Source organism: Phyllobates terribilis, unplaced genomic scaffold (assembly GCF_046119375.1).
Source record: "Phyllobates terribilis strain yellow unplaced genomic scaffold, ASM4611937v1 Scaffold_13__5_contigs__length_258822181, whole genome shotgun sequence".
NCBI lineage: Eukaryota > Metazoa > Chordata > Amphibia > Anura > Dendrobatidae > Phyllobates > Phyllobates terribilis.
The window spans coordinates 251,340,173-251,484,351 of NW_027362773.1; the positions used below are offsets into that span (position 1 = coordinate 251,340,173).

At 42.9% G+C, this 144,179-nt stretch overlaps 1 protein-coding gene and 1 long non-coding RNA gene across 2 annotated transcripts; one reads left to right on the plus strand and one right to left on the minus strand.

Annotated features, from left to right (window-relative positions):
- Positions 1–994: 994 nt before the first annotated feature.
- On the minus strand, positions 995–36,823 carry LOC141174458 (uncharacterized). The gene is made up of 3 exons (XR_012252885.1): positions 36,573–36,823; positions 36,315–36,410; positions 995–2,155 (listed from the first exon to the last, which is right to left on the minus strand). It is a non-coding gene; the product is annotated as an uncharacterized lncRNA (long non-coding RNA).
- Positions 36,824–37,008: 185 nt separating this feature from the next.
- On the plus strand, positions 37,009–40,571 carry IRX5 (iroquois homeobox 5). Its single transcript, XM_073659387.1, is given in 5 exon segments — positions 37,009–37,454; positions 38,819–39,221; positions 39,395–40,192; positions 40,273–40,302; positions 40,305–40,571. Coding segments are annotated over 5 exon segments (1,509 nt in total). The 5' UTR covers positions 37,009–37,205; the 3' UTR covers positions 40,334–40,571.
- Positions 40,572–144,179: the final 103,608 nt, after the last annotated feature.

Below are 144,179 nucleotides of genomic sequence, written 5' to 3' on the forward strand. Positions count from 1 at the left end.
ATCAAGCGCTACAAAGAAACTGGCTCACATGAGGACCGCCCCAGGAAAGGAAGACCAAGAGTCACCTCTGCTTCTGAGGATAAGTTTATCCGAGTCATCAGCCTCAGAAATCACAGGTTAACAGCAGCTCAGATTAGAGACCAGGTCAATGCACCACAGAGTTCTAGCAGCAGACACATCTCTTCAAAAACTGTTAAGAGGAGACTTTGTGCAGCAGGCCTTCAAGGAAAATAGCTGCTAGGAAACCACTGCTAAGGACAGGCAACAAGCAGAAGAGACTTGTTTGGGCTAAAGAACACAAGGAATGGACATTAGACCAGTGGAAATCTGTGCTTTGGTCTGATGAGTCCAAATTTGAGATCTTTGGTTCCAACCACCGTGTCTTTGTGCAATGCAGAAAAGGTGAACGGATGGACTCTACATGCCTTGTTCCCACCGTGAAGCATGGAGGAGGAGGTGTGATGGTGTGGGGGTGCTTTGCTGGTGACACTGTTGGGGATTTATTCTAAATTGAAGGCATACTAAACCAGCATGGCTACCACAGCATCTTCAGCTGCATGCTATTCCATCCGGTTTGCATTTAGTTGGACCATCATTTATTTTTCAACAGGACAATGACCTGGCCTCCACAGTCACCATACCTGAACCCAATCGAGAGGGTTTGGGGTGAGCTGGACCGCAGAGTGAAGGCAAAAGTGCCAACAAGTGCTGAGCATCTCTGGGAACACCTTCAAGATTGTTGGAAGACCATTTCTGGTGACTACCTCTTGAAGCTCATCAAGAGAATGCCAAGAGTGTGTAAAGCAGTCATCAAAGCAAAAGGTGGCTACTTTGAAGAACCTAGAATATAAGACATATTTTCAGTTGTTTCACACTTTTTTGTTAAGTATATAATTCCACATGTGTTAATTCATAGTTTTGATGCCTTCAGTGTGAATGTACAATTTTCATAGTCATGAAAATACAGAAAAAAATTTAAATGAGAAGGTGTGTCCAAACTTTTGGTCTGTACTGAAGGTAATGGAGTGACGCAGAGCAAAACGGAAAAAAAGCGTCTGAATTAGGGGAGATCAGGGATTTTTACAAGATATTTTACTAACATAGTTTGAACAAATGTTCTTAAAGGAGACCAGCTAAATATGGAGTCTTATTGGCAAAGCTCTATAGGAAAATAGAATGCAAATTGGTTCTCTTGCAGAATGAAGGAAAACTCAGGGATAACCCTGCTCATGTTTTAAGGCTCATTGTAGGGTCATACATTGAATTAAAGGGTAGCAACCTCTTCTAGGTGACAAAATCATTTGCATGCAAAATATGTTGTTGATATATAAGGAATGGCAAAAGAATATACTGAATGTAGCAAACTCATAATCCAACAGTTATTAATTTTGGGGTCCCTTTTCCTCTAAAAAAGTATGTAATCTGCTCTGAGAGTCCATGTCAGTTTGTAAAACTGGGGTAAAAAGTGGATGTGCCTACGATTTTGACACATTTACAAAATATAACTTTTAAAAAAGTTTCAAAAATCAGGTAAGATAAGTCACAAAAATGTAAAATCGGGAAAAATAAGTCATATCTCCCTGGAAAAAGTGGTGTTTTATTTTGTCAGTGTGAAATTTAATGGCATTGATATAGGTTGTGACAGATTTATCAAAGATGGGAACTTTCAGTAATAAATGTGCAGCAATAGACATCAATATAGTAGTCTAGCTTTAATGTACAAATTAACTGAAATATGCCACTTTTGATAAATGTGGGTCTGTATGATGCAATTCAATCATTTCAACTTTGTTTCTACCAATATATACAAAGTGGTTGAAATAGATTTCAAAATTACAATATGTTATATGTGAGCCCTTTGTAAACTATTACTATTTGTCTTGTTCGTATCACATTTGACAATGGGAAAGCATTCCGAGAGGAATGTCATATGGTGCAGAAAATAAAGATTTCCCAAAACATGTTCGAAACCTGATGCAAAACTACAATGACAAGCACAGTGACGGAACCACAGGCCTTGTCACTCAGGTGAAAATCATTTTCTCCAATGATAAATTAATCTATGCAATCTCTATGCTGTAATCCACGAATATAACTGCAGGGGGTAAATTGTTCTAGATTTGTTACAATCACATGTGAGAGCTTCACACTGGTCCTAAAAAAAAGAGAAAAAAGAAAATTAAATTTAAGGATACAGTATGATAACTCATTGATAATTTTAAAGCAGTGACAGGAGCAGACAAGCATTACATGAATGGGGCAAGTGCAGTAAATGTATGGCTAGAATGATAACTGGTACTATTACAATCCACAAAAGAGTTTCTCTCCTGGCTTCTTACAGGTTGTGAACCTCTGCAGGTGACATTAATTATTCCTATAGAATGACAGTATATATTTTTTTCCTTTAATGAAGAATTCCCTTCAAAACTTTTTTCCTCTTAGTGCTATATACTATGATGACTGCAATATATTATGTACTTACAATTGCTCATTTGGTCTTTCTACCCAGTTAATTGTTCCCTTTTCCATTGGGTCTATGACATCACATGATTAATAACTGACTAGCTGAATCCTTCTAAGCTCTACACTGTGTGCAGAATTATTAGGCAAGTTGTATTTTAGAGGATTATTTTTATTATTGATCAACAACTATGTTCTCAATCAACCCAAAAGACTCATAAATATCCAAGCTTAATATTTTTGGACGTTGGAGTGGGTTTTTTTAGATTTGGCTATCTTAGGAGGATATCTGTTTGTGCAGGTAACTATTACTGTGCAGAATTATTAGGCAACTTAATAAAAAACAAATATAATCCCATCTCACTTGTTTATTTTCCCCAGGTAAACCAATATCAGTGCACAAAATTTAGAAATAAACATTTCTGACATGCAAAAACAAAAAAAATTAGTGATCAATATAGCCACCTTTCTTTATGATGACACTCAACAGCCTTCCATCCATAGATTCTGTCAGTTGCTTGATCTGTTTTCGATCAACATTGCATGCAGCAGCCACCACAGCCTCCCAGACACTGTTCCGAGAGGTGTACTGTTTTCCCTCCCTGTAGATCTCACATTTTATGATGGACCACAGGTTCTCTATGGGGTTCAGATCAGGTGAACAAGGGGGCCCTGTCATTATTTTTTCTTCTTTTAAACCTTTACTGGCCAGCCACGCTGTGGAGTAGTTGGATGCATGTGATGGAGCATTGTACTGCATGAAAAGCATGTTTTTCTTGAACGATACCGACTTCTTCCTGTAGCACTGCTTGAAGAAGTTGTCTTCCAGAAACTAGCAGTAGGTCTGGGAGTTGAGCTTCACTCCATCCTCAACCCGGAATGGTCCCACAAGTTCATCTTTGATGATACCAGCCCATACCAGTACCTCACCTCCACCTTGCTGGCGTCTGAGTCGGAGTGGAGCTCTCTGCCCTTTACTGATCCAGCCTCTGGCCCATCAAGAGTCACTCTTATTTCATCAGTTCATAAAACTTTTGAAAAATCAGTCTTAAGATATTTCTTGGCCCATTCTTGATGTTTTATCTTAATGTTTCTTGTTCAAAGGTGGTCGTTTTTCAGCCTTCCTTACCTTGGCCATGTCCCTGAGTATCGCACACCTTGTGCTTTTTGATACTCCAGTAACGTTGCAGCTCTGAAATATGGCAAAACTGGTGGCGAATGGCATCTTGGCAGCTTCACGCTTGATTTTCCTCAATTCATGGGCAGTTATTTTGCGCCTTTTTTGGCCAACACGCTTCTTGCGACCCTGTTGTCTATTTGCCATGAAACGCTTGATTGTTCGGTGATCACGCTTCAAAAGTTTGGAAATTTCAAGACTGCTGCATCCCTCTGCAAGACATCTCACAATTTTGGACTTTTCAGAGTCCGTCAAATCTCTCTTCTGACCCATTTTGCCAAAGGAAAGGAAGTTGCCCAATAATTAAGCACACCTAATATAGGGTGTTGATGTCATTAGTCAACACCACTCCTCATTACAGGGATGCACATCACCAGATTTACTTAATTGGTAGTTGGCTCTCAAGCCTATGCAGCTTGGAGTAGGACATGTATAAAAAGTATCATGTGATCAAAATACTCATTTGCCTAATAATTCTGCACACATTGTATGTAGAAAACGGGAAGTCTATTTTCCCTGCATGAGTCATAAGTTACTGCAAAAGTTCCTGGTAGGGGGGAGGGAGGGAGCAGCTGGGTCTGGAGTTAAAGATGGGGTGGAGCAGGGCTGCTTGCAGGGATTTAGAATTGTAGTTCTAATGATGACTCATGCAGGGACAAGAGACTTTCTGTTTCTACTTAGAGCTTAGAAGGAGTCAGCTAGTCTGTTTTCAATCACATGATGTCATAGACCTAATGGAAAAGAGAAGAATTAACTGGGTAGAAAGACCAAATGAGCAATTGTAAGTACATAGTGCTATATGATATGATGACTGCAATATATTAAGAGGATAAAAACTTTGATGGGCGGAGGAGGAGTGCTTCTTTAATTACTAAAGTTTTGTTATTTATAATATGTAATACTACATCCAGATGTGCTTTTATCGCCTCAGTAAATTCCACTGTATGAAACATTCCCAATAAGTAACACTATCACTCTTCCTATATGGATTGTAATCAAATGAACAGTCAAATTTTGCCATTTTTATAATTTATAAGCATTGACAACAAAAAAAAAAATCAGAAATATTCCAAAATTAGAGAGCTTTGTTTCCATGGTAATAGACTACAAAAACTCTCTGTAGTCTAATATTGCAGTCAAACTCCCTTACTTCTTACTTATAAACATCTAAGGGGTAGAAAAAATTAATTATAATATGAATATAGGGTCAGATTATGTATTTGTATTATATTACAACTACAACATAGAGAATTGCATGGGAGCTGTAGATGCAAAGCAGTAGAATCACCACTCCTAAGCAGTCTACATGGGCATGCAGGTCATAGGACGTTGATTAAAATGATACCTTGATATCTGTGATCCGATGTTTTATTCCAGAAAAAGCCATATGTTTCTTACTATGTAAATGAGCTGTTAAGATCTATGGGCCAGACATAGATCTCCCTGAGAATCTCCCACCAGAGCTTATTGTAAATGAAAGGACGTATTCTCAGTGTGATACTTGTAATGACTGACAGTCTGCTCTCCTGATCTACATGTCTCACACTGGTAACTCCCCATTTCATTTACAATAGGCTCCAGAGGCAGATTCTCCAGGAGATCTATGTCTGACCCATAGATCTTAACAGCTCATTTACATATTAAAGATATTAAAGCACCACTGCAGCATTTTTTTTAATTTCCCCGCTGGAGGGGTGTTGAAAATCCAAGTCCCCTGCCACCTGTCAGAAACTTCTGATGTATTCATCTGTTTGTGCTGTCACTCCGGTCCATCTCCTTCAGTTTGTGACCTGCCAGCTGTTCCAGTGTTTCAAGGAGGGAGCCGGAGGTCACTAATCAATGTAAGTCTATGAGAGCCTCGTTCTGGCTCTCAGACTTGTATTGAGAGCTTGTGACATAGCTTCTGACTTCAACACAGTCACAAGCTGCCCTCACAAGATGGTGCCGCAGAACTGGAGCGGCGCCGAAAAATGGCGAAGACACCGGAGGGTGAGTATATGACCGGGGGCAGAATACTTACGTTTAAAGCACCACTCCAGTGGTGAAATAAGACAAAACGCTGGAGTGGTGCTTTAAGAAAAATGTGGATTTCTCTGAAATAATGATTTCAGAATAATGATTTTATTCAACATTCTATGACCTGCATCCCCGTTTAGATGGCTTAGGAAGGTTGATACTACTGACAGATGCTCTTTAACCCCTTTAGGACATAGCCTATTTTGGGCCTAAATTCTATGTCACCACTGAGTTTTTTTAAGTGGATCCTCTCCAAAATCGTCCTTAAAAACCACTTCAAAAATGCTTCCTTATTTATTTGTTGAGCAAATCCCGTTTGCTGTTTGTCGTAGGGGAAAAATTGTAAAATCCATGAAAGACATCTTCGGAGAGGGGACATATCACCCTCTCATTGAACATATGGAATTAATTATAACTGGTGAAGTGGTAAAGAGCTGACACTTCAACCTCCATTGAAGTAGGACCTCCAGCAATGGACAGGTAATTACAACAGGAGATCTGTTGATAACCAGCCACAAAGTGTAAGATTCATATGCTCAGAGGCAGAGAAGAGCACGTTCTTCCTCTGTTTAAAAGGAATTAACTCAGACACTCTGGAGCCAGTGGTCAGTTATGAATATTGGGGTTTGCATTGATCAGATATTTATGGGAGATATCTTTTTGGCGTCGTGAAGGGACAAACATAATGCATTCATTCACATCACTGTAACTGAACACCGACAAATTAATATCGGTCAGAGGGATAATGCTATCCATACAATGTTTCAACTCTGTAGAAAGTTAAAATCGTGATAAGAAACATGACAACAATATCTCCCGTCTCGGACCTCCAGGTGCAAAGATAGCATGAAAGTTGTGGATTTCATAATTTTCTAAAGACCTAGTTCATCTCACGACCAGCCCCCCATATGAGCTCACCAAGAGGAGGCATGGGGGCATAACATTCATCTAATAAAAATCAGAGTTTGAGTTTTTGTCATTTGTAAGTTCTGAAAGATACAGTACTCTGTGGTTCTGTTCGTTGCTCTACAGAGCAGTTCTAAGCAGTGCTTTCCTCCACTAAACTGAGCCATTTCTGTAACACAGGTTTAGTACTTTTCTTTTGTTATCCCTTTTATCGTATGTGATTGTATATAGCGAATTGTTTTGTTCCCATTTCGTAACATCTTTGTATTTTATATATATATATATATATATATATATATATATATATATATATATATATTTTTTTTTTTTTTTTTTATGAACCCTGCCTACTTTTCCAGATTACATATATAAAGTTGAATAGCTCCGTTCCTCGTGCTCTATAGACAGCAGCCTTGAAGCCCTACAATACCTGTAAGTAACAGGTGTCTAGTTGGCCTGTATAAACGATTGGTGGTGGCCGCCATTACCTTTTGTTATTGTGAAATTGTCAGTGACCGTACCAGAGTATATATAATATATACCATGCATTGGAATCAGATGTATATAGCATACGCTCACTGTGAGCTCCCCAATAACTGGCCTAGTAGTGGAAACAGCCATGGCCTCGTCCATCACTTGTCAGTCAACGGCGTAATTGTCCTAATGATTAGAGGCAGCGGAGTTGCACCCCCCCTGACACTGTTCATTTGTGGAGTTTTCTTTAGGGTTTTTCTGATTTTTTTTTATAAAGAGGTTTTCAAAAACCCCTAGTGGATAAAAGAAAGCGCATGTCACTTCTTTGAAGCGGATCCTGAAGTAAATCTCTCTATGCTAGGCACTTTAAAATAAAAAAGGCTACAAAAAAAATGGCAAGAGATAAAAAAGAAGTCATTTTAAAACTGCAAAACTGATTCAGGAACCATTTCAGAAAAAGAAAAATCCCCAAAAAAGAAGAGTCTCCTAAAGCCAATACGAATTAATTTTTTGGACAAGGAATGGGGGAAAAAAAAGCAAACAAGGGACACTTTTAAAAGGTTTTAGACTAACTTCATTGGGCTTTTATAATTATGATAATATGAAATGTATATTTTTTAGGTTTTACTATTTTTGAAAAAAAAAATTATATAAATATATATTTTTTTTATATAACACATTTATATATTCATAAACCCATGGATATATTGTATATAAGGGATAAACTATACAATAATTTTAAACTGTGTGTCTCTATGATACCAATTATTTACTATAATTCCTAATAATTCATATCTTTATTTTTTTTGCAAGTCAGCATTTTATGCAGAAAATGTTTAAGAATTTTTCTGGTGACAGATTCCCTCTAAGCCCCTGACTGTCCTGGAAATATATTGACTCCATGCAATCACATTGCAGGGGTGCCGAAGATATGACAGAAAGAGTCCCCTTTCTCTGTCTATCCACTTAGATTCCACAGTGACAATTGGAGTCAACTATAGGCCATGTTCACAGGTTTAGTATTTGGTCAGTATTTTACATCAGTATTTGTAAGCTAAAACCAGGAGTAGAACAATCAGAGGAAAAGTATAATAGAAACACGTCACCACTTCAGTAATTATAAGCCAAAACCAGTAGGGTCTGAAAAATACAGAAGTAAAATGCTGACCAAATACTGAATGTGTGAACGTGGCCTTAATCGTGGCAATTGTAGTAGTGTATTCACAACTTATTATTTTTCCTTTACACCAAACACATCTATTGCTTGTTAAAACGAATAATAATCAGTTGCCTCCCCTGGATATGCTTTTTAACAAGCAATAGATGTGTTTGGTCTAAAGGAAAAATACTAAGTTGTGGTCTGCGGGCACACTGTATAAAGTGATACTAGCCTAGTAATCTCTACTATCCAAGATAGAGAAAATAGCCAGTGGAGATAGTGAGTTCCTATAAGCTGGGGCTGAATTATATGTGAATGATCGGACATATATGATTATTATACCACTAGATGGTGGCCCGAGCGGTGTTTAAATTAGGCACCAAAATTGCTGATTGGTCGCGTCCGGCGGCCTTTTAGGCTCGTGGAGACTGAAGCTGTCCGCAACCTGATGGCGGCGGCCGTCCCTCGGTACTTAGTCCCCAGCCGCCATTATTTCTCCCGGGGTGTCGTCCCCGCATTACACGAGCACGTGTCCCACAACATTAGATGTGCCCTCAACAATGCAGTTACTAGGAAAGTCCACCTAATCATGGACACGTGGACAAGTGCTTGTGGGCAGGAACGGTACATCTCACTGACGGCACACTGGGTTAATATAATGGAAGCCGGGACCCAGTCGGACCTTGAGACGGAACACATTCTCCCAATGCCGAAGATTGCGGGGCCCTGGGTCAGTCAGGGTTGCCCCCACATTCTACAGTTCCTGCACCTTCTCCTCCTCTTCAGCCTCCATCTCCGAAATGACCATATCAGTCGCAAGCTGGAAGCACTGCAGCAATGCCTCGGCCAAGCGGCCACAGGCTGTGCTGAAACTATTATGCTTAGGTGACAGACCGCACAGCGCTGAAGAGTTGTGGACAGCTCTGAAAGTGCAGGAAGATCTGTGGCTCACACCGCTGAACCTACAGCCAGGCATGGTTGTGTGTGACAATGGCCAAAACCTGGCGGCGGCTCTGAGGCGAGGCGAGCTCACTCACGTCCCATGGCTGACCCATGTGCTTAACCTCGTGGTTCAGCGGTTTCTCAAAACCTACCCGAATCTGTCAGATCTGCTTGTCAAATTACGCCGCCTGTGTGCCCATTTTAGAAAGTCAGCTACAGCTTCCGCCGCCCTTGCCATTCTTCAGCAGCATTTGCAGCTTCCAGCTCACTGACTGATCTGCGATGTCTCCATGCATTGGAACTCTACATTGTAGATGTTGGGAAGGATTTGTGAGCAGAAGAGGGCAGCTGTTGACTACCAGCATCAACAAGGCTGTCGGTATTCAGGTATCCACACATAAGACCTCAGGAGTGGACATGGATGTCAGACATATGTACCAATCTCCAAAACTTTGAGGACTCCACTAAGAAGGTGAGCGGCGATGACGCCATAATTAGCGTCACCATCCCACTTCTCTGTCTTCTGAAACACTCTCTGCTCACAATCAAAAGGAACAATACAGGGTGATTCCACACAGCCCAGCCTCATCTCATCCCAACGTGGATTGGGTGACAATGAGGAAGAGGAGGAGGATGAAGAACAGGAGCTAGTTTCCTGTGCTATAGACGGTACTACCTGCACAACTGTCATACCATCTGTTCAGCGTGGATGGCCTGAGGACAGGGAGGAGGAGGAGGATGAGGAGGAGAGCATGGTCAGTCGTCCTCTTGGTGAGGACATGGAAGTCTTGCCTCTTTGCAGTCTGGCACACATGGCAGAGTTTATATTACACTGCCTTTCCCGGGACCTTTGCGTTGTCCAATTTTGGGTGACAGTCGTTATTCGCTGGTGACACTTCTAGACCCATGCTACAAGGAGAACTTTCTGTCTCTTATTCCCACACAGGACAGGTCTAATAAAATGGTGCAGTACAAGAAGGCCCTTGTTGCGGAATTATTTAAAAAGTTCCCATCTGAAAATGCTGGAGGCAGAGGTCACAGTTCGTTGGACAAATAAGGAGTACAAGCGAGAGAGACACAAATGCAATCGAGCAGAGGCAAAGGAACACTGTCAAAGTTCTTGGACAGTTTTCTCAGACTCTCCCATCGCACACGCCCTGATGCGCGGGGTACTCTCTCAAGGAATGAAAAGTTTCTGAAGATGGTGAGGGAGTACCTTGCCGACCGTACCAACGTCCTCCCTGATTCCTCTGTGCCTTATAATTATTGGGTATGCAAGCTGCACACGTGGCATGAACTGGCTCTCTATGCCTTACAGGTCCTGGCCTGCCCTGCCGCTAGCGTTTTGTCAGAGCGGGTTTTTCGTGCCGCCGATGGAATTATAACTGATAAGCGCATCCACCTGTCAACTGAAAATGCTGACAGGCTGACTCTCATAAAAATGAACAAGGGCTGGATTGGGCCAGACTTCTCAACACCATCAAATGATAGCAGCGTAACATAAACTCAAATACAGTGTCTTTTTTTTGGGAGGTCTCTTTTCCCATGCACCTCTGTCTTCACACCCAGACATGGGTATATGTTTCCTGATTTTGTCTAATTGCTCTTGTCCTCCTCCTTCTCTGCATCCTCATCCTCTACCACCATATGTACAATATCAACATATTTGTCTCTTGCAAGGGAAATTGGAGTTCCTCCAAATTTTTGGCAGCTATTGCAGTCACTGCATACGCAATAACAGTATAGGAGACCCACTCGTTAATAATGGGAACAACAAAGCATAGCGGATGCTGGCCCTATAAAAATAATCTTTTTGACTTTCAGAGTCCTTCCATCATAAATGAAACAGGATGTGTCTGATGATGTCTCACACACCACATGGCCAGATAAGGTAGTAAAATGTTAAACTTACATTTCCCAGTGAATGCATTTGTCTTGGTTGAAAGCAATGCAAAAATGCATAAAAAACGCTATGTGTGAACATAGCCCAAGGTGTGGAGGAGCATTTTTGTTTTTGGTTATTTATTTTGCCTTATATACAAGTCATTACCCTGGAAAGGACGTTCCTTAACATATTTCCCAGGAAAATACATTTTGGTTTAGTTTTTAAATGTTTTATTGTGAGTCCGTAAAAGTGGCGTAATACTCTGCAGTGACCTGGGTGTCAGAAATGCTTCCAGGGGTCTTCCCCATGCTGTCCCCATGTCATTTGATCACTGTTCCCATCGATTTGGGCAATTTTTAGTCTATCTGCAGACCACCAGGGGGAACCGCCTGAAAAATGCTTGAGTTTCCCATTACTCGGTCCGAGCACTCGAGCATTACAATTTGCTCGACTCGAACAACGAGTATCCGAGCATTTTAGTGCTTTCTCATCACTAATTTCTATGTATCTCTTGGCGTCATATCTAAGATCAGAGCTGAGAAGTATGTGTATGTAAGATTATACACACACACACACACATACAGTATGCATATTACTGTTATTAAATAATTGATCATATGATTATATATATATATATATATATATATATATATATATATATATATATATATATATATATATATATATATATTTTACAGGGCACTATGATATCTAACTCAACTTAATTAATAATCTACACCAGAAATACCGAAACTAATATACCCGCAACAGGATATCTTAGCAATTCTCAACCCAACATTAGTGTTGAGCCACACCCGTAGTGTTCGGGTTCGGTTCGGTTCGTCGAACACCGGGATGTTCGAGGAACTGTTCGTCGAACTGTTCGTCGAACACCTTAGAACACCGTCGAACACCGTTAAAACCAATGGCAGGCAAACAAAAACACATAGAAACACATAGAAAACACCTGCAAAGGTGTCCAAAAGCTGACAAACTGCTCAGAAGACACTCTCTTTAAAAAAGCCGGCCGGCAAATTCAGCAGCGGCATACACCGGTACCCGACAATTTAGACAAGAAGGAATAGAGCATCACACATAGATTAGATAGATAGAAACATGTCAGTCACACATATAAGAAGCACAGTGACAGTGTTGGTTACTGCACTTGTCATTTAGTGTAAAGGATTTATTAAAAAAAATATTAGTGTTTTCATGCACCGTCTCTTTAAAAAAGCCAGCCGGCAATTCAGCATCTGTACCCGACAATTTAGAACAGAAAGAATAGAGCTTCACACATAGATTAGATAGATAGAAACATGTCATGTCATATATAATAAGTACAGTGATAGTGTTGCTTACTGTACTTGTCATTTAGTGTAAAGGATTTATTTAAAAAAATAATAGTGTTTTCATGCACTGTCTCTTTAAAAAAGCCGGCCGGCAATTCAGCAGCGGTACCCGACAATTTATAACAGAAAGATAGAGCATCACACATAGATTAGATAGATAGAAACATGTCAGTCACATATATATGAAGTACAGTGATAGTGTTGGTTACTGTACTTGTCATTTAGTATTAAAATAAAGGATTTATTATTAAAAAAATTGGCGTGGGGTTCCCCTTAATTTTAGGCTCTAGCGGAGGTTAAGCAGACGGCTGGGGCAGATGTTTGAAGCCTGGGAAGGGGGTAATACCCACGGAGCTTCCCAGGCTACTAATATCAGCCCCCAGCTGAATACATAGCCTTTACTAGCTATTAAAATGGGGGACCCCCCCAAAAAAATGACGTGGGGTCCCCCCTAATTTAATAGCTAGCAAAGGCTAGGCAGACAGCTGGGGGCTGATATTAATAGCCCAGGAAGGGAGCCATGAATATTGGCCCCCTCCCAGGCTAGAAACACCAGCCGTCAGCCGCCCCAGAAATGGCGCATTCATAGGATGCGCCAATTCTGGCACTTAGCCTCGCTCTTCCACGCTGCCCTGGTGCGGTGGCAGGGGGTAATAGGGTTGGGGTTGATGTCAGCTTATAATGCCAGCTGACATCAAGCCCAGGTTAGTAATGGAGAGGCGTCTATAAGACACCCCCATTACTAACCCCATAGTCAAAGTTAAAAAAAACACAAACACCCAGAATAAAGTCCTTTAATTGAAATAAAGACACAATCCTTTATTGTTCCAAATTAAACCATACTTACCATCACGCCCATTCCAGCTGAAGCCAACGATCTCCTGCAATAAAAGAAAAATAATAAAGCAACCTCATCCTTACCTTTCCATGGTTCCCACGACAGCTTCAGCTCTGCTACATCGAGATGACAGGCTGGACTGCAGCAGAACGCTGCCATCCAGCCTGTCATCCCGCAGACACTGAGAAGCGCAGGCTTGCTTGCGCTGCTCAGCGTCTCTCTGTGACGACATCCAGATGAGCCGAGTTCATGTCCAATGAACTCGGCTCACCTCATGCACGTCACTGACAGCGTGGGAAAATTCTCACGCTGAAGCGCTGATTGCAGGAGAATTTTCCCACGCTGTCAGTGACGTGCAGGAGGTGAGCTGAGTTCATTGGACATGAGCTCACCTCATGCACATCACTGACAGCGTGGGAGAATTCTCCTGCACTCAGCACTTCAGCGTGAGAATTTTCCCACGCTGTCAGTGACGTGCATGAGGTGAGCCGAGTTCATTGGACATGACCTCGGCTCATCTGGATGCCGTCACAGCGAGACAGTGAGGAGCGCAAGCATGCCTGCGCTTCTCAGTGTCTGCGGGATGACAGACTGGATGGCAGCGTTCTGCTGCGGTCCAGCCAGTCATCTCGATGTAGCAGAGCTGAAGCTGTCGTGGGAACCATGGAAAGGTAAGGATGAGGTTGGTTTATTATTTTTCTTTTATTGCAGGAGATCATTGGCTTCAGCTGGAATGGTTGTGATGGTAAGTATGGTTTAATTTAGAACAATAAAGAATTGTGTCTTTATTTCAATTAAAGGACTTTATTCTGGGTGTTGTGTTTTTTTTAAATACTTTACTAGAAATTCATGGCGGTCATGTCTAATACTGGCGTGACCCCATGAATTTTGGGCTTGGGGCCAGCTGATAATACCAAGCTGGCCCTAACCCCTTTATTACCCAGTGAGCCACCGCACCAGGGCCCTGGATGAGTTGGGTACAGCGCCAGAAGATGGCGCTTCTATGAACGCGCCATTTTCCGGGGTGGCTGCGGACTGCAATTTGTAGCGGGGGGGGCCCAGAAAGCTTGGGCCTCCCCGCGCTACAGATTCCAGCCCCCAGCTGCCTAGTTGTACCTGGCTGGACACAAAAATAGGGCGAAGCCCCACGTACTTTTTTTTAAATTATTTCATGAAATTCATGAAATAATTAAGAAAAAAAGGCCTTCCCTATATTGTTGTGTCCGGCCAGGTACAAATAGGCAGCTGGTGGTTGGGGGCAGCCCGTTCCTGCCTGCTGTACCTGGCTGGACACAAATATAGTGCGAAGCCCCACTTCAATTTTTTTTAATTATTTCATGAAATTCATGAAATAATTAAGAAAAAAAGGGCTTCCCTATATTGTTGTGTCCGGCCAGGTACAAATAGGCAGCTGGTGGATGGGGGCAGCCCGTTCCTGCCTGCTGTACCTGGCTGGACACAAATATAGTGCGAAGCCCCACTTCAATTTTTTTAAATTATTTCAGGAAATTCATGAAATAATTTAAAAAAAATTGACGTGGGGCTTCGCACTATATTTGTGTCCAGCCAGGTACAGCAGGCAGGAACGGGCTGCCCCCAACCACCAGCTGCCTATTTGTACCTGGCCGGACACAACAATATAGGGAAGCCCTTTTTTTCTTAATTATTTCATGAAATAATTTAAAGAAAATTGACGTGGGGCTTCGCCCTGTTTTTGTGTCCAGCCAGGTACAACTAGGCAGCTGGGGGCTGGAATCCGCAGCGCAGGGAGGCCCAAGCTTTCTGGGCCACCCCCGCTGTAAATTGCAGTCCGCAGCCACCCCGGAAAATGGCGCGTTCATAGAAGCGCCATCTTCTGGCGCTGTACCCAACTCATCCAGGGCCCTGATGCGGTGGCTCACTGGGTAATAAAGGGGTTAGGGCCAGCTTGGCATTATCAGCTGGCCCTAAGCCCGAAATTCATGGGGTCACGCCAATATTAGACATGACCACCATGAATTTCTAGTAAAGTATTTAAAAAAAACACAACACCCAGAAAAAAGTCCTTTAATTGAAATAAACACACAATTCTTTATTGTTCTAAATTAAACCATACTTACCATCACGCGCATTCCAGCTGAAGCCAACGATCTCCTGAAATAAAAGAAAAATAATAAAGCAACATCATCCTTACCTTTCCATGGTTCCCATGACAGCTTCAGCTCTGCTACATCGAGATGACAGGCTGGACCGCAGCAGAACGCTGCCATCCAGCCTGTCATCCCGCAGACACTGAGAAGCGCAGGCTTGCTTGCGCTCCACAGTGTCTCTCTGTGAGGGCATCCAGATGAGCCGAGTTAATGTCCAATGAACTCGGCTCACCTCATGCACGTCACTGACAGCGTGGGAAAATTCTCCTGCACTCAGCGCTTCAGCGTGGGAGAATTCTCACACTGAAGCGCTGAGTGCAGGAGAATTCTCCCACGCTGTCAGTGACGTGCAGGAGGTGAGCTGAGTTCATTGGACATGAGCTCACCTTATGCACGTCACTGACAGCGTGGGAAAATTCTCCTGCACTCAGCGCTTCAGCGTGGGAGAATTCTCACGCTGAAGCGCTGAGTGCAGGAGAATTCTCCCACGCTGTCAGTGACGTGCAGGAGGTGAGCTGAGTTCATTGGACATGAGCTCACCTTATGCACGTCACTGACAGCGTGGGAGAATTCTCCTGCACTCACCGCTTCAGCGTGAGAATTTTCCCACGCTGTCAGTGACGTGCATGAGGTGAGCCGAGTTCATTGGACATGAACTCGGCTCATCTGGATGTCGTCACAGAGAGACGCTGAGCAGCGCAAGCAAGCCTGCGCTTCTCAGTGTCTGCGGGATGAGAGGCTGGATGGCAGCGTTCTGCTGCGGTCCAGCCTGTCATCTCGATGTAGCAGAGCTGAAGCTGTCGTGGGAACCATGGAAAGGTAAGGATGAGGTTGCTTTATTATTTTTCTTTTATTGCAGGAGATCGTTGGCTTCAGCTGGAATGGGCGTGACGGTAAGTATGGTTTAATTTAGAACAATAAAGGATTGTGTCTTTATTTCAATTAAAGGACTTTATTCTGGGTGTTTGCGTTTTTTTTAACTTTGACTATGGGGTTAGTAATGGGGGTGTCTTATAGACGCCTCTCCATTACTAACCTGGGCTTGATGTCAGCTGGCATTATAAGCTGACATCAACCCCAACCCTATTACCCCCTGCCACCGCACCAGGGCAGCGTGGAAGAGCGAGGCTAAGTGCCAGAATTGGCGCATCCTATGAATGCGCCATTTCTGGGGCGGCTGACGGCTGGTGTTTCTAGCCTGGGAGGGGGCCAATATTCATGGCTCCCTTCCTGGGCTATTAATATCAGCCCCCAGCTGTCTGCCTAGCCTTTGCTAGCTATTAAATTAGGGGGGACCCCACGTCATTTTTTTGGGGGGGTCCCCCATTTTAATAGCTAGTAAAAGCTATGTATTCAGCTGGGGGCTGATATTAGTAGCCTGGGAAGCTCCGTGGGTATTACCCCCTTCCCAGGCTTCAAACATCTGCCCCAGCCGTCTGCTTAACCTCCGCTAGAGCTTAAAATTAAGGGGAACCCCACGCCAATTTTTTTAATAATAAATCCTTTATTTTAATACTAAATGACAAGTACAGTAACCAACACTATCACTGTACTTCATATATATGTGACTGACATGTTTCTATCTATCTAATCTATGTGTGAAGCTCTATTCTGTCTGTTATAAATTGTCGGGTACCGCTGCTGAATTGCCGGCCGGCTTTTTTAAAGAGACGGTGCATGAAAACACTATTATTTTTTTTGATAAATCCTTTACGCTAAATGACAAGTACAGTAAGCAACACTGTCACTGTACTTCGTATATATGTGGCTGACATGTTTCTATCTATCTAATCTATGTGTGAAGCTCTATTCTGTCTGTTATAAATTGTCGGGTACCGCTGCTGAATTGCCGGCCGGCTTTTTTAAAGAGACGGTGCATGAAAACACTATTATTTTTTTTGATAAATCCTTTACGCTAAATGACAAGTACAGTAAGCAACACTGTCACTGTACTTCATATATATGTGACTGACATGTTTCTATCTATCTAATCTATGTGTGAAGCTCTATTCTTTCTGTTCTAAATTGTCGGGTACAGATGCTGAATTGCCGGCTGGCTTTTTTAAAGAGACAGTGCATGAAAACACTATTATTTTTTTTGATAAATCCTTTACGCTAAATGACAAGTACAGTAAGCAGCACTTTCACTGTACTTCGTATATATGTGGCTGACATGTTTATATCTATCTAATCTATGTGTGAAGCTCTATTCTTTCTGTTATAAATTGTCGGGTACCGGTGTATGCCGCTGCTGAATTGCCGGCTTTTCATGTTTCACTGTTGGCACTGTTCCCATCGATTTGGGCAATCACTGTAATGCCACAACCACCATGGCTGTGGCATTACAGTGAGTGGCAGACAATCCCTGCATGATTGGTGCTCTAAATAGCGCCAGACATGCAGAACACGCTTTTGGTGCACGAACAGTTATCGAACATAACCTCGAACAGCCGAATTTTTTGCAAATCGTTCGGGTTCGTCGAACAACTCGAACACCGCCCAAAACAGCTCGAATTTGAGATTGGCGAACAGTTCTAGTCGAACACCGCTCATCTCTACCCAACATACCAGTTGTGCATTGTTGGCAAAAAGTCAAAAGTGGATTGCATAGAAACCAGAACTTCTCATGTCGTTTCTTATGTCTTATGAATGTATCCATCTACCACAAAAGACGAGAAGTGCCTCTACCTACTTACAGGGTTTTTCCCACGAACAAAGTTCATTTTAATCAATAGATCTTGGAATAATAATAATTTCCACAATTGGATGTGTTTAAATAAAATGTTCCTGCGCTGAGATAATCTTATAAATGTTCCCCTGCTGTGTACTGTGTAATGGTCGTGTCTGACCGTACAGGAACATGGTCTGATCATACCACAGCTCCTGGGCAGGGGAGGATGCAAAAGAGTATACAGATATTATAATGGATCGTACCAGATATTTTTTGTGAGGTAAAACATTTCCCTGCCTGTTTTTAAGCAATGGTTTATCTCATAGGAAGAATCAGCTGTGATCCCCTGCTGTAATGTCTGTATACTCTTTTGCTTTCCCCCCTGCCCAGTAGATGTGGTATGATCAGACCAAGTTCCAAACACATCCAATTGTGGAACATATTATTATTCCAAGATCTATTGATTAAAATGAACTTTGTGGGAAAAGCACCTTTAAATAACATTATCAAATCAATTATACTAGCGGTGCTGAATACATATACCCTAGGACAAAATACTGTAGTGCTAAAATTATTAGTCTCAACAGGACAAACCCCTTCTATGTCATATTAACGCACATGGACTTGTATGTAGACTGTATGTCCATTGAAGCAGCTAATGCCGGAAAATATGCATGAGTAGTTGCAACTTCACTCAACGCCAATCGCTACATCTGGAAACTACAGAATTAGAATAGCTACATTTTTATTACATCATAATTATGTTTTTCACACACGGAGGGGTTTATCTTATGTTCTTACACTTCTGTCAGCTGACATATGTGCAACACTGCCGGTAGCTGGTTTTTCAGTCCAGGTAAAAACCATACAGGACAATGGCATCTAACAGAAAACTGCACACAATTTTTGCTGGACAAAACAAGACGAGGCACCCTTGACCAAGTTCACATGTTCAGTATTTTACATCAAAACCAGTTCTCTCCTGGTTCTCCTCCTAGGTCTCTGACCGCTCCTTCACTGTATATTTTTCTGGCTCCTCTTCCCCTTACTGCCAGGGTTCCTCAAGGATCAATCCTAGGCCCCCTCCTCTTCTCCTTATACACTGCCCCTATTGGACAAACCATCAGTAGATTCGGCTTTCAGTACCCTCTCTATGCTGATGACACCCAATTATACACAGTCTCCTGACTTCACCCCTGCATTACTACAAACACCAGAGATCGTCTGTCCACTGTCTCTAACATCATGTCCTCCCTCTATCTAAAACAGAATCTGTCAACAAACTGAACTCCTTGTGTTTCCTCCCTCTACTAACCTATCTGCGCCCGATATTGCCATTTCCGTGTGTGGTTCTACCATTAATCCCCTGCAGCATGCTCTGTGTCTTGGTGTCATATTTGACTCAGATCTTTCATTCGCTCATGTCACTTGTACCTCAAAAACATCTCTAGAATCAGACCTTTTCTTACTCTTGACTCTGCAAAAACTGTTACTGTAGCTCTTATTTAATCTCATCTGGATTACTGCAGCTCTACTAATCGGTCTCCCTCTTACTAAACTCTTCCCCTCTCCAATCTGTCCTGAATGCAGCAGCCAGGATCATATTCCTTTCCAACAGCTACACTGATGCCTCCACCCTGTGCCAGTCATTGCACTGGTTACCCATCCGACACAGAGTTCAATATAAACTTATCACTCTCATCCTCAAAGCTCTCCACAGTTCAGCACCGCTCTACATCTCCTCCCTCGTTTCAGCCTGCCACCCTTCCCGTGCCCTCCATTCTGCTAATTACCTAAGACTAACATCCTTAATAATCCGGACCTCCCACTCCCGTCTCCAAGATTTCTCGCATGTTACGCCATTTCTTTGGAATGCACTACCCAGGACAATTCGATGAATTCTTAATACCCACAGTTTTAAGCGTAGCCTAAAAACTCATTTCTTTAGACTAGCCTATTGCCCCACCTCATTTATCTAATTCTGCCTGTTTTACCCATACAAAATTTTCTTCAAAACCATGACCCTCGTAGCATCTGTTTACACACCCTATATGCACTTAATAGCCCTTTGTGTCTGTACTGTACACATGCTGGGTGGTGACCGGTTCATGCAGTATTACGTGAATACCCTTTTAGTATATTATGGCTGTATTGTACAATGTAAGCACATTTTATCATTTATCTTTCGTATCTCCCCTACTTCCCCATAGATTGTAGCTTGCGAGCAGCAGGGCCCTCACTCCTTATGGTATCTGAGTTATGTTTATTCTATTGTCCTTATTGTAAAGTGCTGCAGAATATGTTGGCACTATAGAAATAAAAATTATTATCATAGAATCATAGAATCATAGAATGGTTGAGTTGGAAGGGACCTCCTGGGTCATCTGGTCCAACCCCCTGCTCAAAGCAGGATTCACTAGATCATCTCAGACAGATGTCTGTCCAGCCTCTGTTTGAAGACGTCCATTGAAGGGGAACTCACCACCTCTCGTGGCAGCCTGTTCCACTCATTAATCACCCTAACTGTCAAAAAGTTTTTTCTAATATCTAATCTGTGTCTCCTCCCATTTAGTTTCATCCCATTGCTTCTAGTCTTTCCTTGTGCAAATGAGAATAAAGATGATCCTTCTACAATGTGACAGCCCTTGACATATTTGTAGACAGCTATTAAGTCTCCTCTCAGTCTTCTTTTTTGCAAGCTAAACATTCCCAAATCCTGCAACCGTTCCTCATAGGACATGGTTTGCAGACCAGTCACCATTCTGGTCGCTCTTCTCTGAACTTGCTCCAGTTTGTCTATGTCTTTTTTAAAATGTGGTGCCCAAAACTGTACACAGTATTCCAGATGAGGTCTGACCAAAGAGGAGTAAAGACCGATAATGACTTCACGTGATCTAGACTGTATGCTTCTGTTAATACATCCCAGAATTGTATTTGCCTTTTTTGCTGCTGCATCACACTGTTGACTCATGTTTAGTCTATGATCTCTTAGTATACCTAAGTCTTTTTCACATGTACTGTTGCTTAGCTCTATTCCTCCCATTCTGTATATGCTTTTTTCATTTCTATTGCCCAGATGTAGTACTTTGCATTTTTCCCTGTCAAAAACCATTCTGTTGGTTGCTGCCCACTGCTCCAGTTTATTTAGGTCTTTTTGAATCCTCTCTCTCTCTTCTCTAGTATTAGCTATCCCTCCTAGCTTTGTGTCATCAGCAAATTTAATCAGTTTACCCTCAATTCCTTCATATAAATCATTGATAAAGATGTTGAACAATACAGGTCCCAGGACGGAGCCCTGTGGTACCCCACTTGAGACATTCATCCAGCTGGATGTGAAGCCATTTACAACCACCCTTTGAGTCCGATCACTAAGCCAGTTATGAATCCACCTAACAGTTGCCTGGTCCATTGCATACTTGGTAATTTTTTCAATAAGGATGGTGTGAGATACTTTGTCAAATGCTTTGCTGAAGTCAAGATATTAGTATTTGTAAGCCAAATCCAGGAGTGCGTGATAAATACAGAAGTGGTGACGTGTTTCTATTATACTTTTCCTCAGATTGTTCAACTCCTGATTTTGGCTTCCAAATTCTGATGTAAATACTGACCAAATACAGAACGTGTGCACGTTGCCTTAGGCTACGTTCCTACAATGAGTTTTTGGTGAGTGTTTTTATGTATTTTCGAAAACAAGTAAGTCGTTTAAGAGCTTGTTCACACGCTGCCTTTTTGCCATGAGAAACCGCAGCGTATTACAGTACCAGCAAAGTGAATGACATGTCTGAAATCTCAGCACACGCTGCTAATTATTTCCTTGCAGATTTGAACCATCAAAGTTGGCAAAGCGAAATACCAGGAAGTATCAAAAACCAAGTAGCTTAATTTAAAACATGACATGCCAAAAAGAGACAAAAACATAATAAAAACAGCAAAAGTAATAATAATAAGTGCAGAAAATCTGCAACATCAAAAATTTTGCAAATACTCAACGCGTGAACACGGCCTTAGGCTATGTTCCCACAGTGAGCTTTTTTGATGTTGCAGGCTTTCTGCACCTATTAAGAAAATCAGGTTACTTACATTTTTCAAAAATATGTAGCATAAAAAAACCTTACCCATCTTGAGAACATAGCCTTAGGGGCACAACACGCATAAAATTTGCAGTTAGAGAAGGGTTAGGCTACGTTCCCACGATGAGTTTTTGGTGCTGAAAAATTAATGAAAATGTTGCAAAATTTCTGCACCTATTTAAATTAGTTTACTTGAATTTTTTGGAACGTACGCAACGTAAAAAAAAAACTCATCGGGGAACGTAGCTTTTGGTGCATTTTTGATGTTGCAAAATTTCTGCATCATTTTTGCCCCCATTATTTAAATTAAGTTACTTGTGTTTTTATCACATTTTTGACGCTGAGGCTTTTGTCTCTTTTTGGTGTGTCATGCTTTAAATAAAGCGGCTTTGTTTTCAATTTGGACATTGCTCTAATCTTTAATTTACCTGCAAAATATGTCAAATTCTTTTGAACTTTATATGAAAAATGTATTAATTCATTGTGATGCTTCTAATAAAGACACGATAAGGCCATCGTATTTTTTGGCTAATGATATGTTGTATTATCTTTGTAGAATCTATTTTCTATATGACTATTATAACTATATAAACTTCCTATAAAAATCAGAAAAAAATAGTATTATTTGTCAGGCAATTCACAATAAACAAACCCTTATAGCACTAACCTATACCGCTACACTGTGCACAGTCACATTGGTTTCTGCTACCAAAGGGGTCTCCCAATCGATTTTTCCAATTCTAGTCATACACACAAACTAGAGCCAGCTTTAGTTAGCCCTTTTATTTAAAGACACCATCAGAACCGGTCAAACCTGAGGAAGTTTAAGGCCTATATATATTTACCCTTTACACTTCCTCAGTATATATAAGATTAGGTGGTTAAACCCTGATTTTCCCCATAACCCCCCTATACCTAGAGCCAGCCCTTCTTAAAAGACCATCTCAGACAATTATGACATATTTTCAGGATAAGCCATAAATGTCTGATAAATGGGGGTCGCTCCTTTGCAGATAGAAGGCAGGAAAACATGCAGCAAAAACTATGGAAAAGTCTATAAAAACATTATTTATTAGCAACTATTAAACTAATTAGGAACTATTGAAATAGCAAAAGGGAAAAAATAAAAATACACCCTACACCTACGCATTTCGAGCACTAAGGCACTTAATCTAAGCTATGATTAAGAGTCTTAGTGCTCGAAACGCAGAGGTCTAGTGTGTTTGACTTTATTTTTCCCCCTTCTGATATTTTAATAGTTATTAATAAATATTTAGAGAGCGAAACGCTTAGGCATAGTGTGTTTATTTATTCTTTTGTTTTCCTTTTGATATTTTAATGGCCCTTTCCATTGCGGCTGCTGGATTTCTTCCTGATCATTCTTACCCAGTAGCCGGCCCGTGATCTGTTCGTGCACTGCACCCTTATTACATTGATACCTGGAGAGGGTAAGTTGATGTGCGAGCTGGAAAGGAGAGAAAAACATCACATTTTTCAAGAATAGGGCACTGTCTCGTGCTAATATGAATGGAGATGTGGTGTTTCTCTCCATCCACTTCTAAAAATATCCAAAAATGTTTTCTAAGCTATAATTGAAACGGTCATAGAATTTAATGGAGATTGCCACCATGCACCACTACCTTTCCATTTACAGAAGTGCAAAATGAAGCCCTAAATTGATAATTATTTTCCAAGATGGGAATATCCTTTCAACCTAGTATATTTAGGGCATAATAAAAGTATAGTGTGTGATGGCAAAAAAACAGTAAAATACAACTTAAAGAGGTTGTCTATAGGATCAGTAATAACTGATTGGTGGTGGTCCAACTGATTAGCAAAATCGGGAACTTTTGTGCCTTTGGAAGGGAACAGTAGTGTGTATGCTTGACCTCTGCACCATACATTCTCTATGGGGCTGACAAGCACTGCACTCTTTTTTTCTGGCAGCCACATAGAGAATGAATGGAGCGACGGTCGAGCATGCGCGCTGCTGTTAGATGCTATTGGAGATAATAGTGCCATGCTCTGCTAATTGGTGGGGGTGTGGTCACAGGGGCCGCACCAATTAGTAAGTTATTACCAATGAGCAGAATGGGGCACTTTTAGGTGAGTCATAATGGAGCAGGAGTGCATATGCCCAACTTCCCCTCAATTCACTTCCTATGGGGCTGCCAAGCGCTGCACTCATTTTTTACTGGCAGCTACAGAGAATGAATGGAGCGACGGTCGAGTATGTGTGCTGCTGTTAGATTCTATATGGGATAAAAGTGCTCTGCTGATCGGTGCGTGTCCCAGTGACTGGACTCCAACCATTCAGTGAGTTATTTCTGATCAGCAGAATGGGGCACTTTTATGTGAGTCATAATGGAGCAGGAGTACATATGCCCAACCTTCGAACCATTCATTCCTTATGGGGCTGCCAAGCGCTGCACTCATTTTTTCTGGCAGTCAAATAGAGAATGAATGGAGCTATGGTTGAGCATGAACGCTGCTGCTCCATTCTGAGGAGGATAAAAGTGCCCTGCTCTGTCGATCGGTGTGTCCCAGTGACCGGATCATGACCAGTCAGTAAGTTGTCACCAATCTTGTGTATGTAGGTGATAAAAGGTTTGTCCAGGGAAAACAAGCTAAGTAGCAAATTAACATTAGAAAAGTTCAAAAAATGCATTTGGCTAGAAGTAGAATCTTAACATGATGGTACTGTACCCCAAAGTAAATCCTATAACAGGGCCCCTTCCTCCACCAGGTAACATTTCTAGTACTGGCATATTTTTATGGGTCAAAGAGACCTTAGGAGCCCCTTTAGCCTCTAGGGTACAGATTTGACTACAGTCACTTCATAATGTCATTATGAAGGAGAAAAGCAAAACTACAGAATGAAAGGGAAATGTCCCATTAATTGTGGCTTTCAGTAGAATATGGCGCATCAATAGAAAATGTAATTTGTAACAAAACCACGCAATTTTTTTATGCTTGAACTAGAGAATAACAAAAAAAAGAAAAAGTATACTAATAGACGAGTTGGCAGTCTATGGAACATATTTGCCTACTCTTCAAAGAATTGTCTATTTCTGCTCCACATTAAAGACCAAATATAGTTTGTGCAAGGCATCGTGCCCACTAATGCATTACAGCTCCATGAAACCTTCCAGAGCCATAATACAGAACTCATCAAGTGTATTCAGCACATTTACAAAGCAGTGTAAAAAAGCCCAAAAATTGGTTGGAGTTGGCAATAAAGACAGTTATGATAAATGAAGCCCACCGTGACGATAGCACCATAGTATAGAGACACGAACACCAATAGGTTCTTCTGGTCGGAACTGCATATAGCTATAGAATGATCCCCTCTAAAGGTTTAATTTATTCTTTTTTTAATACTCTATGAGCCCGATTCGTCATTTGTGCATTTTTTTGAAGTTCCTTTTTTTTTGGCTAGTGGTATTTGCTGACATTTTTGCGCAGAAAATTTTTCAATTTTTCATGTGGTTCATGAATTTTGCACAAGATCAAAACAGCTCTTTGGTTTTTAAATTGACCAGTTTTGCAACTTTTTAGTCACACGTTTGGCGAAATGGATGCAAAATTTCCACCTAAATAACAAAGTGTACATAAAAATCATTCTAAGAGGGGACCAAAGTATATTTGCGCGAAATTTTGCGATTTTTCTTAAAAAGTTGCAATCGATGAATCAGCTTAAAATATCTGGAAATCAAAACCCTGTGTACAATGGTGGATATAAAAAAAAGCAAACATAAAATAGCCTTTAAAAAGATAAAAAAATCAAAAGAAGAATAAATGAAAAAAAAAGGCTAAAAACATCAAAAAGAAGAGAAAATTCAATAATGAATCGGGCCCAAAGTTTATTATACTCTGCGGTCTGGAGTATAAGGCACGTTTGATTAGTATTGAATAAATTTGATGAGAATTGAAAGTCTCTGTCTAATTTTAGGGAATCCGACAAATCCAAAATTTTTCAGATTTGCACATTTTTACTAAAAATCCTGTTTCCGTTTAATAAAGCCTAAAATAATTTTAGATCATATTTTTATACAGCACTATGCATGTCCCCACTGAAATACAGCAGCACATTATTTAGGATCTGTTTCATACAGATGCCAAACACCGTCGTCTTAACCAGGCCTGACCCTGTATAAGTAAATACTCCCTCTGCTGGTAATTTCTTCCTCGCTCCTGCCTAAATCATGACAATATTTCCTGTGCTTTTGAAAACCAAGGCCGTAGAGTCACAGATTTTTTTTTTCTTATACAGGAAAAGTAGTTTTGTTTAATTTCCTACTACTGAGTCCTATGCAAATTTTTACAAATGGCTGCAGAATGTGATATCCTTCCCTCCTGCCGCTATAACTTTGCATAGGCTTTTTGTCTTGTCGATAGTAATAACATCATGCTTTGAAAAATGTATGTGAAAAAAAAAAAAAACACTGCAACACAACATCCAGACTTTTTCCAACCTCTTGAGGTTTTCTTCAAGGTGCAATTTTTGAGAAACTTTTGGAGACTGAAACACTTGTACAGTTGAGCACAAACTAACTTTCGCTGCCATTTTTGACCTGAGACTGACTAAGAATAATTAAATAAGATTTGGTTTATAGACACATGAATAGGAAAATGTCTCTCATCTACAGGGTTTTATTTTTGGAGAGACTGGAGATTGCGTAAGGAGACTTATAGGCCATGCAATGCTCCCCTGGGAATTTAGATAGGCAAATAATTCCTCTTACTCTATGGAAAGGCTAATTGCAAATTCCTCAACTATAAGTCACATGTCAAATCTTGTTACTAAACAATCCCTCCAAAATATTAAAAGGAGAAAATAGAAGTTTGAGGGCAAATGATTCTCCTTACTTTTGAGAGGCTATTTGCATATTTCTCATCGATAACCTGTGACTTATATATCAAATCTGGTTACTAAACAATACAAAAAAACGATTAATATAAAAAAAAAAGAGTTTTGAGGTTAAGGCCAGTTTTAGGGTTTTGTGACCTGTGGTATCATGTAGGGAGAGCACAGAGTTTGTGTAGGGAGACTTATAGGCCATGCAAAGCTCCCCTGTGGATTTAGATAGGCAAATAATTCCCCTTATTTTGGAGAGGCTATTTGCATATGTCTCATCTATAAGTCAAATCTTGTTATTAAACAATCCCCCCAAAAAATAAGAATTATGGGTTTGAGGTAAAGGCTGGTTTTAGGGTTTCATGACCAGTAGTGACATATAGTGAGAGCACAAAGTGTGCGTAGGGAGACTTATAGGCCATGCAAAGCTCCCCTAGGAATTTAGACAGGCATTTAACTCCTCTTACACTCTGTAGAGACTATTTGAATATTTCTCATCTATAAGTCACATGGTAAATATTAAATCTTGGTTTTAAACAATCCAAAAAAATTAATATAAATAAAGATTTGAGGTCAAGGCTGGTTTTAGGGTTTTGTGACTAGTAGTATCTTATAGGGTGACTTACAACACTACGGATCTGATGTACATAGAAGTTTGCAACGGGGCACAGATTTCAGGACTGCAGAGGTAACAGTGGCCCTGGTGCCTAAAGGAACTAATGGACCCTCGGAGTCACAAGAACACCCATATGTTATAAATGACGCAAGTGGTAGAATTGGAAGAGTAACTTGTGTACGCTAGGACATGGAATTAATCTACAATATAAAGATGGATATTTATGTGCCATTGGTCTACTATCTACTATGAAAATGGTGCAAACATTTTAAAGGGGCAAAAAAAATAGGGGATAAGAGACTTGATGGATTTTTTTTCCCAAGTGTAAGCAAACCACTTAGAAGTATGGAGTGTGAGCTTGGAGATTTCCCTGATGAATTGGCATAGTCATTGCAAGACAAGTCACGTATGCTTCTGTGACCCTGAAAAAGGTGAACCTATAATGGAAAATTGTAAAAGTGCAACTTCCGGTTCCGACATCATTTCATACTGAATGGGCTTCTTAAAGCACACTGGTGAGTTATTCTATGCTACCTATCCAAGAGAGACTTGGGGATATATAGCTTTTTATGATCTGATTAAAGGGGTTGTCCGACACTGAAATATTTTTTTTTTTAAATAATAAAGAAAGGCATAATCACCTTCCAGTGCCCCCGTGGATCCAGCACAGGCCTTAACAGAACAGACAAATCCAATGACGCGCTCTTCTTTTATAGTCCTGTGACATCCGAATGGAAGAGCCATCACTTCCGGAGCCCCAAATTGGCCTATTTCCATTTCGGACAACCCCTATTTTATTTTAACAAGAAACTTAAATACAGTCAGTATTCACCAATTACTGTGTGTGGGTGAAAGGAAGCAGGACTCCTAAATTTTCTCTAAGAGTCCTGGAAGCAGTTAAGCTTCTTTTTAAAGGTAAATACTGAATGAAAGCATAAAATATATATATAACCCTGAGCACAACGTCTACCCCTATGTTATATTCTGACCTTTCTGCCTTAGGATCCAATATTTGTTATAAATAAAACATTTGCTGCAAAGCCCCTTTTGTGTTAATCTATATTTTCATAGATAATTCAATATTTTGTCTTTGAAAACTATGGGTGTTTAGTAGATAACAAAAGAGTAAAAAGTAATTAGGATGCATATTTTTTCAATATATTGTATTTTTGTGTCTTACTTTTCTAAGAGGATGGATAAAATAATTTTCGAATGTGCTGAATACATTTCCAGCATTGGAATTTATTCACATTTTCAAAAGTCTCAATGCAAAACTTTGTCTCAGAAATACCAAGTTTTGTACATAATTTCTTCTATGATTCGCTGTTTGCTGGCAGAAATATTGAATAAACGACATTTTCCTGTATTCTATAGTGAGTATCTACCCCTCTAGTGGATACGAGGGGCTCACATAACTTTCTATTATTCACTTTTCTCGGTCCGCTTAATATCTTCGCCATTCTTGACACCCTTTGAAATTTTCTTCTCCTCATCCAATGACTTGAAAGAGTTTGTCTATATGCATTAAATTTATATGGAATTTCTTTTCCTTCAATATATATTTATATTACATTATTATTTACCATTACAGTCACTTCTATAGATTGGAAAATAATCTAAAATAGTGCGAAAGGGTCCTTATTTTTAGTTCTATTGAGGTTACTGATCCATTAAAAATATCTCAATGCTGCTATCTAGATCTTTATTTAAAAAAAAAAAATTCTGGGAGACATTTCAGCACAAAACTATTCCCATGTCAAAAAGTTTTGTTAGAGGTGATAACTTTTGACCCTAATTTAGCATTACTTGACACCGCCACTGGTGAGAAAGTGGTACTGCATGTGATAAAATATTCCTAACCTTCCCATTTTTAGGGATAAAAAAAAAAATCTTAAAGGGATGTAGTTTAACAACTAATGATTTTAGCTGAAAAAATAAAATAAATAATTATTTATATATATATATATATATATATATATATATATATATATATGTGTGAGAGAAAATTAGAAAAAACAGGCAGCACTCCAAAAATTAAAGTGAAAAAATAATAATAATATATATATATATATATATATATATATATATAGTACCCAATCAAGAATTCTACTGTTATACGTAGAAAGTGAAAAAAAAAGTGATGTCTGTTAATCTATTCATTAATCGCCGAATTACTTTCTTAAGGAAAATTATTAAATGCCACATTACCTGTTTTGCTCCCAGCAGATGTTGTGCTGGCTAGAGCATAAATTACCACGCGCGTGACAATTTATGCAGTAAATAAATAAAATGCAAATGAAGGAAGCCGGGGAAAGGTCTCTGTGGAACAATAATTTCATTGCTATCCCTGGGTGCCTTTACTTTAGAAAACTACTTCAAAGTATCTCTGACATGTGCCAGGGTGTCTCTTGTTCTGGATTTCCTTTTTTTCCCAATGTGTAATCAGCAGAAAATACAGTAGGCCTTATATATATATATATATATTTTTTTTTTTTTAATATCTCCATTCTCTTGGCCTTTCCCACCTGTGCTGTCAAAGAGTTTTAGAATCAAGACGGCCTAGAAATGATGCATCTATTCCATGTGTTCATTAGCGATTTAGGCTTTGGTACATACATGCCACGTCGGGAAACAAAAATTCTTATCAGATTTGGAAGCCATACTGAACCACGAAGAAACGTTTCCTTTCTTGCTCATCTGTACAATTAAAAGTTTTATTTAAAGACTTCACAATTTAACCTCATCTTAAAAATTCTAACTAATTTCAATTTTATTCAACCAGTTTCTGCCCCTAATCCCAAAACTGTCACTTAAAGAACTTTTTAATTTTAAAAAAAGTGAATCTAGTTCTAATCGATTTATTTAAAAGTCCTTTCAATAAATATTTAATAAAAGTCTTAATTGGATTCATTGTTCACTTCTCTAAAACTTGCTACAAAAAAAATTAACTTTCTGCTGTGTAAATATTGACACAAAACTAGAAACAAATTTCTCGTAACGAGTCTTTTTGGGAAAAAAAAAGCAAAAGGAACAATTAGGCTTAAATTCCAGCTCACTGGATGAAAATAATAGCACAGTGTTTTTTTCGTGAGATGTTTTTCAGTCATGGCACAGATGCTTTTTACTCCTAAGCAGTCCCCAGACGCTGAAGATGATCTACCAACTATCTAGAGATCAGAGTAAAAAAATAATAATTTTCCAGCATTTAAATAGTTAGAAGACAGTGTGCCAAGCAAATGTATTAGGAAAGACAGATGCCTTGAAACAAGGGCTTTTCACGTCAGGGTAGGAAGATCTCTTGTTAATGCCAGCTTTAAATAATGTTTATAAACAGTGCCTACCAAACTGCTTTATAATTCACTGCAATCTGCCCCCTGGGCACCTCGAAAACAGGCTGCTGAAGACAGGGTTTCAATTATTGCTTAGCACACACAAAACTGACTGCTGGACAGATAGAATTTCACTCCTATAGAAACAAACACTTCTTAGAAATAACGTAGATGACAGATAGAGAGATTGGACAGACGGAAGGAAAGAAAAAGAAAGAAAGAGACAGAAAGAAAAAAAGAAAGAGACAGAGAAAGAAAGAGACAGAAAGAAAGAGACAGAGAAAGAAAGACAGAAAGAAAGAAAGAAAGACAGAAAGAAAGAAATAGAGAGAAAGAAAGAAAGAGAAAGAAAGAGAGAGAAAGAAAGAGAGAGAAAGAGAAAGAAAGAGAGAGAGAGAAAGAAAGAGAGAGAGAAAGAAAGAGAGAGAAAGAGAAAGAGAGAGAAAGAGAGAGAGAAATAGAAAGAGAGAGAAAGAGAAAGAAAGAGAGAGAAATAGACAGAAAGAGAGAGAAATAGACAGAAAGAGAGAGAAATAGACAGAGAGAGAAATAGAAAGAAAGAGCCAGAGAAAGAAAAAAAGAAAGACAGAGAGACAGAGAAAGAAAGAAAGAAAGAAAGAAAGACAAAGAGAAAGAAAGAGAGAGAAAGAGAAAGAAAGAGAGAGAAAGAGAGAGAAAGAGAAAGAAAGAGAGACAGAGAAAGAAAGAGAGAGAGAAAGAGAGCCAGAGAAAGAAAAAAAGAAAGACAGAGAAAGAAAGAAAAAAAGAAAGAAAATTATATTAGATAAATAACTAGGCCCTTATTCATTTTCAGCCCAAAACCTATTTTTTTTTTATTTCTCATAATTTTACTTTATGTTCATTTATTTATATAATATTTTAATAAAGAATTCTTTAAATTTCTTTGCCCATTTTTTAATCCTTTCTAAAGAATAATTGAATGTTATGGATGCAAGGTATAAAGTAAAGAAATAGGATGCAATTATAAAATGATGAGAATAATCATTTGACTGGCATAGACTTAGAAATGTAATGCACCTTTAGGCAAAAGCCTAGTGCGTCACACCAACATCCACTGTGCTTTATAAATATCTGCAGTCTGGAGAGAAATCCTATTGGAATATTAAATATCTTTGTATCCCCCATATCTACAGCGCTCTGTATTAAAATTAATATTCCAGGAAAAATGCTCTAACTAGAGATTTATATACCCAGCCAGAGTATTTTATCACTGTCATCTGAATTTAGAAAGTGTACAATTTTCTTACAAAACGTTCGCCTTTCAATGCTTGTGTGTGACTTCTCATATTGCAGGGTGTCCTGTTTTGAATTTTGTGGGATACATAACTTTTTTGTGCAACTGATGAATAAATAATATCAGTTTGTATCAATTTTATGGCCGGTTATAAATTTATAGGACCCCAAAAATGGAGCAAGGGGGAAAAAAAAAAACTTGAATATAAACTATGGTAATACCTTTTCCCATCACTTGATATTCAATAGACATCAATTGGATCAAAGGATTTTTTTCAACTTTCGACATAAAAAAAAAATAGACACATAATTGTGCGAACTGATCCTTTTATATACTTATGATTATATGATTCCAAACACTCTTATATACTACGTAACTTTACACAGTATAGCACTATAGACTCTAGGGTTTTTACAGCAAATCTATATTTTGTAATGGATGGATAGATATAGATAGATATTAATGCAACAGAATTATTATTTTAGGCCATACTGCATATCCTAAGGCTATGTGCACACTTTAAGTAGTAAGAAATTACTGCACCATTTCTGCATCTCTTGGCAGGAAAAACACAGCATAAAATAGGTACATTTTTTACATGCATTTTTCTTGCAGATTTTTTCCCCACTGATCAGTATGAGTGAAATTTGCAGAAAAAAACGTCAAAACAAATGACATGCTACATATTTAAATCTGCAATCTGCAAGGAAAAAAATAAGCAACTTGTGCGTGAGTCTCCAGGATTCTCATTTACTTTGCTGACATTAGGAAACCCTTCAGGCTTTGTGCCAAATCTGCGCCGACAAAAAAAAAAAAAAACATGACAAATCTGCAACGTGTGAACAGGCTCTAAGAGATCTATATGTAAGGGAAATAATCCTAGAAGTATTCTCGAAATGATCAAAGTGTTTAAATCACATACAAAAATACATTTCCACATTTTAATATTAGGCAGCTATATATTAGGAACGCATAATCAGTTTGAGAGAATAGATAGATAGAGAGAATAGATAGATAGAGAGAATAGATAGATAGAGAGAATAGATAGAGAGAATAGATAGATAGAGAGAATAGATAGAGAGAATAGAGAGAATAGATAGATAGAGAGAATAGAGAGAATAGATAGAGAGAATAGATAGATAGAGAGAATAGATAGATAGAATAGATAATATATATAGATAGATAGTAAATGAATAAATAGATTGGTAGATAGATAGATAGATAGATAGATAGATAGATAGATAGATAGATAGATAGATAGATAGATAGAAATATAGATGTAAAGTGCTGTGGAATTAATGGTATATAAGTGAGTAAAATATATATTATATATATATAATATATTTTACTCACTTAAATACTTATATATATATATCATGTTGGATTTTAAGTTGCTAGGAGGACTGTAAAACACTTTAAGACCATTTTAACTTATTATTGTTGAAGGATGGTTTGGGCCCATTATCTAGAATAAATGGCCTTCACTTTAACTGCCCGAAGGGACTTCATCACAAAGGAAAGGGTAATTAATAAATCATGTCCAGGCATCAGGTGGCATTTTATCTAAATAATATCAATTAATAATTTTGTTTCCCTACGGTCTTTCATGTGTTGAAAAGAAAAGTGCACGGTATAGAATTTTTATTATTATTATTATTGTAATCATTAAATAAAGCTCCAAGAAAGTTTCTGGTATTCTGTATATTTCATCAGAGATCATCTATAGAGACTGTAGAGGGAATAAATAATATAAAAAATTAGCAATTAATAAATATGCTAGTAGTGAAAGGAAGGAGAGCTGCATAAGGTAAGGCAGTGTGAGTGTGAAAAAACTGCAGTGTGTGAATAGGAGGTGATGCAAAGTGTGTGCCTGTCCTGCTTAGGGACCTGTGCAGATTTTGGGCTCTGTGACCCTCTCCTGATCCCCAGTGTAGACAGGCACAGTCAGATCCTTTCCACTTGATAGAACAAGGAAAATGAGAAGTCTCAGAGCCTCCCACAATGGAAACAAAAGTTGGCCAACAAACTCTCAGGGCCACTTTGTGTTGTCATGATGAGCTGCACAGAGAGGATCTCAGCAGGCAGAGCTGTGCAGTCCCTGCTAATCCCCCCTCACAGCCCTCTTACCTTCCTCCTGGAAGCAGCCGGCTTCTCTCTGCTCTGCCCTGGATCTCTGTAATTATTAACTGTCTGCTTATAAGCTGGATGGGAGCTGAGCAGGTCATTATTGGCACATTGCAGGGCATCAATGAACCGTGACGTCACTTTAAGAAGCACACCCTTCTGCTCCCAGGGATTCGCACCTCCCTCTTGGCCAATCAGAAAGCAGAGGCCTGCGCGCCGCAGCCAATCAGAAGCGGCAGGTGGGGATTTATGCTAAAGAGGCCGTCAGAGGTGTGCGGGGGTTAACCCTTCCCGGCCTGGAGCTGCGAAGGCACGCATCAAAAAAAAAAAAAAAAAACAATAAGAAAAACTTAGATACCTGCGATCAGCTCCCTTGGAGTGTAGCTAATGTATCTAAAGCCGCACTTAATCTTGTAAATAAATTCTAACTGCACACAGCAGGGATTATTAGTGTTGGGCTCTGATGAACGAGTTATAAATACACTCAATGAATTAGTAAAAAGCCTGGGAATTGAATCAATAATCAGGAAACATAGGAAGTCTCCAGATAATGCTCCTACCGCCAATTATAGGGCTTTCCCTCAGGACAGAAAAAACCCGCTCCAAAGAAATTATGTAAACTCAGTATTTATGGGACTGTGATCTAGATCCAATGTTTGCAGGCAACAGAAACTAGATCACATCTGTAGCACTTATAGGACAGGGCTCCTCGGGTGTCAGGGGCTGTGCACATGTCTGGGTGTAACAGGGGAAGGAAGGAAGGAAGGAAGGAAGGAAGGAAGGAAGGAAGGAAGGAAGGAAGGAAGGAAGGAAGGAAAAAAGAAAGAAAGAAAGAAAGAAAGAAGGAAGGAAGAAAGGAAGAAGGAAGGAAGGAAGAAAGAAAGAAAGAAAGAAGAAAGAAAGAAGGAAGGAAGGAAGAAAGAAAGAAAGGAAGGAAGAAGGAAGGAAGGAAGGAAGAAAGAAAGAAACAAAGAAAGGAAGGAAGAAAGAAAGAAGGAAGGAAGGAAGAAAGAAGGAAGGAAGAAAGAAAGAAAGAAAGAAGGAAGAAAGAAAGGAAGGACGAAGGAAGGAAGGAAGAAAGAAACAAAGAAAGGAAGGAAGAAAGAAAGAAAGAAAGAAACGAAGGAAGGAAGGAGGGAAGAAAGAAAGAAAGAAAGAAAGAAAGAAAAAGAAAGAAAGGAAGAAAGAAAGAAAGAAAGGAAAGAAGAAAGAAAGAAAGAAAGGAAGAAAGAAAGAAAGAAAGAAAGAAAGAAAGAAAGAAAGAAAGAAAGAAAGGAAAGAAGAAAGAAAGAAGGAAAGAAAGAAATATGGATGGATAGATAGATAGATAGATAGATAGATAGATAGATAGATAGATAGATAGATAGATAGATAGATAGAAGAGAGATAAAGAAGTAAGGAAGGGAAGATAAAGAAAGATAGAAAGAAAGAAAGAAAGAATATATGGGAAGGAAGGATGGATGGATGGATATTAGAGTGATAGATCGATAGATATATAAATGATATAGAGATAAAGAATGAAGTAAAGAAAGATGGGATGGGAGGAATGGATGGACAGATAGATAGATAGATAGATAGATAGATAGATAGATAGATAGATAGATAGATAGATGGATAGATAGATAGATAGATAGATAGATAGATAGAAGGATAGATAGATAGATAGATAGATAGATAGATAGATAGATAGATAGATAGATAGATAAATAGATAGATAGATGATAGAAATTAGAGTGATTGATAGATATATAGATGATGGAGAAATGAAGGAAAGAAAGAAAGAAATGGGATGGATGTATAGATAATCAGATAGATAGATATTAGACAGATAGACAGACAGATAGATAGATAAATCGATAGCTAGAACATATATATATATATATATATATATATATATATATATATATATATATATACTCATTCCATTGGGAAATATATCCAGAGGAATCAGAAGAGATTACATCCTCTGATCTGGGGGGATTTACTATACTTCATATGGTTTTAATCTGCTTGCTCTCAAAACATTTTATGAGTTTTAGACAGGAGGGTAAAATACCTTTATTCTTTTAGATCCTCAGCTAAATCTTTAGCTTTAAAGCTCATCTCCTGCTCTGGAGTTTAATCACACATTCTTGGAAGAGAGGAAACACAACTGCAAGACAAAAATAATAATAATAATAATAGTAATAATAGTAATAATAATACATGTGTCATCTGCTAATTGGTATGGATACAATGGGTTGATCAGTTAATTGATGGATGTGATTGAGGTGTGAGGATGGATGCAGGGTGTAGAGGAGCCGCTCACACTTACACACAGGGCACACAATATAATGCTACATTTCGGCTGCTGCCTCATTGAATGATAAAGGAGTTTCCAGTGCTTCTCCCCACTTTAGTCCTACAGGTCAGGAGGTGAGCCGAGCCTGCTCGGGAAGTTCTGGCTGCTCTCTTTGCTTGCATTGTGTGTGATGACCATCAAGGGGCAGACTTTGCTTTGGAAGAAAGAGAGAGTCAAAAGAGAAAGGGAGAAAGCCTGCTGATAATTGGAGAGCCCCATCACCATCCCTCCATCCCTCTCCACTGACAACACCCACAAGGAGGAGCATAAGGCGTCAGATTCCTCAATTTCCAACTTAGCATCTTGGCAGGACCTTTTTTTTTTCCTGCTTCCAAAGCTAAAGTCTACACCAACCCACACTCCCTCCCAACCTCTCCCCTCCCTCCTTGTACAGAGTGAGAGCACAAAAAAAATCTTACCAGGGAGAAAGGCAGTAAGAAGAACAGAGAGACAGAGAGATACCAGCAGCAAGAGGCAGAAACAGTCCTCATTGATCTCCAGGTCTGCAACTGGTGGGCTTGTTTACCTTGAAGAGTCTCTAGTAGACCTGGACCCCCCTTATTTTTTTCTTGCAGAGAGTGTGTCTCCCAAGATAAGAGTGTATGCATGTGTCTGGCCATGTCCTATCCTCAGGGCTACTTGTATCAACCATCTGCTTCATTGGCTCTGTACTCCTGCCCTGCATACAGCACCAGTGTCATCTCTGGACCCAGGACAGATGAGTTGGGAAGGTCTTCTTCTGGGTCAGCCTTCTCACCTTATGCTGGATCTACAGCTTTTACAGCTACTTCTGCTGGCTTCAACTCCCCCCTACAGTACAGTGGAGACCCAGCTGCTGCATTCACTTCTTATGTGGTAAGAGCTGCTATTACGCTTCTCATAAAGGGAGAGGGGGTATACAGACAGCAGGGACAACTACTCCCATTGTCAACACCTACAGTAATTACAAAACTCCAGGTCTGATCCGAATCAACTACAGAACTGTAAACCTAATTGTATCAGGGAGCTCAAAGCAGTGTACATGTGATACAGTATTCATTTATTACACTCCATGTGTAGTTTATATGTATAAATCCATGCATTATAATTTAGAGACAGATAGATAGATAGTAATATAGAAGCAGGCAGCACTCCAAATACAATAATTTTTTAAAAAAGTGAACTTTATTAAGCACAAATGGCAAGGTTTCGGTTCATAGAACCTTTCTCAAGCCTTGATCCATGAATATTCCTTTAATCCAGAATGCCTCCCCCCCCAAATAAACTAATAGATCAATATCTGATCCAAAGTTTTTTAATTAACCAACTAACTGCTGTCAGATTCTACCCTGAAGGGGTTAAAGAATAATCCAAATTACAATCTGAATATTCCTTTATCCAATCTCTGAATCTGTTCCATCAAAGTAAATGTTATTCCAGAATAATTCTACCCCCCCCCCCTTCCTGATCGATAATCAATAAATCAAATACAGTTAACTGCTGGCTTTAATGAAGCGGATCATTTCACACTGCACCTAAACCGATGCGATTCTTGTTAGAAAAAAATGTGCGACTATTATTTTCCGCGTTTTCGCACTTACGTATCCGTATCTGTGTTAGATATTTTACACTTGGCAGTTGTGTTATGTAGAAAACATGAATGCTCATTAATTCGTTTATTAACTTCGCGCAGATATAATTAGCCCCCCAAAGTCCCCCATGTGAATACTGATGGAAGTAAATCTTGGAGAATATCTGAATTTCTTGTTTTGTGGTTCCCTGTCACAGACCGACTCCTAAGTGTGGTTATGTTGCTAAATTAAAGGGTATATTCGGATTCCTCCTGTTTTGATTGCTAGTTACACAAGAGATTCAGTTCGCTGGTTTCTTTGTAGTATCTTTTGGCTATAGGGAAAGAATTGGCTAAAATTAAATAATTGATATTATATATGTAAATTTGACATGGAAACAACATAAATAATCATGAATTTACTAAGGGCTGTCAATCATTTACTGAACCAATCAATCAGTTACTGTATATATTGAATATTATCTGTGCGTAATTATAAGCGCATCCAATTATTTACTTTGCGTAATTGTTAAATAACTTCTTGTAGACCCTGATAATATATGAATAATAGTTTTTTTGTACTTTTTATGCAGTAAATATATTTGATTTCTTCTCAGACCCCTGGCCCTAGTTAAGTTAACTATATATATATATAATTTTCTTGTTCTAGGGTTCTCCATATGACCACAGTACAAGCATGGCAGGTTCCTTAGGTTACCATCCGTATGCTGCTCCTCTGGGATCTTATCCTTATGGTGATCCAGCTTACAGGAAAAATGCTACCAGGGATGCCACCGCCACGTTAAAGGCCTGGCTCAACGAACATAGGAAGAATCCTTACCCCACCAAAGGGGAAAAGATCATGTTGGCCATTATCACCAAGATGACGCTCACCCAAGTGTCCACCTGGTTTGCCAACGCACGGAGGAGGCTTAAAAAGGAGAATAAGATGACTTGGACACCCAGGAACAGAAGCGAAGATGAGGAAGATGAGGAGAACATCGATCTGGAGAAAAATGATGAAGATGAGACTCAGAAACTAGAAGAAAAAGGGGACACAGAAGTAGATACAGGTTAGTGAATTCTTAGGGTTAGGCATGATGCCTCATTTTACGCTTTTGACTTGGTGGCGCTTTTCATTATCAAAAAGTGTTTCTGTATCAAGGTAATATTTTAAGAGATTATGTGGATGGTAAATATCGGTTTTGACCATTATTCTGAATATTTCTCCTTTTTTTTTGTTCAGTGAAGAGGAGTTCTCTGGTGGATGAGCCAGAGCTTCTAGAACGAGAGAACCTCCAAGAGAAAGAGCTGATCTCAGTGAGGAGCGACTCAGAGGTGGAAGACAGTAATGACTTAATTTCCAAAAGATCTACTCCAAGCTCACCTCCAACAATATGTCAAGCAGGCCAAGTTCAACAGGGACAAGAAGAACAGACCTTAACCAACCATCTCCATCATCATCACCACCATCATCATCAACACCAGCAACAGGCAACCCAACATCTTCATCATCACCACCACCACCCGCACCCAATAGACCTGGTTCATAGGAGTACCCCAGTCCACCATGGCCCAGCCACCAGCAATGCCACCTCAGTCATTCACTCTCCACCAGCCTCCACCTCCAAGCCTAAACTGTGGTCTTTGGCTGAAATAGCCACATCTTCGGACAAGACTAAGGAAAGCAGTGAAGTTACAGTAGGGCCTGGGTCAACCACTCCCCAGCCCATGGCTGCTGCTACTACTTCTTCACCTTCCAGATCCCCATCAGCTGCTTGTCATTTCCCTAACAATGCAGTTTTATCCCGACCCATTTACTACAGCACCCCATTTTATCCTGGCTACACGAACTATGGCTCCTTTGGGCATATCCACAGCCACCACGGACCCAGCACGACCCCTTCATCTAACAGCAATCCACATTTCAATGGATTAACCCAGACTGTCTTAAACAGAGCCGAGGCTTTGGCCAAAGAGTGCAAACTTAGAAACCAATCTCAAGTAGACCTTAGCAAAGACTCCTCTTATGAAATGAAGAAAGGTATGTCTAGCCTTTAATTGTGGCTTCTCTGCAAGCATCGGGACTTCCTTTTATTTATTAATGCCTTGTCATTTTACCAGATCCCATCGAGCATATTAATAATTCAAAGAATACAAAATCTGTGAGGTCAGTGCAGGATAAACTTCCATTCCTCCTGCAAGGAGATCAATCCATCAATTGTATCAACCTGATCCTGTGTATTTAATGTAGCAATTTTGTATTTAAATGGATCATCGCTATCTTTGAAGTAAATTATGGAATCCAATCCGTTGTACAGTGATTGATGCTGTTTTTTTTTGTAATATAAATATATAAAGCGCATTGTTTTACCCTGAACTGTTTCATAGTTAATAATACAAATTTAATTTAATTTTTTAAACGCCTCTTGTAATTTCTCTTGTCTGTCAGCATGCGTTGCCACAATTTATCTATATTCAGTTACATAGGACTGCAGGTGAACCTAATAAGTGACCAAAGAGTTAATATGTCAAGTCCATCTGTAAATATACAATAGACAGGATTGTAAAGGAATCAGTTGGTCAATTGAAGAGGAACAGTGTAGGAGGTATGGAAATCATTTTTAGAATTATTCAATATCGAGTTAAAATTTGCATCTACCATTAAATTATGGATGGAGGGACTGTGAAAACAAAGCAGTGATCATCTGCTGCTTGTCATTGGCTGCGAATGTGTTAACCTAATTAATTTCAACCAGTGCCCTGATCTGTGCTAAGCAATCAAACAATGACCTTTACTAATGAATTCGATTTTATGCAGGAATCTTCTCATTAATGCAAGAGTCTGCTGAAGATACCCAATATATATGTGTGTGTGTATATATCTATATATCTATATATATATATATATATATATATATATATGTGTGTGTGTATTATTATGTATATTTGTGTGTGTCTATGTGTGTGCATGCACATTTATATATACATACATATATACACACACACATATATAAATATATATATACACACATAACTATATGTCTATATATATCTATATCTATATCTATATCTATCTATCTATCTATCTATCTATCTATCTATCTATCTATCTATATATATATATATATGCATCTGCATAAACGGATAGACAGGTAGATCTAGTAAGATACATAAAAATAAATAGGGGAGCACACATACAGACATGTATCTATCTATCTATCTATCTATCTATCTATCTATCTATCTGTCTATCTATCCCATATCGATCTATCTATCTATCTATCTATCTATCTATCTATCTATTATCTATCTATCTATCTATCTCTTCCATATCTATCTATCTATCTATCTATCTATCTATCTATCTATCCATCTATCTATCTATCTATCTATCTATCGATCTATCTATCAACCTATCTATCATCCTAAATTTTATCTCTCGAAGTCATGACTTTTGCAAGCGTTTAAAGAATTCCCCTATTTGCAAACTGTAGCAAACCTAGCGATAGCCAATGCTCATGAAATGCTGCCCCCACTACTCTCTTTCACGTGTAGGTGTCGCTATTGTGCTTGATTTCACCATCATTTATTTGCATTGGTGGGAAAGTGAGACTTTTATTATTAGGAGATGAAAATAAAATTTAAATAAAGAATTAGGAAGAAAAGAAAATAAGAAAATGACACAGATCAGGGACTGGGACCTAATTGGCAAACGATATTATAGTTTGTGGGGAGATTTGCATAGCTGTTCAGGTCTTTGATAGGTTGAATAGGTATTTATATATATATATGTCAATATATCTATATATATCTATATATATATATAGATATATATAGATATATATCTATATATATGTATATATAGATATATATGTATAAATTCTGGTCTTTAACAGGTAGATATATACACATCTATCTATATCTATCTATCTATCTATCTATCTATCTATTTATCTATTTACCTATCAAAGAGCTGAATATTTTATATATATATATATATATATGCATACATATGTGTATATATATATATATATATATATATATATATATATATATATATACACACTCACATGGATATTGTACAAAAAAAGAATAATATAATGTTCATCTTGGACTTGTAAGTTTTCTGTTACTTCTACAATTTTCAGATAATTATTGTGACAATTTGCTTGAACTTCGATGCTCAGAAATAGATAATCATGATCCTTAGTTTTACATACAAAAAATATTTGCATTAATATCTGGTAAATGCAGATTTTCGTTAAAATTGCTAGGAAGGTCAATAATTAAAAAAAAAAACCTGGACTGAAAACACTAACGAAATATCTGCTCCTGTGCAATATTTGTTAAAATTATTAGAATACTACAATAATTACTGCTGCTATAAATACTGTTACTGCTATTAATGCTGCTAACAATATTCATCTATGTGATAATATTTGCCATAATTAATTAACCCATACTAGGCTATTGAATGAAAGCAACCAAAGCTTTTTCGATTTAAAGATTTACTTTTCAGCACACCACTTGTCCACAATGCAATATATACAGCATGCCCCTAAATAACTGGGCTGTAAGTGGTACAGATTACAGATTTTTTATTTCGTTAGATTAAATTAAAAGCAGCATAAAACCAGCAGAATTATAGGTTTTATAAATATTGTCGGAATTGTATTCTCCCCCCAATATCCGCATCTGATCTGTAGCATCCTGGATGGGAATCGCTGCTTTTACCATTAGAATCCTTCAGATTCGATATTTACAGATAGTGGAAGTAGTGGGAGAAGTAATGAGGTCTCATTTGTCGCTTAGACCGTGAACGAAGTGAATGCGACTTTCAGTGCTAATAGACCGGCTGCTTCCCGCACGGATCAGGTATTGTGGCTGTGATTGGAAGCAATAAACTGACTGATTATATTCGTTTGCTCAATTGCATATGGTTTATTACTATTGGATTTTCTTCAAAGCACATAAATATTGTAAGGGGGATTTTCCCTTTAATTAAAATGATCTGCGCATCAGTCCGGGAGGAATTGGCGGTGCTGGGAGAAGCCTGGCAGCAGGAATGGAGTTACTGACTGCTCTGCAGGATACTCAGCAGCACCTATAGAAGGCACTTCACTCAGCAGCACCTATAGAAGGCACTTCACTCAGCAGCACCTATAGAAGGCACTTCACTCAGCAGCACCTATAGAAGGCACTTCACTCAGCAGCACCTATAGAAGGCACTTCACTCAGCAGCACCTATAGAAGGCACTACACTCAGCAGCACCTATAGAAGGCACTTCACTCAGCAGCACCTATAGAAGGCACTTCACTCAGCAGCACCTATAGAAGGCACTTTACTCAGCAGCACCTATAGAAGGCATTTCACTCAGCAGCACCTATAGAAGGCATTTCACTCAGCAGCACCTATAGAAGGCACTTCACTCAGCAGCACCTATAGAAGGCGCTTCACTCAGCAGCACCTATAGAAGGCACTTTACTCAGCAGCACCTATAGAAGGCATTTCACTCAGCAGCACCTATAGAAGGCACTTTACTCAGCAGCACCTATAGAAGGCACTTCACTCAGCAGCACCTATAGAAGGCACTTCACTCAGCAGCACCTATAGAAGGCACTTCACTCAGCAGCACCTATAGAAGGCACTTCACTCAGCAGCACCTATAGAAGGCACTTCACTCAGCAGCACCTATAGAAGGCACTTTACTCAGCAGCACCTATAGAAGGCATTTCACTCAGCAGCACCTATAGAAGGCACTTTACTCAGCAGCACCTATAGAAGGCATTTCACTCAGCAGCACCTATAGAAGGCACTTTACTCAGCAGCACCTATAGAAGGCATTTCACTCAGCAGCACCTATAGAAGGCACTTTACTAAGCAGCACCTATAGAAGGCATTTCACTCAGCAGCACCTATAGAAGGCACTTCACTCAGCAGCACCTATAGAAGGCACTTCACTCAGCAGCACCTATAGAAGGCACTTTACTCAGCAGCACCTATAGAAGGCACTTCACTCAGCAGCACCTATAGAAGGCACTTCACTCAGCAGCACCTATAGAAGGCACTTTACTCAGCAGCACCTATAGAAGGCGCTTTACTCAGCAGCACCTATAGAAGGCGCTTCACTCAGCAGCACCTATATAAGGCGCTTCACTCAGCAGCACCTATAGAAGGCACTTCACTCAGCAGCACCTATAGAAGGCGCTTCACTCAGCAGCACCTATAGAAGGCACTTTACTCAGCAGCACCTATAGAAGGCGCTTCACTCAGCAGCACCTATAGAAGGCACTTCACTCAGCAGCACCTATAGAAGGCGCTTCACTCAGCAGCACCTATAGAAGGCGCTTTACTCAGCAGCACCTATAGAAGGCACTTTACTCAGCAGCACCTATAGAAGGCGCTTCACTCAGCAGCACCTATAGAAGGCACTTCACTCAGCAGCACCTATAGAAGGCGCTTCACTCAGCAGCACCTATAGAAGGCACTTTACTCAGCAGCACCTATAGAAGACGCTTTACTCAGCAGCACCTATAGAAGGCGCTTCACTCAGCAGCACCTATATAAGGCGCTTCACTCAGCAGCACCTATAGAAGGCACTTCACTCAGCAGCACCTATAGAAGGCGCTTCACTCAGCAGCACCTATAGAAGGCACTTTACTCAGCAGCACCTATAGAAGGCGCTTCACTCAGCAGCACCTATAGAAGGCACTTCACTCAGCAGCACCTATAGAAGGCGCTTCACTCAGCAGCACCTATAGAAGGCGCTTTACTCAGCAGCACCTATAGAAGGCATTTTACTCAGCAGCACCTATAGAAGGCGCTTCACTCAGCAGCACCTATAGAAGGCACTTCACTCAGCAGCACCTATAGAAGGCACTCCATTCACCTCTTACCCCTGACATCCTGCTCAAGAGAGACTGCGGAGCCTGCAACTGATCGGAACAGCTTGTATAGAGAATAGCTGCAAGGCCCAGCAGTCTCTTATAATCAGACCTAATAATGGCATTGTGCCCCACACCAAGAGCTGCTCCCCCGGAGCAACGGGCTTTAACCCTTTGTTTCCTTGCAGGGCTGCAGCAAACCATCACCAACGGAGCTAAACTCTGCACTATGTATGGTCGATATCTATCAATCTCTTATCTATTAATTTATCTATTATCTATCTATCTACCTATTATCTATCTATCTATCTATCTATCTATCTATTATCTATCTATCTATCTATCATCTATCTATCTATCTATCTATGTATCTATCTATCTATCTATTATCTATCTATCTATCTATCTATCTATCTATCTATCTACCTATTATCTATCTATCTATCTATCTATCTATCTATCTATCTACCTATTATCTATCTATCTATCATCTATCTATCTATCTACCTATTATCTATCTATCTATCATCTATCTATCTATCTATCTATCTATCTATATCTATTTGCTTTTTTCTTTATTTTTTTGTTCCATTTTTTTACAACCAGTGTATGACTACAGTCAGTGTGCTATTTGTTTTTTACAGCCAAAGTAACAACCTCTATTGATCTCTCTGTCTGTCTGTCCATCTATCTCAATGTGTCATGATTTAAATTTGTATTGATCTATATGACAAAAAAGTTACAAATACACAAAGGTTTGTCATATTTATTAGTGCACTAGTTATTTCTGACAAACTTTTGAAAGTCATGTGCACCTGATTTTCCTTCCAATCATGCTACACCAATTTTTTTAAAAGTAATTTCCCATTTTTGATCCGCAGATTTAAAATGAATATAACGTACTAACCAATCATATTACCGATACACTATATATTATCATTATTAGCATGTAATGCAAATTTAATCGATTGTTTTACGGGTCTGTTTTATTAGTTCAAATCAGGGAAAAATTGACTTTGTAAATTTATGTATTTATTTTATTGTGGTGAATCTACTTTTGATCTCTGTATCAGTTTTTACAACTTGGGTGTCATCTGTTTTCCTCATATGTAAAAAGAAAAATCAAGTTTCTCCTACTAACTACACAGTGAAAAACGGACGGTACTCGGATGACACACGGATTGCTTCCGAGCGCTTTTTTCATGGACTAAATGGGCAGCAAAGCAGATCACACTTGGACATGTCTCCTTTTTTTAATTTCCTGCGAAAAATCACTTTGCAGAGAAAAGGACAAGTAAAAGGCATGAATCTAGACATTAAATAAACGGATAGCACGCATACGACAAAAACTGATGTGTGAATGAGCCTTTAATAATGCATTTTAGATGATAGAAGATCTAATAACCCATATGATGAATTGATTTGTTGTCATGTCTGGCTTTCTCTTTGCATATACGTCTTCTTGATACAGAGAAAATGCAATGTATTAATTGTTTTTTTCATAGAAATTTTTTGCAGATTTTTTTTTATTTTGCAGCATTTTTTTAACATGTATTTTTTTTTCATGAAGTTCTATAGAGAAACCTATGGAAAAAAACACCAGGAAAATGTTATATACCAAGAGGACTGGTAGGTGGGATGAATCTGTAAAGACTTGCCCATTTTTGATCCCAGTCCTGGATCACACACCCATTCACATCAATGGATCTGTGCCGTTAGCGCTGTCAGTATTAGGCTATGTTCACACATTGCGTTTTTGCTGCGTTTTTTTTAGTGCAAATTAAAAGCTGTGTTTACCAGTACCAGCGAAAGCTATGAGATTTCAGAAATCTCATGCACACACATTGTGCGTACAATGTACAAGAGACAAATGTACCTGAAAAACGCATCAAAAACGCATCAAAAAACGCATAAAAAAATGCATCAAAATTGCATAAAAAAACGCATAAAAATGCATAAAAAATGCATCAAATAAATGCAGAAATAAAACGCAACAAAAACGCAACGCTTGATCATAGCCATACTCTTCAATAGGTAGGAGAAGCTTGGATTTTATTTATTTTTTGCATACAAGAAAAACTGCTGTCACATTAATGGTAAAAATTGGGCCGAAAAATGGATGACTATCATATCCAGCACACTGATGAAAAATAGTTCTATTTTTTCTCATATGCAAAAAATAACCGGAAGTCTAAATAAAGATTAATTATCAAATCTTTGTCTTATATATTGCTACTATCTAATCAGAAACTGGAGAACTTCAGAATTTTGACCATTTCCAAGGAATATGGTCTGAAACATACACAAAAATACTAAATTTTCTACGGATTTCACCATTTTTTCCTACCAGTTACACAGTTGGCATAATTTAAAAAAAAAGTCACGTCTATGTTAAATCAGAGGAGGGTGAAAGAATAGAGGAGGGAGAGTCTTAGTACATAGCTTCCCTTCATTTATTACACCATATACCATGGGAGGCACAAATCAATTTTTTTTCTGCTGTCAGAAAATGGTCAATTTTTGGCATACGCCATATTTTGTGCAAAAATGCCCGATTTTCATCACTTTTCAAAAGTACAAATTAAAGTTTAGATACTTTGTTTTTTAAAAGTTCCAAGAGTAGATGAACATTTCTAGATGGAAATCTCCAGATCTTAAGGTTGCGCCAAATTTATTAACTATTGCAGAACACTTTGTTAAATTTGCAACAAATAACAGAAAAGCAGCTATAAAGGGAAACAATAGAAATGGCCGGATAATGCATGTGTCTTGAAATTACACTATAAATATGGCGTCCATATGACAGACTAGACTCGCTGCGTCTCCTTCACGAGTTTATTTTTAGACTAATTTATGAAGTGCTACATAATATTTTTTTTATGAAATATGTCAGGGAAACATTATTGGCAGCATGGATCTATAAACAGTTTGTCTTGTAGACATTAAAATATTAAAATGTTTCATTTTAGAAAAATACACAGAAACATCTTACTGATCCAGCAGATCTTTGAACTGATTCTACAGGTCCCCGCTGATCTTTGTACTTACTGTTTAGTCTAAATGGGCATGTGATCACTACTGTCATTCACTAGCCACAGCAGTGACCAATAGATTACCACTGCAGACAGTGATTGGCTGCAATGGTCACATGTCTGTTCATACAAAAGAATGTACAGACTAGCTTTTTAATTCATGTGATTGCTGCAGCCAATCACTAGCCAATCATATGTCCACTCAGACTTAATAGTAATTATGTCAATGCAGCTATCGTTGAAAGATGAGTTCTATGAACTGCTAAGATGAGAATATGTTTTTTTGAGTATTCTGGGTAGTTTTTAGAAACAAATTTCAGAGATGGACTACCCCTTTAATTTTTTTATGTGTAAGTAAAGAAATGGACTATCCTTTTAATTTTTTTTATGTATAAGTAAAGACAAATCATTATTAATTTTTTGCATTTTCCGTCACGTTATTGTCGGAATAACAATTCTACATTGTTCTGTCCCTCTGTTATTCCTCCTGGAAATGCATTGAAAAAAAATGACAATTGTGATTTACTAGTCCTCTCTTCAATAAGGTTTCTCGACATACTCTGATACGATCAGCCCTGATTGGACAGTGTGCTAGGACATACACCATTAATATGGGGATACCCAACATCTAACATCCCTGGTGGAAATAAATGAAAAATTGAGGAAACAGAGAAAGGGGGTCACACAAAAAAAAATGTAAAGGGAGATAATGCACAAAGTAAAAAAAAATGCTATATTTCATTCTACTATATGAGTGCTATTACGCTTTTCTGATTTCTCTTGTAGGCAGATGTCCACCTTTGGGTACAATTATTTTTTCTTCCTCAAATGCATATATTTAGGTTAAAAAACATTTTTGTAATTGGGTTTCTTTAAAAAAAATTGCATCGTTTGTCGTGTATTGCTTCAGTTTTGCATTGTCCATAGCTGGCTGCAGAATGAGTTTACTGATAATCTGTCAGCCAGCTCAGTCTAGGGAACGTTTTTAGCTCCTTTTATCTGTATTTTTCTGAGCTCCTCTCCTCCCATTTATCATCAAAGTCAAATGTGCAGGGAAACTAAGAGCCTGTAAAAGCAAAACGGTGCAAACTTTTAAAACTGAATTGCGCTGAAAAATTTAAGTAAACAAAAAAAAATGGCATAAATCTTGTTACTATTTATTTGCCTAAATCAACCACTTAAATGAAGCCTGTTGAGCGCCCCGGCTCTTCCACCAACCTGTTCTCTTTTCTATAGGACCCCCTTAGATTATCAGAAGGGACATCTGGGTTGGCAGTGGAACAAGTTTCTCCGAACAGAAGAGCGTCTGTTTTTTCCAAGTGAGCAATATGTTAATTCTATACGCCCCGATCTCTCGCCTTTCTTAAGAGCAAGAAGAGGAAATCTGCCACAAACGGAAGAGAAAATGTCTCTCTGACAAAACAAGTGTCACTTTTTAATGTCGGCCTTTGTGCCGGCCTCACATATAATCATGTGCCATATTTTCCAGGCACTTCAACCCGAGGAGCAGTGAAAAGCCCTTAATCTGTGCCGCCTTGGGACCTGACAAAGTGGAGAGGCGTTTGCCTGGGTCCATGATGAAAATATATATTTATATATATGCAGGAAATCACGTTGGGAAATATTCATTGAATCAGAAAGTCCCCAGAATGAGACCCTTAATTAATTATGGGTGCTAAAAATTCAGACCAGCTGTCTGGTGCTCGTCTGTGGGCGGCAGACAGAAATACGCCAGGGTTGTGGCACGTAACGTGTCACAGACATCACTTTAAGCCGAAGGTAACAGATGGCATATGTGCATTCCTACACCTTATACCACTCAAGATTTGAAGCCTTTTTTAATAAAATTATAATTGTTTCCAGTTATATGCTATCAAGGAGATTGATAGTTTTTTTTCAACCCCTTCAAGACCGATGACGTATATTGACGTCATCGGCCGTATCCCTGTCTTTGATGTGGGCTCACATGCTGAGCCCGCATCTTTCCCTGGTTTAATCAGCCATCAAGTGCCTCTAACAGCAGGGGGGGTGGATCTGAGATCTGTTAAAAAGTTACATGCTGTTGTCAATCACTGATTTAACACGCGTAGATAGGAAGTGCATCATTGATCCCGCACCCGATCGAGGGGCGCCGATGTGACTGCTGAAGATCCTGTCATCATGACCCTCCTGTGAATGCCGGCATTCATTGTAGATTGGGATTTTTTTGCTGAAGCACTTATTATACACAGGGGATCAGACGATCACAGCTTCAAGTCCCCTAAGGGGACTATTGAATAAGGATGTGGTCTGTTGGCGGTGTCACAATCCTGGACACATAGCCGCCCGGTGTCATATGTCCCCTGAGCCAATGGACTGCAGCCTAGGCAGACTGTGTTCAATTTTGCTTATCTGGCCTGCAGTGAGGACGATCAACCCGGAGAGGGGCCGCAGGCGTGTGCTGTGTCCATTAATGGAGTAAAGGTACTTGTACTGTTATACTCTGGGAGTCTGGTGACGCTAATCAAAGCTACCATTCCCAACCAGTTGGTCCCTGCCAAAACTGTGGGCATTCAGTGCACACATGGGGATGCCAAGGACTACCCTGTGGCCAAAGTGACAGTGGGAGCAGACTGTGTTGCCCAGTCCCACATGTTCGGGGTGGTCAAGAACCTGATACATCCCGCCATATTGGGGAGTGATTTCTCTTTGTTTTGGGACTTGTGGGAAAAGCGAACCGTACTGTGTCGCAGGGACAAAAGCAAGGTCCCTAGGGAAGAACCCCCGTCGAAGTCTCAAGTGGATGAGTTCCTACTGTGTGTCCTTGCCGGCAGCGAGGATGAGATGGTGACCAAGGAGGCCGACGTCCCTGAGGTACAAGTGACCGGAGAGAGCTATGGGACTGCTCAAGTTCGGGACCTGACCTTAAAGGGGGCGTTTGACCAGGTTACTGTCTGTAACGGGGTTGCTCAAGAGCCGGGGGCTCCAGATTCCCCCACTTTGCAGTTCAGGGGGAGTTATTGTATCGGGTGACCAAACTAAGGGGTGGTGAGGTAGTGGAACAGCTCTTAGTTCCAGGGCTATACCGAGAGTATTAGATATGGCCCATTCATATGTTCTGGGGGGACACCTGGAGGTTGAGAAAACACAGGAGAGAATTTTGAGGTTTTATTGGCCAGAGTGTTACCGGGAAATCTTATACTATTGTAGGTCCTGCCCCTCTAATCCCACTACCTGTGATCGAAGTCTCTTTTGAAAGGATTGCCATGGACCTAGTCGGGTCCTTAATTAAATTGGCACGGGGCCACCAATACATCCTGGTGGTCATGGACTATGCGACCTAGTACCCAGAAGCGGTACCACTAAGGAACTCATCGAGTAAGAGCATAGCTGGGGAACTTGTCCATATATTTGCCAGGACCGGACTGCCGAAGGAGATACTCACTGACCAAGGAACCCCATTCATAAGCAAGGTAATGAAGGAGCTGTGTAAGGTCCTCCCGATTGCCCAGCTATGAACCTCCATTTACCATCCGCAAACAGACGGCCTAGTGGAGCGCTTTAGTTAAACCTTAAAAGCGATACTCAAAAAGGTTATAGAGAAGGATGTTCGTGATTGGGACTACCTGCTACCGTTCCTGCTCTTCTTTGTAAGGGAGGTTCCACAAGCCTCTACTGGATTCTCCCTGTTCAAGCTACTATATGGACGACATCCGCAAGGGCTCCTGGATATTGCAAAGCAAACCTTGGAAGCCGAGGTTACGCCCCACCAGAGCATCATAGAACATGTCGCCCAGTTGCAGGAGACAATGGCGAAGGTGATGCCTATCATGAAGGCACAAATACTTCAGGCACAGGAGGCCCAAGCAAGGGCTATAACCGATCAGCAAGGCTGAGGCACTTCCAACCTGGGGACCATGTTCTGGTGCTAATCCCCACAGTCGAGAGCAAGTTCCTGGCCAAGTGGCAAGACCCATACGAGGTGGTGGAGAAACTCAGTGAAGCTAATTATAAAGTCCCCAGCCAGGCTAAAGAAAGTCACACAAGATTAATCATGTGAACTTACAAAAGCCGTGGCGAGATCGGGAACCCGTGGAAGCTCCTTGCCTGGGAGCTGGTCCCGAAACCAAGGTAGAAGAGGTCACGATAGCGGAGACTCTATCGCTGGCCCCGAAGCAACAGTGTTGAGAACTGCTGCAGCGAAATAGTGACCTGTTCTCAGAGTTCCCGGGGCATATGCAGGTAGAGCACAATGTGTTGACAGAGTCACATATAAGAATGAACCTGAAGCCCTATAGGATCCCTGAAGCACGCTGGGAGATGATCTCAACCGAGGTGAAGAGGATGTTAGACCTCGGCGTGATAGAGGAGTCAAAGAGTGGATGGTCGAGTCCCATCGTTCTCATGCCAAAGCCCAACGGGGAATGGAGGTTTTGCAATGACTACTGCTGGCTGAGTGAGGTATCCAAGTGTGACGCATACCCAATACCCGGCGTCGATGGACTCATCCAGAGGCTTGGATCTGCGAGGTATATTACCACCCTTGACCTGACGAAGGGCAAATGGCAAATCACCATGTCCCAGAGGGCCAAGTAGAAGACGGCTTTCTCAACACCTGATGGGTGTTTTCAACGCACCCGAATGCCTTTTGGACTGAAGGGGGCCCTAGTCACCTTCCAGAGAGCCATGGATCGGATCCTAGCCCCACATAAGAAGTATGCCGCAGCCTATCTTGACAACATTGTAGTCTTTAGCCCAGACTTGGCTAGTCATCTGCCAAAGGTACAGGCAATTCTGGATGCTCTGAGGAAGGCAGAATTTACTATAAATCCACAAAAATGTGCTTTTGGGAAGTAGGAGGCCAAGTACTTGGGCTATGTTGTCGGGAGAGGCAAAATTAAGCCACAAGTCAATAAAGTCGAGGCAATCCAGAACTGGCCGCAACCATTCTCCAGAAGCAGGTGAGAGCGTTTCTTGGAATTATGGGGTATTACCGGCGGTTTATCCCAAATTTTTCCATGATGGTCGCGCCACTTACTGATCTCCTCAAATGCACCAGATCAACGATGGTGAAATGGACGGATGAAATGGAGATGGCGTTCCAACAGCTGAAGCTGGCACTGTGTAAGCAGCTGATCCTGGTTGCACCAGACATTAATAGAGAATTCGTAGTCCAGACAGACACTTCAGAAGTTGGCCTAGGAGCCATGCTCTCTCAAGAGATAAATGGAGAGGAACATCCTATTCTCTATCTGAGCCGGAAGCTCTCTTCCTGCGATAAAAACTATGCAATAGTAGAAAAAGAGTGCTTAGCCATAAAATGGGCCATAGTTACTCTGAGATATTACCTACTTGGCCAGAAGTTTAAACTAGTGTCCGACCATGCCCTTTTGAGATGGTTAAGGAAGAAGAAGGGTAATAATGCCTGGGTAACTAGGTGGTTCTTAGAGCTCCAGGATTTTTGTTTTCAAGTGGAGCATAGACCCAGGAAGTCACACAGTAACGCTGATGCCCTCTCTAGAATTTCCTGTCTGTTGTCTGAAGGTACCAAACCCCCGGCTTTGGGCAGAAGGGGGGGGAATATGTGACAGAATCACTGGTGTTATATGAGAGGGGAGATACGTTTCACTGCGGCTACTTGCCTTAGTGAACTAAACCTACAATTTCCTCCAGCATGTTATGTGTTAGGGGTTAAACCACCATGTTTAAAGGGAGTGGTTTTGCGTGAATGACATAGAGATGGGAGGGAAGTCACTCACCCTATCTCCACCTCAGGTTGTGGCTGAGCAAGGTTAAATGTTCAGTCACTGTTTTTTGCCTCTGTTCTGGTCTGGTGGAGGAAGTCTCCAGACAGTGAGTAGATGCCAGAGAGCTCCACAGAAGGACTTTTCTATACGGTTTGTGTTACTGAGAGTGGGCGAAACCCACTAACCTATGAACTGTGATATACTTTTTCTTTGTTTGTTTGCCTGTTATCCCAGAGAGGACTTGTTTATTTTGTGGAACCATGACGTGGTCTATGCCGTATAATATACCCACAGGAAGTTAACCCGAGGTGTGTTTCCTATGTCTGCCTCTGTGAGAGCCGAGCAAGTTGCTTTACCACAGTGGAGAAATAAAAAAAAAAATATTCTCCACCTTCTGCTTTCTGACAGTTCATGAAAATCAGACTGAACTCAGTGCAATCTGATTTTTTCACGGACCCATAGACTTACATTGCCGATTTTAATCTGATCCTCTGGTTAAAATCGGACATGCCTTCACGATTTTCGGAGGACCTGTCGGTCCATGAAAAATCACAGACATGTCAATGGCACCATAGACTATCACAAGTACAAGTGCTATCCATGAAAAACACGGATAAACTCGCATGTGAAAATCGGACGTCTGAATGACGCCTTATACTTACAGGACTGCTGATACTTGTTTTTTGCTTTTGCTGTAGTATCCTGGAAATAACCCTTTAGTCTGGTATCACTATACAAAAAAGTTTCTGACACATTTGAAGACAAGAATAACATTAGCATTGCAGTGCTTTTTTTTTTTATTTGCAGTCAAGATGTCAGAAACCTTAGCAAAAGACCAAAAACATGATGCCACATAGAATTACAACTTCTTTAATAACTGGATGTCATTTTGTAGCTGTGAACAAGGCGTAATCTTGGATTTTAAGGCTTTATTCACACATCAGAATTTTATCAGTATTTGTATGCCAAAACCAGGAGTGTCTTGAAAACGCAGAAGAGGTGTCAATCTCTGTAAGTTACACTCCCGGTTTTGGCATACAAAACACTGATGAAAAATACTGACCAAATACTGACAAGTGAATAAGCCATTACTTTGTAGCAGGCTTGAACTGGCCCACGGGTGAACAGGTGAATCCCTCGGTGGGCCCCACTGCATTAGTATTCCTTTACATCCTCCTATATGAGCAGTACTTGGCTGAGTTGATATTACTGTTGGGCCCGTGGCATTCCAGTCTGACACTTCTTTGTAGGAAAAACTGTCTTTTAAGCCTCGTTCAAAAGTCAGTTTTTTTGATGTACGAGAAAAACGGACCGAGTTCCATCAGTTATTTCATCACCATGTCATCAGTGATTTTTATCAGAGTGTCATCAAAGTTTCATCAGAATTTGGTCAGAGTTTCATCAGTTTTTTTTCATTGATGAGGAAAAAAAGTTTCTCCACCTTCTCTTATCTATCAGTCTGTGAAAAATGCATAGCACTTGGATGGCATCTGAAAGCTGTCAGAATTTTTCACAAAGCTATAGTCTTGCATCGTTGATTTTGATCCAACACTCAGATAAATATCGGACATGTCTCCATGATTTTGAAAGGACCACTCGGTCGGAGGAAAAAAAATCTGACAAGTGAGCCCAATAGCCTGTCATAGTGAAAAAAACATGTACACAAAAAGTTGACATGTGAATGAGGCCTTAGGCATACCTGCCAACTATCATGGAAAGTCTGGACGGTAATTTCTTCTGGGAACTTCCTGGTATAGAAGAATAGGTAAACCTTTCGAGCTTAGGAAAAGCTTCCTGGAGAGCAAAGCTCCCCAGCCTCAACATTGAGCTTTGGCATCCAGAAGCAAACCTAGGGGGGGAAATAGGGCCTGAATGGGGTGTGCAAGTCATGATATGTTCCTTGTACGCAGGTACTCTCCCCTTAGTCGATGCAGAGGCAGCAGTCTGGAAAAGCTAGAGGCCCCTCAACACATCCAGGCTTGGACTGGCCAATGGGAGAACAGGAGAATCCTCCGGTGGGCCACCACCCTCTTATATGAGCAGTACTTGGCACAATACACTTGAATCACTCTGTACAGACAAAGTCAGCATCTTATTCATTTAACAATCTACCCAGTTCATTTTTATTTAAATTTGTGATTGAGGATAATGTCACATTTGTGTGTAGCTGAAAAGTGGGGTCCTAGAGTTGGCTACTGGTGGGCTCTCGGCACTCCAGTCCGACACTGTACACATCGGTATGTAACATGGGTACTTTAGATACAGCGACACAGAAACACAGAGCAGCCAATACAGGGTTAATAAACAGGGGAAGTTTATAATAGGGTAAATCTCCACGCAGGGAGTATCAGGGGAAAATATGGGGGAAAACAAGGTAAAAGTCTTTAACTGACAGTTCACAGTTTAACTAGATATAGCAGAGTTGAGCCGGTTGTAAACGACAGTTTTTACACTTAGCTGACTCTTTCCTCCACAAGGCAGTTGCCAGCTGAGGCCGGTGTTGATTTCTTCAGGCGTCTCCGCCCAAACAATGCTCAGTCTTCTGGCGGCAGCGGGCGGTCTCCGGTTTTACCCCCTGAGCCCCTAGTCCATAACACGGCACCTCACGTGCCTGGCTCCACTGACTCTGCGTCTCTTCTCCAGTCAGCTTGACTCCTCCGGTCCACTGCACTTGGCTCTTGCTCCCAGTCCTGGAGCCAGGAGCCTGGACCCTCTCACGCTGCTCTGCTGAGCAGGACCCAGCTCCGCTTTCCCGCGCAAACGTCCTGGTCTCTTCCTATCTCTACCCACGTCACCAGTCTCTCGGTCACCTGTCCTCCCAGCTCTCACTCTGGACACGCCCCCAGCTTCCCAGTCACCTGACTCCTGTGCTCGCAGTCTGTCTTCACCCTGCAACCAGAGGCACGGCCCCGGCAGTTCCGGATCCCTTGCTCTGAAAGTACACCCCGGTCTTCCCCCTTATAGGTATTATAAATAACACATGGAACGAGGAGCTTTTAAGTTATTCCCTTTCCCAGTTGTTTTGATAGATTTCAAGTTGATCTTTAAAAATTACATTTTTTGCCCCTAGAAAATGTAATTTCCAGTTGGACGGCATGTCCTTGTACTCATTGAACATCTTCCTTTAAGACTGTAACGAATGCTCATGTTTCTGTTACTGCTGAAAACATTAGTGGGCAGTGAGATAAATTGCATAAAGGAATGTTGGAAAGCAACGAACCACAGCAATTAGAAACATTTTCATATAAAAATAAGCTCACATGTGCTACAAATGTGTTACATATTGGAAAGTTGTTAGTTTATAATTTTGTAAAACAAATGTAACAAGTTTCATATGGCGCAGAGTCATTTTTATATTACATTTTTATATCCCACGAATAGTCAGTGCTGCGCCTATGTCACTCATGAGTTTGCCTGTCAGTGACTTCACATGTTCATCCTGAGCTGATTTTCAATGGACTTGTACCATTTTCCTGGGAAAAGAGAAGCAAGGAATATTGAGGTCAGTATATAACCATTAGGCCACATTCACACGTTCAGTATTTAGTCAGTATTTTACATCAGTATTTGTAAGCCAAATCCAGGAGTGGGTGAAAAATACAGAAATGGTGACGTGTTTCTATTATACTTTTCCTCTGATTGCTCCTTTCCTGGTTTTGGCTTACAAATACTGATGGAAAAAAACTGACCGAATACTGAACATGTGAACGTGGCCTTATAAAGAGGTTATAAAAGTAATCGAATAATGATTTAAGTTGGACCCAGAATTTGATTGTCTGCCTCCACCGTCAGGTGGAAATGACTGTGTATGGATGATTCGCTTAATATGGCTCCTATCAAATTTTCTGGGGGGCAAGAGGCATAATCCTGCTGAAAGAGGCCACTAGCATCAGTGAATACCGCTACCATATACTTAGTCTGTACAATACACTGCCTCCGTCATCTAGACTTCTTTCTATAGCGCATACTGGTGCCATCTTCTCCCATGATAAGTGATGCACACATTTCTTTGTGCCCACATGATGTAAAAGAAAATGTGATACAGTAGACCAGGCTACCGTCTTCCATTTCTCCATGGTCCAGTTCTGGTGGTAACATGCAGATCAGAGATGAGAATATTTTTTTTAATTCGAATTCGCCAATTTTGCTGAGGTCTAAGGGGTAGCGTTTCTCCTTATGGAGAGTGACACACCTGCTCTGGCACGTCAAGGTAAGGAGGCTTATTCGCCATGCAATGCTCCTCTGGGAAATTTAATATGCAAATTGCCTCTTCAGAGAAAAAGAGGACTTGTACTCTATAGCGCCACCTATTGGAAGTAGCAATCCTACAAGTCACAATCAACCCTTTAACGAGTCGTGCAATATGACTTAGGATAATGGCCAAATCAGAATCTCAATTTGCCAATTTTGCTGAATTTTCCTGAATATTTGACTTGTGGTGAATAAATTTGAGTAAATCTCAATACTGAAAAGCTTGTAATGGTGACAAATAAAGTTGCACTCTGTAACGCTATAGCATGTAAAAAGGAAGTATATGAAATTTGAATTGCATTACTGCTCCAGAAAATAGGAAAAAACAAAGATAATTAGCACATAATTTGGCCAATTCATGCATGCCTAAAAGCCACAACAAGGCAACCTTCTTTGCTGGGAACCTAACCTAATGTGATTCCTCCTGGGCTGATAGCCTGGAAGTATATGGGTAGGTAGGATCCTGCTGTGATTAAAACCACCATGGGCTGATGGGTGGAGCGCTCGGTCAGAGAGCATATGCATACCAATATCAAAATACTGACCGTCACTTCCAAGCAGAAAACTGGTGTGAACAGGTGCATACTAAGAGTAGCCATCGCTATACATAACAAACAAATAAAGTTGTACTCTGTAACGCTATAACATGTAAACATAAAATATATAAATATGAAATCCTAATGTGATTCCTCTCCTGGGCTGATAGCCTACATTTATATGGGCAGGTAGGATCTGAGCAATGCACCCATCAGCCTGTGGCAGTTTTAATCACAGCAGGATCCTATCTACCCTTATAAACGTAGGCCATCAGGCCAGTAGAGGTATCACATTAGGTTAGGTTCCCAGCAAAGAAGATCGCCTTGTCGTCGCTACTGGGCATACATGAATTGGCCAAATTATGTGCTAAGTATCTTCGCTTTTTCCTATTTTCTATATAAGCAATGCAATTCAAATTTCCTATATTTCATATTTACATGCTATAGCGCTACACAGTGCTACTTCATTTGTTAGTTATGTATGGAGACGGCTACTCTTAGTATGCACCTGTTCACACCAGTTTTTTGTTTGGAAGTGAAGGTCAGTCTTTTGATATTTGTAATGGTTTGGGGACCCCGCTTACCATAAGAGCTTGCACTCTACAGGAGAGAGAGAGGACCCTGATGATCATAAGAGGTTATACTCTACAGGAGAGAGAGAGGGCCCGGTGATCATAAGATCTTACACTCTACAGCAGACAGAGAGCGGACCCCACTGATTATAAGATTTTGCATTCTACAGGAGAGAGATAGAGGACTCTGCTGACCATAAGAGCTTACACTCTACAGAAGAAAGAGGACCCCACTGATCATAAGAGCTTACACTCTACGGGAGAAATTTAGAGGACTCCACTGATTATAAGAGTTTGCATTCTACAAGAGAGAGATAGAGAGAGAGAGGACTCTGCTGACCATAAGAGCTTACACTCTACAGAAGAGAGACAGAGAGGACCCTGCTGACCATAAGAGCTTACACTGTACAGGAGAGAGAGGGCCCTGCTGATCATAAGAGCTTACACTGTACAGGGGAGAGAGGGCCCTGTTGATCATAAGAGCTTGCACTGTACAGGAGAGAGAGAGGACCCGGTGACCAAAAGAGCTTACACTGTACAGGAGAGAGAGGACCCCACTGACCATAAGAGCTTACACTCTACGGGAGAGATTTAGAGGACTCTACTGACCATAAGAGCCTACACTCTACAGGAGAGAGACAGAGAGGATCCTGCTGACCATAAGATCCTACACTCTGCAGGAGAGAGACAGAGAGGATCCTGCTGACCATAAGAGCTTACACTCTACAGGAGAGAGATAGAGAGGATCTTGCTGACCATAAGAACTTACACTCTACAGGAGAGAGAAGACTATGCTGATCATAAGAGCTTGAACTCTAAAAGAGAGAGAGGACCCTGCTGATCATAAGAGGTTATACTCTACAGGAGAGAGAGAGGGCCCCGGTGACCATAAGAGGTTACACTCTACTGGTGAAAGAGAGGACACTTCTGACCATAAGAGCTTACACTCTACAGGAGAGAGAGGACCCCACTGAACATAAGAGCTTACACTCTACAAAAGACAGAGAGAGGACTCCACTGATTATAAGAGTTTGCATTGTACAAGAGAGAGATAGAGAGAGAGGACTCTGCTGAACATAAGAGCTTACACTCTACAGAAGAGAGACAGAGAGGACCCTGCTGACCATAAGAGCTTACACTCTACAGGAGAGAGAGGGCCCTGCTGATCATAAGAGCTTACACAGTACAGGAGAGAGAGAGGGCCCGGTTACCATAAAAGCTTACACTGTACAGAAGAGAGAGGACCCGCTGACCATAAGAGCTCACACTCTATGGGAGAGAGAAGACACTGCTGACCATAAGAGCTTACTTTCCACAGGAGAGAGAGAAAGGACCACATTGACCATAAAAGCTTACAATACAGAAGAGAGAAACCTACTCCGTGACTCTGGAGATGGATAATTTCTCTGGGCTCCACTGGGAACTGCTGATCTGTGATGGCCCAGGTACCGACCACCACTGAACAAGGTGTGATAATCTGCTATATGTCATAACTGCAGCACAATATGGGGTGTTCCGCTTGGTTACACAAAATTACGTTAGCCCACTGTCTGATGCTTCAGCTATGTGGAAAATTGTGTTGGGCAAGATTTTTTTTGTCAACTACAAATTGTATCTCAAAGGGTTTGAATTCATGTGAAATTCAGGAAATTCAACTCAAATTAGTTCCTCCACAGATTGATCCACTCATCTCTAATGCAGATGTTTTCAGCAGTGGACAAGGAACAGTATGGACAAGGGTGTAAGACTGCACAGCTCCATACATATCTTGCTGTGTTTTCTGACATCTTGCTCTCACAACCAACATTTATTTTTAAAAATGTGTGCTACAGTAGATCTTCTGAGATATTCTGTCAGCTAGCCTGCACTCCGTACTCTCATTAATGAGCTTAGAGATGATTTCACACAGTTTTCTTGATACGCGTGCGATCCGTAATTACAATCAAAGTGACTTTTCACATGTACTTTTTTATGAACTCATTGTCCTTAAAAAAAACAACAACAAAAAAATGAAACAAATGAAGACATGTCCTACTTTGATCCATGTTGTGAATCAATCTGGACAATGCAAGTCAATAGCTCCGTAAAAAAAGAAAACCTCGCATGTCATCCCTTTGCTGTCTTTATTTTACTGTATAATTAGTAGGGGAGACTAAGACATTTTTTCCTTCATACAAAAAAAAAAACAGATGCAATAAGGATTATAAAAACTGACACCATATACATTCATGCTGCCCGTAGAAGAAGCAATGGCAAAACGCGCGTCGGGCACTACAATGTAATACATACTTGCACCATACCATTGATGGTTACAAATGTATATGGATTTAACTAGGGTATATACTACTCAGAGCCTACAACTATAATATCTTAGACGTTTTTCTATTACTGATCCCAGTTAACTAGCACTTTGCACAGTTTATATACTTGGGGCAGTCTTCTCTCTTTGCCTCTGGTTCTATTTTTGTTGGAATTATATCTATTATACATTTTTAGATAATGTTACTTTAATCTGTTTCCCTAATCATTGTTAAATAAACAAGGGAAGGGAAAAATAATGATTGTACCGCTTTCTTACTGTTCTGTGGATGTAAAGTGCTTTGCTATACTTCCTTTTTATCTGTAATGTTATCATCCACTTTTTATCATGTATGTATATTTCATGTTTTTATTCAATAAAAAATGTTGCTTTTATACATGTGGTCACACTTGTAGGTTTTGTATTATATCCTAAAAATATAGCATTACTTACTGACACAAGAATACCCATGTGAAATTATAGCTGGCTCTAGAGATGAGCAGATCGATTCACGAGTCTCTGGTCCAGCGTTCAGGTCAGTGGTACCTGGTGGCTAGATGGGAGTCCTGTGAACTTCTTACCTTCCGGCATCCCCATCACAACATTTGATTTGCCAGCCATGGCTAATGGAAATCGACGCTGGGGACGCCACAAGGTAAGAGGTTCGTAGGAATCCCATCTAGCCGCCAGGTACCACTGACCTGGATGCTGCATCGGAGTCTCACGAAATGATCCGCTCCCTCTAGCTGGCTCATATCGTTCATTAGCCCTTAGCCAAGTATATCTGGTGAACCTCTTCCTAATCATTCCCACCTACATTGGCTGTATTAAACCGACAAGGCTTCTAGTACATAATACATATGTATATAAGTAAAGGCGAGGTGATTTTTAGTAAGGAATAAATTACAGTATCTAAAAGCTATACGCTTTTTAGATGACAAAAAAAAACAATTAAAGATAAAACGTGATTCAACAAAGAAACGTAAACATGAACTAACTAGTTTGGTAAAAAAAAGGGAAGAATATACAGTGCTGGGCAAAAGTATTGGCACCCCTGCAATTCTGTCAGATAATACTCAGTTTCTTCCTGAAAATGATTGCAATCACAAATTCTTTGGTATTATTATCTTCATTTAATTTGCTTGCAAGGAAAAAACACAAAAGAGAATGAAGCAAAAATCAAATCATTGATCATTTCACACAAAACTCCAAAAATGGGCCAGACAAAAGTATTGGCACCCTCAGCCTAATACTTGGTTATACAACCTTTAGCCAAAATAACTGCAAACAACCTCTTCCGGTAACCATCAATGAGTTTCTTACAATGCTCTGCTGGAATTGTAGACCATTCTTCTTTGGCAAATTGCTCCAGGTCCCTGATATTTGAAGGGTGCCTTCTCTTACCTGCCATTTTGAGATCTCTCCACAGGTGTTCTATGGGATTCAGGTCTGGACTCATTGCTTGCCACCTTAGAAGTCTCCAGTGCTTTCTCTCAAACCATTTTATAGTGCTTTTGGAAGTGTGTTTTGGGTCATTGTGCTGCTGGAAGACCCATGACCTCTGAGGGAGACCCAGCTTTCTCACACTGGGCCCTACATTATGCTGCAAAATTTGTTGGTAGTCTTCAGACTTCATAATGCCATGCACACGGTCAAGCAGTCCAGTGCCAGAGGCAGCAAAGCAACCCCAAAACATCAGGGAACCTCCGCCATGTTTGACTGTAGGGACCGTGTTCTTTTCTTTGAATGCCTCTTTTTTTTTCCTGTACACTCTATGTTGATGCTTTTTCCCAAAAAGCTCTACTTTTGCCTCATCTGACCAGAGAACATTCATCCGAAACGTTTTAGGCTTTCTCAGGTAAGTTTTGGCAAACTCCAGCCTGGCTTTTTTATGTCTCGGGGTAAGAAGTGGGGTCTTCCTGGGTATCCTACCATACAGTCCCTTTTCATTCATACGCCGACGGATAGTACGGGTTGACACTGTTGTACCCTCGGACTGCAGGGCAGCTTGAACTTGTTTGGATGTTAGTCGAGGTTCTTTATCCACCATCCGCACAATCTTGCGTTAAAATCTCTCGCCAATTTTTCTTTTCCGTCCACATCTAGGGAGGTTAGCCACAGTGCCATGGGCTTTAAACTTCTTGATGACACTGCGCACGGAAGACACAGGAACATTCAGATCTTTGGAGATGGACTTGTAGCCTTGAGATTGCTCATGCTTCCTCACAATTTGGTTTCTCAAGTCCTCAGACAGTTCTTTGGTCTTCTTTCTTTTCTCCATGCTCAATGTGGTACACACAAGGACACAGGACAGAGGTTGAGTCAACTTTAATCCATGTTAACTGGCTGCAAGTGTGATTTAGTTATTGCCAACACCTGTTAGGTGCCACAGGTAAGTTACAGGTGCTGTTAATTACATGAATTAGAGAAACATCACATGATTTTTCAAACAGTGCCAATACTTTTGTCCACCCCTTTTTTTAGGTTTGGTGTGGAATTATATCCAATTTGGCTTTAGGACAATTCTTTTTGTGTTTTTTCATTGAAGACAAATTAAATGAAGATAATAATACCAAAGAATTTGTGATTGCAATCATTTTCAGGAAGAAACTGAGTATTATCTGACAGAATTGCAGGGGTGCCAATACTTTTGGACACCACTGTAGCTATACTAACCAAACAGGAAGGTGAATATATAAATGATAAGAATCCGAGGTTTGCTGTATTTTATCATATACCGAAGATACACAAGTCTCAGTCCGAAGCCCCTAACCGGCATATAGTGTCGGGCAAGTATGTGGATATTCAATTGCAGGAATGTGCACAAGACCTTCTGGCTTTTCTGAAGGATATCAAACATATCTTCGAGATGTTAGGGAATATAGCGTTGAAAATCCAGATATAATTGGTAGTGTTGATGGGACCTTGCTATGTATGATTATTGAGAATAATAAGGGATGTAAGGCAGTCAAATTTTTCTGCAAGAATCAAAACGATTCCAACCAGGAGAGATTGTCTATATCGTAAAGTACGTGGCCCCATTCATCAAGTTGTTGATATGATATGAATTCTCTGGAGTAAAACACTTTGAAATGCCACAACATTTTTTGCGCAACTCGACATTCTGGCCAGTGGGTAGAGCTGGGGTGGACTGTAGTGTGGCAATTCAATCCCGTCTTTTGAATCAAAGTTCACCCCCACTTTAGTTGTGGAAATTTCTTCAGAAATGTACCCCAGACTAGAGTAGCAATTCTGGTAGATATGAAAATTGCTTCTTCAGAGAGGAAGAGAACTAGAACTCTAGTGCCACCTACTCGAAGTAGCAATCCTAAAAGTCAATATCGACCCTTTAACAAGCCTTGTCACATAACTTAGGATAAAAGCCAAACCAGAATCTCTATTTGTAGGAGCGTGTTTCGGGGTGTTGCAAAGAAAGTGATCTGATTTGGCTGTATTCGAGGCCTCTGACTGGGGTGGAAGGAGTAATGTCTCTTCTCGTGAAGAGTAACATGCCTGACATGCTGGTGTAAGGAGACTTATAAGCCATACATGACCTATGAGTCGCCTTACACCGGCATGTCACTCTCCACAAGAAAAGACTTTACCCCTTAGATTTCTGGAGAAGATGCATGTCAGTTGTAAGGTACGCCCAATTCATTAAGAGTCATGTGCCGCTTAATGAATTAGGGTCACATTCCAGTCCAGTCCACCAGTCCTGGAAATAATTTTTTTTTGTACATACTGTATGCAGAACTGCTTTGAGGACCATATTCACTCCAGATTATGCTAATTTGTACATCGAAAGATGGGAGGATTATTTTATTTAATAATTCTCAAAAGATGGACCAGGTTCACAGAAGTGTCATGTAAAATCTTAAAATATTTGTTGGTTATTTTTGCTAGTTAATTGATTTATTGATTGCTGAAGTGATGACATCCTTGGTAAACAAACTAATTACTTTAACGGGGTATTTTGTAACGTAGATCGGAAGTTGCATGTGTATTTTAAATGTCTGTATGTTCATATTGTTTTTAATTCACCATGGAAAAGGGGCGTCTAGTTATGCCAGAAATGCGTTGGTAAATATACGTTTAGTTCATTTTGCTGCACTTTTATACATGATGACCTAGTAGAGATTTAAAGATTTTATGTAACATTTCTGTGAGCCTGATCAATCTTTTGCGGATTATTGGAATTTGACAGTGGTGTGATCCTGATTCCAAGAAAGTCCTGATCCTTTGCTGATGAGCTGGGTCTATCTTTCAATTCTTATATTTATTATATAGATCGGCATTGGGCAAATATATGGAAGCGGTTCATAGATGATGTTATTTTTATATGCGCCTGTCAAAAAATGATTCTTTGAGTATTCTATGTTTTTGGTATATTTTTTTTTAAGTTGTCATACTGTTTGAGAAATGTAGACCTTTTATTTGCTGTTAATTTTTATGGTCTTTACTAGCTGGTCGTGGCTGACAGGGTAATAATGCAGAGGTGCCTAAAGATACGCCCCAGAGAATCCTGTGGGTGATGCCCTCTTGGTAAATATCATAAAAATTATTAAATTTTATACACCTACATTTCTGGAACCGCATAGCAGATTTAGAAAAAATGGCATACTCAGGGGAGCAGCAAGAAGCAAATAAGAGCAAAAACTAGATACTCTTTTCCCGCTGACAGGTCCTCTTTACGGCACAAATGTACTGAAGTATCTGAGTATGAAAAGGAAGCAGATAAAATGCAAATAAAATTTAAAGAAAAGATATGTAATAAATAGAACTTTGTGAAAACAAATGAACTTATCGGTAACTTAAGCAGACAGGAATTGCTAAGTGATAAGGAAGTGAGTAGTAAAGAAAAAAATTGAGAAAATTCATCAACAATTCATAAATATTCCAGTTATTACGCAATATATTTGCTACTCGTCTGTCCGGACACAATCACTGGGTTCACTTAGTTCTCCTATGACCGCTCTCCTTTGCAGTAGTCGACGTTTTATCAGAGAACCTTGCAAACTCCTCTGGAATGATTGTAAAGGTATGACAGAGACTGTTGTGTACCTGTCCCTGAAGACTACAATTGTAGTGTGAATATTGGCTTTCGTTTTAGTGCGTTTTATTGTATGATGTGAAATGTATAAAATGCAATGTAAAATATATAGAGAATTATAGGTGCTAATGCTGCTGTGTGGGTACTGTATTGGTAATGCCTAAGATAACCTGGTACACTCAAGTCAGCAGTAGGGAAAGTATAGAGCATAATTTATTGCAGTGGTGAGCTTTATTAGTGTACAGTGCAAGGAATAGGTTATGATAATAGTTAAATGTTTAGGACCAACCCAGGATGGGCAAGTAAAAAACGGAAACACTTCCTGGTTTTGGTTGGTTAGAGGATGAGTTAGAGAAAGTGTGAGGTTCGTGTGAAGTTCAGATTGAAGTTGCAGTGGGCTGGAGGCATGTGGAGTACAGATCGTTCTGGCAGCATGAGGTCATACCAGATTTCCTGGAGACATTCCTGTAGCGTCCGGGGCCTACACCCGAACTAGGCATGGAGGAGTGTGCCTTAATCCCTTCCATCCATAGGAAGCATTGAGGGAAATGTAACTTATCTTGGAAGTGTTGTGATGCCGAATGGGAAGTCCCTGGAGCTGAAAGAAGGATTAAATGTAGGGATAGTCAGAGCTGAATGTAAGCAAGAGCTTGAAATGTACTGTGTTGATGGAAATAGAACTGGGGGGTGCTGTGCCCGACACTGCGTGTTAAAGACTGATGTACTTGAACTGTCCAGTAAAGTTGAACTTGTTATAACAAACCAGGTGTCCCCTGATGTGTGTGCGGCTGATCCTGGGCCTAATGACATAGATGAAGTGGACGACTCTTGGCTGAAAGTGAGTACAATGCAGTGTACACAGCACGACTCCAATGGAGTGAGACACTGTTTGTTTGTAGGGTGCCAGGGCATAGAGAAGCAGCAGCTCGCCCATGGCTACCGCCCTGGGTACCTTACATGATCACACTAGGCCTATTAATGCTGGCTTTGGCAGAAGCTAGGTGCTTGCCTATTAAGTAGCATTGTTCCAGTTGCCTCAAGTTGGTCAGAAGTTATATTGCTACTTAATTTATTTAAGCTGCAGCCAGGTGTCTGTCATCTCTGCAGCTTCTACTGACTACTGCTACAACCAGAGATATTTCCAAGCTTAATCCAGTTTACTTGCTGTATATGTTGTCCACACCAACCTCGCAGCAAAATAACATATGCTTGCAACGGTTCACACCTGGCTGCTGCAATCAAGGTAATGTATTTCTTCAAGTGACTCTCCAGTTTGCCAATATCACTTTGCAATCCTGCCATTAACCTTTGCCTTGCTGGAAGATGCCAGACTGCATTTACTTCTCTGTTACATTGCTGTTATTAACTATTGCCGTGCTAAAAATACTGCAGTTTCATCTTAGTCAGTCCTGTGTTTAATCATTGCCCTACTGAAAGACTGGATTCTGTGATTAACTGTTTGCCTGCTGGATAATACAAGTTTCCTTAACCCAACTGTTCCTGTGTATTTCCCACACCTTGCTCTGACTTATCAGTGCTACCTGCTTTGCTTTTTTGTCTCCCATCCTACATACTTGGCTGTCCTGATGCTGGCTGATCTACATGTCATCTGGCAACATCCACTCTGCTGTTCTGTCGGCTCTGGTCCGAGCTGCTCATCCAGATCTACAGCTTAGAGAATCCACCTCACCTGGTGAGCCCATAACAATAAAATAACAGTGATGAACAGAGTTATATTTTTAAGCATATGGTGGGTAAATACTGTAATATTATTCATCAATTGCTCCCATGAAAGGAAAAATTAAATTTTAGAAAAGCAAAAAACGTTGAGAATTTCATTGCACCGACAGTAAAAAGAAATTCAATTAACCTGGACACAAAAATGGTTATTTTACAAGTAAAGTAGGTTTCTTCCTATTTAAAACATGCACAAAATGTAGGAACACAAAGGCAATTAAAATACTGTGTGAGGTTTTTTTTTCAATAAATATGGAACATGTATTTATAATAAAATATATGATTACATATAACACAAAAGGAGTAATATTATATAGTTATAAATTTACATGTGAGAAAATATATAGAGGAAGGACAAAATGACTTCTACGTGCAATAATGAAGGAGGACACATATAATATAAAAAATGAATATGGGCCATTATTTATTCGAACACTTTACAGAACACAATGATGGAGGTTGGATGGAGTAATATTTAATGAAATTGTAGTGGTGAAGACTGGATGGGTGATGTCAAGAAAAGATTCTAGGTGATTTTTCCAATTACATACCCGTAGGGGTCTAAATAGAGAATTTAGTTGTTTGCATTTTTTATGAGGATATACACTTAAAATGAGGCACTCTCAGCAACACATGGGCACCAAGAAGGACTTTTCAATTTTTTTTTAAAGTGTATCTACAGTTAAAGTTACAGAAACATTTTCGTCTAATTCTGCCATTATCCAGTAAAGAAAAAAATTGGAAATTTTAGAATAAAGTTTATCTCTATTTAGTCATTGATGACTGGAGATTCCATATTTTAGGCTTTAAAGGGGTTACCCATTACTTGGACAAACCCTGCTCATACCCAACACTTGACTCCGATAAAATAAAAAAGCCAATACTCACTTTCTGTGCCGGCCCGTTCCCGCGGTGTGAACACTTGCATTCTCTGGGCTCTCGTCTGGTTGTTATTATGACATGTGAGCTCATTAGAGGCCAGTCTCACGTGTCATAACAACCGCACGGGAGTATTGACACAGTTGGAACGGCGCTGGCACGGGAGGTGAGTATAGACTTTTTTTTTTTTATCGGGGCCAAACATTTAGACCAAAAAGAGGTTTTCCTAGTAGTGGACAACTCCTTTAAGTGGCAAATAGATTTTATGACCACAGGATTCTCTCTATTAAACAGCATGGGGATTTTCACTGTATTTATCTATATTTTTATGTATATAAAAAGATTAAAGAAGTTTTTCAGCTTTTATAAGATTGATCATCTATCCATAGGTCTAATCTCTGCCGACAATGAGCTGTTTGAAGGGTTTGTGAGCAACTTGTCATTTATAATGTATACATGACTCTGTACATCCACCACCATGCTATACTGTACATACAGAAGCATTTGTGTTGTGTATTGCTGAAGATGTCACCAGACACAACAATTTCACAAAAATATCAGTTCGCTAGAATCTAAATTTTTTGCAATTTGGTCTGTATGAATCCAGGAAAATGGCAGACATACATACAAGAATATGTATAAAAGATATTTCCTAAAACGCAATTTTTACTTCTCGATCCACCCAGCTGCCAAACACAGCTCCTGGTGCCCGGTCATCCACGCTGTTATTTTTCTTTTTATTTATTTGTACTCTTCTGAAGAGACTTTATTAGACCCTGATTTACAGCTAGGAGGAGAAGACTGGAGCTAATCTTACTTACATACACCATTTAAAGTTGTGCCTAAAAATGGTGAGCATGTGACACAAAAGTGTTAATTCCACCACTGCTAGAGACATACTGCCTTAGTAAAGTGGCACTATACTTTTCTTTTTATACTTTCTATCACACATGCAAAAAGGCAGTGAAAGTGGTTAAAAAAAAAATATTCACCTCTCCTTGGTCCTTACCTTGTCCACACTGCTCCTCACTTAGTAATTCTAGTCAAGTCTTCATAAACAAGCCACAGATCCTCTTTACACCATGGGTTCGGTTGGACTTTAGGTGCCTCCAATGACCATAAGGCCTCCCAAGTTTGCTGCCATCATTATGTAAGGGTCTAACACATGTCATTTTGCGTGAGACATGTACTCACTAGGCCTCACTCTACACCGTAATGTGCGGTGTACCAAGACATCATGAATCATGATATCATGAGGACTTGTGGCCCTGAAGACCCAACAATATCTGTGGTGTGAAGTCCGGTGACCTGTGAATAAAGACTGCAAACAAACAAGGAGGTGATCGGACTAGGTGAGGGCTGGAGAGAAGTGAGTATTAAAGGGCTTGTCCAGGACTATTATATTTATTTTTACTATGGGCCTAAAAACTAACAGGCAGGTAGTTACTAACAGAGGCAACTACCTGCATGTTCTACCTAGCGCTGGCTCAGAGCGGTCGCCGACTGCTCCTGCCGGCGATTCAGCTGCTTCACGTCACGTACGAATTGAACAAAAAGAGGAAGTCAGAGATCAGCTGCAGCCAGGACTTCTTCTTCATGTTCAATTCGACAGGAGGTGGGAACAGTGAATCCAGCTCTGATTGGGCGCCGGCGTCACGTGTCACAATACTGCAGGAGAGTCCTGGGAAGAGCCCTGGTGTCGACACAGATGGCTCCCCACTGCCTAACTGTGGGGAGTCGGCTGTCAATCAGCATGTCGTCGGCAGTCACGTCTGTCGACAGCAGCCTGGAAGAGAAGCCGCTGCTCTGTCGATGTGACATCAGCTTAAGTTGCTGAATCGCCAGCAGGAGCGGTCTGTAATTGCTCTGTGCCAGCAGACATCGGAGCCGGACACAACAGGCAGGTAGTTAGCAACTACTTGCCAGTTAGTTCTTAGTCCCGTATTAAAAAAAAATTATATAGTCCTGGATAACCCCTTTGATTAATTTTATTTTTCACCCTGACCCTGGAGCTTAATAAGATACATTTGATTCATATCAAATAAATTTGAATTTCCATTCCAAATTCGGGCAAAGTACTGAATTTGAGTTTTGGTAGATCCACTCATCTCTACGAACAATCTCTTGAAGTCCCAGTTGTGATAACAACCCCACAAACACCTTTGGGGTAAATTTAAAGCATGATTGTCAGGCTGACCTTCTCCTTCACTACCAATGTCTGACCTCACAAATCATCATTGGAGTGAAGAAGAAAAGCTTTCACGGAAGAGTGGAGGCTGTTGAGGTCACAAAAAGACCCAAACTAACTTCATATTAATACACATGGGTTCAAATGTCCTACTAGCTCATATAGCTGATACCTTACACCATCAAGTCAATTATAAATGCTCCTCATCAGCAATAAATCTGGATATTACGATTTATGTCTCGAATTATTTGTTTGTTCTATTTGTACCAAAATGATTATTAAGAGCTTTGCACGGTCAGAATGATACAGCCGAACACAATTGTGCCTGTGTATCTGAGCTCCCATACAACCAGTAACTAGCAGTGCTGCTTAAAATATTTATGTGGGCATCGTATAATAGTGGAGACTAGAACGAGACAATGTTACATGTGTTGTTCTCAATTTCCCTAATGTGCAAGGGGCTTATTTCATCAAATGTCTTCTCCCTTGGAACAAACAAATGTATCAAAAAATAAATATCACATTCCCCCGTCCCCCATCTTCCAGCACATTCCCCTGAGACTTTCTGGTTATCCTGCAGATGTGAATCTCAGCTTCATTATAAAATATTATAAGACAGTTTCTATACAGAGCTCCAAATCTCAGACAGATACCACTAATAAGATGCATGTTACTGAGTAGTAGGAATGTGTTGTCTGCAGCTACTGAACTTTGGATTTGTGAAGTCTGTGCTATTATTGTATCTTATTGTTTCATCCATCTCTCTATCTAGAAGGAAGAAAAGGAGGATATGGGCAAAGTCTGCCTGGCAAGAACCAAACCATCCAGATGAGCAGCAAAAATTGAAGGCAACACTCCAAAAACTGCAAAAAAAGAGTGATTTATTTAGCCGATAATAGGGGCGTTTCGGTTCAATTGTGTGAACCTTCTTCAAGCAACAACAAACTGCATGCGCCATATACTTATAGGCAAAGTGATTAAGTACTTGATTATACATAATCTGCAAAAGTGCATGTGCCATATACTTATAGGCATAGTGATTAAGTAAATAATATGCAAAAGTGCATGTGCCTTCTATATTATAATCGTACAAGCGTCCCTCTGTCTGAAGCCTCTATAGACTGCGCAAGCGTGATGCGCTTGTGCAGTCTGGACCCCACAGAGGAATGCAACCACATCCTAAATGAGGAGTTTAGGATGAGGATTGTGTCCCCGGAGATCGCGGTATGCATAAGCACTGAACGCATACCGCGATCTCCGGCCCCCTAACAACTCACCTATCCGGGAGACCGCGCTGTGTCTTCGGGCCGGTAGCCGGGAGATGAATGCGCCGTTGGAATCGGCGCATTCGCATAGCACTATCCTCCGGCAGAACAGGACACGGCAGCGCTGGAGCACAGGGAAGAAAGGTGAGTATAAGTGTTTTTTTTTTGCATGTGTGCAGCGTGAAAGGGATGAGTAGGCCTCACATACCAGGATTGGGCAGTGAGGGGCCACACATACCAGGATTGGGGGGTGAGAGGCCACACATACCAGGATTGGGGGATGAGGGGGCCACGCATACCAGGATTGGGGGATGAGGGGGCCACACATACCAGGATTGGGGGATGAGAGGGCCACACATACCAGTATTGGGGGATGAGGGGGTCACACATACCAGGATTGGGGGATGAAGGGGTCACACATACCAGGATTGGGGGATGAGGGGGCCACACATACCAGGATTGGGGGATGAGGGGGTCACACATACCAGGATTGGGAGATGAGGGGGCCACACATACCAGGATTGGGGGAAGAGGGGTACCATACATACCAGGATCGTGGGGTGAGGGGTACCATGCGTACCAGAATTGGGGGATGAGGGGTACCATGTATACCAGGATTGGGGATGAGGGGTACCATGCATACCAGGATTGGGGTGTGAGGGGCCTCACATATCAGGATTGGGGGGTGAGGGTCCACACATACCAGGATTGGGGGTGAGGGGCCACACATACCAGGATTGAGGGGTGAGGGGGCCACGCATACCAGGGTTGGGGGATGAGGGGGCCACACATACCAGGATTGGGGGATGAGAGGGCCACACATAACAGGATTGGGGGATGAGGGGGTCTCACATACCAGGATTGGGGGATGAGGGGGTCACACATACCAGGATTGGGGGATGAGGGGGCCACACATACCAGGATTGGGGGATGAGGAGGCCACACATACCAGGATTGGGGGATTAGGTGGCCACACATACCAGGATTGGGGGATGAGGGGGCCACACATACCAGGATTGGGGGATGAGGAGGGCACACATACCAGGACTGGTGGATGAGGGGTGCCATACATATCAGGATTGAGGGGTGAGGGGTACCATGCATACCAGGATTGGGGGATGAGAGGACCATGCATACCAGGATTGGGGGGTGAGGGGACCATGCATACCAGGATTGGGGATGAGGGGTGCCATGCATACCAGGATTGGTGGTGAGGGAGCCACACATACCAGTATAGAGGGGTGAGGGAGCCACACATACCAGTATTGGGGGGTGACGGGGCCACACATACCAGGATTGGGGGATGAGGGAGCCACACATACCAGGATTGGAGGATGAGGGGGCCACACATACCAGGATTGAGGGATGAGGGGGCCACACATACCAGGATTGGGGGATGAGGGGTAAAATGCATACCAGGATTGAGGGGTGAGGGGTACCATGCGTACCAGAATTGGGGGATGAGGAGTACCATGTTTACCAGGATTGGGGATGAGGGGTACCATGCATACCTGGATTTGGGGGGTGAGGGGACCATGCAAACCATGATTGCGGATGAGGGCTGCCATGCATACCAGTATTGGGGGTGAGGGGTGCCATACATACCAGGATTGGGTATGAGGGGTACCATGCATACCAGGATTGGGGATGAGGGGTGCCATGCATACCAGGATTGGGGATGAGGGGTGCCATGCATACCAGGATTGGGGATGGGGGGTGCCATGCATACCAGGATTGGGATAAGGGGGTCACACATACCAGGATTGGGGGGATGAGGGGGCCACACATACCAGGATTGGGGGATGAGGGGGCCACACATACCAGGATTGGGGGATGAGGGGGCCACACTTACCAGGATTGAGGGATGAGGGAGCCACACATACCAGGATTGGGGGATGAGGGGGCCACACATACCAGGATTGGGGGATGAGGGGGCCACACTTACCATTATTGAGGGATGAGGGGGCCACACATACCAGGATTGGGGGATGAGGGGTGCCATACATACCAGGATTGGGGGATGAGGGGTACCATACATACCAAGATTGAGGGATGAGGGGTACCATGCATACCAGAATTGGGGGATGAGGGGTACCATGCATACCAGGATTGGGGATGAGGGGTACCATGCATACCAGGATTGGGGGGTGAGGGGACCATGCAAACCAGGATTGCGGATGAGGGGTGCCATGCATACCAGAATTGGGGATGAGGGGTGCCATACATACCAGGATTGGGGATGAGGGGTACTATGCATATCAGGATTGGGGATCAGGGGTGCCATGCATACCAGGATTGGGGATGAGGGGTGTCATGCATACCAGGATTGGGGATGGGGGGGTGCCATGCATACCAGGATTTGGGATGAGGGGTGCCATGCATTCCAGGATAGGGATGAGGGGTACCATGCATACCAGGATAGGGATCTGGGGGGGCATGCATACCAGGATTCGGATGAGGGACCATGCATACAGGATAGGGATGAGGGGTACCATGTATACCAGGATAGGGATGAGGGGTACCATGCATACCAGGATGAGGGATGGGGTGCCATGCATAACAGGATAGGGATGAGGGGTACCATGCATACCAGGATAGGGATAAGGGGTATCATGCATACCAGGATGAGGGGTAGCATACATATCAGGATAGGGATGAGGGATGGGGTACAATGCATACCAGGATTGGGTATGAGGGAGCCATGCATACCAGGATGAGGGTCACCAAGCATGCCAGGATTGGGATGAGGGGTGCCATGCATACTAGGATTAGGGATGAGGGGTGCCATGCATACCAGGATTGGGGGTGAGGGGTGCCATGCATACAGGATTGGGGGTGAGGGGTGCCATGCATACCAGGATTGGGGGTGAGGGGTGCCATGTATACCAGGATAGGGATGAGTCGTGCTATGCATATCAGGATAGGGATGAGGGGTGCCATGCATACCAGGATTGGTGGTGAGGGGTGCCATGCATACCAGGATTGGGGGTGAGGGGTGCCATGCATACCAGGATTGAGGGTGAGGGGTGCCATGCATGCCAGGATTGGGGGTGAAGGGTGCCATGCATACCAGGATAGGGATGAAGCGTGCCATGCATACCAGGATAGGGATGAGGGCAGCACATAACAGGATGGGGGAACAGGATTGGGGAGCACAAATACCAGGAGGGGGGCAGCATATACCAGCATGGGAGACAATATACCAATAAAAATGCTCACCACCTGGGCGTAGAACAGGCTCAATAGCTAGTATACTTATAGGCAAAGTGATAAAGTACTTGATTATACATAATCTGCAAAAACACATTATAATTAGTGTTGAGCCACCCCCGTAGTGTTCGAGTTCGGTTCGGTTCGTCGAACACCCCCATCCTCCGCATACACTGCCCTGAGGCTATACTCCTCCCGTGGGGAGTTATGCTACGCTCTGCTGCACCCACAACACCAGCCTTAGCGGTCTGCCCTGTAGCGGCGGTTCACTCTGACCGCAATCCACGGGTGGCGTAGTCGGACATTTAAACATCAAAATCACATAAATAGTTCCGCCACTGGTTTGACCGCCCTGAGCCACGGAACCGGATCGCCGCCACGAAGACTACAACCACCAGCATCCACCAAAAAGGGTCCCAAGGCCCAGGGGGTGCGTCAGAACATTTTCATCACCTTTCACAATCACCAATGGGACAAGGCAGGGATGTCCTCTGTCCCCTCTCTTATACATCCTAGTGACGGAGCACCTGCTCTCATCAATTCGCCATAACCCCAATATTAGGTGGATTGAGGTGGGAGGCACCGAGTACAAGTGCTCTCTATTTGCTGATGATGTCCTAGTATATATCACTCAATCACATATATCCATCCCTGCTGTTATGGCTGAAATAGATCACTTTGTTACATGGTAAAATTTTAAAATCAATGCAGCGAAGTCTGAGGCCCTCGATGTCTCCCTCCCTAAATCCATATAGGATTCCATCCAGTCCAACTTTCCCTTTGCCTGGCCCTCACAGGGTATCAAATACTTAGGAATTCCTATTCATAGAGACCTCTCCCATCTATGTTATCTTAATTTTGGGCCCTTTATTGAACAATTCCATACAGACCACGGTTGGCAAGTTAGAACTGTAAGATTCACTACGTGAACCACTGGTGTTTTGTGGAAAAGCACATGTACACCGCGTTCCAAATTATTATGCAAAAAGTGTTTAGGAGTGATAAGGGAAGAATTTGTTTGTTTGTCAGTTAAACTCATTGATGGTGATGTGTGTCAGGGCTCTTTATATCACTGTAAGCAATTGCAGACACCTGTGCTAATTAGTTTGGCAGGTGTGTCCAATGAAAGGCAAGACTACTTAAGAAGGCTCTCTCACATTATTAAGCAGCCTACATTTTCTGCCAAAATAGGAAAGAAAAAGGATGTGTCGGCTGCTGAGAAGCAACAAATTGTGGAGTGTTTAGGTCAAGGCATGACTACAATCAACATTGTGCGATGATCAGGATGAAGTGTCTTGGCAATCAAGAAGTATGTAGCTGATTCACAGTACACACGTGTGCGTGCTGATAAGGGCAAATTGAGGACTCTTTCCTACAGGCAATTACGTCAGGTTGAAAGAGCAGCGGCAAAAAAGCCTTGTCATAGCAGCAGACAAGTTTTTGAAGCTGCTTGTGCCTCCAACGTCCCCCGAACAACAAGATGCAGGGTCCTTCAGAGGTTTGCAGCTGTGCATATGCCATCCTGTCGACCTCCTCTATCCACTTCACACAAGCAGAAACGGCTCCAGTGGGCCAAACATTACATGAAGACTGATTTCAAAACTGTTTTGCTCACGGATGAGTGCCGTGCAGCGCTCGATGGTCCAGATGAATGGAGTGGAGGATGGCTGGTTGATGGACACCCCACGCAAACACGGCTACAGCGCCAACAAGGAGGAGGTGGAGTAATGTTTTGGGCTGGAATCATGGGGAGAGAGATTGTCGGCCCCTTTAGGATCCCTGAAGGCGCTAAAGATGAACTCCATAATGTATGTGGATTTTCTCAAACAGCACTTCCTGCCATGGTTCAAGAAGAAGAACCGTGTATTTCACAGCAAGATCATTTTTCTGCATGATAATGCACCATCTCATGCTGCACATAAAACATCTGCATCTCTGGCTGATATGGGCATAAAAGGGGACAAACTTATGGTGTGACCCCCATGCTCCCCTGACCTCTACCCCATTCAGAACCTTTGGAGCATCATTAAAAGGAGTGTCTATGATGGCGGGAGGCAGTTCACATCTAAGCAACAGCTCTGGGAGGGTATTCTGTCCTCATGCAAAACAATTGAAGCAGAAACCATCCAAAACCTGACAAATTCAATGGACGAGAGAGTTCAGAAGCTCCTTTCGAACAAGGGGTCCTATGTGAAAATGTAACATCACCTAGAATAAAGTTTTGAGTTGAAAACTGTTTGATTTCAGTTTCTAACAACCTGCTAATGCTTATAATTTCAAAAATGACCATTTTTTTGGTCTTTATTAAAATGAAAAGGTTGATCGAAAAGTTTGGGGGATCTAAGAGTGTGGCAACCCAGTAGTCATGATTACTTCGAATTCTGACAATATGAGGGTCATGCTGCAGGTAGTGCAGCAAGAAGGCACTTATGTGTCTTGCGCATCTCGGAGCCCCAAAATTATTTTCCGGGCTAGATGCAGCTAAAAATTATTTTTAATTTTAAATCTGGTGAAACTTATTATAGATGGCCTAATAGGATCAGTGCTGCACACTGCTACAAAGCCCAAATTATTTTCCAGTCAAGATACAGATAAACATGATTAGTAATTTGAAAGCTTAAAACGGTTGGTAGGGTGATTTTAACCAATCATCAAGCTTTTACTCTCCCCAGGATGACACAGGGGTAGAAAAGTCGTTTCGGATCCATGATTTGTTCATCTTTATGAACGTGAGTCTGTCTACATTATCAGTGGAGAGCCGCGTGCGCTTATCTGTCAGCACACCACCAGCAGCGCTGAACACACGTTCAGACAGAACGCTGGCTGCGGGGCATGACAAGATCTCCAAGGCGTAAGTGGCTAGCTCCGGCCATTTATCCAGATTGGAAGCCCAAAAAGAGCAAGGGTCCAGTGACACAGTCGTGGCTTCAATGTTTACTTGGAGATACTCCTGTACCATCGTCTCTAGGCGTTGACTATGTGTCAGACTTCTTGTCTCCTGTGGCCTTGCAAAGGATGGGCTAAAAAAGTGGTGAAATGATTCCGCAAAATTGATGTTACCAGCAGATACTGTGGTTCTGTTACGGTTTGAGTGCTGAACACTTGACGGTCCCACGGTTGGCAAGTTGGAACTGTGAGATTCACTACGTGCACCACTGGTATTTTGTGGAAAAGCACATGTAAGATTCTGCAACAGTCTCTGCTGATACTCCTGCATGCGTGCATCCCTTTCTATGGCAGGAATAATTTCTGCAAATTTACTTTTGTACCGGGGATCTAACAGTGTGGCAACCCAGTAGTCAGGATTATTTCTAATTCTCACAATTCGAGGGTCATGTTGCAGGTAGTGCAGCAAGAAGGCACTCATGTGTGTTGCGCATCCAGGAGCACCAAGTCCCTGTTGTGTTGGTGGCGAGGTAACAATCATGCTTCCTTCCTCTGTCCTCTCCCCCCAACCTCGCACAACAGAAATGTGATCAAGGTCTCCCTCATCTGATGAGTCTTCCATCAGTTCGTCCTCCACTTCTTCCTGGGCTCCTGCACCTTCCTCACTAGTTTGGCTGCTACCATGCGCCCTGGTAAAACCATCTCCCCCACCCTCACATGCATGCCGCCTTGGTGCTGCCGACCGTCTGGACCTTGCAGATGTTAGCCCTTCCGCATACAACTCCTCCTCCTCTACTTCCTCCACCTCCTCTTGTGCCACCACCTGACTCCGAATTCTGTTTAACATGTGCTCCAGCATGTAAATCACCGGAATAGTCATGCTGATAATGGCATCGTCAGCACTAAACATCTTCGTCGCCATTTCAAAACTGTGCAGAAGGGTGCATAGGTTCCTGATCTGAGACCACTCCTCCAGCGTGATTTGCCCCACCTCTGAATCTCGTTGGCCCAGGCTATACGTCAGAACGTATTGCACCAGGGCTTGTCGGTGCTGCCACAGTCGCTGCAACATGTGCAGAGTTGAATTCCACCGGGTAGGCACATCGCATTTTAGCCGGTGAAGTGGCAGGCCCAACGACTTCTGTAGAGATGTAAGTCGCTGAGCTGCGGGATGCGAACGGCGGAAGTGAGCACACAGCGACCGTGCCCTCTGCAGAAGGCCATCTAGTCTGGGATAGTGGGCTAAAAATTGCTGGACAACCAGGTTCAACACGTGAGCCATACAAGGCACGTGTGTGACATTGCCCCGGCGAAAGGCCGCACCCAGGTTTGCAGCATTGTCGCACACGGCCTTCCCTGGTTTCAGGTCCAGTGGAGACAACCATTCATGAAATTGGTTCTCCAGAGCTGACCACAACTCCTCAGCTGTGTGACTCACATTTCCCAGACATTTCAATGTAAAAACCGCCTGATGACGTTGAGCCCTACTGCCAGCATAGTAAGGAGGTGTGCAGGATCCCTTCTGCGCAGTTAGAAAGCTTGTGGCATGACCAGACAGGCTTTGGGTGCAGGTGGAAGACCGAGAGGAGTTTGAGGAGGCAGAAGCAGTGGAGGAACTTTGACATAAAGAGGATTGACGCACAACTCGTGGGGACGGCAAGACTTGGACAGCAGCCCCTTGTCCTGCTGTCACCATAGTTACCCAGTGCCCAGTCAGCGACATGTAACGCCCCTGTCCATGCCTACTCGTCCAAGTGTCTGTGGTGAAATGCACCCTGTCACACACAGAGTTTCTCAAAGAAGCGGTGATGTTGTGTGCGACATGCTGGTGGAGCGCAGGCACACCTTTCTTTGAGAAGTAGTGCCGACTGGGCATCTGGTACTGGGGCACTGCGACGGACATAAGGTCTCGAAAATCCTCTGTGTCCACCAGGCGGAAAGGCAGCATTTCTGTAGCCAAGAGCTTGCAGATGGTGAAATTCAACCTCTTAGCTTTCTCATGGCTAGGAGGAAATGGTCTTTTACTTGTCCACATCTGAGGGACTGAGGGCTGGCTATTGTGCTTAGACGGGGTTGATAAGGGTGTCCCCGGCAAACTGCCGGTCTGTGAGGAAGATGCAGGCGGACATTTTAGGTTGCCTTGATCCAAAGGTGGTGCTATCGATGTCGGACAGCGCTCAACACCAGCTGGTGTTACCACCTCCAAAGAAAATGATGACCTGCCAATCACGCTGGCTGTTGCGGGTAAAGAGGTGGCAGGTCTGCGCCCCAAAACAGGTGTGACTGCTGTCCCCCCAGTCACAGAGGATGATGAGGCCGCGGATGCACAAGATATGGCAGACGGTGATTGGCCCGGCCGGCTAGGCCGCATTGTAGCACACTGAGCTTCCCACTGCAACTTATGCTTCATGTCCATGTGCCGGTTCATGCATGAAGTACTCAAACTATGTATTTTTTGGCCTCTACTTAGCTTTTGCTGACAAATGTTACAGATAACACGAGTTGGGTCATCTTTATCGATCTGAAAAAATGCCCAGGCTATGCAAGGCTTAGCACCCATGCGACCTGAAGAGCCACCACGACTTGTGGTGAGAGGCAGAGTTGTGTTTGAGGATGCAGTTGTTGACGTGCTTCCAGTACTACGTCTCTGTCCAGGAAGGCGCAACCTGACCTCGTCGTCACTAGCATCTTCCTCCACCTCCTCTGCTGACCTCATCTCTTGGCTGACTGTGGGTTGACAGTAAGTGGGATCTCCGACCTCATCATCATCACCCTGTGCGTTATCACACCCGTCGTCCTCAGAGCCAACCTGTTCCTGCCCTGACAAAAAACTAAAGTTGTCGCTCCAATCAGGTATTTGAGTCTTATCATCGTCTTCCTCATTGTCTCCACCAACAGGAGTTACAGTTTGGGAATGAGGGTCTACATTATGGTCAGAACCTTCTGCGTCTGGTCCTGGATCCGACTCATAAAGATTCTGGGCATCAGTGCAGATCATTTCCTCGTCTGGATTCACAGAAGCGCTGGAGTCGACCTCTGATTCCCAGGCTATAGTATGAGTAAACAGCTCTGCAGACTCAACCATCTGTTCTACCTCATACTCAGACGGGCAGCTGGAGATTTGGGAGCTGTGAGGAAGCAAGTGCGATTTGGGTGACACCTTTGAGGACTGGAGTATTTGTGATGTTGAAGTTGATGTGGAGGAGAGCCCACTTAAAGGAGCACTTGATATCCGTTGAAGCACCTGCTGTTTTTGTGCCTCATCTGGAATTTGTAGCGATTGGCGTGGCCGTAAGAAAGGGATCTTATCACATTGTCCGCTAAAAGAAGTAGACATTTTAGTTTGGCTGGAAGATGGTCTTTCTTCTGCACCTACCCCACGGACACAACCTTTTTTCCCCTTCCCAACACGCCTATTCCCCTTTCCACCAGCAGCAGGCCTTTTTCCACTCATTTTGGTGGTTAACTAATTCACAACTCTGGAGTTGTTTGCACAAAAAAACAATGGATGGTAACCGAGCAGAGCTGAGTGGCCAAACTGTGGTATTAGGCCAAAACTATTGGCTGGGTTAGATGCAGAAAAAAATTATTTTTAATTTGCAACCTGATGGAGGTCAGTATAGATGGACTAATAGACCAAGTCCCACACACCGCTAGAAGCCCAAATATTTTTTCAGAGCTAGATGCAGAAAATTTTTTTATTCAATTTGCAACCTGATGGAGGTCAGTATAGATGGACTAATAGACCAAGTCCCACACACTGCTAGAAGCCCAAATATTTTTTCAGAGCTAGATGCAGAAAAAAATTATTTTTAATTTGCAACCTGATGGAGGTCAGTATAGATGGACTAATAGACCAAGTCCCACACACTGCTAGAAGCCCAAATATTTTTTCAGAGCTAGATGCAGAAAAAAATTATTTTTAATTTGCAACCTGATGGAGGTCAGTATAGATGGACTAATAGACCAAGTCCCACACACCGCTAGAAGCCCAAATATTTTTTCAGAGCTAGATGCAGAAAAAAATTATATTCAATTTGCAACCTGCTGGACGTCAGTATAGAAGGACTAATAGAACAAGTCCCACACACTGCTAGAAGCCCAAATATTTTTTCAGAGCTAAATGAAGAAAAAAATTATTTTTAATTTGCAACCTGATGGAGGTCAGTATAGATGGACTAATAGACCAAGTCCCACACACTGCTAGAAGCCCAAATATTTTTTCAGAGCTAGATGCAGAAAAAAATTATTTTTAATTTGCAACCTGATGGAGGTCAGTATAGATGGACTAATAGACCAAGTCCCACACACCGCTAGAAGCCCAAATATTTTTTCAGAGCTAGATGCAGAAAAAAATTATATTCAATTTGCAACCTGCTGGAGGTCAGTATAGAAGGACTAATAGAACAAGTCCCACACACTGCTAGAAGCCCAAATATTTTTTCAGAGCTAAATGAAGAAAAAAATTATTTTTAATTTGCAACCTGATGGAGGTCAGTATAGATGGACTAATAGACCAAGTCCCACACACTGCTAGAAGCCCAAATATTTTTTCAGAGCTAGATGCAGAAAAAAATTATATTCAGTTTGCAACCTGATGGAGGTCAGTATAGATGGACTAATAGAATGATGCTATGCCCAAAAGATTTTACTTCACTAGGTGCAGTAAAAAAATTGGTATTCTATACACAGGTGGTATATCTTGCAACACAGATAGGCTACTCCACTGACTAACACACTCTGCAATAGGCCAAAAAGGATTAGCTTTGCTAGATTCAGCCAAATGCTGTGAAAAAAACTTGCACAGCACTGGCACAGACCTGCCTGGCAAAAACTGATAGGAACTGATGTAACCTAGTCCTGAAAAGGACTCCAATTACAATTAGTCTTTACTCCCACAATCTATCTATTTAAGAGCACAGACCTGCCTGATAAAAGTCGTAGGAAATGCTGTAACCTAGTCCTTAAAAGGACTGCAATCACAACTATTCCCTACTCCCAAGCTATCTGTAGATTTGTGCGAAAATTGGCTTGAAATTAACAAGGTATAGCGCACACAGCAACAGCGGTGCCGTCTAACACGCAGCTGCAGCAGTGAGAAAATGGTGGTGATGGGGAAAATGGCTTGGTCTTATAGGGCAAGGACATGTGACATACACTGCCAATGACACATGCCCTTGCTTGTGTGAAAAAAAGCACTTCGCTCCGTGTGTGCGCTGCTGATAGGCTGACAGATTGCACCTCCCCACTGTAAATGCGGGAAAGAGGAAAAAAAATGGAGATCTTCATTGTTCCTGCAGAGATCCATCCCCTGCCCCTCCCCCCACCCCGCTGTACACTCAAACTGCGTATTAACATTAATTTTCATCATTACTGAGAAAAAATCCAGTTATGATTTTGGTGCACGAACAGTTATCGAACATAACCTCGAACAGCCGAATTTTTCTCAAATTGTTCGTGTTCGCCGACTTGCTCGAACACCGCCCAAAACAGCTCGAATTTGAGATTGGCGAACAGTTCGAGTAGAACAACGCTCATCTCTAATTATAATTACAAGATTATAGTAAATTATGTACACATAGAGGCAAGTGAAAAATATATATATTTGTGCAAATGACATAATAATGCAATATGTGAACAATAGAGCAAAAGTACTCAATTTTGGAATTGAATACCAGGTGTAAATAACATTAAAGGGGTTGTCAATCACTAGGGCAACCCATTCTCATACCCTACGCTCTCATGCAGTGTTGCAACACGTGACGCTGGAGCCCAATCAGGGCTGCTGTCACTGTCCTCGCCTCCTGTCGAATTGAACATGAAGAGGAAGTCCGGGTTGCGGCTGATCTCTGACTTCCTATTCATGTTCAATTCATATGAAGGTTGGGAAAGTGACGCTGATTGGGCACCGACATTATGTGCCCCAACACCGCATGAGAGCCCCAGGGAGAGCGTGGGAACGGTGGCTGCACGGGAGGTGAGTATAGGCTTTTTTATTTTATTGGGGCCAAATGTGGGGTATGAGAAGGGGTTGTCCTAGTAGTGGACAACCCCTTTAATTATATTAGAGCAGATGACTCACCCTATATGAAACGTGGATGAGGGATGGCCAGAGGACAAGAGGTATAGCAGCAATCAGCAGACACGCACAAAGATTAGATAATATAATTTGAACAGTTTATAAAACAAAGGAAAGAATGGTAGGTAAACAGTGTATATATAACAAACCCAATGACAACAGTTACTCTAAATAACACCGACTGAGAGTATACACAGGTATAGTTAACAGAATTAACAGTTATATGCGGGCAAAAATACATGCAATTAACCCTTTCTATGCAAATATCCATAACACGACAGTGTTGTGCCAGTACTTTAGTAATCACATACTCGGAGCAGTATTTTTGAAATGTCTCTTACAGAAGAGGCCTTTTCTCCTAACTAACTAGACCTCCATAAAGTTCTTTAAATATGTATATATATATTATATATATGTAGAGCGGCTTGATCGGCTGTACACGGAGGTAGACATGGAACACTGTCTCTTTAAGGATAGAATTGGTTTATTAAAATGTCATAAACCAACCTAAAGTTCATAAAGTAAACACAGCCTATTCGGCATAATGGCAAAGCAAAAATAAAAGATACAGCACAGTCCGTATATCGGCCGGGATCCGGACACTCAGGGTTAACAATAGCATACGGTCCAGGTTAGCACAAAAAGGCAAGCTCCTCTCTCTCAGGAGCTAGCTTCTCTATACACTGAACAACACCTGAGTAAAAAGTCTGGTTATTTATAGTTGAGACCACACCCTGGGGTGGAGATATGGTGAATGGCCTCCCGCCCGCAATATGGCCATTCACACTTAAACATGCTCTTTTAAATGTGGTTGATTAACCCTCTCTGCACCTACCATGCAGGAGAAAAATTCCACGTTTCACAGCATTGAAGCTAATAGCCTCAGTGAAACATATCTCCCCTCCAGCACTCTGCCAGTGACTTTGTCACAATATGAATATATATTCAGTTGTAAATGGTACCGGTACATTCTGAGACTGAAATGGATGGTTCCTTGCTTGACTGAGTCCCGAATAATCAGAAATGCTGACTTGAATCTCTTAGAGAATGCCGATCTCTCAAATGCAGGGCTTCTCTAAGTCCTTAGAAATAAGGCCCCATGTGGCCTAGCCAAAGATGCTGTGTCCTTGGTTGTCCTCACCGAGTCAGCTCTTGTCATGCCGAACAACGCGTCCCAGAGTCACCAAAAAAACAGACCAGAGTCCATCCAGACCTTTTTCCATTGATGGAGTTTTTATGCAAAAATATAACAAAATCTTTATTGATACATATACATGTACAAAACTAGCAGAAGTATAAAACCGATATGCAAGAGCAAGTGCCAGAAAAAAAACCTATAAACAAACAAGCCAGAGGTAATGGGGTAGCCTGTGCGTCATGTGGACTGGAAAGTCAGGGTACATTCAGCTAGCAACAGGTGGTTGGACTGGAAATGTTATGTGAGCCCTGTGGTTATAGTGTAGGCACAAAAAGTGCAAGCATAGTGCAAGACAGTAGGGCCAACAACCAGGAGCCAATCCATACCATAATAGCAAAGTGAAAATCCAAATCCACTTACCCTCAGATAGGTGTCCCGCACCCCCCCAGACCGGTGAATAGGGTTGTTTTGCGGCTTCCCAACGCGAATTTCGTGTTACTTGTGCGCTGCTTTCTCAAGAGAAAGCAGCACACAAGCAACGCGAAACGCATATCATATTAACCTCGGGCATGCAGCAATTTTTTTTCTACATCAGTCCTTGTCCGAAGAAAAAATCAGAATATGCACGGCCCCATAGACTTACATTGGTCCGAGTGCGATACGATGTTTTGTCGGATCACACTTGGTCAATAAATATGCTCGTCTGCACATGCTCTCAAAAAGCATGATGATAATACAGTCCTACATCCACTGCTAGCATAATAGAACAAGTCTTCATAATGGCTGATCAATACTGATTAAAGGAATTGTACATGATCTGCCATGGCAAATTATAGAAGATGCAAAAAGGGCAAGTGATTAGGGATCTGAACCACCATGAGACTTTCACTACTCAGTTCTCTCCAGGACTTGCAACCTTTGAAACAATTTTAACAGTACCTCCAACAATATAAAACTTTTAATTCTTTTTTGATCTTTGGGAGTTCGCATTTGATACTGTCAGTGGATGCTGTTAAAGCTTTTGACACAGTCGATTGGGACTTCCTATAGGAGCTTATGTTCCATTTCCCAATAGAATTTATTAAATTAATATTTTACTATGAAATGTACAATCAGATAAGAATTAACAGTGCTGTATCTCATTCATTTCAAATGTCGAGAGGCACCAGAAAGAGTTTCCCCTTCTTTACTTTCTTTGCATTGGCAATTGAGTCTTTTGCTATTCAGGGAGCAGAGTGGTATATGGGGCATTTAATACAGGACACATGAGAGCCGAACTTCATTATATGCCGTTGACGTTCTATTTTATCTCAGCAATGCAGAAAAATCATTAAAAGTAGCTTTTGATGTAATTGATTTTTTTGGTGTGGCCTCTGGACTGAGGATTAATTGGTCAAAATATGTTTTGATTCTGCTCCAAGCTGGGAAGGATGCATTTGCGAGTATTAGAGGCTCATGAAAGTTAATATTTAGGTATTGGATTTCACAGTTTTTAACATACAATCTTTCTTCTCTAGTTTAAGGAAAATGTTAATGATAGAACAGCCTTGATTAAAATAATATATATAGTAGAGAGCAGTGCCTTACTGTACTTCTTAATAAATAAATAAATGAAAAAACGACGTGGGGTCCCCCTGTTTTTGCTAACCAGCCAAGGGAAAGCAGACAGCTGTGAGATGGTCTGATTATGCTGAGAAGGGGCCAATATCCATGGACTTTCCCAGCCTATTAATATCAACCGCCAGCTGTCTGATTTGCCTTTTCTGGTTATTAAAAATGAGGGGACAGTAAAAAAAAGTCATGAGGTTCCCCCTATTTTTAATAACCAGCTAAGGAAAAGCATCTGGGTGCTGTATTAATAGACTGAGAAGGAACATGGATATTGGCCCCTTCCTAGCCTAATAAGGCCAGCCCTCAGCTTCCCCAGAAATGGCGCTTCCATTAGATGCTCCAATTCTGGTGCTTAGCCCTGGCTCTTCCCGATTGCCCTGATGCGTTGGCAATCGGTGTAATGGGATTGAGGAGTTGATGTCAGCAGCTGGCGCTGACATCAAGCACACGGCTTAGTAATGGAGAGGCGTCTATCTGGCGCCCCCATTACTAACCCCGTAATGTCTCATTACCGCACGGACGTGAAAGCCACTGTATTACAATCTATATTCTGTATGTGTATTAGAGTCACGCAAGATGTGGGAAAGGCTAAGTGCAACACGAAGGGAAGAGGGGGAGGAAGCCCAAACACTAGGGAAAGGGTGAGTGGAGATCCCTAGGCAGATCTAATATCACCCTACCTACCCTACCATCCCTATACATGTTCCACACCTATCGCCGAGCAGGACCCTAAACCCTGGATGACCCTACAGCTGGGCCCGAGATAGGAAGGGGGAGGGGTGAGCACTGGTCAGGCCCCACTACAAACTAAAGAGAACAAGATAGACAAACAAAGGGAATTAACTTAACTTGAGCAGACACCAGAGGAGTAATGCCAACTGTCCTCCAAGGGCACAAAAGAAGACGCTAGCCGACTGCTAGTGCTCCAAGCCTATACATAGAAGTATCACCGGCGATTGCCTTTTGCCAACTGAGTGTTTTTAACTCCCATGCAATGGTGTGTCAATAAGCAGCATGAGGGAGGTCGCCGCTGGGTCTTAAATGATGAAGGATTAAGAAGGTGTCTGCAATGCCAAGCGAGGTGATCTTTTACAACTAGATCCAGAGTGACTGTCTATTACACCTGACACACCCGTGACCCATACCCATCTTGTCAAGTTACTACCTATCCACAGAGTACAGTAAATGATAACTTGCTGATCACTGATGGGATCTTCTCTGATTAATGCAATATTCTGCATTGTGTCTGCATTGTGTAAAATAATGTCGGATATTATTGGTGATTTGAACAAATCAAATTTGCAATTTTTTTTAATTTGCTGCTTTCAGTGAATTTCCAAACATTAAACACAAATTTGCATCAAATCCATTCACTCAATCCTACTATTAATTTTACATATGAACAATTGATTCATGCTCTTTCGAATTTTCAAAAAAGATTCAAGTACTCTTTAAAAGGTTTAAAGGGGTTGTCTACTACTCAGACAACCCCTTCTAAATTCCTATGTTTCCCCCCAGTATAATAATTACACCTATACTCACCTCCGGTGCTGGTGCCATTTCAGTGGTGTCAGCACTGACTCTCCCAAGGATCGTGTGACATTGTTATTTCACACAAACACTGCGGCCAGTCAGCGCTTGTTTCACTCTCCCCTCCTTTGAACAAATCAAAATATCAGAAGGAAGTTAAAGCTGCAGCTTCTCTGAGGGATGTTCATCAGGTTCTGCTAAGGCTCCGGCAGAATCGCCTATACGCTAAATTCGAGAAATGCCTCTCTGAGCAGACCTCTCTACCGTTCCTGGACTATATATTCTCCGAGACTGGTCTGTGGATGGATCCCGAGAAGGTCTCTGTCGTCTTAAAGTGGCCCCGACCAGAGGGGTTGAAGGCGATTCAGTGATTCCTGGGCTTCGCAAATTATTACCGCCTCTTCATTCCTCATTCTCCTCCCGGACAGCTCCCATCTTCGTGCTCACCCGTAAAGGAACAAATCCCAGGAAATGGACTTCCGAAGCGGAGATGGCCTTTGTCTCCCTAAAACAAGTCTTCTCCTCCTCTCCTGTGCTACACCGTCTGTATTGCAACAAGCAGTTCTTCCTGGAGGTTGATGCATCCTCCTCTGGAGCCGGAGCAGTGCTCAACCAGAAATCCTCGTCCGGGAGAATGGTAACCTGTGGCTTTTTCTCCAAGCTCTTCTCCTCGTCCGAGCGCAACTACTCCACAGGAGATCGTGAGCTGCTGGCCTTCAAATTAGCGCTGGAGGAGTGGTGATACTTGCTGGAGGGGGCTCTGCACCCGGTAGTCATCTACACTGACCACAAAAACCTTGCTTATTTACAGAACGCCCAAAGACTAAATCCGTGCCAGGCCAGGTGGTCTCTATTCTTGTCCCGATTCTGCTTCACTCTGCATTACCGCCCAGCGGACAAGAACATTAAGGCTGACACTCTATCCCGCTCATTCCTGTCTACCGACCAAGAGGAGGAGCCTCTACATATCATTGACCCCTCCAAAGTAATGACTGTGGCTCCGTTTGACCTGTCTAATTTTACACCCGGTAAGACCTTTGTAGAGGTTCCGGATCGTAAGAAGGTTCTACTCTGGGGCCATTCATCCAAACCAGCTGGTCATGCTGGCCAGAGGAAGACCTTTCTGCTCATCGCCCGACATTACTGGTGGCATTCCCTGCGCAAGGATGTTGCGGACTTCATTGCGGCTTGTTCCTCCTGTGCCCGTAACAAGGTTCCCAGGCACCTTCCATCCGGCCCTCTCCTTCCTCTTCCCGTGCCTTCCGCTCCGTGGCAACACATTGCAATGGACTTCATTACAGATCTCCCAGTTTCTGCCAGTTGTACTGTCATTTGGGTGGTCGCTGACCGCTTTTCTAAAGTGGCCCACTTCATCCCTCTGCCTGGTCTTCCGTCTGCATCTGTGCTGGGTAAGGACTTCATCCATCACATCTTTTGTCTTCACGGCCTACCCCTCCACATTGTGTCTGATCGTGGGGATCAGTTCACTTCACGCTTCTGGAGAGCTACGTGTAAGCTGCTGGATGTCTCCTTGGATTTCTCCTCTGCTTATCATCCTCAATCCAATGGTCAAGTGGAACGTATCAACCAGGTCCTTACCAGCTTTTTTCGGCACTTTGTCAACGCTCACCATAATGATTGGGTTGAGCTCCTGCCCTGGGCCGAGTTCTCCTATGACAACCATGAGAGTGAGTCTTTTTCTAAATCCCCGTTCTTTGTGGTCTATGGTCAACAACCCCGGATTCCGTTTCCCGTCTCCTCTTCAGTGGACAATCCTACCGCGGAGTCTCTGGTCAGCGAATTTTCGGCTATTTGGGAAGACACTAAATTTGCACTTCTTCAGTCCTCTGAGCGGATGAAGAGACAAGCTGATAAGAGACGTCTGGATCCGCCTCAATTACGTCCGGGTGACAAGGTCTGTCTTTCCTCCAAATATGTTCGTCTCAAGATACCTTCCTATAAGTTGGGTCCGCGGTTCATCGGTCCGTTCGAGGTTCTGAGCCAAATCAGTCCCGTGGCTTACAAGCTGAAACTCCCGGTCACCTTACGGATTCCCAACTCTTTTCATGTATCCCTCCTCAAACCTGTTGTCCTTAATTCTTTCTCTGACGATCCAGGTACCGCTCCAGTTCCAATCTCTACTGAGGACGCCTTTGAGGTAGAAAACATGGCCACCAAGAGGGTAAGAGGAAAGACTTTCTTTCTTGTGGATTGGAAGGGGTTTGGCCCTGAGAAGAGGTCTTGGGAACCCAGGGAGAACATTCATGCCCCTCATCTTCTTAAAAAGATGGGGCGTAAAGGGGGGGTGCTGTAGCATCAGCGTCTCTGCCTCCTGCCGGGCAGAGACGCCGTTCCCCTCATTGCCGCTGTCCAGGTCCGGCATCCTCCTGCTCCCCAGCTGCTGTGGCATGCACCGCACGCAGCTTCCCGGGCACTGTGCTTAGGGCGCGCACGTGCTCCCTCCCTCTTAAAGGGGCCGCGCGCGCCGTCCTATAGAGTCCCCAGCCAATGGCTGGAGGACTTCCCCTATATAAGGCATCTCCTCCAAAATGGAGATGCCTGTGCAAGGTTGTTGTTCAGTGTACTAACACTTGCTCCAGCCCTCTGGTCCCGCTGCCTGTCAGTCCTGCCTGCCAGTCTGTCTGTCAGTCCAGCCCGCCAGCCTGTCTAACAGTTCTGTCCTCCAGTCTGTCTACAGTTGTGTCCGCCAGCCTGCTTACCTGGAGCACCTGTCTGTTACCTGCATTGCCCACCAGCCAGTCTACCTGGATCACCTGCCTGTAACCTGCCGTGCCTGCCAGTCTGCCTACCTCGGGCCCGGATGGGATACACCCGCGAGTACTGCAGGAATTAAGTAACATCATAGATAGACCATTATTTTTAATCTTTAAAGATTCCATAATAACAGGGTCTGTACCACAGGACTGGCGTATAGCAAATGTGGTGCCAATATTCAAAAAGGGGACAAAAACTGAACTTGGAAATTATAGGCCGGTAAGCTTAACCTCTACTGTGGGTAAAATCCTGGAGGGTTTCCTAAGAGATGCTATACTAGAGTATCTGAAGAAGAATAACTTCATGACCCAATATCAACATGGGTTTACGAGGGACCGTTCCTGTCAAACTAATCTGATCAGTTTGTATGAGGAGGCAAGTTCTGGACTGGACCAAGGAAATGCAGTGGATGTTGTGTATATGGACTTTTCAAAAGCTTTTGATACGGTTCCACACAAAAGGTTGATACATAAAATGAGAACAATGGGGATAGGGGAAAATATATGTATGTGGGTTAAGAATAGAGATGAGCGTTGTTCTACTCGAACTGTTCGCCAATCTCAAATTCGAGCTGTTTTGGGCGGTGTTCGAGCCGTTCGGCGAACACGAACGATTTGAGAAAAATTCGGCTGTTCGAGGTTATGTTCGATAACTGTTCGTGCACCAAAATCATAACTGGATTTTTTCTCAGTAATGATGAAAATTAATGTTAATACGCAGTTTGAGTGTACAGCGGGGTGGGGGGAGGGGCAGGGGATGGATCTCTGCAGGAATAATGAAGATCTCCATTTTTTTTTCTCTTTCCCGCATTTACAGTGGGGAGGTGCAATCTGTCAGCCTATCAGCAGCGCACACACGGAGCGAAGTGCTTTTTTTCACACAAGTAAGGGCATGTGTCATTGGCAGTGTATGTCACATGTCCTTGCCCTATAAGACCAAGCCATTTTCCCCGTCGCCACCATTTTCTCACTGCTGCAGCTGCATGTTAGACGGCACCGCTGTTGCTGTGTGCGCTATACCTTGTTAATTTCAAGCCAATTTTCGCACAAATCTACAGATAACTTGGGAGTAGGGAATAGTTGTGATTGCAGTGCTTTTAAGGACTAGGTTACAGCATTTCCTACGACTTTTATCAGGCAGGTCTGTGCTCTTAAATAGATAGGTTGTGGGAGTAAAGACTAATTGTAATTGGAGTCCTTTTCAGGACTAGGTTACATCAGTTCCTATCAGTTTTTGCCAGGCAGGTCTGTGCCAGTGCTGTGCAAGTTTTTTTCACAGCATTTGGCTGAATCTAGCAAAGCTAATCCTTTTTGGCCTATTGCAGAGTGTGTTAGTCAGTGGAGTAGCCTATCTGTGTTGCAAGATATACCACCTGTGTATAGAATACCAATTTTTTTACTGCACCTAGTGAAGTAAAATCTTTTGGGAATAGCATCATTCTATTAGTCCATCTATACTGACCTCCATCAGGTTGCAAATTGAATATAATTTTTTTCTGCATCTAGCTCTGAAAAAATATTTGGCCTTCTAGCAGTGTGTGGGACTTTCTCTATTAGTCCATCTATACTGACCTCCATCAGGTTGCAAACTGAATATATTTTTTTCTGCATCTACCTCTGAAAAAATATTTGGGCTTCTAGCAGTGTGTGGGACTTGTTCTATTACTCCATCTATACTGACCTCCATCAGGTTGCAAATTGAATATAATTTTTTGTCTGCTTCTAGCTCTGAAAAAATATTGGGCTTCTAGCTGTGTGTGGGACTTGTTGTATTAGTCCATCTATACTGACCTCCATCAGGTTGCAAACTGAATATATTTTTTTCTGCATCTACCTCTGAAAAAATATTGGGCTTCTAGCTGTGTGTGGGACTTGTTCTATTAGTCCATCTATACTGACCTCCATCAGGTTGCAAACTGAATATAATTTTTTTCTGCATCTAGCTCTGAAAAAATATTTGGCCTTCTAGCAGTGTGTGGGACTTGTTCTATTAATCCATCTATACAGACCTCCATCAGGTTGCAAACTGAATATAATTTTTTTCTGCATCTAGCTCTGAAAAAATATTTGGCCTTCTAGCAGTGTGTGGGACTTTCTCTATTAGTCCATCTATACTGACCTCCATCAGGTTGCAAATTAAAAATAATTTTTATCTGCATCTAGCTCTGAAAAAATATTTGGGCTTCTAGCTGTGTGTGGGACTTGTTGTATTAGTCCATCTATACTGACCTCCATCAGGTTGCAAATTGAATATAATTTTTTTCTGCATCTAGCTCTGAAAAAATATTGGGCTTCTAGCTGTGTGTGGGACTTGTTGTATTAGTCCATCTATACTGACCTCCATCAGGTTGCAAACTGAATATATTTTTTTCTGCATCTACCTCTGAAAAAATATTGGGCTTCTAGCTGTGTGTGGGACTTGTTCTATTAATCCATCTATACAGACCTCCATCAGGTTGCAAACTGAATATAATTTTTTTCTGCATCTAGCTCTGAAAAAATATTTGACCTTCTAGCAGTGTGTGGGACTTTCTCTATTAGTCCATCTATACTGACCTCCATCAGGTTGCAAATTAAAAATAATTTTTATCTGCATCTACCTCTGAAAAAATATTTGGGCTTCTAGCTGTGTGTGGGACTTGTTGTATTAGTCCATCTATACTGACCTCCATCAGGTTGCAAACTGAATATATTTTTTTCTGCATCTACCTCTGAAAAAATATTGGGCTTCTAGCTGTGTGTGGGACCTGTTCTATTAATCCATCTATACTGACCTCCATCACGCTGCAAATTCAAAATAATTTTTTTCTGCATCTAGCTCTGAAAAAATATTTGGCCTTCTAGCAGTGTGTGGGACTTTCTCTATTAGTCCATCTAGACTGACCTCCATCAGGTTGCAAATTAAAAATAATTTTTATCTGCATCTAGCTCTGAAAAAATATTTGGGCTTCTAGCTGTGTGTGGGACTTGTTCTATTACTCCATCTATACTGACCTCCATCAGGTTGCAAATTGAATATAATTTTTTTCTGCATCTAGCTCTGAAAAAATATTGGGCTTCTAGCTGTGTGTGGGACTTGTTGTATTAGTCCATCTACAGTCATGGCCAAAAGTATTGAGAATGAGACAAATAGTAATTTTTCCAAAGTTTACTGCTTCATTATTTGTAATGGCAATTTGCATATACTCCTGAATGTCAAAGAGTGATCAGCTTAACAGCAATTACTGTACTTGCAAAGTCAATATTTGCCCAGAAAATGAACTTTAACCCCCAAAACACATTTCAACATTATTGCAGTCCTGCCTTAAAAGGAGCAGCTAACATAGTTTTAGTGATTGATCCATTAACACAGGTGTGGGTGTTGATGAAGACAGGGCTGGCGATCAATCAGTCATGATTAAGTAAGAATGACATCACTGGACACTTTAAAAGGAGGCTGGTTCTTGGTATCATTGTTTCTCTACAGTTAACCATGGTTATCTCTACAGAAACACGTGCAGCCATCATTGCACTGCACAAAAATGGCCTAACAGGGAAGAGTATCGCAGCTACAAAGATTGCACCTCAGTCAACAATCTATCGCATCATGAAGAACTTCAAGGAGAGAGCTTCCATTGTTGTCAAAAAGGCTCCAGGGCGCCCAAGAAAGACCAGCAAGCGCCAGGACCGTATCTTAAAACTGCTTCAGCTGCGGAATCGGATTACCAGCAGTGCCGAGCTTGTTCAGGAATGGCAGCAGGCTGGTGTGAGTGCTTCTGCACGCACTGTGAGGCGGAGACGCTTTGAGCAAGGGCTGGTTACAAGGAGGGCAGCAAAGAAGCCACTTCTCTCCAGAAAAAACATCAGGGACCGACTGATATTCTGCAAAAGGTACAGGGAATGGACTGCTGAGGACTGGGGCAAAGTCATTTTCTCTGATGAATCCCCTTTTCGATTGTTTGGGACATCTGGAAAACAGCTTATTCGGAGAAGAAGAGGTGAGCGCTACCACCAGTCTTGTCTGATGCCAACTGTAAAGAATCCTGAAACCATTCATGTGTGGGGTTGCTTCTCAGCCAAGGGAATCGGCTCACTCACAGTCTTGCCTAAAAACACAGCCATGAATAAAGAATGGTACCAGAATGTCCTCCAAGAGCAACTTCTCCCAACCGTCCAAGAGCAGTTTGGCGCCCAACAATGCCTTTTCCAGCATGATGGAGCACCTTGCCATAAAGCAAAGGTGATAACTAAATGGCTCATGGAACAAAACATAGAGATTTTGGGTCCATGGCCTGGAAACTCCCCAGATCTTAATCCCATTGAGAACTTGTGGTCAATCATCAAGAGACGGGTGGACAAACAAAAACCAACAACTTCTGGCAAAATGCAAGCATTGATTATGCAAGAATGGACTGCTATCAGTCAGGATTTGGTCCAAAAGTTGATTGAGAGCATGCCAGTGAGAATTACAGAGGTCTTGAAGAAGAAGGGGCAACACTGCAAATATTGACTTGCTGCATTAACTCATTCTAACTGTCAATATAACCTATTAGTACTCATAATATGATTGCAATTATATTTCTGTATGTGATATAAACATCAGACAAACACTAATAAAAACCAGAGGCCAGCAGATCATGTGAAAATATAATTTTGGTGTCATTCTCAATACTTTTGGCCATGACTGTATACTGACCTCCATTAGGTTGCAAACTGAATATATTTTTTTCTGCATCTACCTCTGAAAAAAATTTGGGCTTGTAGCTGTGTGTGGGACTTGTTCTATTAATCCATCTATACAGACCTCCATCAGGTTGCAAACTGAATAAAGTTTTTTTCTGCATCTACCTCTGAAAAAATATTTGGGCTTCTAGCTGTGTGTGGGACTTGTTCTATTACTCCATCTATACTGACCTCCATCAGGTTGCAAATTGAATATAATTTTTTTCTGCATCTAGCTCTGAAAAAATATTGGGCTTCTAGCTGTGTGTGGGACTTGTTGTATTAGTCCATCTATACTGACCTCCATCAGGTTGCAAACTGAATATATTTTTTTCTGCACCTACCTCTGAAAAAATATTGGGCTTCTAGCTGTGTGTGGGACTTGTTCTATTAATCCATCTATACAGACCTCCATCAGGTTGCAAACTGAATATAATTTTTTTCTGCATCTAGCTCTGAAAAAATATTTGGCCTTCTAGCAGTGTGTGGGACTTTCTCTATTAGTCCATCTATACTGACCTCCATCAGGTTGCAAACTGAATATAATTTTTTTCTGCATCTAGCTCTGAAAAAATATTTGGCCTTCTAGCAGTGTGTGGGACTTTCTCTATTAGTCCATCTATACTGACCTCCATCAGGTTGCAAACTGAATATAATTTTTTTCTGCATCTAGCTCTGAAAAAATATTTGGCCTTCTAGCAGTGTGTGGGACTTGTTCTATTAGTCCACCTATACTGACCTCCATCAGGTTGCAAATTCAAAATAATTTTTTGTCTGCTTCTAGCTCTGAAAACATATTTGGCCTTCTAGCAGTTTGTGGGACTTTCTCTATTAGTCCATCTATACTGACCTCCATCAGGTTGGAAACTGAATATATTTTTTTCTGCATCTACCTCTGAAAAAATATTTGGGCTTCTAGCTGTGTGTGGGACTTGTTCTATTAGTCCATCTATACTGACCTCCATCAGGTTGCAAATTGAATATAATTTTTTTCTGCATCTAACCCAGCCAATAGTTTTGGCCTAATACCACAGTTTGGCCACTCAGCTCTGCTCGGTTCCCATCCATTGTTTTTTTGTGCAAACATCTCCAGAGTTGTGAATTAGTTAACCACCAAAATGAGTGGAAAAAGGCCTGCTGCTGGTGGAAAGGGGAATAGGCGTGTTGGGAAGGGGAAAAAAGGTTGTGTCCGTGGGGTAGGTGTTAAAGCAACAGTAACATCTGCAGAAGAAAGACCATCTTCCAGCCAAACTAAAATGTCTACTTCTTTTAGCGGACAATGTGATAAGATCTCTTTCTTACGGCCACGCCAATCGCTACAAATTCCAGATGAGGCACAAAAACAGCAGGTGCTTCAACGGATATCAAGTGCTCCTTTAAGTGGGCTCTCCTCCACATCAACTTCAACATCACAAATACTCCAGTCCTCAAAGGTGTCACCCCAATCGCACTTGCTTCCTCACAGCTCCCAAATCTCCAGCTGCCCGTCTGAGTATGAGGTAGAACAGATGGTTGAGTCTGCAGAGCTGTTTACTCATACTATAGCCTGGGAATCAGAGGTCGACTCCAGCGCTTCTGTGAATCCAGATGAGGAAATGATCTGCACTGATGCCCAGAATCTTTATGAGTCGGATCCAGGACCAGACGCAGAAGTTTCTGACCATAATGTACACCCTCATTCCCAAACTGTAACTCCTGTTGGTGGAGACAATGAGGAAGACGATGATGAGACTCAAATACCTGATTGGAGCGACAACTTTAGTTTTTTGTCAGGGCAGGAACAGGTTGGCTCTGAGGACGACGGGTGTCATAACGCACAGGGTGATGATGATGAGGTTGGAGATCCCACTTACTGTCAACCCACAGTCAGCCAAGAGATGAGGTCAGCAGAGGAGGTGGAGGAAGATGTTAGTGACGACGAGGTCAGGTTGCGCCTTCCTGGACAGAGACGTAGTACTGGAAGCACGTCAACAACTGCATCCTCAAACACAACTCTGCCTCTCACCACAAGTCGTGGTGGCTCTTCAGGTTGCATGGGTGCTAAGCCTTGCATAGCCTGGGCATTTTTTCAGATCGATAAAGATGACCCAACTCGTGTTATCTGTAACATTTGTCAGCAAAAGCTAAGTAGAGGCCAAAAAATACATAGTTTGAGTACTTCATGCATGAACCGGCACATGGACATGAAGCATAAGTTGCAGTGGGAAGCTCAGTGTGCTACAATGCGACCTAGCCGGCCGGGCCAACCGCCGTCTGCCATATCTTGTGCATCCGCGGCCTCTTCATCCTCTGTGACTGGGGGGACAGCAGTCACACCTGTTTTGGGTCGCAGACCTGCCACCTCTTTACCCGCAACAGCCAGCGTGATTGGCAGGTCATCATTTTCTTTGGAGGTGGTAACACCAGCTGGTGTTGAGCGCTGTCCGACATCGATAGCACCACCTTTGGATCAAGGCAACCTAACATGTCCGCCTGCATCTTCCTCACAGACCGGCAGTTTGCCGGGGACACCCTTATCAACCCCGTCTAAGCACAATAGCCAGCCCTCGGTCCCTCAGATGTGGACAAGTAAAAGACCATTTCCTCCTAGCCATGAGAAAGCTAAGAGGTTGAATTTCACCATCTGCAAGCTCTTGGGTACAGAAATGCTGCCTTTCCGCCTGGTGGACACAGAGGATTTTCGAGACCTTATGTCCGTCGCAGTGCCCCAGTACCAGATGCCCAGTCGGCACTACTTCTCAAAGAAAGGTGTGCCTGCGCTCCACCAGCATGTCGCACACAACATCACCGCTTCTTTGAGAAACTCTGTGTGTGACAGGGTGCATTTCACCACAGACACTTGGACGAGTAGGCATGGACAGGGGCGTTACATGTCGCTGACTGGGCACTGGGTAACTATGGTGACAGCAGGACAAGGGGCTGCTGTCCAAGTCTTGCAGTCCCCACGAGTTGTGCGTCAATCCTCTTTATGTCAAAGTTCCTCCACTGCTTCTGCCTCCTCAACCTCCTCTCGGTCTTCCACCTGCACCCAAAGCCTGTCTGGTCATGCCACAAGCTTTCTAACTGCGCAGAAGGAATCCTGCACACCTCCTTACTATGCTGGCAGTAGGGCTCAACGTCATCAGGCGGTTTTTACTTTGAAATGTCTGGGAAATGTGAGTCACACAGCTGAGGAGTTGTGGTCAGCTCTGGAGAACCAATTTCATGAATGGTTGTCTCCACTGGACCTGAAACCAGGGAAGGCCGTGTGCGACAATGCTGCAAACCTGGGTGCGGCCCTTCGCCGGGGCAATGTCACACACGTGCCTTGTATGGCTCACGTGTTGAACCTGGTTGTCCAGCAATTTTTAGCCCACTATCCCAGACTAGATGGCCTTCTGCAGAGGGCACGGTCGCTGTGTGCTCACTTCCGCCATTCGCATCCCGCAGCTCAGCGACTTACATCTCTACAGAAGTCGTTGGGCCTGCCACTTCACCGGCTAAAATGCGATGTGCCTACCCGGTGGAATTCAACTCTGCACATGTTGCAGCGACTGTGGCAGCACCGACAAGCCCTGGTGCAATACGTTCTGACGTATAGCCTGGGCCAACGAGATCCAGACGTGGGGCAAATCACGCTGGAGGAGTGGTCTCAGATCAGGGACCTATGCACCCTTCTGCACAGTTTTGAAATGTTTAGTGCTGATGATGCCATTATCAGCATGACTATTCCGGTGATTTACATGCTGGAGCACATGTTAAACAGAATTCGGAGTCAGGTGGTAGCACAAGAGGAGGTGGAGGAAGTAGAGGAGGAGGAGTTGTATGCGGAAGGGCTAACATCTGCAAGGTCCAGACGGTCGGCAGCACCAAGGCGGCAGGCAAGTGAGGGTGGGGGAGATGGTTTTACCAGGGCGCATGGTAGCAGCCAAACTAGTGAGGAAGGTGCAGGAGCCCAGGAAGAAGTGGAGGACGAACTGATGGAAGACTCATCAGATGAGGGAGACCTTGATCACATTTCTGTTGTGCGAGGTTGGGGGGAGAGGACAGAGGAAGGAAGCATGATTGTTACCTCGCCACCAACACAACAGGGACTTGGTGCTCCTGGATGCACAACACACATGAGTGCCTTCTTGCTGCACTACCTGCAACATGACCCTCGAATTGTGAGAATTAGAAATAATCCTGACTACTGGGTTGCCACACTGTTAGATCCCCGGTACAAAAGTAAATTTGCAGAAATTATTCCTGCCATAGAAAGGGATGCACGCATGCAGGAGTATCAGCAGAGACTGTTGCAGAATCTTACATGTGCTTTTCCACAAAACACCAGTGGTGCACGTAGTGAATCTCACAGTTCCAACTTGCCAACCGTGGGACCATCAAGTGTTCAGCACTCAAACCATAACAGAACCACAGTATCTGCTGGTAACATCAATTTTGCGTAATCATTTCACCACTTTTTTAGCCCATCCTTTGCAAGGCCACAGGAGACAAGAAGTCTGACACATAGTCAACGCTTAGAGACGATGGTACAGGAGTATCTCCAAGTAAACATTGAAGCCATGACTGTGTCACTGGACCCTTGCTCTTTTTGGGCTTCCAATCTGGATAAATGGCCGGAGCTAGCCACTTACGCCTTGGAGATCTTGTCATGCCCCGCAGCCAGCGTTCTGTCTGAACATGTGTTCAGCGCTGCTGGTGGTGTGCTGACAGATAAGCGCACGCGGCTCTCCACTGATAATGTAGACAGACTCACGTTCATAAAGATGAACAAATCATGGATCCGAAATGACTTTTCTACCCCTGTGTCATCCTGGGGAGAGTAAAAGATGGATGATTGGTTAAAATCACCCTACCAACCGTTTTAAGCTTTCAAATTACTAATCATGTTTATCTGTATCTTGGCTGGAAAATAATTTGGGCATTGTAGCAGTGTGCAGCACTGATTCTATTAGGCCATCTATAATAAGCTCCACCAGATTTAAAATTACTAATCATGTTTATCTGTATCTTGGCTGGAAAATAATTTGGGCTTTGTAGCAGTGTGCAGCACTGATCCTATTAGGCCATCTATACTAAGCTCCACCAGATTTAAAATTAATAATAATTTTTAGCTGCATCTAGCCCGGAAAATAATTTTGGGGCTCCGAGATGCGCAAGACACATAAGTGCCTTCTTGCTGCACTACCTGCAACATGACCCTCATATTGTCAGAATTCGAAGTAATCATGACTACTGGGTTGCCACACTCTTATATCCTCCAAACTTTTCGATCAACATTTTCATTTTAATAAAGACCAAAAAAATGGTCATTTTTGAAATTATAAGCATTAGCAGGTTATTAGAAACTGAAATCAAACAGTTTTCAACTCAAAACTTTATTCTAGGTGATGTTACATTTTCACATAGGACCCCTTGTTCGAAAGGAGCTTCTGAACTCTCTCGTCCATTGAATTTGTCAGGTTTTGGATGGTTTCTGCTTCAATTGTTTTGCATGAGGACAGAATACCCTCCCAGAGCTGTTGCTTAGATGTGAACTGCCTCCCGCCATCATAGACACTCCTTTTGATGATGCTCCAGAGGTTCTGAATGGGGTAGAGGTCAGGGGAGCATGGGGGTCACACCATAAGTTTGTCCCCTTTTATGCCCATATCAGCCAGAGATGCAGATGTTTTATGTGCAGCATGAGATGGTGCATTATCATGCAAAAAAATGATCTTGCTGTGAAATACACGGTTCTTCTTCTTGAACCATGGCAGGAAGTGCTGTTTGAGAAAATCCACATACATTATGGAGTTCATCTTTAGTGCCTTCAGGGATCCTAAAGGGGCCGACAATCTCTCTCCCCATGATTCCAGCCCAAAACACCACCTCCTCCTTGTTGGCGCTGTAGCCGTGTTTGCGTGGGGTGTCCATCAACCAGCCATCCTCCACTCCATCCATCTGGACCATCGAGCGCTGCACGGCACTCATCCGTGAACAAAACAGTTTTGAAATCAGTCTTCATGTAATGTTTGGCCCACTGGAGCCGTTTCTGCTTGTGTGAAGTGGATAGAGGAGGTCGACAGGATGGCGTATGCACAGCTGCAAACCTCTGAAGGACCCTGCATCTTGTTGTTCGGGGGACGTTGGAGGCACCAGCAGCTTCAAAAACTTGTCTGCTGCTATGACAAGGCTTTTTTGCCGCTGCTCTTTTAACCTGACGTAATTGCCTGTAGGAAAGAGTCCTCAATTTGCCCTTATCAGCACGCACACGTGTGTACTGTGAATCAGCTACATACTTCTTGATTGCCAAGACACTTCATCCTGATCATCGCACAATGTTGATTGTAGTCATGCCTTGACCTAAACACTCCACAATTTGTTGCTTCTCAGCAGCCGACACATCCTTTTTATTTCCTATTTTGGCAGAAAATGTAGGCTGCTTAATAATGTGAGACAGCCTTCTTAAGTAGTCTTGCCTTTCATTGGACACACCTGCCAAACTAATTAGCACAGGTGTCTGCAATTGCTTACAGTGATATAAAGAGCCCTGACACACATCACCATCAATGAGTTTAACTGACAAACAAACAAATTCTTCCCTTATCACTCCTAAACACTTTTTGCATAATAATTTGGAACACAGTGTACATGTGCTTTTCCACAAAACACCAGTGGTTCACGTAGTGAATCTTACAGTTCTAACTTGCCAACCGTGGTCTGTATGGAGTTGTTCAATAAAGGGCCCAAAATTAAGATAACATAGATGGGAGAGGTCTCTATGAATAGGAATTCCTAAGTATTTGATACCCTGTGAGGGCCAGGCAAAGGGAAAGTTGGACTGGATGGAATCCTATATGGATTTGGGGAGGGAGACATCGAGGGCCTCAGACTTCGCTGCATTGATTTTAAAATTTGACCATGTAACAAAGTGATCTATTTCTGCCATAACAGCATGGATGGATATATGTGATTGAGTGATATATACTAGGACATCATCAGCAAATAGAGAGCACTTGTACTCGGTGCCTCCCACCTCAATCCACCTAATATTGGGGTTATGGCGAATTGATGAGAGCAGGTGCTCCGTCACTAGGATGTATAAGAGAGGGGACAGAGAACATCCCTGCCTTGTCCCATTGGTGATTGTGAAAGGTGATGAAAATGTTCTGACGCGCCCCCTGGGCCTTGGGACACCCGGAGCCGGACCCTTTTTGGTGGATGCTGGTGGCTGTAGTCTCCGTGGCGGCGTCCCGGTTCCGTGGCTCAGGGCGGTCAAACCAGTGGCGGAACTATTTATGTGGTTTTGATGTTTAAATGTCCGACTACGCCACCCGTGGATTGTGGTCAGAGTGAACCGCCGCTCCAGGGCAGACCGCTGAGGCTGGTGTTGTGGGTGCAGCAGAGCGTAGCATAACTCCCCACGGGAGGAGTATAGCCTCAGGGCAGTGTATGCGGAGGATGGGGGTGATGGTTTAGGGCAGCAGCAGTAACGACACGGAGTCAGTGATGCAGTCCAGGGCCTTTACTCACAGTTCTTATTATCCAGACCACGTCTGCAGGTAACGGCTGCCCACGTCGTACTGTGCTCACCAGGTGAGGGGCTCAGACAACTCCCAGATAACTTTGGAGCGCTTCACAGGACCTCCTTTGTGTGTCCTTTGTCTGGCCTTTCTTACCAACCCTTCTGTCCGGCTGCCTCAGGCCTCCTCTTGGTAAACTTGGCGCCAGTTTCCCTGACCCTATGTGGTGCCTTCCTAGCGGGTGTAGCGAGGGGCTGCGCCACATAAAATGTCACAGCCTCCTGTTTCTAGCTGAGGGTCATTTCCTGCCTCCACTAGTTTCGGGGACCGGTCTCCCCCTTTGGCCTGACCCCTCCACGCAGGTGGATTCGGGCGTGCGGTGGCGACTCGCCCGTCCGCACCCCTGGGATCCCTTCGTTCCTCGTTCCTGGAGCCTTCTCCGCTCCTCTTCCTTCCTTCTCCCTCTTCCAGGCCTGGGCCTCTGTTACTAGGCCCGCCTCCGGAGCAGAGCTCATGCAGAGCCCCTGCTCCCTGCCACTTCTGCTCAGACTTCTCTGCACTGAACTAAGATAGTGCCCACCTTTTATACTCCCTTCTCAATGCACTGCTTCCTCCCTGCTCCTGCACTACAGGGTTCCCCTTCCTCAGTGTTCCCTCCCCCCACTCCAGCCAGGGACAGGGACTGTCTTGCCCATCTCAGGGGCATATTGGTCGCCCTGCCCCACGGCAATGTGGTGTAATGCATGCAGGTGTCGGGTCCTGATCCACACTCCATCCTTACCTGAGAGTGAGATATCACACCTCTGGGTGAGGTGCAATACCTCTGTAGCAACCGAGCCCTCAGGGTAATACAGTTCCATTTATCTTCAGCCTAGGTGACGTATTGCGATACAGGGCCCCGTGATTTTGGCTATAGAAGGGTCCCCTAGACCCCTACCCCAAGCTTTTTAAGAGAATCATATATGGCGTGCCAGGAGACTCTATGGAATGCTTTCTCAGAATCCAACGAGAGTATCTAATTACAAATTTTTAACTGCATCTAGCCCAGGAAATACTTTGTGCCTAGTAGCAGTGTCTGCTAGTCAGCGGATTATCCCGGCTGTTAAGCAAGCTACACCACCTGTAGTTTTGACACTTAATTTTTTCAAAGGAAATGCTTCGGGACCACGGGATTGTTAGAACCTTGCTGTTAGGTTTTTTTTCCTTTGCTGGTCACATGACCTTGTTGGCCTATTTAATCCTGCTCCGCCCTTCTGGCTTTGCTGGACTTCATTGTATATCTACTTTCTAGCTAGCCTGTGCTCTGTATCTAACTCTGTTAGTTTGCTTGGTCTACGGACCTCTAGGTTCTATCTATTTTGTTTGTTCGTCTGTCTGCTGCTATTTCTGTTAGGAGGTGTCCCATATTCCTCCCAGTCCTTAGTACTTGTAGGGATTCCCTCCCCAAATCTATAGGTCTCCGTACAGACTAGATTAGGACTTTAGCAGGTCTGATCGCAGGATCAGGTTCCCTGTTACATCGTAGGGATTCAGCTGAGTCTTATAGTAGGGACAAATCTCCTCTCTTTCCTTAGCTTTGGTAGCAGAACATAACAGTAAGTCCAGCCTGTAAATTCTCTAAGGAAAGATTTTTTTTTGTTCCATCATGGTGTCGGTTCAGGATTTGGCTAAACACCTGCAGGGACTCTCTCTGGAAGTGGCCGAGCTCCGTCAGCACGTGAGTAACTGTCCTGGAGCATATTTCTTGGAGCCTAAGGTATGTTTGCCGGATTTATTTTTTGGTGAACATCGAGAATTTTTTTCATTTAAAAATGCTTGCTTATTGTATTTTCGTTTGAGACCCAAGTCCTCTGGGGATGAATCCCAGCGCGTAGGGTTCATAATGTCACTTTTGCGCAAAGAGCCTCAGGAGTGGGCCTTTTCTTTGCAACCTAGTGATACATGCTTCAGATCAGTGGATAGTTTTTTTTCTGCTTTAGGACTATTATATGATGATCCTGACCGTGTGGCATCAGCTGAGACTGAGTTGAGACGTTTAAAACAAGGATCAGGTAATATGGAAAAATATTGTACACATTTTCGTCGTTGGTCCACTCAAACAGGGTGGAACGATTCTGCTCTGAAAAGTCTATTTCTTGCTGGGCTCAGTGAAAAGGTTAAAGACCTGCTAATTGCTTATCCTACACCTGAGGATTTGCAACAGGCTATGCAATTAGCTATACGGGTGGACAGAAGACTGCGTGCTAGGGTTAATGAGAGCAAATCCTCTGCTATGTCAGTTTCTGGTTATGATAATGTGTGTACTAACAGTGGTGAACCGATGGAGATTGGATCGGTGGCACCTCGCTCTCAAGAAAAACACCGTCGTTTTTCAGAAGGCTTGTGTTTCTATTGTGGAAAATCTGGTCATTTGATTAAAGGCTGTGAGCTTCGTATGAAGAAAGAAAAAAAAATGGTCAGTCACGCCCGTATTGCCTGTTTAAATTCCAAGGGTATATTTTTAGCTGCTTCCACGATTGCTCAGGAAAAATTAATGGAATTTCGGGTGTTTGTTGATTGCGGGTCTACACTGAATGTTATTGATGGGGGATTCGTGGAAAAACTCAATTTAAAACCTGAACCTTTATCATCCCCCATTGCTGTGGTTTCTGTGGATGGCTCCCCTTTGAAGAATATTACTCTCAAGGTCAGTGAATTTCCTCTCACTATTAATGGTGTTCACCATGAGAAATTGGATTTGGTAGTGTTGAATAACTTGCCTTCTCCAGTAATATTGGGTTTGCCCTGGTTGAAATTTCACAATCCTGTACTGGATTGGTCTACCAGTGAAATTAAATCCTGGAGCCATAAATGTTATGACAAGTGTTGTAACGGGCGTATTGCAGCTTTGGATAGGGGAGAATTGCCTGTTCCTATTCAGGATTTTTGGAGAGTTTTTTCTGAGAAAGAATCGCAGGTTTTGCCTCCCCATAGAGACTATGATTGTTCTATTGAATTTGTCCCTGGAGCGACTCTTCCTAAAAGTCGTTTATTTAACCTTACTATTCCTGAGAGGAAGGCTTTGGAGGAATACATACAGACAAGTTTGGCCGCCGGTCACATTAGGCCCTCTAAGTCTCCTGTGGCGGTTGGATTTTTTTTTGTAAAAAAAAAGGACGGCGGTTTACGTCCTTGTCTGGATTTTCGTGAGATTAACAAAATTACGGTACGCAATCCTTACCCACTGCCATTGATTCCTGATCTGTTTAACCAGTTATTGGGGGCCAAGTGGTTCTCTAAAATTGACCTTAAGGGGGCATACAATCTGTTGCGCATGAAGGAGGGTGATGAATGGAAGACTGCTTTTAACACTCCTGTGGGTCATTTTGAGAATCTGGTTATGACTTTTGGTCTTACTAATGCTCCTGCATTTTTTCAGAATCTGATTAATGACATCCTTAGACCTTTGATCGGTAAAAATGTGGTTGTGTATTTGGATGACATTTTGATTTATTCGCCAGATCTGGAGTCTCATTGGCGGAGCGTGCGTGAGGTATTACAGTTATTAATGGACAATTCGCTTTTTGCTAAGCTGGAGAAATGTGAGTTCGCTGTACAGAGAATTAGTTTTTTGGGCTACATTATCTCCAGCAAAGGTTTTGAGATGGATCCGGTTAAGGTTCAGGCTGTGCAGGAATGGCCTAGGCCTATTGGTTTGAAATCAATACAGAGGTTTTTGGGTTTCGCCAATTACTATAGAAAATTCATAAAAAATTTTTCTAGTATTGTCAAACCTCTGACTGATCTCACCAGGAAAGGTGCTGATGCGGTTCAGTGGTCTTCTGAGGCCATTGAAGCTTTTGTGTATCTCAAGGAGAGGTTCACCTCTGCTCCCATCCTTATGCAGCCTGATGTTACTAGGCCGTTTTTGGTTGAGGTTGATGCTTCCTCTGTGGGGGTTGGCGCAGTATTGTCTCAGGATAACGGGGATGGATTACATCCCTGTGCATTTTTTTCAAAAAATTTTTCGGAGACTGAATTGAATTACGATATTGGTAATCGGGAATTATTGGCTATTAAACTCGCATTTGAACACTGGCGCCACTTCTTGGAAGGTGCGGAATTTCCCGTTCAGGTTCTTACGGATCATAAAAATCTGATATATCTTGACGCTGCCAAGCGCCTGAATGCCCGTCAGGCTAGGTGGGCACTGTTTTTCTCGCGGTTTAATTTCTCCGTTACTTACATCCCTGGTACTAAGAATGTTAAGGCGGATGCCTTGTCTCGCAGTTTTTCTCCCATAGTCGGTGCTGAGAAAGAGGAAAACATTTTACAAGAAGGTGTTGTGATAGCTGCTTTAGACTCCGTTTTGGAAGATGAGATTCTTAAAGCTCAGGAGAATGCCCCATCTAACACTCCTCATGGGAGGTTGTTTGTGCCTGGGACCTTTAGGAGAGATTTGTTTGTTGAGTGTCACGAATCTCGGTTGGCAGGTCATCCCGGAATCTCTGAGACCAAGAGACTGGTGGGTCGCAGTTTTTGGTGGCCTGGATGGCAGAAGGAAGTCATTAAGTGGGTGCGCCAATGTACTATATGTGCTAGATCTAAGTCCTCACATACTCCTGCTGCGGGGTTGCTTTGTCCTTTGGAGGTCCCCAGTGCTCCTTGGACACATTTGGCTATGGACTTTATAACTGACCTTCCCCCCTCTGAGGGTTTTACTGTCATCTGGGTGGTCGTGGACCGTTTTAGCAAGATGTGTCACTTGGTTCCCTTCGTCAAACTGCCCTGCGCTAAAACTCTCGCTAAGGCCTTTGTCAAGGAAATTGTCAGACTTCATGGCGTTCCTACTGACATTGTTTCTGATAGGGGTCCTCAGTTCGTGGCTCGTTTTTGGCGTGCCTTTTGTGACAGGTTGGGAATTCATTTGTCGTTTTCGTCCGGATATCATCCTGAATCTAATGGCCAGACAGAAAGGAAAAACCAGGATGTTGAGCAGTTCTTGCGTTGTTTTGTGGCAGACAATCAAGAGGGGTGGTCTGAGTTTCTGCCACTTGCCGAATTTGCTCTGAACAATCATACATCTTCTTCTGCTGGTTGTTCGCCTTTTTTTTGTTGTTCTGGGAGACATCCGTCGTTTGGGTCGTTCTCCAAGTTGGGATCTGCCGTGCCTGAGGAGGAGAGTTTTTCCGGTGATTTGGAAAGAGTTTGGACGGATGTGCGTGGTAATCTTCAGGAGGCCAACAGAAAATCTAAAGACTACTTTGATAGGAAACGACAGGAGGTTTTGTTCGCTGTTGGTGACATGGTTTGGTTGTCCTCTAGGAATCTGCGGTTGAGGATTCCTTCTAAGAAATTGGGTCCCAAGTTTGTAGGGCCCTTTAAGGTGCTTCAGGTTGTCAACCAATCTGCTGTTAGGTTGGAGGTTCCTACCTCCTGGAGAATTAATCCGGTCTTTCATGTCTCTCTGTTAAAAAAAGCTGTTGTGTCGGATGGTGACGCCTCTGCCTCTGTTCCTCCGGTGGTGGAGGACGGGGAATATGAAATTTCTCGCATCCTTGACTCTAGACGGTATAGAGGTAGTTTGCAGTATCTTGTGGCCTGGAAAGGTTTCGGACCCGAGGATAACTCTTGGGTGAGGTCAGATGATGTTTCCGCGTCCAGACTTATCAGAGCGTTTCACAGGAGATTTCCTGATAAGCCTGGTCCTAGGGGATCCGGAGGATCCTCTTAGAAGGGGGGGTACTGTTAGAACCTTGCTGTTAGGTTTTTTTTCCTTTGCTGGTCACATGACCTTGTTGGCCTATTTAATCCTGCTCCGCCCTTCTGGCTTTGCTGGACTTCATTGTATATCTACTTTCTAGCTAGCCTGTGCTCTGTATCTAACTCTGTTAGTTTGCTTGGTCTACGGACCTCTAGGTTCTATCTATTTTGTTTGTTCGTCTGTCTGCTGCTATTTCTGTTAGGAGGTGTCCCATATTCCTCCCAGTCCTTAGTACTTGTAGGGATTCCCTCCCCAAATCTATAGGTCTCCGTACAGACTAGATTAGGACTTTAGCAGGTCTGATCGCAGGATCAGGTTCCCTGTTACATCGTAGGGATTCAGCTGAGTCTTATAGTAGGGACAAATCTCCTCTCTTTCCTTAGCTTTGGTAGCAGAACATAACAGGGATACTCAGTGAAGAGCATCAGGAGGCACCCCAAGGCATAGGGGCTGGGACTGGCAGTAGGATGCCTTGCGGTGGACAGCCGAGCTCGATCCTTATAATAGCTTTTTAACTGCAGCAGCTTTAGTGGACGCTACTGGAGCTGGAATTACGCGGCTGCTGGCATAAGACTTGCCCTCCAATAGATCCTTGTAAATGGATTTAAAGTGTATTCATTCAAATTAGAGAGACAATTTAAATTAAAAATCTTAGAGCTGCCTCCACCACAGGGGGGCTCGCTCGACCCACCAGCGGACAGGCACCAGTATTGGGAGAGGGGGGCTGGCCGTCAGGGTTCACCGCGGCTCTGGCACAAACCCGGCGACACGGAGGTGGCACGGGCAGGAGCGGACTGAACGTGTCGGCTTCTCACTTTTTGGATTTTAGAAGGGCATGACATGCCTATATCTGTGTCTCCCCCTCCTTTTACTCCTCCACCTCTTTTCTTTTCGCATGACTATATGTACTTGTCACTTTTCCATGTGTTAGTTGTGTCTTCAGAGCAGTTTGTCAGCTTTTGGACACCTTTGAAGGTGTTTTCTATGTGTTTCTATGTGTTTTTGTTTGCCTGCCATTGGTTTTAACGGTGTTCGAAGGTGTTCGACGAACAGTTCGACGAACAGTTCGGCGAACACACGGGTGTTCGACGAACCGAACCGAACTCGAACACTACGGGGGTGGCTCAACACTAGTTAAGAATTGGCTCAGTGATAGGAAACAAAGGGTGGTTATTAATGGAAAACACTCAGACTGGGTCTCAGTTAACAGTGGGGTACCACAGGGGTCAGTATTGGGCCCACTTCTTTTTAACATATTTATTAATGACCTTGTAGGGGCATACAGAGTAATATTTCAATATTTGCAGATGACACTAAACTCTGCAGGGTAATCAATACAGAGGAGGACAATTTTATATTACAGGAGGATCTATGTAAACTAGAAGCTTGGGCTGATAAATGGCAAATGAGCTTTAATGGGGATAAATGTAAGGTAATGCACTTGGGCAGAGGAAATAAAATGTATAATTATATGCTTAATTGTAAAACACTGGGCAAAACTGTAACTGAAAAAGACCTGGGTGTATTGGTGGACGACAAGCTCACGTTTAGTGGCCAGTGTCAGGCTGCTGCTGCAAAGGCAAATAAAATAATGGGATGCATTAAAAGAGGCATAGATGCTCATGAGGAGAACATAATTTTACCTCTATACAAGTCATTAGTGCGACCACACTTAGAATACTGTGTACAGTTCTGGTCTCCGGTGTATAAGAAAGACATGGCTGAACTAGAGCGGGTGCAGAGAAGAGCGACCAAGGTTATTAGTGGACTGGGGGGTCTGCAATACCAAGACAGGTTATTACACTTGGGGTTATTTACTGTGGAAAAAAGAAGGCTTAGGGGTGATCTTATTACTATGTACACGTTTATGAGGGGACAGTACAAAGACCTTTCTACTGATCTTTTTACTCTGAGGCCTGAAACGGGGACAAGGGGGCATCTTCTACATCTGGAGGAAAGAAGGTTTAATCATAATCACAGACGGGGATTCTTTATTGAAAGAGCAGTGAGACTATGGAACTCTCTGCCGCATGATGTTGTAATGAGTGATTCACTGTTAAAATTTAAGAAGGGCCTGGATGCCTTTCTTGAAAAGTATAATATTACAGGTTATAAATACTAGATTCCTTGATAGGGCGTTGATCCAGGGAATAAGTCTGATTGTCGTATGGAGTCGGGAAGGAATTTTTCCCCCAATGTGGAGCTTAGTGTTTGCCACATGTTTTTTTTTTTGCCTTCCTCTGGATCAACAAGTTAGGCTATGGGTTGAACTAGGTGGACTTAGTCTTCCTTCAACCTTAAAAACTATGTTACTATGTTACCTAGAGCACCTGCCTGTGACCTGCCGTGCCTGCCAGCCTGCCTACCTGGAGCACCTGCCTGTTACCTGTCGTGCCCGCCTGCTTGCCTACCCGGAGCACCCGTCTGGCTGTCTGCCGAACCAGCCTGCTTATCCACCCGGACCACCCGTTAGCCTTCCTGCCGTGCTCATCCGCTGTACCGGTCAGTTCCTGCCATCTGACCCGTGGGAGTCACCTGCTCTCACACAAGGTCGGTCCCAGAGTGGCACCTGGTCCACCTGCCTGGTCCCTCCCTGGTTCACAGAGTCGACTAAGCCGCAGTGTAACCTTGGTCAGGCCAAGTAGGCACTTAGCCATGCCCCTATGGTCCTTCCTTGCACCGAAGCACAGAGGTTCCACCACCCGGACCCGTAACACCTAAATGTAAGTTTTTGGAAGCCAATTGGACACATTTAATGTGGAATTGCCCTTGGAAGGATTAATGAAATACAATGACTGTGGCTTGAATGCTGTGGCATGTCTCCCATAGCATTAAGAAAAACAAGCACCTTGACAAAAAGTACACCAAAATATACTAGCTTGATGGAGGCCAATAGTATACTAAAATCAGGGCCTATATATATCCATGAAGTTTATGCCTGGAACATAGATGCCAATCTCAAAGTTGTCTTCATTATTCTTGTTCTTCTTGCGCTGGTTTCAGACTTTCGATATTCAAGTCCCAAGTACAAGCTATAATCTCTGGACTGATCGTGGTTCAGTTTTATCTGAACTCAACAACCTTGTAGGTATATTTGAGGCTGTTGAGTTTGGGTCAAGACTAGAAGACGGTCTAGACATTGTGGTTTGCACATGGACTGAGCAAGTCAGACCTGTGAAACCAGCAACTGTCTATAATGGGAGGAACCATATTTGTTGACACTTGGTTTAAAGGGGCTATCCACTACTTAGACTGCCCCTTCTGAGTCCCTATATTTCCCATGAGAAAAATAATAACAAATATACTCACCTCCAATGCCAGCACTGTTCCAGCGATGTTTAGCACTGGTTATCCCAGGTCTCGCGTGATATAACAATGTCATGCGAGTCACGAGAGAGCCAGTGCCAACATAACTGGAACAGTGCTGGCACCAGTGGAGAGTATAGATCTGACTTCACTCTCCTCTCCTATGGATGTAATTGACATCAGGAGGAAGTGAAAGCTGCTACTGTTCTCTCACTTTCACCAGATGTCTTGATTTGTCCAAAGAAGGGGAGCATCACGTCAACGCCTTAGGGCCGCTGTGGTAGTGTGACATTGTGTCACTCAAGCCCCAGGAGAGTCAGCACTGACACCTCTGGAATGGCACTGGCACCATTGGTGATTATAAGTGTTATTATTTTACTGGAGAGAAACAAGGATTCAGAATGGGTTGTCCGAGTAGTGAACAACCCCTTTAATGATTTACACATCATTTACTAATGGGTACTTTCCATATGTGGAAGATGATAATGAAGGCACAATCATTAATAATATTGGGTAATGCTAGTATCTGAATATTGTTCTGGGTAATTTTTTTTTGTCCTATTAATTAACTTCTCTCCAACTAGGCTGTGGTGGAATTTGAGTCCTGTGTTTCCTGTATCTCAGCATTGTAATATCACTTGTTCTAGTTATCTAATTCTAGCTAGCAATAGATAGCATTAGATATACCTGACAAGAACCCTGTTAAGGTGAAGTAGAAAAGGATACCTGGATTGTGTTTCTAGGACAGACGGAACAGTCTCTAGCGTGAAGATAAAGAGATCAGTCCAGTCTTGTGAACAAACCTTATACTGCGTCACTTGCAGGTTGAACAATAATGCACATTGGCCCACATTTACTAATGTGGTTGTGCCATAAATTTGCCACAAGTTGCATCTACTTTTGATACAAATCAGTTTAGACAAATTATTCTTTGATCTGCACCAAAATAAACCAACATGTGAACCTCATGCTTTTCCAATGTTTCATAATTGGCGTAAGTGTCAAACCTTATGAAAGGTCCTCCAAACCTTATGCACAGTATTATTATTATTATTTATTATTATAGCGCCAATTATTCCATGGCGCTTTACATGTGAAAAAGGTGGTATACATAGCAAAAACAATTACAATAATCTTGAACAAAACGTGACAGCGACTGATACAGGAGGAGCGAGGACCCTGTCCGTGAGGGCTCACAGTCTACAAGGGTTGGTTGAGGATACAGTAGGTGAGGGTAGGGCTGGTTGTGGAGCAGTATGGTGCAGCGATGGTTAATGTAGGTTGTAGGCTTGTTGGAAAAGGTGGGTCTTCAGGTTCCTTTTGAAGGTTTCCATGGTCAGTGAGAGTCTGATATGTTGGGGTAGAGAGTTCCAGAGTAGGGATAGCACGGGAGAAATCTTGTATGCGATTGTGGGAGGAGGAGATAAGAGGGGAGTAGAGAAGGAGATCTTGTGAGAATCGGAGGTTGCGTGCGGGTATGTACCTGGAGACTAGGTCAGAGATATATGGAGGAGAAAGGTTGTGGATGTCTTTGTATGCCGTAGTTAGGGTTTTGAACTGGAGTCTCTGGGTAATGGGGAGCCAGTGAAGAGATTGAAAGAGAGGAGAGGCTGGGGAATAGCGGGGGGGGACAGGTGGATTAGTCGAGCAGCAGGGTTTAGGATAGATTGGAGGGGTGCGAGATTGTTAGAAGGGAGGCCTCAGAGCAGGAGGTTGCAGTAGTCAAGGCGGGAGATGATGAGGGTATGCACTAGTGTTTTTGCAGATTCATGGTTGAGGAATGTGCGGATCCGGGAGATGTTTTTAAGTTGGAGTCGGCAGGAAGTGGAAAGGGCTTGGATATGCACCACTGTGACAAATTTAGCACATTTTGTAACTGCCAGATCCAAGCGTATGCTGCCCAGCTATAAATTGCTTTATTGTTTTTTTGACAGTACGTTGTCCAATACTCTAAAGGGTTTGTGTGCTTTATGGCAGCTGAAATGAATACTAGTCAATAGATTATGTCAGTTTCCAGATTATGATGGTTTATAGCCCTTTCCCCAAAGACCAAGACATAGTAGGGAATATGGATGCAGACATTTCTGTGTATAGTTTTATGGTAGGCCTGCATTTTCAATAGGTGAACAACTATTCCTCCTGACCTCATCATATTCTGATACTCATACATACATACTTAATTTGACAAGTATTTTCAATGAGGAATGTGGAGTAAACTGCAGACAGGCACATCCAGAAATGCTGAATTAAAGTTGACTAAACATCCAATACACATTATAATTGTGGTCTGACAGACAATGCAATTTTCATCCTAAATTCATTTCTATTTAATGCCATAATCTAAACAAATTTCTAGAATGCTTGAATTAAAAATTCCCTATCCTTCCCTAACTACACTAACTGCTTTTTTTTACTACTTGCTTTTTGATGTCTCTTCATTTGAGTATCCCAGTGCATGCTGGGATACTCAAAGAAAAGGTCATCAGGGGGCAAAGGCTGCAGTCACTACCGCAGCCCCTGACCCCTCCCTGAAACAAAGCCTCATCAGTGACCTCCGTTTCAGTGGCTGGGCTAGTCCCAGGGTGATGTGCACGGTACAATGTGCACAAAGACAGACTCTATTGCCGGCTCAGACCAGCTGTAATAAACTGGCAACAGAGCGCACTGTTATTGTGTGTTATAAGATGAATACCCGGCTTTCAGAGACTAACGCCGCTCCTGCAAGTGCCATCACATGCAAGGGCGGTGCTGGTCTCTGCATGCCAGGTAGTGTTAGAACACATTGCGCTCTGGTGCTCATTATAGCTGATCTGAGCTGGCAACAGAGAGTGCACTGTCATTGTGCACATCGCATTAAGTTGGATAAACTTAAAGAAATTATTTGGTTAAAGAAGGTTATCCTCACCTATCCTCCGTGATATAGGTGATAGTTTGCTGATCGACGGTTGGTAAATAGTGATGAGCAAGTATGTTCTGTTAACCCTTTCGGCGAGCAGTCTCGGGTGCTTGCCGAGTATCTTCAGCGTGCTCGGGTGTTATGTTTTAGTCATGCTGTGCGCATGATTTGCGACTGTTTGACAGCTTAAATACATGTGAGGAATGTCTAAGAAATAGGCTAAAACATAACACCCGAGCACACTGAAGATAATCGGAAAATACCCGAGCATGCTCATAAATCTCGAGTAACGAGCATGCTCACTCATCACTAGTGGTAAACCTATAGGGAATGAGTGGAGCAGTGGAGCACAGGTCAAAAATACACCCTCCGCTTCATTCTAACGGGGATAAAAGTTCCCAGTTCTGATGATCGGTGCTGGTCCCAGCTGTCAGATCTTCACCAATCAGTAAGTTATCACCAGTTATGCTCGCGCCTGGACAGACTGGCGTGAGTGTGGTTAGTGGTCCCACTGGGCCACGAACCGAGGAGTGCCTGGAGGGGCATGTCTAGGGGCCTTGCCAGATCCGACCACGAACTCACGGCGGCTTAATTGACTCCGTGGTCCAAGGAGGGACGTGGGAGGTGGCCCAGGGGCTACTCCAGATCAGACCACGGTCACAGCTGTTGACCCACACCAGGGAATGCAGGAACGGGCAGGTTTGGCTTGTATGCAGACAGGCGGGTACTGACAGGCATGGCTCGTATGCAGACTGGTGGGGTACTGGCAGGTACGGCTGGTATGCAGACTGGACGGTACTGGCAGATAGGAAAACAGGCTGGATATTGACCAGTACTGACTGGGATATAGGAACAGAGCCGCAGGTGCGGAGAGCAAGCGGAGAGGGGCAGAGCAGAGCAAAGACGCAGGTCCGGAGGGCAAGCGAAGAGGGGCAGAGCAGAGCCGCTGGTGCGGAGGGCAAGCGGGGCAGAGCAGAGCAAAGCCGCAGGTGCGGAGGGCAAGTGGAGCGGGGTAGAGCAGAGGAAAGCCGCAGGTCCGGAGGGCAAGCGGAGCAGAGCAGAGAGGAGCAAAGCCGCAGGTGAAGAGCACAAGCAGAGCAGAGTGGAGCAGAGTCACAGGTACGGGCAGACAGGACAGGGCTCTGTTCACATGGAACAGACTGGGAAACACAGGAAGATAGCTAGAACACAGGAGGTAGATACAGAGGCAGGGAAACGGAACAAGCAGAACCAGATACACACAAAGTACTTGCTATGAAGTAGCGAGTGGACACAAAACTCACAAACATAAGTACAGAGACAACAAGTAGGAGTTAGGAACTGGTTCAGACACTGCAGGAAAAGGAAATGATCAGACATAGAGACAAACAGGTAACGGCTGGGACACAGTTCAGACAGGAACTGACTCAGGAAAGAGATACAGGAACGAGCCTGGGCATTCAGCCCCCAGGGTGGCGGAAAGAGACTAGAAGTCACAGATACAAGTAACGGACCTGGGTACTCAGCCGCCAGGGTGGCGGAAACAGACAAGATTCAGGACAAGACCTGGCAACTCAGTTGCACAGAACACACTGAAAGAAAATGTTGCTCAGGCACCTCCCACTGGGTGGGGGAGGTTTAAGTATCCATTGACTCACAGCAATAGGCTGTGGACGCATTAGCACTACGCACACTGTAACTTTAAGAATCAGGAAGTAACAGCGCCGCCACCCTAAGCCAGCAGACAAGATACATGCACACAGCAAGTAAAGGAATATCGTGCACAGCCTGGACTGATAGGTAAGTTGGCGGTCTTGCATGGTGGGAGATGGTAAGCCATGCCAGCACGCTGCCAGGGATGTTACATCACCTATCCCAATTTGCAGCAAATCTAGTTGTGATGAACAAACTACACTGAATCTTTGCATCTTGATGTGAGCTGTGGATACTTTGACACATATTATTCAACTGGAGTCTTCTTTAAGTACTCAGAGTGCAATATCAATGACCCTACCTGTGGTCAGCAAAAATAGTCACAGAGACCCTGATTCCAGCACTAGATCACTTACTGAATGTTTGGAAGAAGTTTTCCTAAAATCAGACTATATCTCCTGCAGAGGGAGCTGAACTCTTAGCACTGGTACTGAAGAGCGACAGGCTTTCTCTGCCATGAGAGCTAATTGATATCTCCTCTCCATATGGTGGATAAGAAGAAAGATGACAAACAGCAGCAGAAGTGTGGAGGGAGCTGCAGCTCAGAAATATTGAGGTCTCAGAAGTGCTCAAATAATATTGAGAACTATGGAAAATAAGCTCTGATTTTCTGAAAACTACTTCAAGACATGCAGTAAGTAACAGAGATGGAGTCTGGATCTCCGTCAGTAGTTTATAGTGCTTTCTGGTATGGCAGCAAAAACCTTTAGGCAGATTCATTTTAGTTTATCAGAACAAACCAAAATGATTTTTCATTGGGTAATATGTTAACAGTAAGCATTCATTTTTGTTAAAACCCCCCCAAAAAATAAAATGAGCATAAACCCTGTAGTAAGGAAATAAGTAAATAGCAATAGTACATGTAAATAACATAGGGAACTTGGTTAACACTATTTTGAAAAGCTTGAAAGCCATCGCACCTCGACAAGGTGTACCCTGTCGGGACCGTCCTGTCTTGTCACTAGTATTAAAACCTTACTGTCCAAGGGATGCTGCGACTGACTGCTCTGCCACCCTATGGGATCGAGGGCCAGCTGACCTGTCAGGATTGTGAGTGACAGCTCTGTTGCCTAATCTGAGGAAAAGGTGTTTGGATATTGATTAACAGCTCTGCTGTCCTATCTTCCTTCACTCTAAGTTGTATTCTGATCTACGTTGCCGACCTAAGATTTACCTTTTTGACCTTCCGTTTGACTTACCCCTTTGTCTTGATCCACTACTTTTCGATATTTTGACCTCGGACTGTTACTTGACTACACTTTCTCTATTCCCTTTGTCTAAAACGAGCCCTCTTGGTACTGACCCTAGACCTCTTGACTATCCTACCTCACGGTAAGTCCATGAGTAGTGACTAGTATGACATAACAATTGCCAAAGGTCTGGCAATTGTCAGAGTGCTAAATAGCCCTGAAAATCACTCAGAACAGTTGACACCTGCAGGAGATCCCACAGACCCAGCCAGATTGGATGGAAGAGCTGTCAATTAATACCCAAACACCTCTGCCTCAGATTGGGCAGCAGATCCGTCACTCTCAATTCTGACAACTCAGCCAGCTTTTAATCCCATAGGGCGGCAGAGCATCCTTCGGACACAGTGAATGGTGGAACCATGACACTCATCTTGTGTCAGTCGACCTCAATGTGAATAAGGGCAGGGCAGGTCTGGGGTCATCTGGGGTTTTAGTACTAAAGACAGGATAGGACTATCCCGATTGGGTACACCTTGTCGTGGTGGGATGGCTTTTACACTTTTTGATCAAAATAGTGTTAGCCAAAGACCCTATGTTATTTACATATACTATTACTATTCACTTACTACAGGGTATTTTCTCATTTTATTTTTATCTTGGGTTTTGTCTGTGAAATGGCCACAGTGTGAGTGTGCTCTTATACATTGCACGTATAGCAGCTTATGCTTAGGCTAATTTTTTTAGTTTTGCATCATTTTAGTAAAGCAAAGACAAACAGTTATTTTCTTGTTGATGAAAGAAAATAAGAAAATTCACAGAAAAATCTTACTTCCTTTGCTTGATGTCTTTGAACATTTATGACCAGTTTGATTGACTCTAATGGCCAGAATGGACTTGAAACTGTATGGCTGCATCGGTAAAACGGTCAGTCACCAGACAATCAAACACTTGTCCAACTAAATAAAAATAAATAGATGAAAAAAATAATTCAAATAAAAATAAAGAAAAAAAGAAAAAGAAAAAAAGTATACACATATATATGTATATGTATATATATATATATATATATATATATATATATATATATATATATATATATATATATATATATATATATATATATATATATATATACAGTATGGAAAATAAGTATTTGATCCACTGCCGATTTTGCAAGTTTTCCCACCTACAAAGAATGGAGAGGTCTGTAGTTTTTTTTATCATCGGTACACTTTAACTGTGAGAGACAGAATCTTAAAAAAAAAAGAGACAAAAAATCACATTGTCTGATTTTTGCATAATTCATTTGCATTTTATTGCATGAAATAAGTATTTGATACAATAGAAAAATAGAACTTAATATTTGGTACAGAAACCTTTGTTTGTAATTACAGAGGTCAGACATTTCCTGTAGTTTTTGACCAAGTTTGCACATACTTCAGCAGGTTTTGGCCCACTCCTCAATACAGGTCTACTCCAGATCTTCCAGATTTTGGGGCTGTCTCTGGGCAACATTGAGTTTCAGCTCCCTCCAACTTTCTATTAGGTTCAGGTCTGGAGACTGGCTAGGCCACCCCAGGACCTTGAAATACTTCTTACGGAGCCACTCCTTAGTTGCCCTGGCTGTGTGTTTCAGGTCATTGTCATGCTGGGCACGACCCAGCCACGACCCATCTTCAATGCTCTTACTGAGGGAAGGAAGTTGTTGGCCAAAATCTCGCGATACATGACCCCATCCATCCTCCCTTCAATACAGTGCAGTCGTCCTGTCTCCTTTGCAGAAAAACACCCCCAAGGTATGATGTTTCCCCCAACATGCTTCACGGTTGTGACAGTGTTCTTGGGGTTGTACTGATCCTTATTCTTCCTCCAAGAAGTGGAGTTGATACCAAAAAGTTCTATTTTGATCTCATCTGACCACATGACCTTCTCCCATGCCTCCTTTGGATCATTCAGATGGTCATTGGTGAACTTCAGATGGGCCTGGACATGTGCTGGTGTGAGCAGGGAAACTTTGCGTGCACTGCAGGATTTTAATCCATGATGGCATAGTGTGTTACTAACAGTAATGTTTGAACCTGTGGTCCTAGCACTCTTCAGGTCATTGACTAGGTTATCCTGTGTAGTTCTAGGTTGATTCCTGATTTTTCTCAGAATCATACTTACCCCATGAGGCAAGATCTTGCATGGAGCCCCAAACAGAGGAAGATTGACAGTCATCTTGTGTTTCTTCCTTTTTCTAATAATTGTGTCAACAGTTGTTGCCTTCTCACCAAGCTGCTTGCCTACTGTTGTGTAGCCCATCTCAGCCTTGTGCAGGTCTAGAATTTTGTCCCTGGTGTCCTTAGAAAGCTTTTTGGCCTTGGCCATGGTGGAGAGGTTCGAGTGCGATTGATTGAGTATGTAGACAGGTGTGTTTTATACAGGTTACAAGTTCAAACAGGTGCAATTAATACAGGCAATGAGTGCAGAGTAGGAGGGCTTCTTAAAGAAAAACTAACAGGTCTTTGAGAGCCAGAATTCTTGCTGGTTGGTAGGTGATCAAACACTTATTTCATGCAATAAAATGCAATTTAATTATTTAAAAATCATACAAAGTGATTTTCTGGATATTTTTTAAGATTCTGTCTCCCACAGTTGAAGTGTACCTACGACAAAAATTACAGATCTCTCCAATTTTGTAGGCGGGAAAACCTGCAAAATCGGCAGTGTTTCAAATACTTATTTTCCCCACTGTAAGTAAAGCATAACTCAACGTAAATAAGAATAAGAAGGCCTGGAAGTGATGATATGGCCTCCACAGAGCCCTGATCTTACATCATCCAGTCTGTCTGGGATTGCATGAAGGCATGTAAGGATTTGTATAAGCGACATCCACAGAAGATCTGTAGTTAGTTCTCCAAAGTGTTTGGAACAAACTCCCTGATGAGTAGAGATGAGCGGTGTTCGACTCGAACTGTTCGCCAATCTCAAATTCGAGCTGTTTTGGGCGGTGTTCGAGCCGTTCGGCGAACACGAACGATTTGAAAAAAATTCGGCTGTTCGAGGTTATGTTCGATAACTGTTTGTGCACCAAAATCATAACTGGATTTTTTCTCAGTAATGCTGAAAATTAATGTTAATACGCAGTTTGAGTGTACAGCGGGGCGGGGGGAGGGGCAGGGGTTGGATCTCTGCAGGAATAATGAAGATCTCCATTTTTTTTTCTCTTTGCTGTATTTACAGTGGGGAGGTGCAATCTGTCAGCCTATCAGCAGCGCACACACGGAGCGAAGTGCTTTTTTTCACACAAGCAAGGGCATGTGTCATTGGCAGTGTATGTCACATGTCCTTGCCCTATAAGACCCAGCCATTTTCCCCGTCGCCACCATTTTCTCACTGCTGCAGCTGCGTGTTAGACGGCACCGCTGTTGCTGTGTGCGCTATACCTTGTTAATTTCAACCCAATTTTCGCACAAATCTACAGATAGATTGGGAGTAGGGAAGAGTTGTGATTGCAGTCCTTTTAAGGACTAGGTTACATCATTTCCTACGACTTTTATCAGGCAGGTCTGTGCTCTTAAATAGATAGGTTGGGAGTAGTGTTGAGCGATACCTTCCGATATCAGGAAATATCGTATCGGATTGGATCGGGCCGATACCCAAAAAGTATCGGATATCGCCGATTCCGATACCGGAAACCAATGCAAGTCAATGGGACACAAATATCGGAATGAAAATAAACCCTTTCTTTCCTTGTAGGTTAATTCTACATGAAGTAAAACAACTAAAAATAATGTAGAATGACATGAAAAGCCGTCAATTCAGCAGCGGCATACACCGGTACCCGACAATTTACAACAGAAAGAATAGAGCTTCACACATAGATTAGATAGATAGAAACATGTCAGTCACATATATATGAAGTACAGTGACAGTGTTGCTTACTGTACTTGTCATTTAGTGTAAAGGATTTATTAAAAAAAATATTAGTGTTTTCGTGCACCGTCTCTTTAAAAAAGCCGGCCGGCAATTCAGCAGCGGTACCCGACAATTTATAACAGAAAGAATAGAGCTTCACACATAGATTAGATAGATAGAAACATGTCAGTCACATATATATGAAGTACAGTGACAGTGTTGCTTACTGTACTTGTCATTTAGTGTAAAGGATTTATTAAAAAAAATATTAGTGTTTTCGTGCACCCTCTCTTTAAAAAAGCCGGCCGGCAATTCAGCAGCGGTACCCGACAATTTATAACAGACAGAATACAGCTTCACACATAGATTAGATAGATAGAAACATGTCAGTCACATATATAAGAAGTACAGTGACAGTGTTGCTTACAGAACTTGTCATTTAGTGTAAAGGATTTATTAAAAAAAATATTAGTGTTTTCGTGCACCGTCTCTTTAAAAAAGCCGGCGGCAATTCAGCATCTGTACCCGACAATTTATAACAGACAGAATAGAGAATCACACATAGATTAGATAGATAGAAACATGTCAGTCACATATATATGAAGTACAGTGACAGTGTTGCTTACTGTACTTGTCATTTAGTGTAAAGGATTTATTAAAAAAAATATTAGTGTTTTCGTGCACCGTCTCTTTAAAAAAGCCGGCCGGCAATTCATCAGCGGTACCCGACAATTTATAACAGACAGAATAGAGAATCACACATAGATTAGATAGATAGAAACATGTCAGTCACATATATATGAAGTACAGTGACAGTGTTGCTTACTGTACTTGTCATTTAGTGTAAAGGATTTATTAAAAAAAATATTAGTGTTTTCGTGCACTGTCTCTTTAAAAAAGCCGGCCGGCAATTCAGCAGCGGTACCCGACAATTTATAACAGAAAGAATAGAGCTTCACACATAGATTAGATAGATAGAAACATGTCAGTCACATATATATGAAGTACAGTGACAGTGTTGCTTACTGTACTTGTCATTTAGTGTAAAGGATTTATTTAAAAAAATAATAGTGTTTTCATGCACCGTCTCTTTAAGAAAGCCGGCCGGCAATTCAGCATCTGTACCCGACAATTTAGAATAGAAGGAATAGAGAATCACACATAGATTAGATAGATAGAAACATGTCAGTCACATATATATGAAGTACAGTGACAGTGTTGATTACTGTACTTGTCATTTAGTGTTAAAATAAAGGATTTATTTAAAAAAAAATTGGCGTGGGGTTCCCCTTAATTTTAGGCTCTAGCGGAGGTTAAGCAGACAGCTGGGGCAAATGTTTGAAGCCTGGGAAGGGGGTAATACCCACGGAGCTTCCCAGGCTACTAATATCAGCCCCCAGCTGAATACATAGCCTTTACTAGCTATTAAAATGGGGGAACCCCCCCAAAAAAATAACGTGGGGTCCCCCCTAATTTAATAGCTAGCACAGGCTAGGCAGACAGCTGGGGGCTGATATTAATAGCCCAGGAAGGGTGCCATGAATATTGGCCCCCTCCCAGGCTAGAAACACCAGCCGTCAGCCGCCCCAGAAATGGCGCATCCATAGGATGCGCCAATTCTGGCACTTAGCCTCGCTCTTCCACGCTGCCCTGGTGCGGTGGCAGGGGGTAATAGGGTTGGGGTTGATGTCAGCTTATAATGCCAGCTGACATCAAGCCCAGGTTAGTAATGGAGAGGCGTCTATAAGACACCCCCATTACTGACCCCATAGTCAAAGTTAAAAGAAAACACAAACACCCAGAGTAAAGTCCTTTAATTGAAATAAAGACACAATTCTTTATTGTTCTAAATTAAACCATACTTACCATCACGCCCATTCCAGCTGAAGCCAACGATCTCCTGCAATAAAAGAAAAATAATAAAGCAACCTCATCCTTACCTTTCGATGGTTCCCAGGACAGCTCCAGCTCTGCTACATCGAGATGACAGGCTGGACCGCAGCAGAACGCTGCCATACAGCCTGTCATCCCGCAGACACTGAGAAGCGCAGGCATGCTTGCGCTCCTCAGTGTCTCTCTCTGTGACGTCATCCAGATGAGCCGAGTTCATGTCCAATGAACTCAGCTCACCTCATGCACGTCACTGACAGCGTGGGAAAATTCTCCTGCACTCAGCGCTTCAGCGTGAGAATTCTCCCACGCTGTCAGTGACATACATGAGGTGAGGTCATGTCCAATGAACTCAGCTCACCTCATGCACGTCACTGACAGCGTGGGAAAACTCTCACGCTGAAGTGCTGAGTGCAGGAGAATTTTCCCACGCTGTCAGTGACTTACATGAGGTGAGCTGAGTTCATTGGACATGACCTCGGCTCATCTGGATGCCGTCACAGCCAGACACTGAGGAGTGGAAGTATGCCTGCGCTTCTCAGTGTCTGCGGGATGACAGGCTGGATGGCAGCGATCTGCTGCGGTGCAGCCTGTCATCTCGATGTAGCAGAGCTGAAGCTGTCGTGGGAGCCATGGAAAGGTAAGGATGATGTTGCTTTATTATTTTACTTTTATTGCAGGAGATCGTTGGCTTCAGCTGGAATGGGCGTGGTGGTAAGTATGGTTTAATTTAGAACAATAAAGAATTGTGTCTTTATTTCAATTAAAGGACTTTTTTCTGGGTGTTGTGTTTTTTTAAATACTTTACTAGAAATTCATGGTGGTCATGTCTAATATTGGCGTGACCCCATGAATTTTGGGCTTAGGGCCAGCTGATAATGCCAAGCTGGCCTTAACCCCTTTATTACCCATTGAGCCACCGCACCAGGGCCCTGGATGAGTTGGGTACAGCGCCAGAAGATGGCGCTTCTATGAACGCGCCATTTTCTGGGGCGGCTGCGGACTGCAATTTGCAGCGGGGGTGGCCCAGAAAGCTTGGGTCTCCCTGCGCTGCGGATTCCAGCCCCCAGCTGCCTAGTTGTATCTGGCTGGGCACAAAAATAGGGCGAAGCCCCACGCATTTTTTTTTTAAATTATTTCATGAAATTCATGGAATAATTAAGAAAAAAAGGGCTTCCCTATATTGTTGGGTCCAACCAGGTACAATAGGCAGCTCGTGGTTGGGGGCAGCCCGTCCCTGCCTGCTGTACCTGGCTGACACAAATATAGTGCGAAGCCCCACGTCAATTTTTTTTTAATTATTTCATGAAATAATTTTTTTAAAAAAGGCCTTCCCTATATTGTTGTGTCCGGCCAGGTACAAATAGGCAGCTGGTGGTTGGGGGCAGCCTGTTCCTGCCTGCTGTACCTGGCTGGACACAAATATAGGGCGAAGCCCCACGTCAATTTTTTTTTAAATAAATCCTTTATTTTAACACTAAATGACATTTGAGGAGTTAATAAAGATGCAGTCCCTAAATTATTATTTATTTTTTAATAAATTTTTCCCAAAACTTTTGACGTGGGCTTCGCCATATTTTTGTATGCCAGCCAGGTACAGCATCCAGCTTCTATGAACGCGCCATTTTCCGGGGTGGCTGCGGACTGCAATTTTCAGCGGGGGGTGGGGGGGGGCAGAAAGCTTGGGCCTCCCTGCGCTGCAGATTCCAGCCCCCAGCTGCCTAGTTGTACCTGGCTGGACACAAAAATAGGGAGAAGCTTCACGTATTTTTTTTTTTTAATTATTTCATGAAATTCATGAAATAATTAAGAAAAAAAGGGCTTCCCTATATTGTTGTGTCCAACCAGGTACAAATAGGCAGCTGGTGGTTGGGGGCAGCCCGTTCCTGCCTGCTGTACCTGGCTGGACACAAATATAGTGCGAAGCCCCACGTCAATTTTTTTTAAATCATTTCAGGAAATTCATGAAATAATTAAAAAAAATTGATGTGGGGCTTCGCCCTATATTTGTGTCCAGTCAGGTACAGCAGGCAGGAACGGGCTGCCCCCAACCACCAGCTGCCTATTTGTACCTAGCCGGACACAACAATATAGGGAAGCCCTTTTTTTCTTAATTATTCCATGAATTTCATGAATTTAAAAAAAAAAAACGTGGAGCTTCGCCCTATTTTTGTGTCCAGCCAGGTACAACTAGGCAGCTGGGGGCTGGAATCTGCAGCGCAGGGAGGCCCAAGCTTTCTGGGCCCCACCCGCTGCAAATTGCAGTCCGCAGCCGCCCCGGAAAATGGCGCGTTCATAGAAGCGCCATCTTCTGGCGCTGTACCCAACTCATCCAGGGCCCTGGTGCGGTGGCTCCCTGGGTAATAAAGGGGTTAAGGCCAGCTTGGCATTATCAGCTGGCCCTAAGCCCGAAATTCATGGGGTCACGCCAATATTAGACATTACCACCATGAATTTCTAGTAAAGTATTTAAAAAAAACACAAACACCCAGAAAAAAGTCCTTTAATTGAAATAAACACACAATTCTTTATTGTTCTAAATTAAACCATACTTACCATCACGCCCATTCCAGCTGAAGCCAACGATCTCCTGCAATAAAAGAAAAATAATAAAGCAACCTCATCCTTACCTTTCCATGGCTCCCACGACGGCTCCAGCTCTGCTACATCGAGATGACAGGCTGGACCGCAGCAGAACGCTGCCATCCAGCCTGTCATCCCGCAGACACTGAGAAGCGCAGGCATACTTCCACTCCTCAGTGTCTGGCTGTGACGGCATCCAGATGAGCCGACAATGAACTCGGCTCACCTCATGTACGTCACTGACAGCGTGGGAGAATTCTCCTGCACTCAGCGCTTCAGCGTGAGAATTTTCCCACGCTGTCAGTGACGTGCATGAGGTGAGGTCATGTCCAATGAACTCGGCGCACCTCATGCACGTCACTGACAGCGTGGGAGAATTCTCACGCTGAAGCGCTGAGTGCAGGAGAATTTTCCCACGCTGTCAGTGACGTGCATGAGGTGAGCTGAGTTCATTGGACATGACCTCGGCTCATCTGGATGACGTCACAGAGAGACACTGAGGAGCGCAAGCATGCCTGCGCTTCTCAGTGTCCGCGGGATGACAGACTGGATGGCAGCGTTCTGCTGCGGTCCAGCCTGTCATCTCGATGTAGCAGAGCTGAAGCTGTCCTGGGAACCATGGAAAGGTAAGGATGAGGTTGCTTTATTATTTTACTTTTATTGCAGGAGATCGTTGGCTTCAGCTGGAATGGGCGTGGCGGTAAGTATGGTTTAATTTAGAACAATAAAGAATTGTGTCTTTATTTCAATTAAAGGACTTTTTTCTGGGTGTTGTGTTTTTTTAAATACTTTACTAGAAATTCATGGTGGTCATGTCTAATATTGGCGTGACCCCATGAATTTCGGGCTTAGGGCCAGCTGATAATGCCAAGCTGGCCTTAACCCCTTTATTACCCAGTGAGCCACCGCACCAGGGCCCTGGATGAGTTGGGTACAGCGCCAGAAGATGGCGCTTCTATGAACGCGCCATTTTCCGGGGCGGCTGCGGACTGCAATTTGCAGCGGGTGGGGCCCAGAAAGCTTGGGTCTCCCTGCGCTGCAGATTCCAGCCCCCAGCTGCCTAGTTGTACCTGGCTGGACACAAAAATAGGGCGAAGCGCCACACATTTTTTTTTTTTATTATTTCATGAAATTCATGGAATAATTAAGAAAAAAAGGGCTTCCCTATATTGTTGTGTCTGGCTAGGTACAAATAGGCAGCTGGTGGTTGGGGGCAGCCCGTTCCTGCCTGCTGTACCTGGCTGGACACAAATATAGGGCGAAGCCCCACATAATTTTTTTAAAATTATTTCATGAATTTCCTGAAATAATTTTAAAAAAATTGACGTGGGGCTTCACACTATATTTGTGTCCAGCCAGGTACAGCAGGCAGGAACGGGCTGCCCCCAACCACCAGCTGCCTATTTGTACCTGGCCAGACACAACAATATAGGGAAGCCCTTTTTTTCTTAATTATTCCATGAATTTCATGAAATAATTAAAAAAAAAAAAACGTGGAGCTTCTCCCTATTTTTGTGTCCAGCCAGGTACAACTAGGCAGCTGGGGGATGGAATCTGCAGCGCAGGGAGGCCCAAGCTTTCTGCCCCCCCCCCCCCGCTGAAAATTGCAGTCCGCGGCCGCCCCGGAAAATGGCGCGTTCATAGAAGCTGGATGCTGTACCTGGCTGGCATACAAAAATATGGCGAAGCCCACGTCAAAAGTTTTGGGAAAAATTTATTAAAAAATAAATAATAATTTAGGGACTGCATCTTTATTAAGTCCTCAAATGTCATTTAGCGTTAAAATAAAGGATTTATTTGAAAAAAAAATGGCGTGGGATCCCCCATAATTTTAGTCTCTAGCGGAGGTTAAGCAGACGGCTGGGGCAGATGTTTGAAGCCTGGGAAGGGGGTAAAACCCACGGAGCTTCCCAGGCTACTAATATCAGCCCCCAGCTGAATACCTAGCCTTTACTAGCTATTAAAATGGGGGACCCCCCCAAAAAAAATGACGTGGGGTCCCCCCTATTTTAATAGCTAGCAAAGGCTAGGCAGACAGCTGGGGGCTGATATTAATAGCTCAGGAAGGGTGCCATAAATATTGGCCCCCTCCCAGGCTAGAAACACCAGCCGTCAGCCGCCCCAGAAATGGCGCATCCATAGGATGCGCCAATTCTGGCACTTAGCCTCGCTCTTCCACGCTGCCCTGGTGCGGTGGCAGGGGGTAATAGTGGTGGGGTTCATGTCAGCGCCAGCTGCCATGAAGCCCAGGTTAGTAATGATGGCCGTCTATATGACACCCCCATTACTAACCTACAAAGTGTTAAAAAGAAAAAACACACTACACCCAGAAAAAAATAATTTATTTGAAATAAAACACAATTTTATTTAATTCTTAGTTTACTAAAAAAAAAATAGTTACCTGTCCACGTTCCTGCGCTGATCTCCCATGCACAGCTGTCACATCTGGAGATGGTGACAGCTGTGCATGGCTGCTGTAAGCTCACGCTGCCGGGAACACGTCCGCTCCCGGCAGCGGGAGCCACTGACTGAGGTCACCGGAGTGCATTCAGGCAGCGCAGCTCCGGAGACCTCCTTTACGGCAGTGCTGTACCGTGGGAATTTCTCACGATACAGCAGTGCCGTAAAGGAGCTAACCGGAGCAGCGCTGCCTGAACTCCGGTGAACCCTTACGGCCCCGTTATTCTAGCGGCGGCAGCGGTTCAGAGCGGTCACATTCTATGTGGCTGCTCTGAACTGGAGATCTTCGTGGGACACTCGTGGACTGCTACGGAGGGGTAAGGATAAGGTTGTGGTTTATTATTTTATATTTTATTACAGGAGATCGATGGCTTCGGGGAATTAGGTGTCTAGGTGAGTATAGGTGTAGTTTTTTATTTTTTACTTTATTTTAGGTGGCGATCGGCGGGGACAGGTAATGTATGAACTAATTTCTTTTAGGTAACCACTGGCCACCAATGACATGTATTTAACATTTATTGGGGACACAGTAGGGCAATTTAAATAGCAGGATCAGGCTGATGGGAACTACTGCTCCCATCGAGCTGATCCTGCTGGCAGGAGTGGACGGGGGACAGACATAGGCCGATGGGAGTAGTAGTGTCACATCGGCCTATGTCTGCCTGCACGCACAGACACCCCGCACACACACCCGCACACACACCCGCACACACACACCCCGCACACACACACACCCCGCACACACACACACCCCGCACACACACCCCGCACACACTAATCATGACGGGTCTGGGAGGAGTGGCTGACCTGTGCGGCCGTGGGAAAGTTGATGTGAGTTCATGCAGTCAAGCATGAACTCACATGAACCCTCTGAGGGCACCGCGGCTACTTCAAATGAACAGCTGATCGGCATCACCTGATACCTCAGCTGTTCATTTGAAATAACCTGCGGGAAAGCGCAGCACAGAACGGGAAAGCCGGCGGTGAAGTCTTTTCACTGCCGGCTTCCCCGCCCGGGTCCTTCGCTCCTTGGTGCTGCGCTCCCCGCCCGGTCCTAATTTACGATTGGGATTGGAGGTGGCGAGGGGAGCGGAGGATCGGGGTGGGAGGCTGCGGGGAAGCAGTATGGGGCTGCGTGATTGTTTAAAAGCCGGCGGCTTTTTACCGCGCGCCGGCTTTTAAACAATCAGGAGAATTCTCCCACGCTGGGATGGCATTCTGATGACAAGCTGGATCGCAGCTGAGCACTGCCATCCAGCTTGTCATCCTTCACAGACACTGCAGAGCGCAGGCATTATGGGAACTTCCGATTCCGATATTCGATATTATAAAAGTATCGGAATTAAGTATCGGAATTCCGATACAGTGAATATCGGCCGATACCCGATATTTCAGTATCGGAATGCTCAACACTAGTTGGGAGTAAAGACTAATTGTAATTGCAGTCCATTTCAGGACTAAGTTACATCAGTTCCTATCAGTTTTTGCCAGGCAGGTCTGTGCCAGTGCTGTGCAAGTTTTTTTCACAGCATTTGGCTAAATCTAGCAAAGCAAATCCTTTTGGTCTATTGCAGAGTGTGTTAGTCAGTGGAGTAGCCTATCTGTGTTGCAAGCTACACCACCTGTGTATAGAATTCCAATTTTTTCACTGCACCTAGTGAAGTAAAACCTTTTGGGCATAGCATCATTCTATTAGTCCATCTATACAAAACTCCACCAGGTTGCAAATTCAATATAATTTTTTTATGCATCTAGCTCTGAAAAAATATTTGGGCTTCTAGCAGTGTGTGGGACTTGGTCTATTAGTCCATCTATACTGACCTCCATCAGGTTGCAAATTCAATATAATTTTTTTCTGCATCTAGCTCTGAAAAAATATTTGGGCTTCTAGCAGTGTGTGGGACTTGGTCTATTAGTCGATCTATACTGAACTCCATCAGGTTGCAAATTGAATATAATTTTTTTCTGCATCTAGCTCTGAAAAAATATTTGGGCTTCTAGCTGTGTGTGGGACTTGGTCTATTAGTCCATCTATATTGACCTCCATCAGGTTGCAAATTGAATATAATTTTTTTCTGCATCTAGCTCTGAAAAAATATTTGGGCTTCTACCAGTGTGTGGGACTTGGTCTATTAGTCCATCTATACTGACCTCCATCAGGTTGCAAATTCAATATAATTTTTTTCTGCATCTAGCTCTGAAAAAATATTTGGGCTTCTAGCAGTGTGTGGGACTTGGTCTATTAGTCCATCTATACTGACCTCCATCAGGTTGCAAATTGAATATAATTTTTTTCTGCATCTAGCTCTGAAAAAATATTTGGGCTTCTAGCAGTGTGTGGGACTTGGTTTATTAGTCCATCTATACTGACCTCCATCAGGTTGCAAATTGAATATAATTTTTTTCTGCATCTAGCTCTGAAAAAATATTTGGGCTTCTAGCAGTGTGTGGGACTTGGTCTATTAGTCCATCTATACTGACCTCCATCAGGTTGCGAATTCAATATAATTTTTTTCTGCATCTAGCTCTGAAAAAATATTTGGGCTTCTAGCAGTGTGTGGGACTTGTTCTATTAGTCCATCTATACTGACCTCCATCAGGTTGCAAATTGAATATAATTTTTTTCTGCATCTAGCTCTGAAAAAATATTTGGGCTTCTAGCAGTGTGTGGGACTTGTTCTATTAGTCCATCTATACTGACCTCCATCAGGTTGCAAATTGAATATAATTTTTTTCTGCATCTAGCCCTGAAAAAATATTTGGGCTTCTAGCAGTGTGTGGGACTTGGTCTATTAGTCCATCTATACTGACCTCCATCAGGTTGCAAATTGAATATAATTTTTTTCTGCATCTAGCTCAGAAAAAATATTTGGGCTTCTAGCAGTGTGTGGGACTTGGTCTATTAGTCCATCTATACTGACCTCCATCAGGTTGCAAATTCAATATAATTTTTTTCTGCATCTAGCTTTGAAAAAATATTTGGGCTTCTGGCAGTGTGTGGGACTTGGTCTATTAGTCCATCTACACTGACCTCCATCAGGTTGCAAATTCAATATAATTTTTTTCTGCATCTAGCTCTGAAAAAATATTTGGGCTTCTAGCAGTGTTTAGGACTTGGTCTATTAGTCCATCTATACTGACCTCCATCAGGTTGCAAGTTGAATATAATTTTTTTCTGCATCTAGCTCTGAAAAAATATTTGGGCTTCTAGCAGTGTGTGGGACTTGGTCTATTAGTCCATCTATACTGACCTCCATCAGGTTGCAAATTGAATATAATTTTTTTCTGCATCTAGCTCTGAAAAAATATTTATGCTTCTAGCAGTGTGTGGGACTTGGTCTATTAGTCATCTATACTGACCTCCATCAGGTTGCAAATTTAATATAATTTTTTTCTGCATCTAGCTCTGAAAAAATATTTGGGCTTCTAGCAGTGTGTGGGACTTGGTCTATTAGTCCATCTATACTGACCTCCATCAGGTTGCAAATTGAATATAATTTTTTTCTGTTCTAGCTCTGAAAAAATATTTGGGCTTCTAGCAGTGTGTGGGACTTGGTCTATTAGTCCATCTATACTAACCTCCACCAGGTTGAAAATTAAAAATAATTTTTATCTGCATCCAGCTCTGAAAAAATATTTGGGCTTCTAGCAGTGTGTGGGACTTGGTCTATTAGTCCATCTATACTAACCTCCACCAGGTTGCAAATTAAAAATATTTTTTTTCTGCATCTAGCTCTGAAAAAATATTTGGGCTTCTAGCAGTGTGTGGGACTTGGTCTATTAGTCCATCTATACTGACCTCCATCAGGTTGCAAATTGAATATCCGTTTTTTCTGCATCTAGCTCTGAAAAAATATTTTGGCTTCTAGCAGTGTGTGGGACTTGGTCTATTAGTCAATCTATACTAACCTCCACCAGGTTGCAAATTAAAAATAATTTTTATCTGTATCTAGCTCTAAAAAAATATTTGGGCTTCTAGCAGTGTGTGGGACTTGGTCTATTAGTCCATCTATACTGACCTCCATCAGGTTGCAAATTAAAAATAATTTTTATCTGCATCTAGCTCTGAAAAAATATTTGGGCTTCTAGCAGTGTGTGGGACTTGTTCTATTAGTCCATCTATACTGACCTCCATCAGGTTGCAAATACAATATCATTTTTATCTGCATCTAACCCAGCCAATACTTTTGGCCTAATACCACAGTTTGGCCACTCAGCTCTTCTCGGTTCCCATCCATTGTTTTTTTGTGCAAACAACTCCAGAGTTGTGAATTAGTTAACCACCAAAATGAGTGGAAAAAGGACTGCTGCTGGTGGAAAGGGGAATAGGCGTGTTGGGAAGAGGAAAAAAGGTTGTGTCCGTGAGGTAGGTGTTAAAGCAACAGTAACATCTGCAGAAGAAAGACCATCTTCCAGCCAAACTAAAATGTCTACTTCTTTTAGCGGACAATGTGATAAGATCCCTTTCTTACGGCCACGCCAATCGCTACAAATTCCAGATGAGGCACCAAAACAGCAGGTGCTTCAACGGATATCAAGTGATCCTTTAAGTGAGCTCTCCTCCACTTCAACTTCAACATCACAAATACTCCAGTCTTCAGAGGTGTCACCCCAATCGCACTTGCTTCCTCACAGCTCCCAAATCTCCAGCTGCCCGTCTGAGTATGGGGTAGAACAGATGGTTGAGTCTGCATAGCTGTTTACTCATACTATAGCCTAGGAATCAGAGGTCGGCTCCAAAGATTCTGTGAATCCAGACGAGGAAATGATCTGCACTGATGCCCAGAATCTTTATGAGTCAGATCCAGGACCAGACGCAGAAGATTCTGACCATAATGTAGACCCTCGTTCCCAAACTGTTACTCCTGTTGGTGGAGACAATGAGGAAGACGATGATGAGACTCAAATACCTGATTTGAGCGACAACTTTAGTTTTTTGTCAGGGCAATAACAGGTTGGCTCTGAGGACGACAGGTTTGATAACACACAGCGTGATGATGATGAGTTTGGAGATCCCACTTACTGTCAACCCACAGTCAGCCAAGAGATGAGGTCAGCAGAGGAGGTGGAGGAGGATGCTAGTGACGAAGAGGTCAGGTTGCGTCTTCCTGGACAGAGACGTAGTACTGGAATAAAGTCAACAACTGCATCCTCAAACACAACTCTGCCTCTGACCGCAAGTCGTGGTGGCTCTTCAGGTTGCATGGGTGCTAAGCCTTGCATAGCCTTGGCATTTTTTCAGATCGATAAAGATGACCCAACTCGTGTTATCTGTAACATTTGTCAGCAAAAGCTAAGTAGAGGCCAAAAAATACATAGTTTGAGTACTTCATGCATGAACCGGCACATGGACATGAAGCATAAGTTGCAGTGGGAAGCTCACTGTGCTACAATGCGGCCTAGCCGGCCGGGCCAACCACCGTCTGCCACATCTTGTGCATCCGCAGCCTCTTCATCCTCTGTGACTGCGGGGACAGCACTCACAGCTGTTTTGGGACGCAGACCTGCCACCTCTTTACCCACAACAGCCAGCGTGATTGGCAGGTCATCATTTTCTTTGGAGGTGGTAACACCAGCTGGTGTTGAGCGCTGTCCGACATCGATAGCACCACCTTTGGATCAAGGCAACCTAACATGTCCGCCTGCATCTTCCTCACAGACCGGCAGTTTGCCGGGGACACCCTTATCAACCCTGTCTAAGCACAGCAGCCAGCCCTCGGTCCCTCAGATGTGGACAAGTAAAAGACCATTTCCTCCTAGCCATGAGAAAGCTAAGAGGTTGAATTTCACCATCTGCAAGCTCTTGGCTACAGAAATGCTGCCTTTCCGCCTGGTGGACACAGAGGATTTTCGAGACCTTATGTCCGTCGCAGTGCCCCAGTACCAGATGCCCAGTCGGCACTACTTCTCAAAGAAAGGTGTGCCTGCGCTCCACCAGCATGTAGCACACAACATCACCGCTTCTTTGAGAAACTCTGAGTGTGACAGGGTGCATTTCACCACAGACACTTGGACGAGTAGGCATGGACAGGGGCGTTACATGTCGCTGACTGGGCACTGGGTAACTATGGTGACAGCAGGACAAGGGGCTGCTGTCCAAGTCTTGCAGTCCCCACGAGTTGTGCGTCAATCCTCTTTATCTCAAAGTTCCTCCACTGCTTCTGCCTCCTCAACCTCCTCTCGGTCCTCCACCTGCACCCAAAGCCTGTCTGGTCATGCCACAAGCTTTCTAACTGCGCAGAAGCGATCCTGCACACCTCCTTACTATGCTGGCAGTAGGGCTCAACGTCATCAGGTGGTTTTTACTTTGAAATGTCTGGGAAATGTGAGTCACACAGCTGAGGAGTTGTGGTCAGCTCTGGAGAACCAATTTCATGAATGGTTGTCTCCACTGGACCTGAAACCAGGGAAGGCCATGTGCGACAATGCTGCAAACCTGGGTGCGGCCCTTCGCCGGGGCAATGTCACACACGTGCCTTGTATGGCTCACGTGTTGAACCTGGTTGTCCAGCAATTTTTAGCCCACTATCCCGGACTAGATGGCCTTCTCCAGAGGGCACGGTCGCTGTGTGCTCACTTCCGCCGTTCGCATCCCGCAGCTCAGCGACTTACATCTCTACAGAAGTCGTTGGGCCTGCCACTTCACCGGCTAAAATGCGATGTGCCTACCCAGTGGAATTCAACTCTGCACATGTTGCAGTGACTGTGGCAGCACCGACAAGCCCTGGTGCAATACGTTCTGACGTATAGCCTGGGCCAACGAGATCCAGAGATGGGGCAAATCACGCTGGAGGAGTGGTCTCAGATCAGGGACCTATGCACCCTTCTGCACAGTTTTGAAATGGCGACGAAGATGTTTAGTGCTGACGATGCCATTATCAGCATGACTATTCCGGTGATTTACATGCTGGAGCACATGTTAAACAGAATTCGGAGTCAGGTGGTGGCACAAGAGGAGGTGGAGGAAGTAGAGGAGGAGGAGTTGTATGCGGAAGGGCTAACATCTGCAAGGTCCAGACGGTCGGCAGCACCAAGGCGGCAGGCAAGTGAGGGTGGGGGAGATGGTTTTACCAGGGCGCATGGTAGCAGCCGAACTAGTGAGGAAGGTGCAGGAGCCCAGGAAGAAGTGGAGGACGAACTGATGGAAGACTCATCAGATGAGCGAGACCTTGATCACATTTCTGTTGTGCGAGGTTGGGGGGAGAGTACAGAGGAAGTAAGCTTGATTGTTACCTCGCCACCAACACAACAGGGACTTGGTGCTCCTGGATGGGCAACACAAATGAGTGCCTTCTTGCTGTACTACCTGCAACATGACCCTCGAATTGTGAGAATTAGAAATAATCCTGACTACTGGGTTGCCACACTGTTAGATCCCCGGTACAAAAGTAAATTTGCAGAAATTATTCCTGCCATAGAAAGGGATGCACGCATGCAGGAGTATCAGCAGAGACTGTTGCAGAATCTTACATGTGCTTTTCCACAAAACACCAGTGGTGCACGTAGTGAATCTCACAGTTCCAACTTGCCAACCGTGGGACCGTCGAGTGTTCAGCACTCAAACCGTAACAGAAACACAGTATCAATTTTGCGGAATCATTTCACGACTTTTTTAGCCCAACCTTTGCAAGGCCACAGGAGACAAGAAGTCTGACACATAGTCAACGCCTAGAGACGATGGTACAGGAGTATCTCCAAGTAAACATTGAAGCCATGACTGTGTCACTGGACCCTTGCTCTTTTTGGGCTTCCAATATGGATAAATGGCCGGAGCCTGCCACTTACGCTTTGGAGATCTTGTCATGCCCCGCAGCCAGCGTTCTGTCTGAACGTGTGTTCAGCGCTGCTGGTGGTGTGCTGACAGATAAGCGCACGCGGCTCTCCACTGATAATGTAGACAGACTCACGTTCATAAAGATGAACAAATCATGGATCCGAAATGACTTTTCTACCCCTGTGTCATCCTGGGGACAATAAAAGCTTGATGATTGGTTAAAATCACCTCACCAACTGTTTTAAGCTTTCAAATTACTAATCATGTTCATCTGTATCTTGGCTGGAAAATTATTTGGGCTTTGTAGCAGTGTGCAGTACTGATTCTATTAGGCCATCTATACTAAGCTCCACCAGATTTAAAATGACTAATCATGTTTATCTGTATCTTGGCTAGAAAATAATTTGGGCTTTGTAGCAGTGTGCAGTACTGATTCTATTAGGTCATCTATACTAAGCTCCACCAGATTTAAAATTACTAATCATGTTTATCTGTATCTTGGCTGGAAAATTATTTGGGCTTTGTAGCAGTGTGCAGTACTGATTCTATTAGGCCATCTATACTAAGCTCCACCAGATTTAAAATTACTAATCATGTTTATCTGTATCTTGGCTGGAAAATTATTTGGGCTTTGTAGCAGTGTGCAGTTCTGATTCTATTAGACCATATATACTAAGCTCCACCAGATTTAAAATGAATAATAATTTTTAGCTGCATCTAGCCCGGAAAATAATTTTGGGGCTCCTAGATGCGCAAGACACATGAGTGCCTTCTTGCTGCACTACCTGCAACATGACCCTCAGATTGTCAGAATTCGAAGTAATCCTGACTACTGGGTTGCCACACTCTTAGATCCCCCACACTCTTCGATCAACCTTTTCAATTTAATAAAGAACAAAAAAATGGTCATTTTTGAAATTATAAGCATTAGCAGGTTATTAGAAACTGAAATCAAAGAGTTTTCAACTCAAAACTTTATTCTAGGTGATGTTACATTTGCAAATAGGACCCCTTGTTCGAAAGGAGCTTCTGAACTCTCTCGTCCACTGAATTTGTCAGGTTTTGGATGGTTTCTGCTTCAATTGTTTTGCATGAGGACAGAATACCCTCCCAGAGCTGTTGCTTAGATGTGAACTGCCTCCCGCCATCATAGACACTCCTTTTGATGATGCTCCAGAGGTTCTGAATGGGGTAGAGGTCAGGGGAGCATGGGGGTCACACCTTAAGTTTGTCCCCTTTTATGCACATATCAGCCAGAGATGCAGATGTGTTATGTGCAGCATGAGATGGTGCATTATCGTGCATGAAAATGATCTTGCTGTGGAATACACGGTTCTTCTTCTTGAGCCATGGCAGGAAGTGCTGTTTGAGAAACTCCACATACATTATGGAGTTCATCTTTACCCCTTCAGGGATCCTAAAGGGGCCGACAATCTCTCTCCCCATGATTACAGCCCAAAACATTACTCCACCTCCTCCTTGTTGGCGCTGTAGCCGTGTTTGCGTGGGGTGTCCATCAACCAGCCATCCTCCACTCCATCCATCTGGACCATCCAGCGTTGCACGGCACTCATCCGTGAACAAAACAGTTTTGAAGTCAGTCTTCATGTATTGTTTGGCCCACTGGAGCCGTTTCTACTTGTGTGCAGTGGATAGAGGAGGTCGACAGGATGGCTTACTCACAGCTGCAAACCTCTGAAGGACCCTGCATCTTGTTGTTCGGGGGACGTTGGAGGCACCAGCAGCTTCAAAAACTTGTCTGCTGCTATGACAAGGCTTTTTTGCCGCTGCTCTTTTAACCTGACGTAATTGCCTGTAGGAAAGAGTCCTCAATTTGTACTTATCAGCACACACACGTGTGTACTGTGAATCAGCTACATACTTCTTGATTGCCAAGACACTTCATCCTGATCATCGCACAATGTTGATTGTAGTCATGCCTTGACCTAAACACTCCACAATTTGTTGCTTCTCAGCAGCCGACACATCCTTTTTCTTTCCCATTTTGGCAGAAAATGTAGGCTGCTTAATAATGTGGGACAGCCTTCTTAAGTAGTCTTGCCTTTCATTGGACACACCTGCCAAACTAATTAGCACAGGTGTCTGCAATTGTTTACAGTGATATAAAGAGCCCTGACACACATCACCATCAATGAGTTTAACTGACAAACAAAAAAATTCTTCCCTTATCACTCCTAAACACTTTTTGCATAATAATTTGGAACACAGTGTACGTGTGCTTTTCCACAAAACACCAGTGGTTCACGTAGTGAATCTTACAGTTCTAACTTGCCAACCGTGGTCTATATGGAGTTGTTCAATAAAGGGCCCAAAATTAAGATAACATAGACGGGAGAGGTCTCTATGAATAGGAATTCCTAAGTATTTGATACCCTGTGAGGGCCAGGCAAAGGTAAAGTTGGACTGGATGGAATCCTGTATGGATTTGGGGAGGGAGACATCGAGGGCCTCAGACTTCGCTGCATTGATTTTACAATTTGACCATGTAACAAAGTGATCTATTTCAGCCATAACAGCAGGGATGGATATATGTGATTGAGTGATATATACTAGGACATCATCAGCAAAGAGAGAGCACTTGTACTCGGTGCCTCCCACCTCAATCCACCTAATATTGGGGTTATGGCGAATTGATGAGAGCAGGTGCTCCGTCACTAGGATGTATAAGAGAGGGGACAGAGGACATCCCTGCCTTGTCCCATTGGTGATTATGAAAGGTGATGAAAAAGCTCTGACGCGCCTCCTGGGCCTTGGGACACCCGGAGCCGGACCCTTTTTGGTGGATGCTGGTGGTTGTAGTCTCCGTGGCGGCGACCCAGTTCCGTGGCTCAGGGCGGTCAAACCAGTGGCGGAACTATTTATGTGGTTTTGATGTTTAAATGTCCGACTACGCCACCCGTGGATTGTGGTCAGAGTGAACCGCCGCTCCAGGGCAGACCGCTGAGGCTGGTGTTGTGGGTGCAGCAGAGCGTAGCATAACTCCCCACGGGAGGAGTATAGCCTCAGGGCAGTGTATGCGGAGGATGGGGGTGATGGTTTAGGGCAGCAGCAGTAACGACACGGAGTCAGTGATGCAGTCCAGGGCCTTTACTCACAGTTCTTATTATCCAGACAACTTCTGCTGGTAATGGCTACCCACGTCGTACTGTGCTCACCAGGTGAGGGGCTCAGACAACTCCCAGATAACTTTGGAGCGCTTCACAGGACCCCCTTTGTGTGTCCTTTGTCTGGCCTTTCTTACCAACGCTTCTGTCCGGCTGCCTCGGGCCTCCTCTTGGTAAACTTGGCGCCAGTTTCCCTGACCCTATGTGGTGCCTTCCTAGCGGGTGTAGCGAGGGGCTGCGCCACATAAAATGTCACAGCCTCCGGTTTCTAGCTGAGGATCGTTTCCCGCCTCCACTAGTTTCGGGGACCGGTCTCCCCCTTTGGCCTGATCCCTCCACGCAGGTGGATTCGGGCGTGCAGTGGCGACTCGCCAGTCCGCACCCCTGGGATCCCTTCGTTCCTCGTTCCTGGAGCCTTCTCCGCTTCTCTTCCTTCCTTCTCCCTCTTCCAGGCCTGGGCCTCTGTTACTAGGCCCGCCTCCGGAGCAGAGCTCATGCAGAGCCCCTGCTCCCTGTCACTTCTGCTCAGACTTCTCTGCACTGAACTAAGATGGTGCCCATCTTTTATACTCCCTTCTCAATGCACCCAGAAACTGCTTCCTCCCTGTTCCTGCACTACAGTGTTCCCCTTCCTCAGTTTTCCCTCCCCCCACTCCAGTCAGGGATAGGGACTGTCGTGCCCATCTCAGGGGCATATTGGTCGCCCTGCCCCACGGCAATGTGGTGTAATGCATGCAGGTGTCGGGGTCCTGATCCACACTCCATCCTTATCTGAGAGTGAGATATCACACCTCTGGGTGAGGTGCAATACCTCTGTAGCAACCGAGCCCTCGGGGTGCTACAGTTCCATTTATCTTCAGCCTAGGTTATGTATTGCGATACAGGGCCGTGATTTTGGCTATAAAAGGATCCCCTAGACCCCTACCCCAAGCTTTTTAAGAGAATAATATATGGCGTGCCAGGAGACTCTATGGAATGCTTTCTCGGCATCCAACGAGAGTATCTAATTACAAATTTTTAACTGCATCTAGCCCAGGAAATACTTTGTGCCTAGTAGCAGTGTCTGCTAGTCAGCGGATTATCCCAGCTGTTAAGCAAGCTACAACACTTGTAGTTTGGACACTTAATTTTTTCAAAGGAAATGCTTCGGGACCACGGGATACTCAGTGAAGAGCATCAGGAGGCACCCCAAGGCATAGGGGCTGGGACTTGCGGTAGGACGCCTTGCGGTGGACCGCCTAGCTCGATCCTTATAAAAGCTTTTTAACTGCAGCAGCTTTAGTGGACGCTACTGGAGCTGGAATTACGCGGCTACTGGCATGAGACTTGCCCTCCAATTGATCCTTGTAAAAGGATTTAAAGTGTATTCATTCAAATTAGAGAGACAATTTAAATTAAAAAGCTTAGACCTGCCTCCACCACAGGGGGGCTCGCTTGACCCACCAGTGGACAGGCACCAGTATTGGGAGAGGGGGGCTGGCCGTCAGGGTCCACCGCAGCTCTGGCACAAACCCGGCGACACGGAGGTGGCACGGGAGGGAACGGACTGGCCGTGTCGGCTTTTCACTTTTTGGATTTTAGAAGGGCATGACATGCCTATATCTGTGTCTCCCCCTCCTTTTACTCCTCCACCTCTTTTCTTTTCGCATGACTATATGTACTTGTCACTTTTCCATGTGTTAGTTGTGTCTTCTGAGCAGTTTCTCAGCTTTTGGACACCTTTGAAGGTGTTTTCTATGTGTTTCTATGTGCTTTTGTTTGCCTGCCATTGGTTTTAACGGTGTTCGAAGGTGTTCGACGAACAGTTCGACGAACAGTTCGGCGAACACAAGGGTGTTCGACGAACCGAACCGAACTCGAACACTACGGGGGTGGCTCAACACTACTCATGAGTTCCTTCAAAAACTGACTGCAAGTGGCAAATATACCCAGAACAATAGTTGCTATTTTGAACAGAAAGGGTAGTCACACAAAAATATTTATTTGTTAATTAGCTCTTTGAATATTTTGATTTCTCTTTTGCTCAGTTTGCTTTATTTTACTGATAAAAAGCTATTAACACTTGTATTTTCTAAAGAATTCTTAATTTGCATCATTTTTTTACACCAGCGTAAAACTGTTACACAATACTGTACACATATAGAGTATATATATATATCTTTATTTTCATACTCATTATATCTTTGAAACTGAAACCCTGTTTCACCAGCTCTATAAATCATACTTGCAGCTACTGTACAGGGCGCAGGGTACTTGAAATCTCAACTATTCTCATCCCCTTATGCATCAATCATCGAATGTAATCTGCGATTCTTTGTCCAGAAACATTCACTTTCTTTTTCTTTTTTTTTAAATAAGAAATTGACTTTATTTGCTTAAAGCAAACCGAAACCTCTCCCCACTCCTGGCCTGATGAATGCAGATGTAAATGTGCACTTATATAATTGGATCAGGTCCCACGATAAAAGAGATAAACGTCTCCCAGTTTGCCAAGTTATTTTCAGAGGCATGCAGCGATGTGTGCAGAGAAAGTTAATGAAGGAGAGACGCACTGTACTTAAAATACCTTTGGTCTAGACTTGTGGAGAAGGACTGAGGCTTCCCCTGTGCTGCTGAAGAATCATTATTGGTGTTTATTACAATCGCTTACGTTTGGACGAAAGCTTCATCTCTATACAGAACGGCATTTATATATTCATGTTTATATATAAACATGTAATATTGCAGATATTTATAAAAAAAACTCTTCTTTTTCGCTGTTTACCATTTGGCAAACTCCATTCCATGGGTCCAAATTAACACAACGATCCCCAATAAACAATAAAATATATATATTTTTTTGTTTTAGTACTCTTGTACAATAAAATGTATCCTTTGTGGAAAAAAGTTATTTTTCTGTTGCCATATTTCTAACTTATTTTTTTTTTTATTGATACCAAGTTAGGGTACATATCATTTATTGAATAACATAAAAAAAAGCTTATGGTGGAAAAAAAAGTTAAAAACCTCAGCAAATCTGTATACATGTGCAATATATTTTATTAGTCTTAAAAGTGGTACCAAAATTGTAATTTTTACAGTGATCCATTTTAGAATTAATAAAATAGATTTTGATGAAAAATTGAAGAAACTGTGCGGTGTTTTTTTTCATTTTTTATGTGGAATACTTTTTTTTGTTACATTTTATTAAGCTTTATATAATTTTTATTTTTTCACCCCTCCCCTAAGGGACATGAAGTGGCGATAGCTTGATCAAATACATTATTGCCGATTAATTTGGTTCTCCCCTACTCGGACAACCCCTTTCTCAATCCATATGTTTGCTGGTATGGCGCTGGCAACCCTTTTAAATCAGACCTGGGGTCCTTTGTTAGGCCTCTGGCTGACATGGCATTCCATACTGAGTGATTACAAGGCTGAGAAACAACCTCCTATCTGTCAAACACCTTTGATGCTGCAGTTGCTTTTGACAGCAGCAACTAAGGGGTTTAATAGCCAGGATCAATATCTTTGATACAGCAAGAGATCATCACTGAACTTCTTGACTATTTTGAGAACACCTGACGCGCCCCCTGGGCCAGTGTTGTTGGGGATACCCGGAGCCGGATCGGATGGGGGTTGTAGTCTCCGAGT